The sequence below is a fragment of the Lampetra planeri genome, chromosome 52 (genome assembly GCF_965212315.1).
Source record: "Lampetra planeri chromosome 52, kcLamPlan1.2.h2, whole genome shotgun sequence".
NCBI classification, from domain to species: domain Eukaryota; kingdom Metazoa; phylum Chordata; class Hyperoartia; order Petromyzontiformes; family Petromyzontidae; genus Lampetra; species Lampetra planeri.
The window spans coordinates 4,639,895-4,784,073 of record NC_136158.1 but is presented as its reverse complement, the minus strand read 5'-3'; the positions used below and the strand labels follow the sequence as shown (position 1 = coordinate 4,784,073).

The window sequence follows — 144,179 nt, the reverse complement described above, 5'->3', positions numbered from 1 at the left end:
GTCACAGCACGATAGCTGTATCCACCTGAAGACGGAAGCTTGTGTTGCCTCCGAAACGTCGTGATTTTTAATTTTATTTTACTTTTATAAATTTTAATTTTTTACCTACGTGACTTTACCGAAAAAACCTAAGAATATGAATCCTTGCAGTCACGAAAGCTTCAAATCTAGAAAAAAAAGTTTGATTCCTCTTTAGTTGGAGCACACCTTCTGGTCCACCCTTTCTTAAAAATGGGGACCACAACCCCAGTTTGCCAATCCAGAGGTATTGTACCCGCCTTCCATGCAACATTGAAGAGGCGCGTTTTACCACGACACTCCTACGCTGTCCAGCGCTTTCAACAACTCTGAGCGAATCTCGTCCACCCCAGCAGCGTTGCCGCTACGCCGCAGAAGAGACTTCGGCAGCCGTGATGGATCTGACCTCCCCCCGCCACCCCCCCCCTCCAGCTGTTTCCAGGGCTGCTTCCTGAGATGACGGCATCTCCACCGGGTTGAGGGGCTCCTCAAAGTGTCCCTGCCACCTCTCGACGATCTCCTGAGTTGAGTTCAATGTTTACGCCACCCTCTACTGACAGCAGACTGGGCCACGTCCTGTCGACGCCTCCTAAGGCGTTTGCCGGTCTCAAATATCTTCTTGGTTCTATCGGTAAAGTCACGTAGAAGGGAAATAATAAAATAATAAAAATAAAACATGATAAAATAATTCTCACGACGTTTCGGCCACAACGCAACCAGCCGTCCTCAGGTGAAAACCAGGTCTGTCGAGGCGACAGCGTCTGAAGACGCTGCTTGCGTTGTGGCCGAAACGTCGTGAGAATTATTTTATTATGTTTTTATTTTTATTATTTTATTACTTCCCTTCTACGTGACTTTACCGAAAGAACCAAGACGATTTGGGCATTCGTTTGACCGATGCGGCCAGTTCCCGATAGGATAATGTAGCCGAATATCGACGCGATTTCACACCGACACCATCATTAATATTGCATCACCTCCACGACAGTTGTACGTATGCACCTACGGTATGTTGAACTTCTTTCATACCGTATCTAGCCAAAAGGTGCCCATCCGAGGTGGTTGCACTGGCGACGCACGCCCGGTGGGTTTTCTTCGCAACCGCATTCGCAGATCGGCGGAGGAGTTCTCCATCGTTCCATCCGTGGAAGAATTCTCTCCCCACGCCTTCTGCCCTCCGCGTGCTGTCGCTGGGACGCCGTCGAGAGCGCTTGCCACGGCGGTCGGCGGGTTCGGCGGCAGAGAGAGAAAACCCTCGCTCATTTTCAGCGGCGGAATAATAATGATCGTCGGAGAGAGAATTAATTTTGGAAGGTATTTTTTTTAAACCTCCTTCGCCGATAACCCATTTCCATTTTGCTTCAAAGCGACGTATTTCTTCTTAGCTCTTCACGCACCGCTTTGGTAATCGCGCGCTCGTGCACGGCACGAGGAAGTTGCACGGCATTTATCAAACGTGACATCGCAGGAAACAAACGTGCATTCTCAACGTAGCCCAGCATTTAGGAAAAATAAAACGGATTGCTTCAATTAGTGACCATAAATCATTCTTTTTTTTGGGGGGGGGGGGGGTAACAATGTTAAAAATGCACGCGACCTCACCGCGCCTCCCAACTCCGCGCCCCCCCCCCCCCTCCGGGACTCCCCTCCCCCCCCCCCCACATTTTTTAACGGCGTACCAAGTCGTATCTCACCGGGGGGGATTGACATTAATTTGGTAAATTTCTGCTGCTGGGCAAACTGGACGAATTGGAGGCCATTCCTTTTGGGAAATCACCAAATCTACTGGGACGCCGCATTCTGTGAGCCACGCAAAGCGAACAAGTCACCCCACGTGTTTCATAGCGTGAACGCTGAGCGAAAATTATTCAAAACGTTTTGCCAACGTAGTGAGAGAGATATACATATTTATTTAGGCTCAAAAGTTTGTGTGAGTGGGGGGGCGGTGGGATCAGATCCAATTTTTTTTCATCCTGAACTATTTCTTGTCCCTGCTTGGTGAAATGTCATGCACAAAATCATCATAGGCCGAGTTTCACTGCGATATTGGTAGGGGGGAGGCAGGGGTTCGCTTTGTCCCTCACATGAGGAATCGCGGGTGCATATAATCGATTGATTTATTGTTATCTTTATTGTAAACTACTGAAAATAATTTCGTAAAGTTGTCCACTTTGGGAGGAGCGTTACCCCCCGTGCCCTCCCCCCCTTTGCCCCCCCCCCCCCCGTGTCCCTCCCCCCCCCCCCCTTTGCCCCCCCCCCGTGCCCCCGTAAACTCCAAAACATGCACACAATGCATTTTTTAAAGGTATTGACATTGTTTGCAGTGGTTATTATTAATTAATTAAATTTACATTTTTATTATTCAACTGGCTTGTTTGCCCGTCCTCGGATGGAAGCTGTATTATTCATGAAAAAATTGAGCAGAGTATTACTGTATATCTTGTGTTAATTTAATGGCAGTGAATCTTGCACGAAAGTACGTCATAAAAACTTCACTGCAGTTCAATGTAGCACTGACAACTGACCTTCAAGTCACTTGATACAGCAATCGTGACGGAAGCTTGTGTTGCCTCCGAAACGTCGTGATTTTTATTTTATTTTTTATTTTACTTTTATTAATTTTAATTGTAATTTTTTTTACCTACGTGACTTTACCGACAAAACCTAAGAATATACTGCATTATCCACGCACATTACTCGTGGTGAACATGCAAACAAACATGCTCTCACTCTGTGCTTCTTTCGACGCAACTTTACCGAAAGAACCAAAGTTGTAATTACTGCAGTCACAAAAGCTTCAAATCAAACATGCTCTGATAATATCATACATGCGTTGTCTTTGAAACTGATTGTCCTACACCAGAGGCAGCTTTCTTTATGGCCTTGTCTCACCAGTGTCAGAACAGAGAACGCCATAAAGGTCCCATGATCAAAATAGATGTTCCATAACGTAAGTTAGCCTGTAAAAATAATTATTTTAAATCCTGCCCGCAGCTAACATTATTCGTGAGTGATATTTATCCAATCCTGGGTCCCTCATTCACCAGCCCGCATTGAACCAGCGTGGTGAAGTATGGTCAAACAATCTCTACGGCCTACGCGACATGAGGAGGGCCTTGATCCAGCAGTGGATTGACGAAGAGCTGAAAATAGATCATATATTTTTTCTCCAAATGCAATCATCTTTATTCGTGGTTATAATCCACTCGTACACATGCGAATCATTGAAAGTGATCCAGGCTCATTAATTATCACGCAACACCAATGGCAGGTTCAATTTCAAGAAATTGTATGTCAATGCAGTACAACCACTGCTGTATTGACCCTTCATCCATACAACCTGGAGGTTGTCTAGTAAAGGCCATCACACAAAAGTGTACTCCTGGCCACAGATCTCAAGGTGAGATGTTAAATACCTCGCCTGGTATAGAGGAGGTCGTGGGCTTGATCCTGACCCCGACGCCTGTTGTATTTTTGGCGTTTCTCTCTCTCCGAGGTCGCGTGGGTTTTGCTCCGGCTCCTCCGGTTTTCCCCTCCACGTTTAAAAACAACATCACGCGTTGCAGAACATTTGGCTGCTTTAAATGTCCACGTGATGATATCAACCATTTCGTCGAGCTATCATTTGTGAAAAAGAGCTACATCGCAGCTCAGTGGAGCCTTACCTGGTAAAATAAAAAATAAAATACGATCTTATATTTACTTGCAAATTCCATCTCTAGCGCCGCCCACTTACCCTTGGTTGTACCCACCTCAAACCTTTATAACCTTTGGCTGCAGTAGCTATCACACTACATTTCTCCCTGCCTCAGCAGTCCGCCTGCTGTATTTTTTCACCTGAAGACGATTGCTTGTGTTGCAATCGAAACTTCGTGATCTTTTATTATTTCATTATTTTTCCTATCTACGCGACTTTACCGAAAGACCCAAAGAGTATGAATTCCTGCAGTCACGAAAGCTTTAAGTCAAGATAAAAAAATAAAATGTTTTAATAATTTAGATCCACGTGTTTAAGTATCCGTTAAGCCAAATATGCGCTCTCGGCTCATTGCCTCGAGCGAGTAAACATTTGGCAAAAGCATGCGCGGCGAATGTGTCGCGTTTCAACAAAGTTTATGCGGGGGGGCGGGGGAGGGGTTTGGACGTCTGCTCTTGCACAAAAAATAATTTTCCACCTCTTCATTAAATAAAATTTCGTCTCTCCCCAAGGCCTTGCCATGAAGTACAAACTTTCTGCTTTGCAATCAAAAAACTTGCAAAAAATGAAATATTTGGCCGTGAGTAAATTTGAGTTGTTATTCAATTTGAAGCTAATTAATGCTAGCCATCACTAGTTACATATAATGTTTAACACGCACTGTAGGTGTGCGTGTATGTCGGACTTCTTTCACACCGTACCTTGCCAACCGTGCTAATCGGAGGTGCGGGGGGAAGGACACCAACACGAAACACAACTGCACGTTATTTGACAACACAATTCCGATTGTAATTTTTTGGAAATATGACAAAGCATTTGGATTTGTACTGCCCCTAAAGGGGGCAATGGTGTTGGCAGTCGTTCGAGAAGAGCACTGCGCTCCGAACGCAGCTACGAACCGAGGTTGATTGCTGGCCGTGGCTAACGAGAGCGGTGGTGAAATCTGCAACGATTCGGTACCACCTGCCTCCCCGTCCCCATGCCACCACCCCAATACAGACCGGCACGATGACGTTGTGGCCAAGCAACGGACGCAACGTGTGGAGGAGGGCCTTCACCCAGTGCCGGATTATACTCGTAGCAACAGTAGCTACATATGTAGTAGCTACGGGCCCCGCACTTTCAAGGGCCCCCGCGCTAAATGCTTTCAAGCTATCAATTCCGGTTCAGTGATTCTGCACTTGCTCTATTACTATATAACTATACCGCCTTCAATTTTTACGAACGACTGGACGTTTAAGGCTAGCGAGTTGTCGTATTATCTGTCTGTATAGCAAATGAAAAAATGCAATTACTTTACTATGCAAGTTAAAAATGTATGTGTTTTAATATTTCCGTGTTTTTTTTTATTTAGGCCCCCTTTATAACATATGCTACAGGCCCCGCACCATCTTAATCCGGCACTGCCTTCACCTAGCGGTCGACTGACAGAGGGCTGCAAAGTAAATACAAAAAATAGATACGGGGTCTCTGTACTCCTATAACGCGGTGGTAGTTGCGTTAACGAAGTAACAAATAATACAATACATGCTTTATAATGTGGAATAAATCACGGTCCGCGATAACACGTGAGATGCGCACGCAGGCTAAAGTGTGGGCACTCCCGCTTCTTCCAAGACGTCTGGAAGAGCGTGGAAGTGTGGGCCAAAATGCCCTCTGGAGGGTGCTCCCCACTGGCCGAGGTCCTTCTGCCAGCAGTGCCGTGAGCGAAGCAATTGCAGGGCTGCTCCTTTGCCTTTTACCCGAATCCTTGGCTGGTCAAGCGGCACTATGGGTACAGCGCTCGCATCGCCGCGGGAAGGTGAAAAGTTTGAATTCGAAGTCCGGCGTCAACAGCCCATTATCAGCATCCTTCTGGGGAAAATAAAACGAATACCATTTTGTAGAGACGCGAGGCCCCTCCCCATGGAAATGTGGAATTTCCACCACTCGTTTATGAGGCCTCCAATGCAGACGCCTGGCGCCGTGATGCTCAATTTAGCAGAAACACATTTTCCATTTTTTATTTAAACGCAATAACATAACACATCGTGACATTTGTGAGAAAAAGGATAGTCTGATTTAATATTTTAAGGAAATGTCAAAAAAATTATAAATAGGAATTTACGAAATGTTCCCAACAGGGCCCAGCTGGATTGTGAGGACTTGGGGGAGGGCCTTCATCCAGCAGTGGATTGACCAAGACCGCCAGTGCTGATGAGGGCCCTCCTGATAACATTTTTAAATACTATTCATGGTACAGCCCTTTTGTAAATCCACTGCTGGATGAGGGCCTCCCGAGTTACTGTGGGTCTGTGAAGGAGGGGAGCATTAACATGGGAGCATAGAAGTACAGTATAACAATTGATTTTGCTGTATGGTAGCGCACTCTGCTCCCTACCACAACGTAATGCAGCCTATACGAACCTGTTTGTGCATGGCGATTGCCCATCCAAGTATTATCCAAGCTCACTCCTGCTTAGCTTCCGAGAACTGACCAAGCTAAAAGCCATTTCAAAGGAACAAAATCAATATACGCTCCAAGCTTGGTGGTGTTTCATTCTTCGCCTGAGGACGGCTGCTTGCGTTGTGGCCGAAACGTCGTGAGAATTGTTTTATTATGTTTTATTTTTATTATTTTATTACTTCCCTTCTACGTGACTTTACCGAAAGAACCAAGAAGATGAATCCCTGCAGTCACGAAAGCTTTAAATCGAAATTTAACCGCCTCTACGGGGAGGGTTTCCACATAACTTTGAGATCCTTCAACAAGCTCCGTGATAAGAAGGCTCAGCTAATCGAGTCTCTCACCTTTCTGAAGAGATGCCGCGACTCTAAGGTAATACCAAACGCATTTACACTAACATCTGCTGCTGTAACTTCTTGTAATGCGAAACGAATTCTGTCTAGAACTAGCTAAGCTCTTATCTCAGAGAAAATCAGACTTACGCGCACCGAACTAGATCAGTTAGACAAGACACTCTACAAATCACACTTATCTTTGAGTGCAACAATGTCCACATCGGATTGGGAACATGTGGAGAAAAAATGACTGCCTCTTCAGCTGCCGCTATGTCGACTAAATGTAAGGACAACTTGATTTCCAAATTCAACCGCCTCTCAAACAAGAAACCGGACCCACACATTGAAAAGCTAGATGTTAACAAAGTCGTAATTAATCGCAGTAACAGTCCTATTTCTGAAGGTCTGAAATCCGTTTTAGCTAAAGGACTAAACTTTGCAGTCACACCTAGACACATACCAGTTAATGATATAATTGCTCGAGTAGATGTAGCTCTTAAGGGCTTGAGTCACATCGCTGCAGACGTAGCAAGATCTGAAATCTCTGCAACTCTCAAAAACGCTAAGATGCCAGCTAGCAACATCAGCAAAGATGAGCGTTTTGAATTAGCTCAATTAAAAAAGAGGGATGACATTGTCATCCTCTCAGCCGACAAAGGCAATGCCACTGTCATCATGGACAAAATAGAATACAACAACAAAATTCAAGAACTACTCAACGATGGCAGCTATACAAAAATAAAAAGAGACCCCACCAACAGCCTCGTCTCCAAAACCAACAACATCATTTCTGCTTCAACCGCATTAATTGATCAGACCAAACAGTTCTCGTTGAAACCTTCTGCAGCCAGGCCACCAAGATTGTACGGCTTGCCAAAGATACATAAAGAAGATACACCTCTTCGTCCCATTGTCTCTACTATCAACTCCCCCACTTACAAACTGGCTCGTTTTTTGTCCGAAGTCCTACGGCCTTTCACTGGAAAAACCACCTCTGCAGTACTAAACTCTACTGACCTGGTAGCGACAATCAAGGGGATTGCCCTGTCCCCAGACGACCTGCTTGTCAGTTTTGATGTGGTTTCCTTGTTCACCAAGGTGCCTGTGTCTGACACCATCGCAATCATTGAAGACTTGGTTCATCAAGGACTGAATGATGGGATACCCCCCTGGTGAAACACTGCTTAACCAATACATACTTCACCTGGAATGGAACCTTCTACAAGCAAATTGAGGGCACCCCAATGGGCTCCCCCCTATCTCCGGTTGTAGCCAACATCTTCATGGAGAAATTTGAGACGGACGCCATCCAGACTGCCACTCTACGCCCGACCTTATGGAAGAGGTACGTAGACGACACTTTTGTCATCTGGCCACATGGCCGGCCTGCTCTAGACCAATTTCTCGACCACATCAATTCCATCCACCCAGCCATCAGATTCACCATGGAAGTCGAAAATGATGGCAAGCTACCCTTTTTGGATGTCCTAATCAAAAGGAGACCTGATGGTTCAATGAGCCACTCTGTCTACAGGAAAACCACCCATACGGATGCTTATCTAAAACCGGATTCCCACCACCATCCATCCCAGAAGAATTCCCTCATCAAGACTCTATATCATAGAGCCCAATGCATCTCCGACCATGAACACATTTCCAGTGAACTCAAACACGTACGCCAAGCTCTTAAGGCTAATGGTTACTCCGACTACACAATCCGCAAAGCCATCACTCCAACCATCAAGAAGGATCCTGTTGAGGAGCCTTTCAAGACCATCACCTTACCCTACATTGCTGGGGTCACAAAAAAGATCTCCAAAATCCTGATTAAACACAAGATCCAGGTCCGATTCAACACAGTACATAAAATCCGTGATCTGGTACCGTCTGTAAAAGATGTGGTTCCAGACATACAGTACCCTGGTGTCTACAAACTAAGTTGCCTCTGTGGTAGCAGTTACATTGGGGAAACCAAACGACATGTCTCGGACCGCATCCGTGAACATAAAGCTGACCTGAAACACGGTAGGACAAACACCTCAGCCGTGGCAGATCACTGTTACAACTCAGTGGGCTCACATGACATTGACTTCTCCAAGACAGAGGTTCTCTGCAAGCCATCTGGCTATCATGAGAGATTCGTTCATGAGGCGATCCACATATACAAACACAGAGACAATTTTAACCGAGAAGATGGATTCTGGCTTAGCAATCACTGGAAGGACGTAATAAACCATTTCGATACACATTAGGGTGGGTAGAATAATACATAGTCTTATATTAAAATGTATAAGGTGGTTTATAGCAATACAGTATGTAATTTAATGTTGGGTTTGTCTATGGCAGTATATAGTACGGTATAGACGCGTGTGATGTAAGAGAATAAAGTTTAGATGGAAGCATATTATATAATTTTTTACAACGTAGAATTTTGTATGTATTACTTACTGTTAGTAACTCAGCTTATTGTAGAATATAGTAAGTATACTGATGATGCTATGTAGTTTATACTTTAGTTTGTTATGCAGTTTATACTTTAGTTTTTTACGTGGTTGTTTAGTAACTGCAGCTACATACTATTAACATTCCTTTCCTTTGTTAATGCTACCCTCCCCCCCTTTGATGCTGCTAATCCTGCATAATGCACGGGCATAGTATTGATTTGGAACCCCCCCAGCCCACCTCCTACGCATTTTCCATATGCTGAATTCCTCTTGATATGCAAATTATTTTGTCTAGGCGCTCTTCTTCCCACCTCCCCCCCTTTAACCCAGCTTAAATATACGCTCCAAGCTTGGTGGTGTTTCATTCTTCGCCTGAGGACGGCTGCTTGCGTTGTGGCCGAAACGTCGTGAGAATTGTTTTATTATGTTTTATTTTTATTATTTTATTACTTCCCTTCTACGTGACTTTACCGAAAGAACCAAGAAGAAAAATCAATGCCCTTTGTTAATTCAGGAAAGCCTCAGTGAGTCACAGTACTATTTTGCAGGAGAGAGCCCAGCATTTTGGACGTTGAGTCAAGCCGATTTACGATCGTCTTGAGACTCAGCGAGGCTTTACTGGATTTAATAAAGGCCTTGTGTAAAGTTTTTTTTAAATGCGTCTTTTTTTTATGCGGGGCAATTGCTTGCACAGGCAGTCCTGATTCCAGTGGCAGAAAATAAATTCATAACAGTCACCAGTGTCTCCGTGGGACAGCCACTGTGTGAACCCCCCATATATAAACACACGTATCTTCTCCTGCAAAGCCCTACAGGCTGGTTTGGAAAGTGCTGTCCGCGAGCGCCTATTAAAGCCTGCCCAATTCTCAAGTTGGGGTTATGACCAGTACCGAAGCACAGCCACCTTTGTCTCCCCGCAGTGCTGACGCTTACATACCTAACAAGTGCTCATTTAACACCGAGTCGATCTAGGGTAGACCCAACAGGGCCGGATTAAGGTTTTAGGGGCCGTCCGTAAATGACGTCACGCGATTTTGGACGATTTTTTATCCCCCGCCCCTCGTCACACGGCGTCACAAAAAGTCAGACCCCCCTCAAATATGACGTCACAAAGCTCTGCCCCCCCCCCCAGAAAAAAAAACATGCTTCAAATCGCTTTAAACTATTGTCATTGTAGTGCGTATTTAATGTGGCGCTGCGCTCTGATGCTGTAGGAGAAAACATTTATTAAAAAGTCTATTTAATTAAGTAGAACGTGTTGTCTATATTTATTTAAAGTTGAGTGGTGTTAGGTGTTTGGGTGACTCGGAGGTCAGAGTGCCCTGCTGGGGTTAACATCTGGCTGTTCTTACAACTCATCATTAAATCGGATGCTGAAATTGTGGTCTCAGCCCCGTCACCGATGGATGAACGAACGAAAACAACCATCGCATTCGGTTCGCTTTTGCACTTCATCTTGATAAAAGTCCAGCTGCGTGGAAGGGGTGTCACTCGGAGTTAGCTCTTTTATATCAACTTCCGAGGGGCCGTTCTCCCAACATTAAGAGATCCGTCACGATTCTTCGTGGCTTGTGACGACGCGACGCCGGAAAGGACAATCGGCAGAATAACAACATCAGCATCAGCAGCAAGGATTAGAGAACGCGCTTTCGCGTGAGACACATCTCTCGCGCGCCGTGTAGCTGCCGGGGTAGCAAGCGAGTTTGCGGGTCGTGTTTGCATGTTGAGACCTCTGAGACGCATTTGTCCTTCAAATTGCTTGGGCAAGTGAGCGAGTTCCGGGCGATGAATCCAGCCGCCGAGAGCACGGTGTCTAGGAGATGTTAATACTCTTAGGTTTTTTCGGTAAAGTCACGTAGGTAAAAATAAATAATAAAATAAAAATAATAGAAATACAATTATAAATCACGACGTTTCGGAGGCAACACAAGTCTCCGTCATCAGGTTGGGACCGTCACAGATACATTTACTGTATCAAGTGAGTAAATCTAGCTGTGACGGTCCCACCTGATGACGGAGACTTGTGTTGCCTCCGAAACGTCGTGATTTATCATTTTATTTCTATTATTTATATTAATTTATTATTTACTTTTACCTACGTGACTTTACCGAAACAAACTAAGAGTATGAATCCTTGCAGTCACGAAAGCTTCAAATCTAGAAGGAGATGTTAACTACCTCGCCTGGTATACAGGAGGTCGTGGGTTCGATCCCGACCCTGGCACCTGCTGAATATTTGTAAGGCCCGCTCAGCGACCTGGCCACACACGAAAGCTCGCCGTAGTGGCTTATCACGTGGATATGTATAGCAGCCAAATATTCCGAGCGAATGTTTCTAAATGTGGAACGATGCATCGGAGGGCCCGGAGAAAGATCCACGCGACCACAGGGAGAGAGACACGCAAACTCCAAATACACAGCAGGCGTCCGGGTCGGGATCGAACCCACGACTTCCTGTATGCCAGGCGAGGTAGTTAACATCTCGTCACCGCGGCACCCGCTGGTGTTGATGGCCGTGAGTGAGAAGAAACTCGGGTCGTCAGGTTCGTAGCACAGTGTGCTAAACCACTACGCCACCACTCCCCTCCTCCCCCCCACACAGACAAGATAACCCGCATAGCCTTAACAGACACACACTTGTACACATGTACACACACACATGAAGTGTAGTCACAGTAACCACACAACACTCACGGTCGCGAGCGCAAGTGGAGATGACAACGCACACGTCGGTCGGTACACAGACATGATCCCCTTTGATGGGGGGGTGGTGGTGCTGGTGATGCTGGTGGTGGTGCGAGATGGAAGATACAGCCTTAGGTGGGAGGGGGGGGACACACTGAAGCAAGATCATGTCAACCGCCAGGACAGCTTTAGAGGACCAACTTGTTCCGCTCCATTGAGCAAAACGTCTGTTCGCGCGACGGAGCGTGGCGATGCGCAGAGTGCATTCCTTTGAAGAGGGGGGGGGGGCGTTTAGGGGTTTTCAACAACAGAGAGATGTTCCACGAGCCCAATCGCTCCAGCAGGCCGCGTGGCAATCTGTATCCTCGTTCAGCGAGATGTCAACCAAGGACCGTCCGTGCGTTTAGATTTTTTTTATTTATTATTTTGCCGCTCTAAATTTCCACCTGATAAGCCACTTTTGTTGAGCTATCACTTGTGGACAGGTCGATTCTGAAAAATAAGTTAATAGCTCAGTGGGCTTTAGCTGGTAACATAAATAATTGTTTAGATGCGTTTAGATTATTTCAATTGTTTTGTCGCTCTAAATTTCCACCTGATAAGCCACTTTGTTGAGCTACCACTTGTGGACAGGTCGAATCTGAAAAATAAGTTAATAGCTCAGTGGGCTTTAGCTAATAACATACTTTGGAGCGCTGTCTTTCCGACAGCTCTGTTCTTAACCTGAGGACGGCTGATTGTGTTGTGGCCGAAACGTCGTGAGAATTTGTTATTTTTTTAATTTCATTATTTCCCTTCTACGTGACTTTACCGAAAGAACCAAGAAGATAAACATTTTTTTACTTTATTTGTATACTTTTTTAAAGGTGATTTGTTGACCTTTCCAAAACGTTGCGCTCCTATCGTGCTCATTGCATCATTGGTTGTTGCAAAGTTCTGATCCCGTCCCACCTATTGGACGTACGTGAAAAAGAGCTTTACAGCTCATCGGATTCCTCCCGCAGTGTAAGTCGTTTGCGCGCGTCACGGCTGCGTCTCTCTTCGACTTATGTTCCCACGCACGCGCAAATACTTTCGGTATCTCTCTGCAGGCGCGCTCCCGGCTCTCTCACGCGCGCGTAAGAACGAACGCTTCACGCAACTCGTAAACACTCGCTGCGAAGACTCTCTCACCTGGGTTCAACCGCGCTACAAATGAGTTCACGTCAGCAGTGTGAGCGTCTGAGTGTCTGCTGCTGTGGTTGTGAGACAATTACTTATTTATACATATACTCGCTTAATTATTGAATCGGTATGAAAAAACACATCTCTAACTTATTCCTAATGTTTTTTTAGTTTCCGTAGCATGACAACTCTCGTTCACGGGGAAAAGAGCCCCCCTCCCTAGCACCACACCCGGTTCCTGAACGCGTCCACTATTTCCAAAGAAAACGCAATGCATTGCAAAAGCTTTCAATTTTTAATGCGTGCATTCCACGTTTAGTACCGTAGCAGCCTTTTTGACTTGTAGTTCATGGGTGGCACCAATCAACAACGCTCAGCGTTCGCCAATAACACGACTATGGCTTTCGTGAAAAAAATATTTAACAATAGGCAACGTTTTGGGCAACGGTCCTTCCTCATAGTGCATCAAGAACTAGGTCAAATTCCCGCAAATGTCGCCCTTTTTTTCCTCTCATTTAAAAATCACGGTGTTGTTACTGACGAGCGCGTTGAGGTCCTTGAATTGTTATGAGTACTATTATTACTGGACATCTGTGAAACGACTGGACATTTCAAACTGGACCATTTCAAACTTTTAAAACAGCAGCAGACCATGCTTTCCCACCTGATGACGGACGCTTGTGTTGCGCCCGAAACGTCGTGATTTATTTTATACCTACGTGACTTTACCGAAAGGACCAAAGAGTATGGATTCCTGCAGTCACGAAAGCTTCAAATCAAGATTGACTGGACATCTGTGAAAAATAACTTTCTAGCTCATCGGACTCTTCCAGTATGAAACACATTCCTGCGGAGGGAGCTGGTAGGAACGTTGGGTTGCTCGGTCAATGGCCAGGGTCAAAGGCGGCGTGGTGTATTGCGCAAATATGCCCGACTGTGAGGGCGGGCACAAGCCGACGTGAGTAGGTTAAACGTTGAGTTTTATAAGGGCACCACGGGGTGACCAGCCCCTCTCCACCCAGCCCCACCCCTCCCACCCCCACCCAGCCCCACCCTCCCCACCTAGCCCCTCCCCACCCTCCCCACCCAGCCCCTCTCCACCCTCCCCTCTCTACGCAGCCCCACCCCTCCCATTTTTTACATGCACGACGGACGGACACAATAATCCCCTGTGGCTGGTGGAACCAGGTGGTTCCTACCAGTATAAATATTCCGATTCTGATTCACGTGAGCAATGGTGCTGCTGCGCTCTTCTCTTCTTGTCATTGTTCCTGAGCCGGTGATGGAAATTCCACGTTCGCATGGTGGGGGAAGGTCCATCCACAGCAGATGACTACTTAACACGTAGCCTTTCGCGACCGACATTACTCATACACAGATTACTACTGTTGACTTCCTGCAAATAGATGCTTATTTTATCAGCCCCAGAGAGAAATGATGATGATGATGAGTCGACGCCCGATTGTGATTTGAACTTGCAACCCTGAGACTGTGTTTTTATTAGGGTTTAGCTTTTATTATTTTGGCACACGTAAAATCCATTGGGAAATAAATGTTTATTTTAGATGGGCGGCCTGTTTACAGAAACGTGGTTACAGCAACACAACATTAAAGAAAACATAATAATTAGTGCCATCCAGACACGCAATTACAACTGTACAACAACAACAAATCTCCGCTAAAATCCTTATCGCAGCGGTGAGTAGTAGCGTCGTGGTCCGTGCGCTGTGCGATGAACCCAGCCACCTGAGTTTGATTCCCGGCCATGGATCACATCAACAGGCGGGCGACATCTCGAGCGGTTGTTGGCCCGACACGACAATGGCAGGCCTTCATGCAACAGTCGATTGACAAAGGACCCAGCAATAATTATGAATGATACATTTTTCACTGGATCCAGCGTTCGTATCACAAGAATTACGGACCTCCTTATCATGGAAAACACGTCCACGTCAATGGAATGGAAAACGAGAAACTCAACATTTGTCAATAACACTGTGGACCTTTATCTGTTAAATCAAAAAAAAGATTGGGTTGGGACATTGCCCATAGCACATGGGACTTCTTCATCATAATAACACACGATGTGCTTTGATGAAGATAGATTTTTTTTAATTTTCATAGGTGTTATTGATGAATGTGTTGAGTGTTGTTGTTGTTTACGCTTGTCACTGCCAACGCAGCAGCAGCAGCATCACCGAAACACATTCCTGCGGAGGGAGCTGGTAGGAACGTTGGGTTGCTCGGTCAATGACCAGGGTCAACGGCGGCGTGGTGTATTCCGCAAATATGCCCGACTGAGGGCGGGCACAAGCCGGCGTGAGTAGGTTAAACGTTGAGTTTTATAAGGGCACCACGGGGTGACCAGCCCCTCCACACCCAGCCCCACCCCTCCCACCCCCCACCCAGCCCCACCCTCCCCACCCAGCCCCTCCCCATCCTCTCAACCCAGCCCCTCCCCACCCAGCCCCTCCACACCCTCCCCTCCCCACCCAGCCCCTCCCCACCTCCCCTCCCCACCCAGCCCCTCCCTCCCTCCCCACCCAGCCCCTCCCTGCACGACGGACAGACGGACACAAGAATCCCCTGTGGGCTGGTAAAACCAGTGGGTTCCTACCAGTATAATACGTGTAAGTGAAAACACACAAGTCAATGATGCATTCAACAGGGCATATTTCTCAACGCTTGCCCTGCATTCCAACGCACAGGTGCTTGCGCGTGTCTGGCTAACAATGTTACCATATGCATTCGCCCTCTGCAGGTTACTCGTTTAACTATGGACGCATTGTATCGCGAGCCCGAACAGCGTCTCCCAGTTCATACGCACGTGGATCACATACGGATGTCGTGAAACTCTCTTCCCGCGGGCGTCCATTCCCTGGCTCACGGGACAGCAGGCGGACTAATCTCCATCCGTTTCCATCTGTACGGGGATCGAGTGTTGCGCCCTCATGGGCGTGGAGTTTTCTACGTGAGCTCTGGTTTACGTTCACGTGGACAATATCGTCGCGCATCCGAATCGCGCGGTTGGCTACGTACGGTACAAACACAATTTAACAAACATACATCAATAATTGGCTGAAAACATCTTAAAATAAAAACAACTCAATGCAGCGGGAGGACCCTCCTGAAAGAGAGAGAGATACGACTCAGTGTGGCTGTCCTGGATAAATAAGTGCATAATTAATAAATTATATTATAGAACCAGTGATGAAAACTTCTTATCACGTACAACAAGGGCTTAAGTTTCACTCGATATTTTCCGGAACGCTGCTCGGCTAGCTTGGAGTACGGACTATCGGCGTAAGGCACTACCACTAGAATACAAGGTCCACCTACCCTTAATAATCCTACAGTATTTGTGTCATACACTCCTATTAAGCTTTGAAACCAAAATAATAATTTGCAGAACAGCGTTCCGAACTCTTCCAATTACTTTGGATGAAATCGATCTGAATGTAAGCAAAGTTGAGCCTGCTTGATACAGTCCTCGCATGGAACACTGCTTGGGAATCCTGGCTGTTGTAAACGCTTGGGCTGCAAGATGGCCAGCAGAAGGCAGTAGAGCAATGGATTCTTGAATCCATCTGTGTTCAGCTTTCAATGATATCTTCTCTTACGTTGTGGATTTCATCTGGTTTCTCTAGCTTCCTCCCACGAGCCAAACCCTCCTCGTTCACGGAACTGGCCCAACATTCCAATGCGGTAGGACCCTCTTGAAAACGAGTCTTGAGACTCATTCCGGCTTCTCCTGGGTAAAATGAAGGGCGTTAAGATGCTTTGGTGGTGTGGAACTGAGAGTCCTTGGCTCACAATCATAAAGTTCTGTGTTCAAATCCAGGTTCGGGAGTTGGCTCAGCTCATCGTCTCTCCTACCGTCAATGCGAAAAAATGAACAGCGGTCATCCTGTGAAGCGACTGGCCCCTGCTATGGGAATGTGGAATTTCCACAATGGGGAGGTACACTGGGTGACCATGGCAATGTGGTCACCAAAGTGCACCTCCTGGGAAACGTTTCAGAATTGTATTCTGAAACAGACTACAGCGCTCTCTGCAACTCTGAGACCCTGCTGTAAGCTACTCCCAATAATAAACTTTTATCTATTTTTATTTTCACCTACGTGACTTTACCGAAAGAACCAAAGAGTATGGATCCTTGCAGTCACGAAAACTTCAAATCAAGAATACTCCCAATTATCCACAAGAAACTGCTTCGTCTCCTGATATTTGCTCATGTTTTTTCCCTTTTATTTTAACCTATTGTCCCTTGTGTCTTTTTTGACAAATAACAACAGTAGGTTAGGAATGGCGGCAAATCCGTCTTATTATCTGCGAATAAAGCCACCCAGGGGTGCCGTTTCCCAGAAAAACGAAAGTCAACACTGAATTGCGAAACTGGCCCACAGTCGACTTGTTTTATACCAATGCTTATGATCATGATGTATGTTGAACTTCTTTCGTACCGTACGTAGCCAACGGTGCTAATCGGAGGTGCGTGGTGAAGGACAACAACACTGAACAAAAAGAGCAGTTAGAAACAAATTAGTTTCAAATTTTCTTTCTGTGGATTTCACACCTGATGACGATTGCTTGTGTTGCAGTCGAAACGTCGTGAGAATGTTTATTGTTTTATATTTATATTATTTTATTATTTCCCTTCTACGTGACTTGACCAAATTAGCTTTAATCTAGATTTAAAAGTGCATACAGCTCCAGCGGCTGTTCAGTCGATGGATTTGTAATGGTTCGACAGAGACGCACACACTCGTGTGGAGGAAACTCTATTTATTTAACACAGCTGCAACACACCCTACACATGAGGTGGTGACCACCGTCCGACTCTCACTAACACTCGGGAACTACCATTGGTACCTCATTTGCCAGTAAAAAATATGATAATTGTTTTTTTACCCTTTAATCTGGCAACAAAAACATCTGGTCCAACCCATGTGAGACTAGGCTCTAAGGAAAGCTGTCTCGGGTGTGGACCAATCAACTTCAAGGACAGTGCATACATTATCAGAGTTATGTTTTTTGTTTGCATTATGACTGCAGGTATTGTGATCTATGCAAACATGATTCCTCGTAAAAAAGGTGTCAGTTTTGTTGCCAGATTAAAGGGTAAAAAACTATTATATCTTTTACTGGCAAATGAGGTACCAATGGTGTAAATTCTTACCCCGAGCTCTCATACTCTGATGGTGCATTGTCTTTGAGTTGTGCGCCTTTTGGCGTCATCTGGTCCAACCCATGTGAGACTAGGCTCTAAGGAAAGCTGTCTCGGGTGTGGACCAATCAACTTCAAGGACAGTGCATACATTATCAGAGTTATGTTTTTTGTTTGCATTATGACTGCAGGTATTGTGGTCTATGCAAACATGACTCCTCGTAAAAAAGGTGTCAGTTTTGTTGCCAGATAAAAGGGTAAAAAAACAATAATCACTCGGGTACTACTTGGCGTGGCCAAGCCAGGAGGGCTTCTGCTTGGCCACGATGACTGAAGGCTTCTCTCTTCAGTCTTCATACGACGGCTTCATCCCAGGCGCCACAACGCTGTGGGCTATCATGATATTGTCTCTTCCCAGACCAAGGTGCTCTGCAAACCTTCTGGCTACCATCGAAGGTTTGTGCACGAAACCATCCAGATATACAAACATAGACATAACTTCAACCGTGATAATGGGTACAAATTGAACAATCATTGGAAAGATGTTATTAACCATGTAAAACAGATTTAACTACGCATATTTGTACCATCTTATTTGACAGGTACCAGTCTATTTTACCGAGTTGTTGACATCCCCAGCGTTTAACAGCGCTGCTATTTTTTGGTTTTGGAAGCCAACATCGGCCGTAATTCTTGCGGAGGTGCTTAACCTGAACCTTCCCTTCTAGCCCCGCCCACCTCCCCCTTCTAGCCCCGCCCACCTTCCATTGTAGCCCCGCCCATCTCCCAGTCCCTGACTGCCACATTTAGATAAGCTCCTCCCCCCTCCCCTGAACCAGTACATAAGATCTTGTCTCTTGGATTTCTCTTCACTTGATACAGTAAATTTGGCTGTAACGGTCCCACCTGAAGACGGAGACTTGTGTTGTCTCCAAAAGTCGTGATTTAATTTAGTTATTTTCATTTCTTATTATTTTTATTATTATTATTATTATTTTTTACCTACGTGACTTTACCGAGAAAAAAAAACCTAAGAGTATGACCACGCCCCCCTTCTCGAACCCTCGAGAAGGCTCCACTCCCTGACCACGTGATCCCCAGGGTCCCTCAGGGCCCCCGGCCCCCTCTTGGATCCGGTCACGTGTCCAGCCGGGGTCACTCAGAGTGCCATGGCCTGACACAACCCCCGTGGCACCCATCAACAGCCTCCATACCGAACAGGCAGTGACGTCACGCATGCAGACCCAACATGACAGTGACGTCATGTGTATACAGACCCGACATCGTCGTGACGTAATGTGTATACAGACCCGACATAGTAGTGACGTCATATGTCACTACAGATTAATTGAGCACTTCTGTGTGGCTTATTCTCGGATAATAAGATGAATTTCCCTCCTCTCTCTGGTGACTCCTCCTATGTGCAAAAATATGTAGATAATAGGAAAATGCACGTGTGTGTGTGGTGTGTGTGCAAGCATATACGTTGTACATATAAACATAAACTCTGGGCCGCTTTCGACAGTGTTCCATCACGCTTGCTTAAACCCATGACGGTGAGCTGCCCAATGGTGAAAGACATGGGCTCATCAAGTTCGGTGACAAACTATATCACACGTAACGCACTCCTTGTACACAACTAGTACCCACAGCTAATAAGAGGCAGACACAGCCGCCTCCTTCCCACCATGCAGCATTTGTCTCTCCGCATAAACAAACGAAAACATTCTTCTGACATCCCAACAGCCGCGCAGCCTACTAGGGCACTTCTTGGTTCTTTCGGTAAAGTCACGTAGAAGGGAAATAATAAAATAATAAAAATAAAACATCATAAAATAATTCTCACGACGTTTCGGCCACAACGCAAGCAGCCGTCCTCAGGTGAAGAACAGGTCTGTCGGGGAGACAGCGTCATTCAGACAGCGTCCTTCAGACGATGTCTCCCCGACAGACCTGGTCTTCACCTGACGACGACTTTACCGAAAGAACCAAGAAGATGAACCCCTGCAGTCACGAAAGCTTTAAATCGAAAATGTTTTTATTTTTAGCTTTAAATCGAAAATTATGTTATTGTTTTATTCATATTATTTTATTATTTCCATTCTACGTGACTTTACCGAAAGAACCAAGAAGATGAATCCCTGCAGTCACGAAAGCTTTAAATCGAAATTTACTAGGGCACTTGTTTACGTGAGCGCGGCCTCTGCTGATGAGACACCCGAGTGTCGAAACCGGTCCCGGGGCAGATCAACCTGCCACCGCCACCGCTGCCGCTGGATCCACCAGCTTAGCACACGAAGCCTCCCCGTTATCCATCTGGGCCCTCCATCCCTTACAGACCCTGGCCTCTTCACTCAGCCCAAGCCACGTGGAACAACGGAGACACCCATTGGCAGCGGCGGCACGCTGCACCCACTCGCGCACCGGGCGTGCGCGCAATTGTGCGAGCGTTGCGCGCGAATAACTGGAGGATTTTTCAGTTTATTTTGTACTGGTAGGAAACCTCCTGGTTACACCAGCCCACAGGGGATTATTGTGTCCGTCCGTCCGTCGTGCATCCAAAAATGGGAGGGGTGGGGCTGGGTGGAGGGGAGGGTGGGAAGGGGCTGGTCGGGGAGGGAGGGGCTGGGTGGGGAGGGTGTGACTGGGTGGGGAGGGGCTGGGTGGGGAGGGTGGGGCTGGGTGGGGGGTGGGGAGGGGCTGGGTGGGGAGGGAGGGGCTGGGTGGGGAGGGGAGGGTGGGGAGGGGCAAGGTGGGAAGGGGAGGGTGGGGAGGGGCTGGGTGGGGAGGGGCTTGGTGGGGAGGGTGGAGAGGGGCTGGGTGGGGAGGGGCTGGGTGGGGCTGGGTGGGGGGTGGGAGGGATGGGGCTGGGTGGGGAGGGGTGGGGCTGGGTGGGGAGGGGCTGGTCACCCCGTAGTGCCCTTATAAAACTCAACGTTTAACCTACTCACACCGTCTTGTGCCCGCCCTCACAGTCGGGCATATTTGCGGAATACACCACGCCTCCGTTGACCCTGGCCATTGACCGAGCAACCCAACGTTCCTACCAGCTCCCTCCGCAGGAATGTGTTTTAACCAGGTAACAACTGCAGAGACCGGCAGAATGGCATTGACAAGAGTGACCTGGGGCATTAGTCGGCCAGTAGCGGGCGATGATTTCTGCTGCATGTATGCTGAACTTCTTTCGCACCGTGCGTAGCCAACCGTGCAAATCGGAGTTGCGGGGAAGGACAACAAACCGCGGTGTAATTTTCAAAGTTTTTGTTGTCGTTGCAAAAAAATCGTACGCCAGATGCCGGCACACAATGGCCTCCTCTTGCGAATAACGTCAGGACATCTTGAACATTCACTGTGAAGCAGACTGCGCGCGACTTCGTGATGGCTAATACATAGCCGCAGTATTAATCAGGGCGGCCACTGGATTTGAGCTGTGAACCTCTGTAACAACAAGCGGCGAACGCGTGACGGCGAGGTCATGATCACGGCACCAAAGTTTCGGATTTAAGCATTTTGGCTTTTTTTTTTTTATAAATTGTTGCGTCCATTGAGATAATTAAAATTGTTTTCGTCATATTTGTCTGCCTGCTAACAAAAGTGACGTCACCCGACGCAATGCGACACAACAAATGTTGGCAGGAAAAGAGTGGAGGTGACAATGTTTTAGTGACATAATTTCCCTATTCGGAATAATCCGAAACAGGCGTGTATGTATATTTACAATCGTCTCAAATTTCATATCTCGACCTAAATTTGCAGATTATTCGGATCAATTCAAATGATCGAATGAGTGCCATTCCATATTCTTCAGATCATAAGACGCTCCTAAAATAACACACACACAGAATCTTGCTTTCAAATACGGGGGGGGGGGGGGGGAATGCAATATTATAATCCGAGAATGACATATAAACACACACACACATAGAATTCGTTCACAATTGAGGGATGTTCGGGAATATTTAGATATTGTTGAATGTATTTGCAGTTTGACTCCATACATCTCTTAAGCAATGCGCCGAAATGTCCATGCTATGTCCAGGCAGTGAAACCAGGCTGTGATGTGACCCGTAAGCCACACGCCCACCGCCAAGACCAATGTTTTAATTGCACTGCATGCGGTGAAGTATGGTCAACCAAGCCCCATTTCAGTGTGTGGAGACCTTAATCCAACAGTGGATTGACAAATAGGCTGCAATTGTATTATTGTAATACGAGAAATGCATATTGCACACTGATGTGGGGGAAGTGGTGCAGACGGAGGTACTGCCGAGTTGAGAAGTGGGACGAGAGCTCAGGGTCGGTGGGGTCGTGACATGGCCGAGCGGCAGGATGTTTGCCGCCTACCGCAGAGGATTGTGGTTCACACCACCGGAATCCCTGGTTAATACTGTGGATGGCAACCACACAATGGGCATTGTCTGCTTCAAGGTGGGCGTTAAAAAACCTGTAACGTGATCGCAATGAGCAGGCCATGCATGCAATACCACCTCGTAAACTACTTAAATCGGAATAACCAATGGCAAGCTACGAGCCTAGCAAATGCCCCCACTTGCCACCCGATGTTGCGATCCTCTTGCGCCACAAATACAAGTTGCCGTTACACTGTCGGCCAGTTCTTAGTATTGCCAAGAGCAGAGAGCATGTCGCTCTGAAACCAGGAAGCGATAGCTGCGATTTTCTTATTCTTACAATCTCGTAGCAGGAGAACCAATTCATCTTTTATTGACGAGATAAAATGGCAAGACAATTTATTTTTTGTTTTTATACTCGCAAGGATTTAAAGAAAATTCTGGGCGAAAAAATTACATCCTTCGTCGCGTCTCATGTTTAACCTGCACGGGTCTTTCCCCAATATTCTGCCAAGGCCACCGCTTCTGGTGTTGACATTGCCAAATCTTGAGAAGCGCATTGCGGTGCTGCAGGGCATCTCAGAATGACATTAAAATGAGCGCACGTTGAAAAGTTGGAGCGGGATTTTAAATGACGGTTACGGTGTGAAAGAAGTTCTACATACGAACCGTCAGTCTTCTGTACTCGTTACACTCGCCACTCTGGTGTCGTTATTGTCTCACGAACTTCTTCCACCGAATAAAGTTAGTTCAATGTGTATTTTTTTTAATACACGGATAATCCCGCGTAGCCAGTTACCCAGTTAGTATCAGTGGTACTGGCTCACAGCAGCCACGAACAGAGTTATCGTTGGGGGTGGAGCAGAGGTCGCAAACGGGTTGATTCCTTACCCGTACCTGTACCCGGCCGCACCAGGGTCGCAAATGGGTACACGTACCCTACCCGATACCCGGCTGGGTATCGGGCAGGGTACGGGTACAAGTATCCGATTGCGACCTCTGGGATGAAGCCATGTTGCAGGCGCGGGTGGGTTGATTCTAGGAACTTTAATTGTGAGAAGAGACAAGACTTTGGGAAATGAGTGACAAACGGTTACTCACCAGTGACTCACGGCCTACCTGTACCCGTACCCGGCCGCACCACGGTCGCAAACGGGTACCCGTACCCGGCCGGGTACGGGTAGCCAGGCATCGGGTAGGGTACGGGTATCGGGTACCTGATTGCGACCTCTGGGGTGGAGAGGTCAACCAGCAGCCAGCCAGGAAACTCGGGGGGGGGGGGGGGGCAGATTGCTTTGAATACTGTCGTAATAAATGACAGCCCCAAGCCACTACACTATGCAGTGAAATCACAATTGAAGCATTTTCATTGCATTGCAGTGTATTGATATTTTATTTCAAAAAAAAAGAGAGAGAGCAAGTTTTATGTACGTGGCTTAGAGATGACGAGAGAGCCATCATAATTTTCCCATCTTTACCGAATATTTCATTTCCCCGTCCCCACCCGTGTTGTGCGTATGAGCGGGTTTCCCCTATACACATGCCCATTCCGCAAAAAAAAGCACACTCGCCCTCTCATTGTAAAGACACAGACACAAAACTAGAACAAGATAGAGAATCAATCAAAGAGTGTTACAGCAATCACATAATACAAGCTTACTAGTCAAGTGGGGACTTTACACGGGGAAAACACGCGGGCGCGCACACACACACTCAAATTATAGAACAAAACCTCTGTAGATGACGTTCATACTTCTTAGCTTAAGTATAAAACTGCACGGAGTTTGTGAATTATATAAAAAATTCCGAGCCGTTATTGCAGGCTTAGATTTTGTTTTAACACCTTGTGTACAAGAAATACAATTAAACAAATGAGGTTAACCCATGGGTGCTATATTGACATAAAAATTTGAATTCTCTACAAAAAAGAACAATCCAAAACAAAAATAAACACTTTAAAGTAAGAGAATGTTACAGGCTTTATAATATGAACAAGTTTATCCACCATACACATTAGGCAGGGCGTTTGTCAAAAATACAGGGGGGGGTGACATTTGGAGAATAAGGTACAGCTCATTATTAATAATCATCGTTATGATGATCACCATCCAAGCCGGGTGGCACAGTGGCTCGAGAGCAAAAACTTGTAACGGGAAGGTCATCACTTCAAAAACTGGGCAGTGGGCCTCTGTAACTCACCCCCATCGTCCCTACGGAGATCATCAGTGTCCCCACTTCATGGCAAGTTCAACAGTGTACATAATTTCGATGTGCCCTGCCAAGGTAATGTGGCGTTTGCCCACCAACCCCACTGGACCAGAATCACCGGCATTGCTTATCTTGAGTAGGCAGACACCGACTTTGAATATTTGTTTTTATCACTGTCATTACGATTATCATCTTCTCTTCGACGTTGTTGGCTCACCGTGTGGGGCGCGTGCGTGCGTGCGTGCATGTGGGGGGGGGGGGGCTAAATGAGGCCCCGTCGCTTCTTGTAGTCTTCCAGGTTGAGGGAACGGCGAGGGCCGCCGTCTTTCACGGGAGGTGGCTTGGAAACGCCGCTGTTCGACTTGGACTCTGCACAGTGAGGGGGAGAAGATGGGAGAGGCCGTCAGTGACTGCACGGGGGGAAATGGAGACGGAGCTTCAAGGAGCATGCTGCAGGAAATAAAAACTTGTCAGATTAGGTGGGGGTGGGGAGGGGTTTCATAACTTTTTAACAATTTCATCCTGTCTTCTTCTTGGTTCTTTCGGTAAAGTCACGTAGAAGGGAAGTAATAAAATAATAAAAAAAAACATAAGAAAATAATTCTCACGACGTTTCGGCCACAACGCAAGCAGCCGTCCTCAGGTGAAACCAGGTCTGTCGAGGCGACAGTGTCTGAATGAGAATTATTTTATTATGTTTTATTTTTATTATTTTATTACTTCCCTTCTACGTGACTTTACCAAAAGAACCAAGAAGAAGACAGGATGAAATAATTCTCATTCAGACGCTGTCGCCTCGACAGACCTGGTTTCACCTGAGGACGGCTGCTTGCGTTGTGGCCGAAACGTCGTGAGAATTATTTTATTATGTTTTATTTTTATTATTTTATTACTTCCCTTCTACGTGACTTTACCGAAAGAACCAAGAAGATGAATCCCTGCAGTCACGAAAGCTTTAAATCGAAATTTCATCCTGATTGTGCTTTCAGTGTCTGCATGTATGTCGGACTTCTTTCGCACCGTACGTAGCCAACCGTGCCAATCGGAGGTGCGGTCACGTCATGAGGCGGAGGAATCCGCGTGGAAATCTCGCAAAGCGTTGCGACCCTTCGTGCGGAGGCAGATATCACAGAGCTAACTCTGAGATTTTCTAAGAACGACCTCTGGGCAATTCTTCACCATCCGTACCGCACACGTAAGTAATGTTAGTCGCACGACAGTCAAAATTTGATTTTAGTTATCAGAGCTGAAATTTAGCCCAATTAAATGCAGAACCAAAATTAAATTTTACGGGTTTTTTTTTGTTGGGCGACTGAACTAAGACCATCAACTTACTACACTTCAGAACCCTGTTTACTCACAGGGAGATGCTTGGATTGGAACCCACGATCTATTTTTAACTGACAATTTTTTTGTCAATAGACAGTAGAAAGGTTATGCCAGGAGATGAAAGCCATTTTTTGTTTAGAATTTATACGGGCGAGTGGCGTGGCATCAACTTGCGAGGACACGGCTTCCAAAAAGGTGTTAGAGTAGAAAGGGGTGTGCTTTTTACACGCTTTTTATTAACTCACTGTCTGTTGTTATTGTCATATCCTCAAATCTTGTAACTCAATTTTATCCCACTTCCCAATGTGGTATCGACTGTCATACTGATGACAATACTAGATTCTATCATAAAAAATAGATATTTTAAAACATTCTTTTTTATATGTTATGTTTCGGCTTGGCTCTAATTGCCCACGATAAACTGACGTTGGCTGTAAATGACCACGGTCCCTTACGTCATGGCAAGCTTCGGGGCCACTTCCTGGAGTCGTGGAGTAATTTTATTACTGGTACGGTACATTTCATTAAAGCGTGTTTAAAAAAAGCTTTATGAAATATTACTTATTTCCAGATTCTCTTGCATCTCTACAGCTACACTGGGCTGCTTCATGTGGAAAATGTAGGTGCATCGGTAAAAAGGATAACTGTGCGCATAACAGGGCACCCGAAAAGAGAACTGGCCGGGGATGTCTCTTCAATGCTTTAAGACGGCATTTGTTTGCAAAGAAATGCGAAGCTCAAGTGCGACGAATAAATTAGACCGACTCCAGCCTCCAACAACGGAATCCGTATGCTCGCTGGCAACTTGTTCCCCCGTAGCGTGCCCGATGCCAGGAAACGTGCCGCTTAGAAAAGTAGGTCAAGCAGATGTTGGGGGAGAGAAAAAAAACACTTCTGCAGCTGTGCAGTCGAGACACACACGTGCAAACACCCCCCCCCCCGCACACAACGGCTCGTTCAGTGACATCGCCAAACTAAACTTTGAAAAGGTTGCGATGCTAGGGATTGTTGCCCTCCGTTACATCCCCCCCCCCACCGAAAACTGTGCCATCAGAGTCGAGGGCACGAGGATAAGAGAGGGCATCCGTCTCAAGGAACTTCCCTGAAATACCGCTCAAAGTTGCGTGGGAACTACCGTGAAAGAAATGCCACAAAACTAACGGTGTCTCTTTTTGGGAGTGTCTTTGCTGCCGAGACCACCCCAAAGACCTTCCCCTCTTCTCTCCGCCTATGACCGACTCTACCAATTACTTAGCGAGACGTTGACTACCTCGCCTGGTACACAGGAGGTCGTGGGTTCAATTCCGATCCTGATGCCTGTATATTTGGAGTTTGCGTGTTCTTCCCGTGGTCGTGTGGATTTTTCTCCGGGACCTTCGATTTTTCTCTCCACATTTGGAATCAAAATCACAATTTTAGAGCGTTTGGCTGCGATCAATTTCCACGTGATGAGCCCACTTCATTGGTTGAGCTATCAATTGTGGCCAGGTCGCTTCTGAAAAAGAGTTAAAAAGCTCAGTCAGTGGGGCCTTACCTGGTAAAATAAAAAATAGTTTAATCATCAAGTAATTTCGTATTCATCTTTCTGTATATGTCTTTTCACCGTCAACCAGGCTGGCAAGAAATCCCCAAGACGTCGCTCCAAGCGATAGTGGCCGATGCTCAAGACAAACGATTGGGAGTGGCGCCTCCCACGGCGGACGATCCGCCGTGGAGAGATGGAGGAATGAAATCAGCATGTGCGCAACTGCTAGATGGACCGTCGGATCACGAGACCGCGAGAGATGCCGACGAGTTTTTGGGGAAGGGCTTCATCCAGCAATGAATTGATCGTGGCTGATAATGACAATGGGTGCCTGATATTTGAACCAAACACCCCTAAAACAGTGCTGGCTCAGAGTTCTGACACAGCTGACGAAGTGCCCTTCGAGTCACCTCATGCCAGGGTAGTTCAAACAGTTCCATGCAAGGCGTTCGCAGCTGTGGGTGCCGACAAAAACGCCAGACATGCAGCTCGCATAAACATTATGCAGGGGAGCCGCCATGAATCAACTGCATGCAAATGAATCCGATTTGAGGCTTTCATTTTATGTGCTGCCAAACATTTGAAGAACAATATTTCGTCAAGGCACTGTTCTTTGAAGTGAAGTTTTATTTTTTATTTTACTTTTAACAGGCTAAAGTACCCTCTTCCAAGACGTTTGGCCAGTGTGGAGGCAGCCAAATAACTTCTAGAGGAGGTCTCTGAAGCTCTCTCTGCTGCAGTATTTTTACATGCTAATTGTAATGTTTTTGCATCGCTCAGTCGCCCTGCCAGGTCTCCCTTGCGATAAATTTTAAACTACATCAGGGGTCTCGAATGTTCTTTGTGTAAAGAACGATATGAATGAGTGGTCAATGATCAGTCGCACCCATTGCACACAGAGCGCTTGCCACAAGTAAACCACCGATACCTTGCTGATCTCGCCATGGAGCATAAAACATCACGCAAACTCCGGTCATCCTCGCAGTGACTTTTGTCTAGCCAGCCAACAAAGACGGTCCCCGCATCGCGCGCTTTCAGATGCGCTTCTGCAGCCGTCTGGAACGCTCGTCCTTCCGATATGAGGAAGCCACTGGAGCCATGCACTTTTAAATCACCTGGGTTGAAAACCAATTTCTTTAGGACTGATTATTGTATTTATTCGTGCTTCCTCCGCATCTCCGACTAGCACGGTTGGCTACGTATGGTGCGAAAGAAGTGCAACATACGTACAATAATAAAGCAAGGCCCATCGAAAACGGAATTGTTCCGGTGTTATTTCGAGTCTGTTTGCACGATCAAGTATGGCTGTTGTCTGCATGGTGTTTTGAAGATGCAAGCCGAAGGAAGACAAAACCTGAAGCTTCATTCGCGAGGACCCCAATATAGTTCAGCACAATAGCAGCGGCAGCGCTAGGCACACAAGCAAATCAAGCAAAGGCTGTGGGTAGCTCAAGGGGCCCCTGGTTTATGAATCAATAAATATGAGCTCAAATTCGAGTCCTAATTAACATAACAAGCTAATTATCATAAACAAACCTATCAGTCTCTTTCATCTCTCATCTCTATTGTTCGTCTATATTTCCTTTACCTCACTCCATTTCCTATCTCTCTCTAGTCATCTCAATCGGATGTTGTAAAATGAACGGTGGGATTCATGCCTGCTACCAGAGCGCCCTCTCGTGGTGAATGATGAAGCTTGCCAATTTCAGTGTTCTCCACTAATTTTCAGAGGGCGGGGGGGGGCACTTTCGCCGATAAGACATCACCAATGTGAGCGCCGCACGTCAGGGGCTGCACGAAATGCCACTAGGGGCCGTCAGTGGTCCACAGACCTTGCAATGAAGAACGCTGTGCTCAAGTGCATCAGGACACGGTGGGAGCATGGTGGGAGCGTGGTGGGAGCGTGATGGGAACGTGGTGGAAGCGTGGTGAGAACATGGTGAGAGCGCGGTGGTGGTGGGAGCGTGGTGGGAGCGTGGTAGTGGAAGCGTGGTGGGAGCGTGGTGAGAACATGGTGGGAGCGTGGTGGGAGCGCGGTGGGAGCGTGGTGGGAGCGTGGTGGGAGCGTGGTGGGAGCATAATGGTGGTGGGAGCATAATGGTGGTGGGAGCATGGTGGGAGTATGGTGGGAGCATGGTGGGATAGTGGTGGGAGCATGGTGGGAGCGTAGTAGGAGCATGGTGGGAGCATAGTGGGAGCGTGGTGGTAGCGTGGTGGTAGCGTGGTGGTAGCGTGATGGGAGCGTGGTGGGAGCGTGGTGGGAGCGTGATGGGAGCGTGGTGGGAGCGTGGTAGGAACATGGTGGGAGCATGGTGGGATAGTGGTGGGAGCATGGTGGGAGCGTAGTAGGAGCATGGTGGGAGCATAGTGGGAGCATGGTGGTAGCGTGGTGGTAGCGTGGTGGGCGCGTGATGGGAGCGTGGTGGGAGCGTGGTGGGAGCGTGGTGGGAGCGTGATGGGAGCGTGGTGGGAGCGTGATGGGAGCGTGGTGGGAGCGTGGTAGGAACATGGTGGGAGCGAGGTGGGAGTAGCTGGCACCTCCCGTCAATTCAACGGAGCGCCTTCACTCCCGCTGGTGGCTGACCTGTCATTGGGACTTGGAGGTCAATCTTGATGTCAAAGTCATGGGCCCTGAAGAGGTCGTCAGATTCATCTCCATGAGCCCTGGCACCCGAGGAATCCTTGGCTCCGCCCCCCGACCCAGCCTCCCGTTGTAGGAGTAACTGAAAGAAAAACACGATTAACTTCACGTATCTTAGAGTGTAGTTCTTCCGCCGGGCGATCCACTCTTGATTTTTGGGTGAGATTTAGTAAAGATCTAGCCACGCTTAATGCCGTAACATCCTCCACCACCCAACACAGCCAAACTAAATGAGAATGTGGATCCAATTGCTAAAGTTTGTTGTGAGAATCGTTCTTAAACTTCCCGGCGAGCTGAAACGATAATATTTAGCACCTTAAAACGCTTGTTTCAGGGACAAATTAATTTTGATTGGCTGTGTAGGATGAAGGAAGGTTTTGAAGGACATTAAATTAGGTCAGAACATTCGTTGGTGTAACCAAAAAAAATATTATGAACAATAAATATTTTACAAAACGAGCTCGACCATGAGTTTTTGGTTCGCTACCGGGTGTTGTTCGGCACGATGTCCGACGTTCTGCTCAACGTGCTGGAAGCTTCCTCAAGAATTATTGCTCCCAGCACGTGGAACGACATGTGCGAGGAAACCGGAGTACCCGGAGAAAAGCCACGAGCGCGAGGGGGATAATACTCAATCACCGCACGGATGGAACGGTTGGAAATCGATCCACCTGCTCTCCTGTCATCATACCCTAGCAAGCCAGACTTGGACGCCCACGGCTAAGAGAGCTTCACCAATTTGTGTGAGCCACCGACCCCTGGCCTCCCCACAGTGCTGTATCGCAGGCGAGCAGCACAGCCGCCAGCGACATAATATTTCGTTGCAAATGCCCGGCTGTTATATATATAGGGGAATGGAAGGGACGTTGGAGAGCTAAAAAAGGGGAGAGGAGGAGGGTGCAGGAGGGTGGAGAAGCGTAGAGAAGGGTAGAGAAGGGCGACAGCAAGAGGGGAAAAATCTGAATGTTTATTTACGTCCAGTAGAGGAGGGTCATAAAGTTACGACAAGTTACGACAACAAACAAAACAACGATCGGAGTGCAAAGCATAGGAAAGGAAAGCAAAAGACGAGAGGGAAGATAAATGGGCATCTATCAAAAACCACAGAGTGCAGAAATGGAATCGGGTTACAAGCGATTTAATAAAAGGGGACCATATTTTAGTGTGCACTGCCACCGATCCCTGCGGCAAGAGGCCCCGCGCGCACGTCCTGCTAAAGGAGAGAGAGCACGCATCGACTCACCGCTCGCCCAATCTCAATCGGATTGTCCGACTCCAGCTGTCCGTACTTGGCGTTGAGCTGAGCCCGGATCGCGGCCTGCACGGCTGGATCACGCGCCTGTGGGCAGAGCGTCGTGTCAACAGGGCAGCGCGGTGCACTGCGGTGAGCGTGGTATTATTTTTGACAATACCGTTCGACGCAACGTGTTTATGTGATGAATGTCGCGGTATATCAGTTTTCTGTATTTTGTTTCACACATTTATCGTGTTATTTTTCTGCTTTGATGTACTTCAAGTACTAATGTATTGTTTAAAAGTTAAGCAACTGCACTTCACTCAATATAAGCCTACGAACTCCGGTCATCCTGGCAGTGGCTTTTGGCTCGCCATAGAACAAAGATGGTCACTGCATCACGCGCTTTCAGATGCACTTCTGCGGCCATCTGGAATGGCCTTCCTTCCGATATTATGAAGTCACTGGAGCTATGCAGTTTTAAATAATCTAAATTGAAAACGAATTTCTGTAGAACTGCTTTTGTGCGTCTTCTTGGTTCTTTCGGTAAAGTCACGTAGAAGGGAAGTAATAAAATAATAAAAATAAAACATAATAAAATAATTCTCATGACGTTTCGGCCACAATAAAGACCAGGTCTTCACCTGAGGACGGCTGCTTGCGTTGTGGCCGCAACGTCGTGAGAATTATTTTATTATGTTTTATTTGTATTATTTTATTACTTCCCTTCTACGTGACTTTACCGAAAGAACCAAGAAGATGAATCCCGGCAGTCACGAAAGCTTTAAATCGAAATTTGTTTTTGTGCGATAAGCACTGTTGGCTACGTACGGTTTGGCAAATTGTAATTCTGTCTTTGGCGCTTTAACTTCTGGTTTCCCTCCAGGTTCCATCCTGGGGGGCCCTACTAGTCTGCCTCTACATGGCTCCACTCGGTCCAATTTTTTCTGCCGATTCGGTATCAACTACTGTGCCGATTAGCTTGGTGGTTCATGTACGGTGTGAAAGAAATTCAACATACTATTGGTTTGGCTGCTGCAGCTCCTTGCTATTAAAATGTCTTCCCTTTATTACTGCTAACCCTACTTCCTCCCTTTGTTGTTGCTAATCCTACATAATACACGGGCATAATATGACTTTGAGACCCCTCCCACCTCCTACGCATTCCACAAGTAGTGACTAATCCCATATCTGCATTTTCCATAAATATGTTAAATTCCTCTGTTGATATGCAAATTCATTTGTCAAGGCGCCCTTCCTCCTCTAACCCAGCTTAAATATACGCTGCCAAGCTTGGTGGTGTTAATGTAGACGCTGTCTTTCCGACAGACCTGTTCTTCACCTGAGGACGGCTGCTTACGTTGTAGCCGAAACGTCGTGAGAATTGTATTTTATTATGTTTAATTGTTATTATTTTATTATTTCCCTTCTACGTGACTTTACCGAAAGAACCAAGAAGGTGAATCCCTGCAGTCACGAAAGCTTTAAATAAAAAAATACTACATACTGACACGTCCTCCTTATATATGAAAGTGTTATTGGCCAATTAACGAATGCTTATATGCTGTCATAAAATGATTATGTTATATAATCACCCAGCCGTTAATTACTCTTGAATGTTTTTCAAGCACTAATGTAATGGGTAGTTTCTATGTTGTACACCATCCTACAGGTGTTTGGATCTTCTCGATTGCTTATTCACAAAAATATTTAAGATAACAGAATAATAATCTGAAAAAATCTGGATACAAATGAGAGAATGGAAACAAAAATGGAGAAAAATCCGCTCACTTGACGTGGCCTCTCAGAGATTTTAACATTTCCACAGTGAATGAATAACACGTGGAAAACACGTTTTGTTCGTGACAATGACACAAGAAGCAAGATCGTGTCTCTCAAGTGGGGATTAAAACGCCAGAAGACCGATGGAGCAAGAGTACTGAATTTAAAGGATGACCGAGAGTGCATAACGATAACATAGATTAATTAATGGAATCGCTTTAGTCATTGCCTGTTCATACACCTTCAATCACCTCCTGCCTGTGTTATCGGGGTTTCTCTGCACGGCTCTCCGATGTGTTATTGCGCTGTGCCGTGCGTCATTGGGCACGCCGTCTGACATTCCGCTCCACGTTCTGGGAGCTTCTCCTACGCCCAAGAAGCTCCCGGCGGTGTGGAGCGAAACGTCGGGACATCGTGCCGAAAAACTCACGGCACATCGTCCGAGACGCATCCCGAGAGGGCCGTCGATCGGCCTCTTCTGGTAAAATGAACCACGAAGCGGCGCCGAATGGAAAGCCAGGGAAAAAAAAACTCACGAGGCCGAGTCAATGATGCATGAGCGGAGGGCTGCTACGCACCACCAAAGCCCTGGGTGTTTGTCCCAAGGTCATTGCTCACTGCCTGGCCCTCGCTGTGTGTTTTTCTCAGCTTGGTGCAGTGCTTACATTGGACACCATGGTGGGCTTGCACTGCCTCCGAGTGAACGGGTCCATTTTCTGGTTCTTCATGTTTACAACCTCTGCCTGTTGAATTCGACGCACGCCATCATTATTGCGGGGATGGAAAGAAAAAAACACACAGTTGCTATGTTGTTGTCTCGACGTGGGCTTCCAAAACAGCTCCAAAAGATTTCGCTGCCCGAGTTCATCGGCCCAGATTTTCTTTACGTGTCAAAGGTATCTGCGTACTCGTGCGAGCAATCGCTCTCTCAGAACGAATCTCTATCGATGCCCCCCGCCGAGATGAGACACTTTAATTGCATATCGTACGTTTTGAGACGTGTTTTTTATGACGTATTTATATTTTAACATTGCGAAGTATTTACACGTTACACAATACCATTCATATTTAATCACCGGTGGCTACCCAAATTGGAACCCACGACCTCAACAGCACCGGCTCAGTGCTCTGACCACTGCACCACCCAGCCACCTCGAAGGCACATTGCGGTAGATGTAGAAGCTCCAGTGGTTGCAGGTATCACGTGAACAAATTACACACAATGGCATAGCCAATTATATAAATGATATTCATTAACGCGTCATTACATGCCTACCGCCATACCTGCATGGCTTTTTCCGACTCCACAATGTTCCACTCTCGATTCCTTTGGTTGATATAGCTGCAGACAATCATGCATTGGTTACAATATTTTGTTAAGACAAATTTCACGTGTGTACCGAAAGGTCATAAAATGTGGTACGTGTATAATATGGTGGATAGCCGAGTGAGTGAATGAGTGAGCAAGTGAATGAAAGAATGAGCGAGTGAATGAATGAGTGAGCGAAAAAGAGAGTGAGCGGGTGAGTGAGCGGATGAGTGAGACAGTGAGAGAATGAGCGAGTGAATGAATGAGTGAGCGAGAAAGAGAGTGAGTGAGCGGGTGAGTGAGAGAGTGAGCGGGTGAGTGAGCGAGTGAGTGAGCGGGTGAGTGAGCAGGTGAGCGAGTAGACTGAGTGAGCAAGCGAGTGAGCTAGAGAGCGAGCGAGTGACTGAATGAGTGAGTGACTGAGCAAGTGAGTGAGTGACTGAGCAAGCGAGTGACTGAATGAGCGAGTGACTGAGCAGGTGAGTGAGCGGGTGAGTGGCAGGTGAGTCAGCGAGTGAGTAAGCAGGTGAGTGAGCGGGTGACTGAGACAGTGAGAGAATGAGCGAGTGAATGAATGAGTGAGCGAGAAAGAGAGTGAGTGGGTGAGTGAGCGGGTGAGTGAGTGAGCGGGTGAGTGAGCGGGTGAGTGAGACAGTGAGAGAGTGAGCGAGTGACTGAATGAGTGAGTGAGTGACTGAGCAAGTGAGTGACTGAGCAAGCGAGCAAGCGAGCGAGGGACTGAGCAGGTGAGTGAGCGGGTGAGTGAGTGAAAGCGCGAGCGAATGACCGAGTGAGTGGGTGCTCGAGCGAGCAGCAGTGAGCGAGCGAGCGGACCTGATGGCGGAGATGTTCTTTGTGCGAATGCGATCGAGGGCCTCCGCTCGCTCCTCCAGTTCGTTCATCTTGTCCTGGATCTCGCGAGCGCGGTCTTCGTTTCCACCCTCCTCCGCCATCGCCTAAACCGTCAAAGCGCACCACACGCCAGTCACCAAATCAAGGACCGCCGGCCACTTTACCAAACCATTTACAGACACAACAGTCCCCCAAGATCGTCACACGCCATTTCACCAGACCAGTAACGGTCACACCAAATTATTTGCCCCCTTGCAACATTGACGGTCACCCCATTCAGAAAATTGTGAACCGCCGCAACAATCACAAAAGTGTCAGGCTGTCACACAATTTTCCAAAGCTCGCTGGGCCCCATTCACGAAAACCGTTTAAACTGTAACAACGTTACCAAACTGATTACCAAACCGTTAACTGCTGCAACCTTAACAGCTCTCTGTTGCACGCTGCAATGCATTGTGGAGGAGGTTAATGTGCATTGTGTATAAATCATCGCACGCAACTTTCCAGGCTACGAAACATCGAATAGCAGGCAGCGAGCAAGTAGGTTAGATTACTGGCTTATGTGTAGGGGATTGGCCAGACATCTCAAACGATGACCCCCCCCCCCCCACCCCCTATGAAATAAAGTATCGACACGCGAGGAAGTGTCATTTGGTAAACAATATATATTGTAGACTATATATATTAAATTCAAGAAAAGTATGAACCCTTATCCATTTTACTTTCAGTAATGCTGTTTGCTTTTGGCCACTTGGTAATTTGAGCCTTAGGTCCTGCACTCAACAACTTATGATGATGATGATGAAAAACTTAAATATATAGTGTGCCAGCACCATGGTCAACATTTTCCAAATTTGAAAAAAAATAACTCGGCAATGACTTAATTTATAGACACGAAGCAATCGTCACCCCCCTGATGCGAAAACTTGGCAGGACTCTTCATAAAAACGAGACTTGCCGAGTCTTTCCCGGGTGACCGGCCGTGATGACAATAACAAATGACGTAAATACCTTATCCTTCATCAGCTCAGTTTTCTTCATGGCGTAGTTGGCAGGGTTTTTCCTGAACTTATCCTTTTCTTGGACGATCTGCGATGCGTCAAACACGCGGGAAAACACAACACAACTGGCAAATCACAATGCTCTCACTGCAACAATCTGTATTAAAAGCGTGCAAACTTTTAACTGGCTGCGCAACTGGTTAAATTTACAAGATCAGCAAGGAAATATTTTATTTTTATGACACATGCCTTAAATATGCTCTCAATAGCATCCCTACGATAATGTACACTGAGGAGGCCCTCTCCATGCCATGCCGGTCTTGGTGGTTGTTTGACCATACTTCACCACTCTGGTCAGTGCGGGTTGGTGAAATCCACTGTAATGCTATACAAAGAAAAGCAATGTCCTCCAATTGGATTGGAGCACAGGATAGTCTTCATGTCTATTGGCAGTTCCAACCTAGTGGTTGAAACATCTGCATGACAACCAATGTCTCTGTATCCCAGAAACCAAAACACGCCGCTACAATGCTCCACTGACGGCCAATGCAGCACCCGCTACGTCCCCATGCCCCCTCCCTCACTTCAATAATCTTAGCCACACTAATCAGGTACGAGGGGAAGTTTTCCCCCTGGGAATTGTCAATGCTACGTTTCTACTTCAAGCGTGCCCAGTCGCCTGTTGTCTTTGAGTAGTTCTGAGCGTGCACAGTCAACGCATGAAATCCTAGCGTTATCAAAGTTTAGCGTAAATTGACCCTTTCCCGTACCGAGACGTCTGCAAGTTGCAGGGTGGGTCCCGTTCACCGCCGAATCTCGTAACGAGCAAGCAGTTAGCATTAATTTTATTTAGAGGCACAGCGCCGCTCTTATTAAAGACATTGCACTCACCGCTGAGAACCTTGGCGCCACGACCGCACTCTACGATAGGGGGCGCCAAACTGTTTACTTCCGTACACGTACGTCATAGTACATCGGAAAGGAATCGGAAGAAAGAAAAACTGATGACGTACACGTACGTCATCGGAATGGGTAAGGATTAAAGTGCGGTCTGCCAAACGCATTTGAGACTCCTAATGGGCCACTGTGTAGGGAAACGGTTCCCAGTCGCCGTTGTGCGCACGGAGAGGGGGGGGGGGGATACGTGAACACGAGGGCTATGCACTCACGTGCTCCACGTCCTGGTCGTTGAACTTGTAGTCGTGGGCGACCTTGATGTCCTGACGCTTCTTATTGATTTCGTCCAGGGTCGGCAGCTGAAGCCCTCCCAGCATCATCTGAGTGAAACCGGGCGGAGCAATGCATTTTCAGACGATGCATCGTAGTTCGGGCCGTAAATACGCTCCGTACTAGACAACGCCTTTCGCTTTGAGGGGGATAATGCTGCCATGGTATAATGGTGGGAAGCATACTGGACTTGCGATCCAGAGTTTAGTTTAACACGTAGGCTTTCGCGACCAATATTATCCATAATAAAGGTTTTTTTTGGGTTAGATGGCGTAAATACAAATGTGTTGTTATCCCACCACCACCCAACACAGCCAATTACACAAATGAGTACCTGGTGCGGTGTGTAAACATCACACCAGGTACTCATTTGAGGCTGAGTCGACCAAGGGGAAGCCCAGGACCGGATCAGATAATCGCCACTGGTGTTGGCCGTGAGCGAGAATCGAACTCGGGTCGCCGGGTACATAGCGAACTGCGCTAACCGCTGCACTACCGCTCCCTAAACTCTCTATCATTACACACACACACACACAAGTGTGCGCGTGCACGGGCACCGGCCGGCGAAGGGCCTCACACATCAAGAGTCTCCTATAGCCGAGTGGCACCGGCCGGCGAAGGGCCTCACACATCAAGAGTCTCCTACAGCCGAGTGGCGCACACAGCGCCGCCACCGCCGCCGTCGCCTTACCGCTTCCTTCCACTTCTGGAACTCGTTGTCGGTGATGTCCTGATTGGAGACGAACTCGAGCCGGAATACGCGCTCCTGGTTGCCGTGGCTGGGAGGAGACAACCGGCACAGCGCACACGCAAGGCCTCTGGGTGTTGGTGTGCTCCGATACACGTGTACACACGAACAGCGTCCTTCACTGTGTCCAATCACTGCTGGATGAGGGCCCCTCCCCATGTCGGCCGTACTCCACCAAGCCGGTCAGTGCGGTTTGGTGACGATACGGAGCGTATGGGAGAAGCGCAGTACAGGAATGGATTGTTCTGCATTGCCCTCCGCTGGCAACGCAAGTTTCATACACGATGGTCACCCATTCATGCGCTATCCAGGCTCAACCCGGCTTAGCTTCCGAGATCTGACGAGATCGGGAGGGACATTCAATTCAATGCACCTCATGCCAGGTGGCCTCCATTTTACATGTCCTGCAAAGAATATCCTTCACATGACAATCAAAGCCAAGTTTTTAATTATTTTGAGCTGGAATGTCTCGAATTAAGCGGCTATTTTTTTTTTTAAACACGACGCTTTATTGATGCAGTCGTCGGGGTAACCGGGCTGAGGCCATCAACTCGCTACACCTGAAAACCTGGAGTTTAATTGGGGGGCGAGCCGTTTAATCTAACGCTGTGAGAGACACAAACACGGCAAGCCTCACCGTAACCGGAGGCCCTTGTTGGTGCGTGTCGTCCCCAGCTGGTAAATCTTCCCCGTCTCCATCATGCCCGTCACCTCCGCCACCTGCTCGCAACCGGCACCCACCCAAGGGAAACGAGACCATGTCACTTCGCTGATAATGTGGTAAAATAACAAAATGTAAATGTCGATTTAAAGCTTTCGTGACTGCAGGGATTCATCTTCTTGGTTCTTTCAGTAAAGTCACATAGAAGGGAAATAATAAAATGATAAAAATAAAACATAATAAAATACAATTCTCACGACGTTTCGGCCACAACGCAAGCAGCCGTCCTCAGGTGAAGACCAGGTCTGTCGGGGAGACAGCGTCTGAATGAAACACCACCACGCTTGGAGCGTATATTTAAGCTGGGTTGGAGGTGGAAGAGCGCCTTGACAAAAGAATTTGCCGAGTGTGCCGCTGGACGGGAGGTGATTGGCCAGGCATTGTGACGTAATTGTCACCGTCAGCTGCGTCACGCTGGGCGCGGCTTGGAAGGGGTTGCCAGCTTTTGGGAGGCAGGATTTGGGGTGGCCACCATTTTTAAAGGAGGCCCAAGTAATCGACCCCAAAAAAGGAGTTCATTATAATAAAAATAAAACATAATAAAATAAAAAAGTAATATTTTATTATTGTATTATATTACTTTATTATGTTTAATTTTTATTCAATTTTTATTTTTATTCTTTTATTATTTCCATTCTACGTGACTTTACCGAAAGAACCAAGAAGATGAATCCCTGCAGTCACGAAAGCTTTAAATCGAAATTTGAGTTCATTATAATTTTACAAGCGTGTTTTTTCTGGGTTAGGACGTATGTTTGAACATTTCCTTTCTCAAGCTTTCACCATTCACGACTGCTCGCATCTCCACCTTAACTCCTGAAGGGTTGGAAGATGCCCACTTGAGAAAGGCCCACTTGACGGAAGAAATTCTCAACACTCAGCCTAACCCGCAAGATTATAGTGACTGCAATAACCGGCGTGTTGGATTACAATTCAGAGTCGAATAATCGACCGAGCTGCGTAACCGTACAAGCTCTAGATCAGTGGTTCTCAACGGGGGGCACGCGCGAGATGATTCATGAATGTGTGAAAGTCATTGGTGACTAATAATGTATGAATATGCACAAAAAAAATAACCACAATAAAATTTGAATCCATATGGTAACCTAGAACGATGTAAAATACCTTTTTAAACTCATTGATCATAAACAATTTACGTCATGCATGCAGAGCATCCGTTTATTTTGTATTTGCTTGCAGTTACTAGCTTGTTAGGGATACCTCAGAAAAAGGACAATTATTTAAAATATTGACGTTCGTTTTTTTTATTCACTTGCAGTTACTAGCTAAATTTCGATTTAAAAGCTTTCATGACTGCAGGGATTCATCTTCTTGGTTCTTACAGTAAAGTCACGTAGAAGGGAAATAATAAAATAATAAAAATAAAACATCATAAAATACTATTCTCACGACGTTTCGGCCACAACGCAAGCAGCCGTCCTCAGGTGAAGAACAGGTCTGTCAGAAAGACAGCTTGGCAGCGTATATTTAAGCTGGGTTTGAGGAGGAAGGGCGCCTTGACAAAGGCATTTGCATATCAACAGAGGAATTTAGCATATTTATGGAAAATGCAGATACTAGCTAGTTAGGATACCTCACAAAATGGACAACTGGTTAAAATACTGACGTTCATTATACAAAATTCAACAAGGGGTCAACACAGTAGCCAAAAAAAAAAGGTTGAGAACCACAGCTCTCGATGGATGCGAGCGAGCGGTGGCAAGTGACTGTGCGACGCACCCGGTACACGGGCTTGGCGTTGTTGTTGCCGATGCCAATGCGGACGAAGCAGCCGATGGCCGTGCGCTCGAAGAACGGCATGTGGCACCAGCGCTCCATCTTGTGCCGCGACAGCCGGATCTGGTTGAGCTCGTCCTTGGATGACACCAGCGTCGTCTTGGGCGCCGACTCCTCCTTCCTGCGGCAAGGATTGTCGTTGTCACCGCTGTCGTCATCATCGTCATAATCATCATCAGCAATCTATCCACTGTCGGATGAAGGCATTCCCACGACTAACGACCCTGGCTTGGAGGTGGATGGGTAGCCTGAGGGGCATTTCAAGACCCGTGTCAGAACACCGAGCCAGCACCGATCGGGGTCTTGGATTCGAATGTCACGCTCCCATCATCGCCATCGTCATCAGCTGTGACCAATCCACTGCTGGATGTACGGTATAGATTTCAGCATACATGGCTGGCTCCTTAATAAGGGGGGGGGGGGAAGCTTTTGATTGGTTCTTATTAATAGGCTTTTAGTGATGTTAACGTACTGCCTCAAATATGCGGTAGCAAAATTCCATTCGAGGGCGGAACCAAAGACGTGTGGAGTCGTTAGGAGTTGGCGCTCGTTCAGGGAGGGCACGCGCACGCAGAAGGAACCCAACGACTCACTCTTCCTCCTCATCGGAGGAGGACGACGAGCAGGAGCTCTGGTCGCTCTTCTCGCTCGCCTTGTCATCCTCCTCTTCCTCCTCCTCCTCCTCGTCGTCGTCAGAGTACACGTCGCTCGCGTTCAGACGCTGCTTCCGTGCCAGAAGCTCTGCTGAAATTGGTCAAAATAAAACAATGACGGACGACAGTCCTTCGGTATCAAACAAAGATGAGGAGACAATATGTCACCTTCACATATTTGTCTCTCCACACGCAAGGCCTTCTGGGAGTGGAATATTTCAGCAGCATTGATTCAGTACAAGCAAACACTGGACCTTTTTCGGCACAATGTGTCTCATCAGCAAAGTCAAGCTTGCTTGAATCAATTCTGGTGAACTGCCAGTTGTTATCGAGAAGGATTCCCTCTCTTTAAGATTTAGGTCCTGGTTTGACACTAAATTATAATCAATCGGGTCATTGTGGAGAATATAAATAACAAGTAAAAAAGTTCCTTCTGACGATGAGTTTGCACAAGTGAATGTATGCAGAATCTCCAAACATAAGAGAACAGATAAGACTCCCTCATCCCAAAGGGATACTCATGAGTTAACATGACCCTCGACTGGTACTTGAACTCACGCACTTTCCACTCTGAGTTAAGCACCGGATGGTGCAGATAGATGTAGAGCTGGGGATATCCAATTATTTGAGCAATTTATTATATCAGCTCGGAGTCTGTAATATGAACTGTACTCGGTCATTGTGGAATACCGTAGTTTCATTCATGGAGGTGAGAAGTCACGCATGCAACAACGGAGCAATGGTGAAAGAAAGGGTGGTGAGCGATGCCAATTGAGAGTGTGGGCTCAGACAATGCATTGAAGTGACATCATAAAAAGTGATATAATGCTAGATTTGAAGTTTTCGTGACTGCAGGGATCCATACTCTTTGGTTCTTTCGGTAAAGTCACGTAGGTAGAAAATAAAATAAATCACGACGTTTCTGATGATGATTGCTTGTGTTGCAATCGAAACGTCGAGATTTAATTTATTTTATACCTACGTGACTTTACCGAAAGAACCAAAGAGTATGATATCATGCTACTCTTGAACAACTGCCATGGCTCACGTGCAGCTTAAAGTTACAAGCCATCACGATCACTGTCAGCCAGTCAATCCACTGCTGAAGGCAAACCATTACTGACCCTAAATTTCGATTCATAGCTTGCGTGACTGCAGGTATTCATATTCTTGGTTTTTTCGGTAGAGTCACGTAGAAGGGAAATAATAAAATTATAAAAATAAACCAATTAAATTCTCACGACGTTTCGATTGCAACACATGCAATCATCATCAGGTGTGAAAACCACAGCAAGGAAATAAAAAAACGTCGTGAGAATTGTATTTTTATTATATTATTATTTCCCTTCTACGTGACCCTTTAAAACTGCAAAGGGGCGCAGAGCAACGCACACTCTCGTGCGGCTGTGCATGGCTGCATCTACTAACAACTGGCAGGCTTTGGCCTGGTCGGCATCGAGTCTGGCTCAGGGGTTGCCCTGGCAAGATCCAAAGTGTCCACACGGGCAGTGGGGTTGTGGTGAGATGGGGGCAGAGAGGGGGAGGGGTTGGAGAGGAAGGTGTGTGGTCACCCACCCGTCTTGTTTTTCTTCTTTTCGCGCTCGGCTTTGAGCTCCTCCATGGCCTGAGACTTCTTGTCGAGTTTCTCGTCCCGCTTTGAGCGCCGCTCCTTGCTGTGCGACATCACCTGCCCAAGGCAACGCCGATGCCAAATCCTCAGTCACCGTCAGTCACGGGGGACGCGCTCGCACGTTCGTTCCGTTTCACCACCGGCTCACGTGGCACCGGCGGTAGTCGCGCGTTCACCGCTTGTTGCAGAGGTTCACGGTTCAACTAGAGAGGCCGCCCCGATTATTACTGCGGCTGCAATAACCATACATGGTGAGCGCCGTATACTTCACATCGTGCGTTAAAGCCCCCCTGACTTCATTCGCAAAGAGTAGACCATCGTGTGTGCCGGCATCACGGTCAAAATTTTCTTCGTTCGAAAATTACACTGCAATTTTCAATTGGAATTAGACACAGCAGCAATCATTGCACCAGGTCAATGTTGCAAATGACGCCTATTCTGGTCTCTTGGCAATTCTCACCGACAAAAAATAAACTTGAAAAACAACTACAATAAAAACATTTGTTAAAAATAAAATTCCTGGCACTGTCCGTGCATTTGTGCAGGATCCACAGCAAGGGTGTGGGGTGGGTCGGGAGGTGTGGGATGCAGGTGACGTCATCATGCAGATGTACGCGGTAATGTCACCACCGCGTGCCAGCCAGCCAGCCAGCAAAACTTTTTTGCAATCTCGTAAGATAGATAATTTTCCGCCGTCTCACCTTTACGGGCGTCTCCTGCACCTTGCTCTGCTTCTCCCTGTGCTCCCGGTCATGCTCGTGCTTCTTTCGTTTCTCCTTCTTCTTTCTCGCTTTCAGTTTCTTCTCGATTTCGAATCTGCGGCATTAATCGTTTACGAGTCGTGCATCCGAAATTGATTTTTTAAAACACGGCGCAAAGGCGCCTGTGTTGAACCGAATTTCAGGATCGAAACGGCTCGGACCGGCTAGTGGGCTTCGAGCAACGTGCCCAACAGATGCTGATCAATGACCCCACCACCACATTGCTCGGTTTCACCAACACACAAGCTCATCAGCAACGACACCACCCGCCTGGCCATCTTCAATTTTCCATGGAAACAGTGGCCAAAGCTTGGCTGGATCTGCGCACAAGCCATGGAAGATACCTGATGCACAAGTGAATAATCAAACTCACTCCTGCGCGTGATTGCCGCGATGAACACCAAACCACGGACGCATAAATGCGCACTATGCCCAATAAATATTTGAAGGCGGTGGGTGAATGAATGGGTAGCTATATCTGCAATTCACTAACTCTCATACAAAGCAATTGAAGGGCTAAATCACTTAGAACTGAATCGCTAATAGTTGGCATTTCTTTTCCATACAAAATCACCATCATCAGCCACACATGAAGCAAATTAGAGGAAACAATGTTACAATGTCTCCCTGCTGACATGAGCCTGGGGCGGTGCCAGTGGTGTAAATTTCATATTATCATGATGAGGGCCAGTCTCTCCGTTAAAGAAAGCAATTTTAAATGTAGGCTTTCGCGATCAATATTGTCCATAAGAGGTTTTTGTGTTAGATCGTTTCAATATAAGCGTCGTTAAACCAGCCACCACCTGCCACAGCCAATTAGTAAGGTTTATCTTCTTGGTTCTTTCGGTAAAGTCACGTAGAAGGGAAGTAATAAAATAATAAAAATAAAACATAATAAAACAATTCTCACGACGTTTCGGCCACAACGCAAGCAGCCGTCCTCAGGCGAAGAATGAAACACCACCAAGCTCTTCGCCTGAGGACGGCTGCTTGCGTTGTGGCCGAAACGTCGTGAGAATTGTTTTATTATGTTTTATTTTTATTATTTTATTACTTCCCTTCTACGTGACTTTACCGAAAGAACCAAGAAGATGAATCCCTGCAGTCACGAAAGCTTTAAATCGAAATTTAGTAAGGTTTGTCACGAAACAAAACATGCCAATTCGTTATTAGTACAGCACATCGGTGTGTTGGAGAGTAAATCCACAGCATTCACAATTTGAGCATGACATTTAGCTGGTAACGACATCCAGCATCATTTTCCAGAATTCTCCAACATCAGTGTGCTGTACAAGTAAAGAATTGGCATGTTTTGTTCACGTGACAAACCTTACTAATTGGCTGTTGGGTGGTGGCGGGTTTAACGGCACATTTATATCAACGCGATCTAACCCAAAAAAAAAAAAAATCTATTTTGGAAGAAACCAATGTTGAAGTCCCATGGTGGTAACAATTTTATCGGGCCTGAAAGGATGTTGGTCTGATTCAATCCCTAATAATGCTGCTTTGAAAATCACAGCCTTATAATTGTGAGTCGAGTCATTTAAACAGTGCCAACATGTCAGATACAAACAAAACCCCAAACTAAAGGATTACCAAAACGAGTCGGTAAAATATAGTAAATTAGCGAGTAATCACAAGCCAATCGCTCCATTAAATGTGAGGTCATGCTATTTCAAACAACAATTCTGCATTTTGATAGTTTTTGCATTGCTCTTCTCTGCACCACTTTTGGTTCTTGAGTCATAAGCGGAATGACAAACAACTTTCATTATGAGTACAATGGATGTAGTGGCATAGTTGTCTCGTGTGCAGGCGGTGTAACTGAGGACAAGGCACCGGCTACGTATATACAGAAACTATCGTGTTTTTGTATTGTTTGTTGTTGTAACGTTCTGACCCGCCCCGACTGGATATCTGTGAAAAAGCTTTATAGCTCATCGGCTTCTGACTATGACTTATGTTTAACTTCTTTCGCACCGTACGTAGCCAACTGTTCTAAATGGAGGTGTGGGAGGCGGGGCAAAATTACACATGGGGTTTGGAGGGGGGGGGGGTCACCCATTTCACGACCTTCTTGCAAACAGGCTATGCCACCACTGAATGTGCTTAGGGGGGGGGGGGGGGGAGCTTTTGCATGCCGACCTCGTCTTGAGAACCTCGCGCTTCTCGATGCGGTTGTAAAGCTCCTGCTCGCGCTCCTTCTCCGTCATCTTGGAGAGGCGCGCGCGGTCCTCTGCGTCGCCCATCAGGTCGTCGTCGTAGCCATCGTGGAACTGGTCCTTCCCTTCCGACGATGAGGACGATGAGGACGAGCTCGCCGAACCCGAGCCCGAGTCGCTGCTGCTGTCTGAGTCCGACACCTCCCCTGGGGACAGAGAGGGCGGGCGGGGGGGGGTGGCGTAGTGGCCACGAAGAAGGTTCGGTACGGCAGTTCTTCCAAATGCGCTTCCTGGCGAGCCACGTAACAAAATTAGTGCGCGCAGGTGGGCCACATGACATGGGGTCGCGTGTAAATACGTTGCGACGTGTTTCCGCACCTCCGATTAGCACGGTTGCCTATGTACGGTGCGAAAAAAGGTTCGACATACACACATACATGACGTCTGTGCACCGGGAACAGGATGTAATAACATCTGTACATATGAATAATAGTTGGTACCTGTTGTGTATAGCTTTCTCATCTCTACGTATTGTTTATTTCTCTTTCATCTGAATCGATGTCAAGCATCAAACGTTGGATTGGGATGGAAGCTATCTCAGTCAAGAGAGGCAGCGATGGATGAGGGAAACGGTCAGGACCCAACAGCCCAAGAGGCTTAGCGACTCCAGTGTCTCCTTCCACGGTTAAAGCCTCCTGCCGCTCTGCTCCGTTCGAGCTCTTGCTCCGACCGAAGCGTTGGACTGTACTGCGTTGGGGCCGCACCTTCCTCCGGCTCGGACGCCTCCGCCGCACTCTCCTCCTCGGAAGACCCCGACGCTGTCTTGGCCACGGCCGACGTCTTCTTACTCGACTTCTTTCCGCTCTTCCCCTTGCCCTTCTTCTTAGCGTTGTTGCCTCCGACCGTCCACTGTGGAAAATGCAGGCACACACCTCTCGTAAGACCGTCAAGACGCCTCTCGTATGTATTAGGCAAGTAACGACGCATTGATTTTATGGAAATCGGCCCCAGTTTTCCTGTGTTGAACCGATGCAGCGAATAATATGCACTCCCAAGAAGCAATAGCTTAATACAATTAAACTCTGCACTGGTTTAACACATTCACTGTCTCATCAGCAGTTAGGCTTGCGTGAAGGCAATGCCGAGAAGGCCGTGCAGCTGACATAATGTGTAAAATAACCACTTATATTTTTTTTACGTCAAGCCGCAAATATGGGAATGAGGCTTTATTTATCTTGCCTAAACATTCTTCACACCGACTCTTAATGAGTTTTGAATGTTGTAGATGATTAATGGGATAGAATTGCAAAATACATTTAAGGCACAAATTTTAATTGTGGGAGCAATCGTTGATTATTTTGATTCGTACATGTTGCACGAAAGGTTTTCACGTGGTTCCTGAAATGCTGCACATTCTGCAAATTTTAACGGATAGAATCCAATCTTGCCATCTCAGAGAAAAAAGTGGCAATAGATTTTATAGCGAGGGGGGCGACTTGCAACAACATAGCTAGAATATATCTTTATAATTTTTTGTTCCTATTTATGCAGTGTTATTGACAAATGTGGAGTTTATTGTGTTGTTATTTGCGCTTGACCACCACTGCCAAAGCAGCAGCAGCATCACCAAATAAAAAGTTCAATATACAGAATATGTCGTGTATATAAAATGCATGGTGCTATATATAACCATATTTTCAGTGGGATAGAGCCAAGAGGATTTCCTTTGGCTACATAGTTCCAAAACATTTCCAACCGTGATAATTTAATTTAATCAGAGTTTAAAAGGAGGGGCCACTCGATGATAACTTTCTTTATTTTCTAGTTTAACCAAACTGCCAATGGCCTAGAATTACCACATTTTTAATTCAATGCTTTGGGGTGACTGTATTCACAACGCTATTCCCAAAACATAGTATGCTGGTTAAAGGCCAACCCCAAATTCCATATTAACAGAAGGGCTGTGAATGGATAGATTAAGGGGAGATACCCATTATGAAGAAATAACCAGCACACATCATTCTGGTATTTTCCCATAGTGTCGGTAATAGCGATGTGAGAAAAAAAAAGCTGAGAAAAAGACCGTCAGAACGAAAATCTGACCCCAAATATGAAATCACTCCACAATTAACGATATAGCAGTGCCATCAAGAACCTGGATTTGAATCCAGATACAGCCGCCCATGATTAAACCGAGATTTAAAGTGTAAAGCAATGAGTGTGCTGTACTTGGCCCTTCCCCCCTCTCCAACCATTATATAAACGGAGTGGTAGCTCCTGCAATCTCTCATTTACTTGATACAGCTGTCGTGTCTGTGACGGTTCCACCTGAAGATGGAAGCTTGTGGTGCCTCTGAAACGTCGTGATTTTTATTTTATTTTACTTTTATTAATTTTAATGTTTTTACCTACGTGACTTTACCGAAAAAACCTAAGAATATGAATCCTTGCAGTCACGAAAGCTTCAAATCTAGAAGCAATGAATGAAGCGTCAGAGCGAGTGTGTCGCGATCTCACCTCCAAGTCGCTGTCGGACGTCTCCGAGTCGGAGGAGTCTGACCGTTTTGCCGCAGTCGCCGCCGCTGCCGACGCTGCCGCCGGTTGTGGCGTGGAGGCCGGAGGCACGGGAGAGGGGCTGCTCTGCTGCTCGGGCTCACTGCGCTTGCGCTTGGCCAGCGAGAGCCACTCCTGCACGGGAGGCAAAATGACGGCGGCAACAACAATCGCCATTCGCCACTAAGTGGCGATAACGTCACCACGGCGCTTGTGTCAGGCAATGTGCACCTTAAGGCTCGTGGACGGAGGGGGGGGGCCCTCTGCACATGCACGCGGTGCGACTCAATGACTGAGCAGGCACGCCGCGTTATTCAGAACCGTGCATACCAGTCAAACGAGATCAACTACACCTCTGATGCAAAGGGTATATTCGTTATTTTTTTTTAAGATAAAGCTTACTACGTAGCCTCTCACTTTTGTGCTGTATACCTCTCGGATGTGCTTTCGGGTTGTATCGAGTGTTGTTCGGCACAATGTCCGACGTTTCTCTCCACGTGCTGGGAACTGAATTAAGTTCCAAAAGAAGATCGCAGCAAGTGGAGTTTCGAGTGAATGGTCCCAGGTCGTGAAACGACACTCCACGTACTAGGAACTTCTTCAGGAACTGAATTCTGTACCTCAAGCAGCTCCTAGTATGTGTCGTTCATCATGTTGTGTGACATCATGCTGAACCACATGCAGAACACCCGAAAACACATTGGAGAGCTAAAGCTGGTAGTTATTAAGAACGAGGTGAGTATAAGAGGTGACTGGGTGGCTGAGGTCAGAGCTGCCAATGCCAGGTAGCCGTCCATGATTAAATTGGGGTTGCAAGTGTAGAGAGATGATGATTTTCCACCTGATAGCCAATGGCTGCACGTGAAAAAAATCATTACATTGCACCTTACTATGTCATTTATGTCGCTAAATTCCAGCTCTGAGAATTTTCAATATAAATGTTACTTTCATGTGACAAACATAACTCTCTGTAGCATGGTACGTGGGAAAGTTCTAGCCCCTATTGTGTGGATCAGAGATCACTTAGAGGGATCAGAGGTGGCTCCGTGATCGTAGTACACGATATCGCTTCTACAGGGCTGTTCTCTAACGCAAGGGAGTCGTACTGCTCTGCAAGATATAATAATAGGGTTTTTCCCGTTTTTTCTGGCAACAAAACTGAAACCTTTTTACAAGAATTCATGTCTGCATTAACCACAATACTTGCAGTCAACATGCAAACAAAAAACATACTATGATAATATATGCATTGTCCTTGAAACTGATTGGTCCACACCAAGTTTTTTGTTTGCATTTTGACTGCAAGTATTGTGGTTAATGCTGACATGAATCCTCGTAAAAAGGTTTCAGTTTTGTTGCCAGAAAAAAGGGGAAATAACCCTATTATTATATTTTGGTACTGGCAAAGGAGGTCTAATGATGATGATGCTCTGCAAGAGTTCGGAAGGACTTCTTCGTCTCATGCCATGACTTCGATTGCTCATATGGTGTATATATGGAAAATTGAAGACAAGCGACTGTGCTATTGTGGCCATGAAACACAAACTATAGTAAACCAATGTAGCCTGCGATCCTTCAACGGAGAAATAGCAAAGCTACCAAAAACTCCCTGCTGAAGCACTCTCGTGCCAAGCAGTCCCTCAACATTGCCATTTATCTCTTGAACATATTGCCATAGGCAAGAACAGAATTGGGGGGGGGGGGGGGGGGAAACAGCTAAAAAAACACCAGGTTAGGGACTGTTGGGATGTAACTATTTCAGCTGTTGTCGTTATTGCTGTATGCTTTTCTCCATCCAAACTCTGAAACTGAACAGCGTATCCACTCATGAATAACTAGGCGATTGCCCACGATTACATGTACACATTACGTAGGGGCTTAAAGAGATCGACCTTGAGGAAGAATTCTACTCATAGGTAGATTGTCATTCAATACCAGCAGGCTTCAAACTAAAATAACAATTCAAACGTATATATCGTCGACAACTCAAAATACAAAAAACAGAAAGACGTTTAAATTCGGCCCCAAAGTTTGCACAAGAAGACAGAAGGAATTAACTCAGGAATATGACGTCTGCAGGCGGTGGACGCGGCGACCCACGTTGCGCATATCAAACTAAAAATAACAAAACAAAAACACGAGCGGGGCACATCCGAGCACGAACACCGCTGCAACCCCCCCCCCCTACATCCGACGGCCGAGGAACATAACGCATCTATTACATTGTGCATTTTCCCACCGACTGTCAAAACAATACGAGCCGTCCATTCCACACCCACCCAGCGTGATGGGTTCCGTAGCCTAGCTTGCGCACATCACAAGAGTGAATACATTTGAGATGCATGATGACTACGTTCCCCGGCTAGAGGTTAAAATGTCTCACTTTCAAAGCAAAAGTTTCATGTATTCTACAATGCATTTACATTTTGATTTAAAGCTTTCGTGACTGCAGGGATTCATATTCTTGGTTCTTCATCACACCTGATGACGATTGCTTGTGTTGCAGTCGAAACGTCGTGAGAATTTTTATTGTTTTATATTTATATTCTTTTATTATTTCGCTTCAACGTGACTTTACCGAAAGAACCAAGAATATGAATGCATTTACAGTAATTCCAAAAGCATTTAATTCGTGAAAAAAGCAAAACTTAAATGAAGCAAGTTTATTTTGAAATTATTCAACTGCTTTAATCCACCTACAACACAGAATATGGCAACATACCGAGTAATCATTATCATCACCCATGCTCTATTTGCTGCTGGATGAAGGGCTCACCACCCTGCTACAATCCCTCACGGTCCTGCATTGCAAGTCGCAGCAATCCCCACCGATCAGCTGCTGTACAGGGAGATGCTTTTACGGCTCCATCTTCACTGCGATTGTCTCCTCTAGGACGCGTATCCCTCCTGTCTGGTATGTTTTAAAGCATTCGCTCACTGGTCTCAGTGTCGCTAGGGCAGTGTTTGTTTACAAAGCTTCTGCTGAAGAGACCCAAAATGCCAAAACAAGTCAGTGTTCTCTGTAAAAAAAAAATGCTGACTAGCGCGGTGGGCTACGTAGGGTGCGAAAAAAGTTCAACATACGTGCATCTAGTTTAACACGTAGGCTTTCGCGACCAATATTATTCACGATCAATGTTTTTGGGTTTAGATCGCGTTATTTATAAATGTGTCGTAACCCTCCACCACCCGACACGGCCAATCAGCAAAAAAGTGTCACGTTTACAAAGGACAAATAGTTCACTGCTTTAGCCCACCGGTGTGTTGAAGCGTGAAACCACAACATTTACAACACACCGGTGGGCTAAAGCAGTGAACTATTTGTCTTTTGTCAACGTGACACTTTTTTTGCCGATTGGCCGTGTCGGGTGGTGGAGGGTTACGACACATTTATAAATAACGCGATCTAAACCCAAAAACGTTGATTATGAATACGTGCATCTAGGCCAAAAGAATGACTGCCATAAACATATGCCGTGAAGTTACAGGGGCCAAACAATCACTTCTGACATGCGGGTAAAGATATCGGGCACTATTTATTTGGCGTTTCTCTGTTTGAGGTTCTCAGATGCTCCCTAGGAAGACGTCCACAACTCCGCTGGAAGACAGCGTGCACACACATTTCATTGTACAGTACACTACTGTACTGCATCACTCCTCCCCTTTCTTTGGGTTCTTACCCGGGAACTATCTATACTTAGGATTAATATGCGACCCTTTGAGCCAACGCTGGTACCTTATATGCCGTGTTTAATACTCGTGGGGTTAGCATGAGCCATGGTCATACCACTGCTGGATGATGATGAATGGCTCCCGAAAGCGGTCGCGAGATAAAAACGCACTACACATGTTCATCACGGCCAAACACAGCACGATCAAAGTTGTACCGCAGTTTAGCCAAGCCTTAATGCAGTTTATTGAATTGTGCGAGGTCATACAAACTTGTGCGGGGTGGACAAGACGACATGCGTGTAATTCCAGGCACAGTAATGCAATGTCGAACACATGTCGACGTATAGAGGCTGGACCGGGTTTTAGCTTTAAGCCTCGAGGGTGAGAGACGCGAGTTCAACTCCTGGCTTGCGGCATTGACTCAGCTCATCATCCATCCGCAGTCAATGTTGTTTTGGTACAGCCCCACTTTGGGGTTTAGGGTTATGGGGTTAGGGTTTAGGGGTTAGGGTTCAGGAACGTGGGATTCTAACCGCCGGCTGTGGGTTTGCCAACAGGAGGCGAGCATTGCCTCAACGCTCGTTTGAGACACGAACAACCCACTTAAGGCTGCGTTAAAACACACACACACTACGCTCGGAAGGGAGTGGGGGGTATAGAGAGACAAAGACGGCCGGCGGTGGGCCCAACAATCACTAACCGCGTCCATGCTCTCGTCGCTGCGGCTGTCGTCGCTATCCGAGTCGATCACGACCCTTCCTTTTCTCTTTTTCACCATCTTTACGCCGTTCGTTGTTTTCGTCGACGTCGCCGTCGTCGCCGCCGCCGCTGCTGCTGTTTAACCTCGCTGGCTTCCTATCGGCGTGCGGTTAATTAGCGGCGGCCGCGGGAGGAGGAGGAGGGGATTAATGAAGCGTCAGACAGCGACGAGCGACGCGATCCGATGCCCTCACTCTCTCTCCCCGGCCCCTTCGCGCCCAAGCTTTGCCGTTCTTCCCTGATGACGTCACTGCCGTTTGGAATTCGCAGCCCGCATTGGCGATGCGCGCGCGCCGATTGGCCCCGGGGGTGGGGGGTGGGGTTGGTGGGGGGGGCGCGTGGGCCAATCGCGTGCGCGAATAAGCGGGAGGTGGGGGGGAGGGAGGTTGTTGGGACGGGTTCCTATGCGCGCTAGGAAATTAAATCGAATGCACGCGGCTCGTTGGTCACGTGACCGTTCCTATTCCGTATCAATACTGGACCTGGTCTACGGAAAGCGCGGTGGGGTGGTGGTGGGGGGCAGGGACGGCCCGCGGTCACGTGCGCGTTTGGTAAATCGACCCGCGTAAACACGCGAACTCACATTCCGTTCGTCATTGACATTCGTAGAAGGGCCACGGCGCGAAACGTTGATTACGTCACGGTACAAGAGTGAAAATTCGAGTTAATTGTGTCATCGAAAATGCCTGCATTGTACTTTCATTTTACACAGTTGTTGAATGCAAACCCAAGGGCCAAAAACATCCAAGCGGCCACCAAATACAGTAAGAATAACTTTTTAAATACCGTAGATAGAAGTTTACAGGTTTCTTGAATTTCGCAATGTTATTATAACAGCTTCAGGAAAAAAAGAGATGATGGGAGGGAATTCTTAACCGGATCAGAGCAAGGGAAGAAGCATAAATTAGAATCATTATTGCGACTGGAGGAATCCGATGAGCTATGAAGCTCTTTCACATGTTCACTATGGCGGGGTCAACAATGCAGCATGGGCGGGTCAGCAGAAAGAGATGTGTTGTGTGACCTGCAGTGGACTTAGTGGGCCAGTGACTTGAGTGAGTGACTGAGTGGGTGAGTGACTTAGTGAGTGAGTGACTTAGTGGGTGAGTGAGTGACTGAGTGGGTCACTCAGTGAGTGAGTGAGTGAGTGACTGAGTGGGTGAGTCACTTAGTGGGTAAGTGACTGAGTGGGTGAGTCACTGAGTGAGTGAGTGACTTAGTGGGTGAGTGAGTGATTGAACAGGTGAGTGACTTGAGTGGGTGAGTGACAGTGGGTGACTTAAGTGATTGAGTGGGTGAGTGACTGGGTGGATGAATGATTGAGTGGGTGAGTGACTGAGTGGGTGAGTGAGTGACTGAGTGGGTGAGTGACTTAGTGACTGAGTGGGTGAGTGACTTAGTGGGTGAGTGAGTGACTTAGTGGGTGAGTGAGTGATTGAATGGGTGAGTGACTTGAGTGGGTGACTTGAATGATTGAGTGGGTGACTGGGTGGATGAATGATTGAGTGGGTGAGTGAGTGACTAAGTGGGTGAGTGACTAAGTGGTAGAGTTATTGAGTGGGTGAGTGACTGAGTGGGTAAGTGACTGAGTGAGTGAATCACTGAGTGGGTGAGTTTTGCTGTGACCACTGGATGGAAAAAAAAACCCAATTTAGACCGAGTCCTCGACATGGATTGAGGAATCAACGAGTGAAATTAATGGCAACAATAACTAGGTTAGTAGCGATGTTAAGAATCAATGAGGCGACTGACCCCTGATAAGCTAGTGAATCGGTGAGCTTTGGTTCATCAATCAATGTGGCCAATCTCCGTGGAATTCCACTAAGTGCAGTGATTTGAGTATCCAGCAGGAATCTCATAAGACAAATCGTAACACAACGCTTTTTAAAATGTTCCATCGATTAGTTTGTTGAACAGCGGCAAACGCGCGTGAAAGCCGCAGCAACAAGGCTGCTGTGTGCTTGCGCCGCATAGGGGCCGTCCATAAATGACGTCACGCGATTTTGGACGATTTTTGACCCCCCCCTTCGTCACACGGCGTCACAAAAAGTCAGACCCCCCCCCCTCAAATATGACGTCACAAAGCTCTGCCATCCCCCCCCCCCAAAAAAAAAAAACATGCTTCAAATCGCTTTCAACTATTGTCATTGTAGTGCGTATTTAATGTGGCGCTGCACTCTGATGTTGTAGAAGACATTTATTAAAAAGTCAATTTAATTAAGTAGAACATGTTGTCTATATTTATTTAAAGTTGCTTTTTTATGTGACGTCACAAATGTCTCACCCCGCCCCCCCCTCTAGGTGCGTGACGTCATTTATGGACGGCCCCATAGCGATAGCTGCCACAAGGGGTCCCCTAGGATACACGTGATGTCAGGCAGTTCGAGATGCCGAGAAACCTTTACATGCAAATCCTTACCACACAAACATGATACGGAGATTCATTGGTGATAAGCTCAAAAGTTTAGATTTTTGCCAGGTAAAGCCCACTGAGCTCTGTAAGTATTTTTTCTAAAAGCTACCTGGCCACAATTGATAGCCGAGTGAAGAGGCTTATGTGGAAATGTTTAGCAGCCAAAAATCTGATGACCTGGAGAAAAACCCATGCGACCACCGGGAGAACATGCAAACTCCAAACATATAAACGTTAGGATTGGAGCCGAACCCATACCAGTCGAGGTAGTGAACATCTTGCCACACCCTGGCATTGGCAGCGATGCACAAACACAAATAGAACATGTGTCAATATCACTGCCTTAAAAGAAAAAAAATACCCAAAGTTTCGGCCATTGCCCGAAAAAGGGCCAAAGCACAAGGTGTTTTGAAAGAAGGACCATTGCCCGAAACGTCGCCTGTTTACATGCGTTCCCTATTAAGGCCACACACACAACGTTATCGACACGTGTTGCGTGTTTTGTTATTCACACGTATACAGAAGCACGCTTTTATTTAAATTAAATCTCTACTCATTCAATTGTCAGGGTTTTACCATCCCTTCTAGATTTGAAGCTTTCGTAACTGCAAGGATTCCTATTCTTAGGTTTTTTCGGTAAAGTCACGTAGGTAAAAAATAAAAATTAATAAAAGTAAAATAAAAATCACGACGTTTCGGAGGCAACACAAGCTTCCGTCTTCAGGTGTATCAAGTAACAGCAAGTAACAGCAATCGTGCTGTGACGGTTCCACCTGAAGACGGAAGCTTGTGTTGCCTCCGAAACGTCGTGATTTTTATTTTATTCTTATTTTACTTTTATTAATTTTAGTTAAAAAATGTTACCTACGTGACTTTACCGAAAAAACCTAAGCATATTTTACCATCCCAGTTTACAATCAGCCCAGCGGCCTCCAACCCCTCGACCCCCGTTGGCCACAGCTGAGACAAATGAACAAACGGAATGGGGAAAGGCCCCCCCCGCCCCACCCTCGCCCCGCCCACAACCGGCCAAGCCCCGCCCCCCCGGGCCCCCCCCCCCACAACCGGGCCAACCCCGGCCTCACCCCGGGCCCCCCCCCCCCCGGAAGAGCTGCAACCGAGCGAATCAGCACGCATCGAAACGCGACGGGGTTGTGGGGCGCGCGGGGGGGGGGGCGTGCAAGCTTCGCCCCCCCCCACGCCCCACGAACGAATCAGTCGTCGCGCGAAACGAGAGTTTCCTTCGCCGCTCGCGCAATTTGCGAACGCCACACGCCCCGAAGGCGCCCGTCCAATCGGCGCGTTGCTCGCCCGCAGTGCAACTCGGGGCCCCGGGGGCATTCTGCGATGTTAAAGCTCGCAGCCGTTGCGACTGCACGGGGCGCGTTCCTGTGATTATTAGAGCCGTGCAGCCGTGTGGGAGACGTTGTGCGGGAAGGGGGTTGAGTGGACGAGGTTGAGTGGACGAGGTTTGGTGGACGAGGTTGGAGGCGGTGATTGACGGGGCGAGTAGGAGAGAGGATGAGCGCCGCCACGGCGCCACGGATCGCGCTGAGCAGCGAGGAGTTCACGGACAACGGAGTCGTCAGCCTCACCTCCATCGAGCAGGCGAGCAGAGATGGGAGAGTGAGTGGTGGTGGTGGAGAGACGGGAGAGTGGTGGTGGCGGTGGTGGTGGCGGTGGAGGTGGTGGTGGAGAGACGGGAGAGTGGTGGTGGAGAGTTGGGAGAGTGGTGGTGGTGGAGACGAGGAGAGGAGAGATGGGAGGGTGGTGGTGGTGGTGGAGAGACGGGAGAGTGGTGGTGGTGGAGAGACGGGGAGGGGAGAGATGGGGGAGTGGTGGTGGAGAGATGGGGGAGTGGTGGTGGTGGTGGTGGAGAGACGGGAGAGGAGAGACGGGAGAGTGGTGGTGGAGAGACGGGGAGAGGAGAGATGGGGGAGTGGAGGTGGTGGTGGAGAGACGGGAGAGGAGAGATGGGAGAGTGGTGGTGGTGGTGGTGGAGAGACGGGGAGAGGAGAGATGGGAGAGTGGTGGTGGTGGAGAGTGGGAGAGGAGAGATGGGAGAGTGGTGGTGGTGGAGAGACGGGGAGGGGAGAGACGGGGAGGGGAGAGACGGGGAGGGGAGAGACGGGGAGGGGAGAGACGGGGAGGGGAGAGACGGGAGAGTGGTGGTGGTGGTGGAGAGACGGGAGAGTGGTGGTGGAGAGACGGCGAGGGGAGAGATGGAGTGGTGGTGGAGAGACGGGAGAGGAGAGATGGGAGAGTGGTGGTGGTGGAGAGACGGCGAGGGGAGAGATGGGGGAGTGGTGGTGGTGGAGAGACGGCGAGGGGATTGATGGGAGAGTGGTGGTGGTGGAGAGATGGGAGAGTGGTGATGGTGGTGGTGGAGAGACGGGAGAGTAGTGGTGGTGGTGGAGAGACGGGGGGAGGAGAGATGGGAGAGTGGTGGTGGTGGTGGAGAGACGGGAGAGTGGTGATGGTGGTGGTGGAGAGATGGGAGAGTGGTGGTGGTGGTGGAGAGACGGGAGAGGAGAGATGGGAGAGTGGTGGTGGTGGTGCAGAGATGGGAGAGGAGAGATGGGAGAGTGGTGGTGGTGCAGAGACGGGGAGAGGAGAAATGGGAGAGTGGTGGTTTTGGTGGAGAGGCGGGATAGGAGAGATGGGAGAGTGGTGGTGGTGCAGAGACGGAGAGAGAAGAGATGTCGGGGGAGAGGAGGAGAAGTCTCGACAGGAGAGAAGATAGATGTGTAAACTAGAGAGAGAGACGGGAAGAGATAAGAGCCTCGGGTTGGTCGGGAGATGTGAGAGGAGAGAGATTGGGAAAGAATACGAGGGCGGTATGAAGAACGGTGGGGAGCGAGGCGCAGAGAGATCCTGGTGCGGGGGGTAACGGAGTGAATGCAGTGGCCAAGCGTGCTTGGCCATGGGTCCTTGGTGCGAGGAATGAAATGTGAAGGTTGTATGGCTCCTGTGCAATGTACCACTCGCTTTCGTATCCCAGCTCCTCCGGCCTGTGGTATACCCGGTGCAACTTGGACCACGGACTCAATAGCCGGTTACATGGGAGTGTGGATAGGAGGGCAGGCGAGAGAGTATTGTCAGGCTGATTTGTATGGTTGGTTTCTTTTTGCAATTCACAGAAGCGCATTGAAGACATCATCAAGCAAGCGTGCTCATTGTTCGAGCCGCCCGCTTCTGAGTAAGGAGGAACGCACCCGTCTCCAGATTCCCACACTGCACGTAAAGCATCACAGTACACAGACGTGCAGTCAGCGTTCGTTGCCGACTGTCAATGCGCATCATCATCGGCAGCCACGGTCAATACGCTACTGGATGAAGGTCCAATCCAAGCCCGCCGTCATCTTTCACAATCGTGCGATAAAACAATCCACCCAGCACCTTCACGCGAGCTGATTCCATCGTGCCACCGTCTCCTCGGCAGACGTAGCCTCGGCGGCATTCCGTCCCTTGGCTGCCATTCCGTCATTTCCTTGGCCATTTAGTTGCGTACGCCAACATAAATACGTAAACACTCTGCTCGTGTGGTTATCGTCGTTTGTCAAGGGCATTCTCACCATTTTTGCAGAGTTTTAAGTTTGGCGTTGGGATGTGTGGCCAGTTCCTTTTTAATCAGTGACAGCAGGATGAAACCAGATTGACTTGAGATTAAAACAAAAATGTGCGCTGGGGCAATGCTCAACTCCTATTCACATTGCACCTCCGATTAGCAGGGTTGGCTACGCACGGTGCAAAATAAGTTAAACGTACAGCCCTGAGGCAGTGGCGCGATTTCTACATTCCTATGATGAGGGTCAGAGCTATCCACTGTTGACTTCTCTATAAAGTGGGTGGTATCATTCGTTTAAATCAACCTGGGCGGAATGATGGGCTGAGTCGAGCCCCAAACAAGATTTGAACTCGCAACCTTACGATTGTGAGTCGCTCGCCCTACCACCGAGCCCGCTGAGCCCGAAGTGATAATACTAAAAGTTCCGTACAGATGGGTGTTTCGTACTGCTTCATGGCCACCTCGCAGCAAAAATATTACTTCTAAGTGGTGCACCAACATGTCTTATCGCTGCTTTGGATAACAGCTGTGCAGTGTGTGCAGTTTTCTGTGCTACAACTCGTGCTTTCTTGTCTGCTCTCCCAGACCCAATTTATTTCGAGACAGACATTATCAGTATCTGAAGAAAGGGCTGCATCATTTATCGGACGCATACGAGGTAATAGTGCCCCACTGTTTGGTATGTTTGTGCGTTGTGCGAAAGAGATGGTGATTTTATGCAGTCTGCTACACAGTAATGACTCTTGAGAGACAGGCTGTCAGGCACCCAGCTAAAATGTCTGTGCACCACACATTCAGTCAGTGCTGACTGTTTGTGTGTCTGATGAATGGTGAGCAGCATCTGATGAGTGTGTGGTGCATGGTGGATAGCGAGTGTCTGAAGAGTGTCTGATGAGTGTGTGGTGAGTAGCGAGTGTCTCTGGTGAGGTCGGTGTAAGGCGAGCAGTTAGTGGCGTGAGTGAATGTCTAGTAAATAGTATCATTTGAGCAAAGCTAGACCAAGGCATTGCGGTGACAAGCAAAATTGTGTCTTGAGTTAGTAAGCCGCATTTGATGCCAATAAATGAATGTTACATGGGACCTCGTGGCAAGGCAATGAGTGGCAGATATTACGATTGCACTTGTTATTTAAAATGTGCATTTCATGCTCAACCGAATATGTGGAGACGATCAGTCACTGCACACACCAGCTGATGCAATAACAGAGCCAGACCAGGGCATCTTTAGGATGCTGAGGGTTCCATGTTATTACCAGAGGCTTATAGAGCCAAACTGAGGCACGTTTAAGGTTCTTAAGATGGGATGCGAGGACACCAACGACCACTATTCCTGGTTCAGCCAATCCCGGGTTCTTGGTCGGTCACGTAAGGGTCATCCATTAAATTTCGATTTAAAGCTTTCGTGACTGCAGGGATTCATCTTCTTGGTTCTTTCGGTAAAGTCACGTATAAGGGAAATAATAAAATAATAAAAATAAAACATAAAATAATTCTCACGACGTTTCGGCCACAACGCAAGCAGCCGTCTTCAAATATACGCTCCAAGTGTGGTGGTGTTTCATTCAGACGCTGTCTTCCCGACAGACCTGTTCTTCACCTGAGGACGGCTGCTTGCGTTGTGGCCAAAACGTCGTGAGAATTATTTTATTATGTTTTATTTTTATTATTTTATTATTTCCGAAAGAACCAAGAAGAGGGGTCATCCATTAGTTTTGCCGTGTATGGCGTCAGCGGCAGAGCTCCGGGTTCTTCGGTGGAAACGCGACCTGGCTGTGTCTGTGCCCCCAGTGCCTGGATGCCAGCCGGCCATGGATCTGCTACTGGATCCTGCACGGCCTGGAGCTGCTGGATGAGCCCGTGCCCGACAGCCTCGCTTCGGAGTACGTGACCCAAAACGCGGCTCTTCTTTAGTGGCTGCACTCGGTGGCCGTGTGTCGGAGGCTTTGCAACACAGGCTTGGTAGTTTCCTAAACCCCTTTCCCATTCCGATGACGTACACGTACGTCATCAGTTTTTTTTCCGATTCCGTTTCTGATTACGTACGTTTACGTTCTCGGAACGGGATCGTTTCCGAACGGAATTTGAAGTAAAAAGCCACGTGGGAGGGTGTGTGGCACAGTTTGGCACCAGCTGTCTTAGAGCGCGGTCGTGTCGCTACGGTTCTGTCTGGTGAGTACAGTACAATGTCTTTGAAAACAGCAGTGCTACGCCTTTCTAAATAAAATTAACGCTCACCGCTTGCGCGTTCCGAGATTCAGCGGTGAACGGGACCCACCCTGCTATTTGCAGACGTCTCAGAACGGGAAAGGGGTTAGAAAAAAAAGGACTTTAGAAAGATTTTCACCTTCTTGGTTGTTTCGGTAAAGTCACGTAGAAGGGAAATAATAAAATAATAAAAAATAAAACATAATAAAATATTTACTATGTTTTATTTTTATTGTTTTATTTACAGTACAGCGGTGTGATAACAATGCACGTGACAATCTTTCGATTTAAAGCTTTCGTGACTGCAGGGATTCATCTTCTTGGTTCTTTCGGTAAAGTCACGTAGAAGGGAAATAATAAAAATAAAACATAATAAAATATTTTATTATAAAATATAATTTTTTATTATATAACAAAAAATATTACAAAACATAATAAAATATTTTATTATAAAATATTTTCTTATGTTTTAATTGTATTATTTCCCTTCTACGTGACTTTACCAAAAGAACCAAGAAGATGAATTCCTGCAGTCACGAAAGCTTTAAATCGAAAAATGTTCACGTGCATTGTTGTCACACCGCTGCGCTGTGATTGCTGTCAATTTAAGACATGTTGTGGCAGCCATATGATTGGATCTCCTGAAAGTCACTTAAAAGTATTTCAAGCATTATAAACTTAACGAAGATTCTAATTCACGTCAGACAGCCTTTGGACACAGCCAATTTATGTACGTAATGCATGCACAAGATAAGAGCCACTTATGTTTTATTCACATGGCTTAGCAGGCAATATCCGCTGATTTAAAAAGTTCCTCTGCATGTGGCTCTGGAGCCGCGTGCAGCTCCTTAAGGACTGCAGTGCGGCTCTTGAAATTCGAAAAAGATGGCTCTTGTTGTTATTTGGGTTGCCCACCCCTGACCATGGAAGTCCAGTTCACCATTGGCAGGGGTTGGACCATCTGCGGCTCATTAAGGACTGTTTCGTGACGTTATTTATTAGGGATCCACCGTTTCGTATTGACGTGCTTTGCGGCTCTTGAAATATTGAGTTTTTTTACCGAATGATAAAAAAAAAATTGCACTTGTTATTTTGGTTGCTGACCCCTGCTCTATAGGCACATTGGGATGGTGATTTTCGCTATCAAATGCAGTTTTCCACAAGCACTGCAACCCACTCGAACATGATCATTATCCGTAGTTGGTCACTGCCCCAGGTGCACGTACTCTGATGTGTTTAAAAACGCAAAAAATAAAGTGGGTATGGACAAAGTATAAAGGGGCCATTGCAGTGACCGGAGTGGCTGAGCGACGTAAAATTAGATATGCAGTTGTAGCAAGGTTGTAAATATTCCCCTGTAGTACCCGATTTAGCGCGGCTAAGATGTTGGCAGTGACGGTAAATTATCATTTGCGGGCTGCATCGAAGCTGGAGGTCTTGTGTAACCACGGTCCATGACTTCCACATTCCGGCTATATGCCTAATTATATATATGCCCCATCATTGAATTCGTAGGAGTACAACAAATGCACCGCTGCTACTGATCTATGAATAATTGTATCAATACATCATCATTTCAAGCGTGACATTTCCAAACACTGTATTGGCTCAGCGGTGACGAGTGCTGCCCGAAGCTCGCTTGAGCAGGGAGACGGCCACATTCGACCTGCGATGCTGAGCCGGTGAATCAACTTGCGTTGGTGAGCCGGTGAATCAACTTGCGATGCTGAGCCGCGTGCTGCGTGCTGCCTGCCGCGTGCAGTGTGTGTGCGTTCCTCAAGCTCTGCCAGTGTGCGGACGGCGGGTTCGGGGGTGGCCCGGGACAGCAGGCGCACCTGGCGCCCACGTACGCGGCCGTCAACGCGCTCTGCATCCTGGGCACGGAGGAGTCGTACGCAGTCATAGACCGGTAGGTAACCCCACGCTTTCACTCCGTGCCACACCGTTATCCCACTCCGCACCGCACTGGTAACCCCACGCTTTCACTCCGCGCCGCACCGTTATCCCACTCCGCACCGCACTGGTAACCCCACGCTTTCACTCCGCGCCACACCGTTATCCCACTCCGCACCGCACTGGTAACCCCACGCTTTCACTCTGCACCACACCGTTATCCCACTCCACACCGCACTGGTAACCCCACGCTTTCACTCCGCGCCACACCGTTATCCCACTCCGCACCGCACTGGTAACCCCACGCTTTCACTCTGCGCCACACCGTTATCCCACTCACACCGCACTGGTAACCCCACGCTTTCACTCCGCGCCACACCGTTATCCCACTCCGCACCGCACTGGTAACCCCACGCTTTCACTCTGCGCCACACCGTTATCCCACTCCGCACCGCACTGGTAACCCCACGCTTTCACTCCGCGCCGCACCGTTATCCCACTCCGCACCGCACTGGTAACCCCACGCTTTCACTCTGCGCCACACCGTTATCCCACTCCGCACCGCACTGGTAACCCCACGCTTTCACTCCGCGCCGCACCGTTATCCCACTCCGCACCGCACTGGTAACCCCACGCTTTCACTCTGCGCCACACCGTTATCCCACTCCACACCGCACTGGTAACCCCACGCTTTCACTCTGCGCCGCACCGTTATCCCACTCCGCACCGCACTGGTAACCCCACGCTTTCACTCCGCGCCGCACCGTTATCCCACTCCGCACCGCACTGGTAACCCCACGCTTTCACTCTGCGCCGCACCGTTATCCCACTCCGCACCGCACTGGTAACCCCACGCTTTCACTCTGCGCCACACCGTTATCCCACTCCGCACCGCACTGGTAACCCCACGCTTTCACTCTGCGCCACACTGTTATCCCACTCCGCACCGCACTGGTAACCCCACGCTTTCACTCCGCGCCACACCGTTATCCCACTCTGCACCGGTAGCCCGGACTTTCACTTCGCACCGCACTAGCATTCCATGCTTTCTTTCTGCACTGACCTTGTAGCCTATTCTTTCACTCTGCATCACAACGTGAGCCCTCAATGTCACTCGACACTGTCGCACTGTGGTACGCACTGTGTTGCACCGTGGTATGACACTGTGCTGTGCTGCACTGTGGCATCGCACAGGGAGAAGCTGCAGAGTTTCCTGTACCGCATAAAGCAGCCCAACGGAGATTTCTGCATGCACGAAGGAGGAGAGACGGATGTCAGGTAACGCGGCCACCTGGGTTTAAAACCGGGTTTTTGAATGAAGTGAGTTGATGGTCTTGAGGGCTGCATCGGTTTGACTGCCTATTGTTGAATGTTACTCTGAGTGGTGGGGTGGGTAGGAAAGTGCTGCCCCCTGGCTATGTGGATCAGAGGCATAGCTGTCAACCCCTTATCAGTGCCCTACCTTATTACAGACCAAATCAGACCTACTTGGTCATCCTTTGTTAATCTCAACGTTCATCCTACAAAGTCCCATCACAAAGGAGAAACACATACAAGGAGACCATTTTTTTGTTGACCATATTGAAACAGCTGAACTCAATTTCCCTGTACAAGAATGAGTAAACCGTATGGATTGACAGGTGTGCAGAGGTCACTTGAGGAGATTTTCAGTGGTAGTTCTGTGGTTTCCACTTCCGTTGGCCATTCTCTAATATGAAGCGTTGCACTGCTGTGCGAGGGATCCGAATGGATTATTTGTTTTATGCAGGGCTGAGTGCATTAATAAATGGACCAGTTGCAAGCACGTGTGTTACCTTTGTACTCACTTTGGATGACACGTTGAGAAGGGTCACCGGAGTGTGAATGCGCTATGGAATACGCGAGAGTACATGGCGGATATCCGAATGGATGCTTTGTCTCGTGACAATATAGGGATGGCACAATTGGGAAAAAATGTAGTTAAAAGATACATAGAAAAATATTAAACCACCGTTGACTTCCCATAAAGTGTTCGGGTGGCACGTGGCTTCGAGGGTGATTTTGTTGAGTTTTTTTTTGCTTTATCCACTAGGAGCGCGTACTGTGCAGCCTCTGTGGCTTCCCTCACCTACATCATGGAACCCAAGCTCTTTGAAGGAACAGCCGATTGGGTGGTCAGGTATTGCACCTTAATAATTTCCCAATACTCATCTAACGCACCGATGCGCTGTCATCCTCCGTATCTACACGTGTGCCCGTTTGTGTCTCGCGGTTAATATTGGGGAGCGGCGGTGCAGTGCTAGGAACCCTGGAGACCCGAGTTTGATTCCTACTCACGGCATACCTCTGCACGCGCATGCGTGCGGTTGTGTTTGCCCTCTATCGCTTGTACCGCAGTTGTCAGAACTGGGAGGGTGGCATTGGTGGCGTGCCAGGCATGGAGGCGCACGGTGGATACACGTTCTGTGGTCTCGCCGCCCTCGTGATTCTGCGCAAGGAGCGAATGTTGGATCTGCAGAGACTTCTGGTGTGTACAGTCACCCTTCCTCATTGTTCCTCGCTGAATGAAACTGCAATGATCCGCTTTGTAATGTAACGTAACGGTTGTTGATAATCATGCACTTGCGCAGCCCTTTTCACAGCTTAGCGCTGAGCCGGCTTCATTGAGATCCTGGGTTCATATTCAGGTGGGCCGTTCACTGTGATTACACTGGGTTCTCAAGTGTAGCGAGTAGATGGCCTCAGCCTGGTCACCAGTTACTGCACAAAAAGACACCACATTGAAATTGGTTCTGCACTAAAGTTGACTAAATTATAGGTCTGAAAACTAAGCAAAAATAGCCTTTTTTCAGTCACATGACGAACAATACTTTCAGTGGAAGGGAAAGTGGAAAAGTGCTGTGCCCGACTGCATACGCCAGTGTTAACTTGAATGGAGCTCAGAAATAGCTCTGTCACGTCCGCTTCCACGAGCCATTCTCTAACGTGAAGGGTTGCACCGCTGTACGAGAAATCTGAACGGGCACGTCATCTCACGACATGATGCCGACGGCAAATTTTAGACTATATTAGATAAGAAGACATTGTTTAAGAGAAGCATGGAGATGCTTTGACTCTGGACCAGGGGCTCCAAAGGCGCGCATGGCTCTTTGCGGACTGCTCCATTATGTAATGTACAGTGGTACCTCGGGATACGTCGTTAATTCGTTCCAGAAGGTAGGAGGACTTATACCGAAAATGACGTATACCAAACGAATTTTTCCCATGAGAAATAAAAGGAAAGGAAATAATCCGTTCCAGAGTATCAGAAGTTATATTTTATATGGCATATTATACATTAATGGGGTTGTATAAAACTATTTAGACACTACTTATTACTAAAATGCATACATAAAATAAAATAAATTGAAATAAAATTTAACATCACTTTACCTTGCTGAGAGGAGTTGATAGCCTACGAGGATGGTGGTGAGAAAGGGTGGAGGAGGAGATGTTATTTTTTGGAAGGAGAGTCCCCGCCCATTAAAACTTCAGGAAGCTGAAATTCTGGGGTTTTTTCTCTTTTCTGTCTTTTTTTTCTTGACTTGGACCTGGTTGAGGCTCACCAGGTTTGAGTTTTACTAAAAACCTGTCCATTGAAATTTGTTTTTGCCTTCTTCTAAGAATGTTCCTGAAGTGTGACAGTCTGGTCATTCCACATAATACTGTTATGGCTTGTTAGAGCCGTAACAGTATTTTGTGGAATGAGCCGTAACAGTATTGTGTACGCGGGTACTGTACGCGGTGACTCATCCCGACCCATACAAGTTCTAGCAAGCGCGTCGTATCCCAAGCAAGACGTCGTATCCCAATACATTTTTTCTTGTCAAAACACGACGTATACCAAAGTCGACGTATTCCAAAACAATCGTATACCGAGGTATGATTGTATATATGTATGTATTCACATGCATTGCGGCTCTTGAAATATTGCGTTTCGTACTGAATTCGAAAAAAAAAAATGTCTCTCCTTGTTAATTTCGTTGTCGACCCCTACCCTGGACAATCGGGCCAGCGTGAGGCTGACGATGATTCGTGCTCCTCCTGCTCTCTGCGTATGGTGGCAGCGGTGGGTCGTGAACAGGCAGATGAGGTTCGAAGGCGGCTTCCAGGGCCGTACGAACAAGCTGGTGGACGGCTGCTACTCGTTCTGGCAGGCGGGGCTGCTGCCCCTGCTACATCGATCCCTAATGAATGAGGGTAAGGCTCGCCCCCCCCCCCTCGTTCCCCCCTTACCCCCCCCAATACAATCCCTGCCATTCCTTGCCTTGCCACTCATCTCACACACTGCTGCACTTTAAATGTCATGGGGGAGCTGCCCTGCAGTGTAATGGTCAGCGCTCTGGACGAGCAATCAAGAAGGAGAGGGAGGGGGCAGGGGGAGGTCACCACTTTGATTTCCATCTCTCGGCGCAGCGGTTGAAACGCACTACGGTGTAGTCGATCGACAGGTCGTGTGTGGTGGGGCAAAGTGTGTGTGGGTACGCTAACCTCTTCCAAGAAGTCTGCTCGGCGTGGAAGAGTAGGCCAAAATATCCTCGCGAGCTCCATTCACCAAGAGGGCCTTTCGTCAGCAGTGTCGTGAGCAAGCATTTGCGGGGCCGCCCCTTTGCTGTTACAAAAATAGTCGTGACGCCGTATGGCTCCAGACAGATGTGGGGGATTAAAGGTTTTCTCGAATGGCCCTGTTGCATGAAGAGGCAAATATTTGTGAGATTAAAGAGAGACGAGCAAGAGACCGATAAAATAGCTGTGGGCAAGAGATGACGGCGAGACAAACAAGAGCGAGATGAGAGGGCTCAGAGATGAGAGGCGCGGATCGGCGATACGTCCTCGTGACGTCACGATGCCATGCGGCTTCACGAAGTCGCATACGATGTCACATGGCCCATCGGCGCGCACTTATTTCTATCACGTGACCCAATCGAAAATACAGACAAAGAGCCCTGCGCAAGTGCACATTCAGAGAAGTCATTGCCGCAAACCATCACGGCCAATGCATTTACCATGATCATCCGTGGCGTCTTGGGAGTGCCGATGCCGGCAACGTTGCCCCTCACATTGCCCCATCAGTTTTATCTTTGACTTGATCTCTCAAAAACCCTCCAAGCACCGGGCCTCGATTGCTGTAAAGACAGTGGATTGGGCTCATTGACCCACCCATCTCTGAAAAGGAGCTTCAGAGCTCATTGGATTCTTCCAGGCTAAATAAAGATTCTGATTCTGAATGTGTGCGCGTGTGTGCGTGCGCACATGTTTGTGCTGTTCAGGGAGTAAGCTCTGAGCTTGGTCCCCTGAGCTGCGGGGAGCGGTAGTGTAGTGGTTAGCACTTCGTACTACGCACCCGGTGATTCCCATTCACGGCCAACACCAGTGGCGATTATCTGAACCGGTCCTGGGCCTCCCCTGTATGTATGTACGATGAACATCTTTTGTACCTCACGTAACCAACCGTGCCAATCTCGTGCGATGTGTAACATCACTACTAGGGAGACAAAGGCGGCTGGGAATGGCGCTCACCGCTCGCCCCCCTCGTGTGCTGTGCCCCGCCTTCATAGGTGCTTCTCGCTAACATGCACTTGCTCCAAAAGTCGAAGGCTACACGGGGGATCTTTGTCTTGTCTTTGTTTTACGCTGTTCAGGGGACCAAGCGCTGAGCGAGCAGCGCTGGATGTTCCACCAGGAGGCGCTGCAGGAGTATCTGCTCATGTGCTGCCAGCATGTTGCCGGAGGGCTGTTGGACAAACCCGGAAAGTAGGGCCCTTCCTCCTCGAGTCATCTTCTCACTTTAGTCCTCTGCACAATGGCTCAAATTTCCACCATTCTGTCCAATTTTGAGCTTTCTTCTTCATTTCTCTGGACGGCAGCCCCTTCCTACCTCGCCTGGCATACAGGAGGTCATGGGTTCGATCCCGACCCTAACGCCTGTATATTTGGCGTTTGCATGTCTCTCTCCCCGTGGTCGCGTGGATTTTACTCTGGGTCCTCCGGTTTTTCCCCTCCACATTTAAAATTAACATGTGTTTAGAGTATTTGCTTGCTAAAATTTTCACGTGATGCTAAGCCACTTCGTTTGGGCTATCATTTGTGGCCAGGTCGCTTCTGAAAAAGAGCTATATAGCTCAGTGGGTCTTACCTGGTAAAATAAATGAATGAAAGTTAAAATAAATCTTTTCGTAAGTCCCCTCCTCCTTGAGTCACCTTCTTCTTTACTCCTCTGCCCAATGGCTCAAACTTCCACCATCCTGTCTACTGGACGTCTGCGAAAAAGAGCTTTACAGCTCATGGGATTCCTCCAGTATAAATAAAGATTTTGACTCCAATTGCCTTGGAACCTTCTCTAGAACCTCGACATTTCTCTTTCTTTCCATCCAACTGATTTTCTCCATTCGATGCCAAAACCCACACCTCAAAACGTCGATGTACCAGGGTGACCAAAAACACAAGGCTTGCTTCTCAGGGCACTTACTGGGCCAGGATTGCGGTTTCTGTTTGAAAGGACGAAAGAACAGGCAGTTCCTCTGTGCCTTTATCTGTCTGAATGACAACGGCATATGCTTTATATACTTTTCCTTTTTCTGGCAGAGTTTTTTGTAAAATGTGTTTTTTTTGTTGGAATTCGTACTTGTGTGCCACTGCCAACACAGCATCGCCAAAATAGCTTTCATTTATCGCCAAATAACAAACGTCTTAAAGCGCAGCTTTCATCCCAGGGGACCCTCTGATGGCAGCTGTCCCTGCTGTGGTGCCATTTTACTAGTGCCCACAGCCTCTTGCAAGCAAGCAGCAAGGGCTTGCGGATATCGGCGTGCGGGAGTTTGTGTTGATTGCTTTGCAACTACCGTTGCAGGGCGAGGGACTTCTACCACACGTGCTACTGCCTGAGCGGTCTCTCTGTGGCTCAGCACTTCTGTAAAGACGGCTTGTCCAAGGATACCATCGTTGGGAAGGAGAGCAATGCCCTGGTGGGTGACGTCTGTTTGCGTGTACACAGTGGCTTTGGGCGCTGATAATACGAACCCAGAGAGCAGAGTTTGATTCCCGGCCATGGATCAAAATCAGTGGCGAGTCACCTTCTGAACTGGTCCCTGGTGCGGTGTGCAAACAGCACTGGGGAAACAGATAACCGGGCCTGGTGCTGGGCTACATGGCCCCCTCATATGCTATACTTCACCACGGTGGTTAGTGCGGGTTGGTAAGGCAGAGGGGAATAGGGGTTGGGATTGGTTAAGCTATCATTCGCCACTTGTGTTAGCCATAGCAGGAAATCGAACTCGGGTCACCGGTTTCATATCGCATTGCCGCTAAATCCCGGCACCACCACTCCCACCCTTGATTGTCCTTCACCGCAAAGTTGGTGCAAAATGTGGCTCCCAGCCTATTGACCGGTACGTCTAGGACCAGTCATGTAACTGCCTGTGCTCCGCAGACTGCACAGGATGCCAGTGCAATGGCGCATAGCTTCAAGGTCGGTCTCTTGACCTATAAATAACAATACTTTCCTTTTATATTGTGTAATTCGTGCTAATAGCATTCCATAATGCTGTAAAGCCCTCCACGGTCAGGGACCCTGCTATCTGAAGGATATTCTCCTCCTTACTGCCCTTCCATCTGCCAACAAGGGATTGCTAAACATCCTGAGGGTGCAATTACAAACACGGCTCCCACCCTGTGGATTCCCTACGTCATCGAATAAGGGACTGTCTGACCGTCAAAAGTTTCAAAAAACTAATTAAACCATTACCCGCTTAACCTGGCATTTACAGATGAAGAATAACATAGCATCGCCAAAGTTACGGTTTAAATTAACGTGGTTATTATTTTCATTGCATGTTTTTTAAAATATTTATTGGAACGATAATGTATGTACCCAGGCGCCTTGTCTTAAGAAAGGCACCTTTAAAGAAATGAAGTTTAGATGGATTTCTTGACGTGGGCAATAACGCCCTGCTGCTGCTGCTGCTAACCGTCACCGCTGCGACTCGCCTCTTCCCCTTCGGCAGCAACCGACCCACCCAATCTACAACATCGACCCCGACAAGGTGGCCAGAGCTCTCGTCCACTTCTCCAAGTTGGGGATTCCGATTCGCGTGTGCCCTGCTGACGAACCGGACAAGTTGAACCCCTGACGCAGACACTGACCCCCCCCCCCATCCCACACCGCCCCTTTGCCAAAGTCCAAGCAACACTCCCAACCCCCACTCTGGCTATACGGCCCTCGGGACACTAGGATGCAACATGGGCTGTCAGGACCGCGTCGTGCAGCGTGGCGAGTGAAAAGTGGCGAAAGAGCGAAATATTGCTTCCGCAATGGGTGCCGCTACTCTCGGGCAACGTTCGGGGAAAATCCTCGCTGGCAATTGTCACAGGCGACAACGTTTGCTGTGGAAGAGCAATGGGTAACCTGTTGCAAGCAAGATAGATAAGAGAGATGGAGAGACTCGGAGACGAGGTAGAGATTAATGGTCGCTTACAGGCGGTGTGTCATGATGCCATGTGACGCCACAACGTCCACTGACGTGAAGTCATGTGACTTGCCAGCACACTTTATGTTGCTTTAAAAAATATGAATTCATTGCATTTGCTATGATCATCTGTGGCAACTTGGTACCAAAGTGGCACAGTGTTGGGGTTCTGTCGAGCCAATGAAAACTGTTGAAAAGTGTGGCTGATGAACAGCGATTGGTCTACAGGGCACACACCCTCGAGCAGTCATTTGACCTCTGTAACCTCACGGGAAGTTGTTATTGTAGGTGCCTGCTAGGTGGAGCAACGATCGGATGTGTTCATGTTTGGGTAACGCTTTTTTCTCCCCGATGGAAAGTGGTGCAGCAACTGTTGCAAGTGACAATTAGAAGCAATGATTCTTGCCCAAAAATTTGCCCTAGTGTGTTATGGCCTTCGGCGATGCTTCTATCACAAATGTTGAATTGAAAAACAATGTTCTCAGTGTACTTGCCTTATTAAAAATTGGAAAAGAGCATCGTACTGTGACAGAATTTGAGTTTCTCAACGGTTGCGATTTACGCGGGAAGCGGCGTTGTCGTGGTTCGCATACCGCAGTCACGACATTGGCGACCCAGGTTCGATTCCTGAGCATGGTGTGCAAGCAACCAGCCACGGCTGGAATTTACTCCTGACCTGGGTCTCTATATCTGCACCAAGAAATGAGCACCCAGTGTGGTCATTTAATGACATCCAAAATCAAGAAGGGAAAGGTGACCGAGCATACCTGTGCTGACATTAATAGGCGCTCTCGTGAACAAAGCTTTTCCTGGCGTTGACTTTATGCAACAACATTGTGGCATCCTAGTGTTCGGAGGGTCTCCGAAATTTCCTTGCGTCGTTTTACAAAATAAACGCGCAAACTGAGCTTTGAATTTCTGAAGCGCAAGTCCTTCTGCTTGATCATGCAATCTTTTACAGTGGTTGAAATCTTGAAACAATTGCACCCGAGCCGTGCTGTTGACGTTAAAAGTACTTGTTCAAATATTGTGGAGAGATGAGACCCCCCCCCCCCTGTCCATTATTTAATCAAACAAAGTGTCTCATCGCATAACCCCAGACAGGCTGCAAGAGTCTCAACGCCCACCTGCAAGCGACGGGGCAGGACAGCGGCTCCAATCGGCATCTCTTCAGTCGACTTACTATATCCAGCATGGCCCCACGTGACAATATAAAAAAAAACCCATTGTGAAACTTACGAGATACCGACACATTCTGTCAATAACACTGCCCCTAAAAGGAAATGTTATAATAGATGACATTGGCCACCCTTCTTCTCTGCCACTGCCCGAAAGCAGGCTTGAGGGTTAATTGGAAATAGCAACGCTGACGTAGGGGTTTAGATGGCCAGCCAGGAACCTCATTGGGTGCGGAATGAACTTCTATCATCCCGTCGGGAAGCGAGTTATAAGGGGCGACCGTTCGCGATGCGTTCTGTTGAAGTTCGCCACGGGTACAGTGCAGGTCGTCTTGTAAATCATCGCCCACCCGTGCATCAGATGTCCACTAGAGTGGGAAGTGACACGTTGAAGTTTGTGTTTGTGTTGATCCACAATGTGAAAACGAGGCTCGACTCCCTGTAGGCAGCTCTGAAAATGGACCTCTCTTTGTGCCTTAACATCGTTTAAAATAGCTGGGATGTAATGGATGAGGAAACCTGATGTAAGTGAATAATGTCAATCGCACCGTTGCACTCCATTGCCCTTTTTAATGATGGCCATATTGTGAAAGTCGACCTGATGAGATTTCTATTGTTTCTCAAATTTGGCCTCCATGGCCCATGCTGCCATCAACCCTTGAGTAGAACTGGCATCGTCATCATCTTCATCATACATAAAGGGCCAGGTTCACGTGTTAATGAATTGGCCGTCAGAACTTCACGTAGTCTTGGCGATTTGTCCCATTGTTGGCAATGGAGATGAGTTTTTACCAAATATGTTGGGAGGGAAAAAATACAATTGGCAAGACATGATTCAGGATCGACGTATTTGCTCTAACAAATGTTAAAACTTGCAGCATTCATGTGTCGTCATCGCCTTGGCTGGAATACTGTTTCGGTTGACGTTTGCGTTCAGAAGAGTCCACAGGTTAAATTTTTCAGCAATTCGACAATAAAACTGAAATGTATCGGCTTGTTCTGCGTTACCTGCCTGTGTTGGAAGCTTTTGTATGTTGTGCTCGGGTTATCACGGTAGATGTACACTTTATTCCAAAGTAGTTTCCACTCCAGATTAACTATTACACATAAATACAGGACTTATATTATTACATTTCCATCGGGAAACGCTTTCATCTGTTTGCCAGTCTATTAATGCTTTGTTCTATATCTCTCAATTTCATTGGTAGGGTTGAGTGGATTGTATATTTTCAAAGGTGTTCGAATTCTAGATACTGCTGTTCCAGGACCAGTCATTACCAGTGTCTCGTGCAGTGGTTCTCAACTCTGTCGACATGGTGCCCCCCCCCCCCCCTATCAGGCAAGGCCATTGGGCCCCTCATGCCCCCTCCCAGGTTACTCAAGCCACAACATGTTCCCAGGTGCATTCAATATTTCTCCTGCACGGTGACCATGCCAAAGCCTGTATCCCCTGTCCCCCCTTGGAAGGGCACCCACCTATGGTTTGACAACTACTGGCTATAATGCTGTCCTGTCAACTTCCTGCGAACAAGAATTTTCCGTGGAATTATTTAGTTGTTTTAAGGGAAATTGGTGGCAGAAAGATGAGGACTACTTAAGAGTATTGGCACAAGACGGAGGAAAGTGGAAACAAATGACGAAATGTGCAGTGGCCACCAAAATGCTATTTGGCCATGGATCCTGACGATGATTTAAGGGTGCTGGTAATTTTAATTTTAATCATTGATAAATTAGCTCGATAGTAATTTTTATTTTAATCATTGATAAATTAGCTCGATAGTATTTATTTTATATGACCACATGAAGCTATGTTGATGTTGTGCTTTGAGATTCAATTCAAGAGGAGTAGTTGTTGATGGCGATAATGTGGATTTAATTTGGGATTCAGTACGCCACTGCATTTGAACTCGAACTCGATTTAAGGTATTTATGTGAAGTTCAATCGTGTAGTTTAAGGTCCTTTGCATTTGGTTAACGGTGAGCCTGATGAAATGTGAGAAAAAAAATCCCCACTGTAGCCGCCAGCCATCGGACGCAATCAGCCAGGTAGCCTTGTGGGTCAGTCCCGAAGGAAAACGAAGCCAAAAAAAAGTTATTGCAAATTACACAAATCGTTTTTATTGAAATTTGAATATAGTTTCATCGCGTTGTGTGCAATTTACAATACCGAAATCGCCGCCTTTCGAGTCGAGCATTGCTTTTTAGCAGGTGTGGCCAGGTATGGGGACACTTGCCCATTTTTAGCGATGACAATCGTCGACCGTACGACCCAACGTCAGACACACACTCGACGACGATCGCTACTTGAAATAATTGAAAACATTTTTTTTTCTTCTTCACTCGGCCGAACTCCACCCGGCGGCAAACTTTTCAACCGACTCCTCGGTTGACCCAACTGACGAATGCAAAACTCTGCTCGCGAGGAGGAAATATACATAAATTAACGGAAATAACAATTAAACGGACTTTTAAAGGACAAGCATATGCCGTCTTCAGCACACCCCCGCCACGCCGGTACTTAAAAGGGGCATGTGTCCAAATTCAAATAAAAACAACCATGAAGGTCCTTCACATCGACGTGCTGCGTACATCGATGACGTGGTGGCTAGGCCATGATGGCGAGTGTTGATACGTCCCAGACCTGCGTTTTTAGGGTGAGGGCAGCCACCTCTGATGTGCAAAAAATAAAACGGGGGGAAAAATATCTCGTAATATCTCGCAAGAGTTGAACTACTACGTAGATACATCGTCTTGAGTGGTGTATTATTAAGCAACATCAGGATTTTTTTTACGTCTTACAATAAAAGACTTGGGAGATTTTGCACGACGGCTACTGCAAAGAGAGCACAATCCTGGGAAGCATCAGGTACAGGTGGCAACTGTAGTTCCTGAGCGGAGACATGATCAACTGGAGGAACCACGTGTTCCTTGGCTACTCGGGGTGGGTTCACCCCAGCACAGATTTGTCGATCGACCTTGCACTAAACTGACGAGTGCAACGGACTCGCCGTGTTTTGCCGTCGCGTCTGTGAACACGTCCACTGCGGAGATGGAAGGGTGAAATCGGCTCGGGTGTAAGTGCCAAGTGGATTAATACATTCGCAGTTATAATGCGGGGTGGCGACGGCTTGGGAAGGTCTTCATCCACCTCCGATTAGCGCGGTTGGCTACGTACGGTGCTAAAGAAGTTCAACATACATATATGCAGCAGTGGCTTTGATCATGGCTGACGATTACGATGATGACAGTGAAACTGGTTCTTACAGACGGTTGCGCGTGTGTTTATGCGCGGAACCACGTCACCGCAGAAACCCGCTCGTGTGAATTTCAGTTAAGAAATGCTGGGGTTTTTAGCAACGATGCGCGAGTGTGATCCAGTGACTTGGAGATGGCGGTTGGTGGATCGAGCAAAGATGAAGCGCTGGGCGTCATCATTATTGGAGGCTACCCGTGCAAAACTTTAAAGTATTCTCTGGGCACTTACGTCACAACTCAACGCACTCAAGGATAGCAACGACAACAACAGAATCGGTCCATCTCGCAGACAGGACTCTCCTGTAAGTGTCTTGAAACTCAATTATCAAGTTCAAAGAATGAACACGCAATATCAAAGTCCGTTTATTCACTCTCGCGCTAAACTCGCACAACACCGGGTGCTGGGCTCCTGGCTTCTCAGTGGCGGCCTTGGGACCGGAATAATATGAAATCGCAGCCAATCAGCAAGTCGCAATTATTTGCGGAAAATTGTGGGTAACTCCAACCTCCGCCGAGACATTTGGCCAGCAAATGTCTCGGCATTTGGCCAGGTACCCTCTGGAGGGGCTTCCGAGAGCTCCATCTAGTGGAAGCCCTTTCGACAGCAGTGGCGTAGTCAACCGCGCTAATTGGGGCGTCACGGTGGCTATGAGATGTTAACTACCTCGCCTAGCGTACAGGAGTTTGCGGGTTCGATCCCGACGCTGACGCCTCCTGTATATTTTGAGTCTGCACGTCTCTCTCCCTGTGGTCGCGTGGATTTTTCTCTGGGTCCTCCGGTGTTTCCCTCCACATTTAGAAAACATGCGTTTAGAGTATTCACCTGCTATAAATTTCCACATAAGCCATCGTTGAGCTATCATTTATGGCCAGGTCGCTTCTAAAAAGAGCTGAATAGCTCAGTGGGCCTTACCTGGTGAAATAAAAAATAGTTTTGGAGTTGTTTAGTTTAATTGCATGGGACTGAGCTCACAATTCTATACAGGTGCCGCCGGGCATCGAACTTGGGTCGCCAGGTTCGTAGCACATCGCGCCAACCACTACACTACTGCTCCCCATACACACATAGATATGCACTCTCACATACAAACTTGTTATTCATCAAATTTAGGCTTGATGTTAGATGCATTGAATGTGTCATCAGCCCCTAGCCCTGCCCAGTCCTGAGACAGATTCAGATGGTTCATGAGAGCAAAGTTTGGTTCTGGCTTGGCTTGATAAGCAGCCGGTGGAAAACCACCGTACGGTGATTGGCCCTGTGCTGGATGTGTCGGTGAGGGGTCGTCTACTCCTTCGTAAGGCAGACCTGCGTAAATGTAGGAACGCAAGGAGGGTGAAATCGCAGGTATCTTTCACCCCCCACTTTCGCGGCGTTCTGAATAGCGGGACCACTTTTACAGCGGACGTCGGAGCGTCTGCGTCAACGTCGCACGAATCCCGACGTGCCGTCGTTCACGCGTGCAAAACCGAATCGCTCTGACCGCCAAACCAACCGACCGGACCCGGCCGCGTTGGTCCAGCGCGGGTCGACGGGTCAGAGGGAGCGGTGCCGCCGTTCCGGACGCAAAAAAGCGATCGTGGGGGCCTCGGGACTCGCGGCCCCGGCGGACCCCCGACGTAGAGACACCGCGTCAGGACGACGCTTGCCAGGCGGCAGTGGTCGCGGTGGTCGGTCGGTCGGTCGCGGAGGTCGGGGGTCGCTCGGGGCTCAGGCGGTGGCGGCCTGCGACACCTCCCCCTCGGACTCGGAGCTGGAGCCAGAGCCGCCGTCAAAGGCGGAGACGGTGCCGCCCTTGGAGTTGGTGAAGCGCGCGCCGTCGCCGGTTGCGGAGGAGGCCGCGAACGTGGTGGACTGCGAGGCCTTCACCTTCTCAAGCACGCGCACTGCCGCCGCGCCAATCGGCAAAAGGTGACGCACGGACGGCGTGGCCGAACAAAGCCAACGTCAAAAGCAGTGCTAATTTTACTTTGTGGAATAATAATTATTTATCAAGGAAAGCCAGGCCGAGCCCGAAGACTGTTGTTCATGAGGGTGCTGCATTGGGGACGTATGGCCCCACACCAATGACATTGGGTTTTTTTAGCTATGGAAACTACCAGAGAATCTCATGCAGAACAAGGGGATATACTATACAAACGCCGCACCGGAGGGCACTCCGAGTCAGGAATTGAACCTTATGGCTGGACCCCGGGGTCCCGAATAAACGGAAGTCAAAATCGTAATTTATTTATTTTTGGCGACTCTGTCCCACCGCGCACATAAACGCTACGACCCACCTGGCGCGGATCATTCTGTTGTCATGTCCAAGCGCAGCGAGGACGAACGCGCAGAAGAAACTTTGATTAGAGTATCATATAGAGCTCGTCGAGAGGAATAGATTGCAGTATCATTCACCTTCAGCAGACGTCGCAACGCAGTTTATGCGACAGCTGGGGGCTTATGGGACCCCGGGGTCCCGCCATAAGGTTCAATTGAACGCAGGCCCTCCTCGCTGTCAACGCGCGAGTGTTCCTACCGCGCCACCCTGCCGCCAAAGCGAAACTAACAACGGTGTGTTTTTAATTTTAATCAACGACGGGACTGTGAGTGGAGGTCAACAGTCCAGCACGACGATGACTATGATGGCCCAGCGAAGATCAGAAAAGCGTGACTTCCCACACCTCCGTTTAGCACGGTTGGTTACGTACGATTGCGGCAGAAGATCAACGTACATTATCGTGATGACATGGAAAATAATAGAAAATTAATAGACGAAGGCTGAACTAATTTGAGAGACCGAGCGAGCCGAGTAAGCCCAAACATGCCAATTGGCTATACAGGTAAATAAAGGAAAGACTGAGTTAATAGACTGTCTGACTTGTTAGTATTGGGGATAGAAAAATTGTGCACCCCACACACCAACATTTTTTGAGTAGACCACATGAAGGGAATGATTCAATTGCATCCGAAGATGAAGACTTGACTGATATTCCACATGTTATCGACTGGACTGAGACTTGTCAACATAACATAAAAAATGTTGACTAAATGAACACTGCTCAAGATCGGGCACGCAACGACACATCAATTCATCGTTTGGAATAGATCGCTATGGGTTCAGGATGCACGCATCGAATTGTACGTTCGAGACCAAATTAATATTCACGCAATTGAGAGGTTGGCATTACATTTAGAACAAAATCTGTACAAATAAGGGAAAGAATCGATGTCAACGATGCTATGAAAACGAGAGAGATCACGAACTGTTTCTCAATTAAAATCGTGAGCCAGACTTGTGATTATACATCAAAACGGCTGGGCAGGGTAAGTCAACACGTGCTTATATCACGCCGCCACTTCCAAAAATGAGTCCGTGACGCACGGCAACAATCTGGTGGAACGACCACGCGGGGCCTAGGCACTCACCCTTCTCTCCGATACATGTTTGGGTTGCTCCGTGCATTGTTTGGCACGATGTCCGACGTTTCACTCCACGTGCTGGGAGCTTCTTGGGGAACTGAGAAACTGAAGAAGGTCCCAGCAACGAGGAGTGAAACGTCAAAGACAATCGTGCCAAAAAAATATATACCGCGGTAAAAACCCACAAATTAAAACCAAAACGTCTGAGAGCTAGGCGGGGAAACGACCGTGAGGGACCCCCTAAGTCAGCAGCGTTACTCACCCTGCTGCTCAAGGAGGTTGTTCTGTCGCTTGAGGTCGTCGATGTCCTGCTGGTGGGCGTGGTTTTTCCGTCTCATGTACTGGATGTACTCCGTGGCTTTGTTGAGGATTTGCGCACGGGACGCCTGCCAATTGTGGCACACGGGGGGAGGGGGGGGGTCAGTGCGACAGGTCATGCGTACAGTCTGGCAAAAACCCCAGCGACTCCGGGCCAAGTTTAAAAAAAAAATTCATGGCGAGCGGCTTACGAATCTTTTGGCCCGGCAGTCGGGATACTTTGGCGAAAATACAGAAAGCGTTTTGGTGACATCACCGGGAACTCAAATCCTGCATGGATTATCATCATCATAATCATCATCATCAACCATAATCAATCCACTGCTGGATAACGGCCTCATGGTTGTACGATGGAACAACAATCCACCCTCGCACAAACTTATTTCATGACTCCATTTCGTTCTCCTCTTGGTGCGTTCCATCCTTTGGCTGCGACTGTCTTTATTCTCAACACCGGCTATCATCGCCTTCCAGTGACATGTCCTGCCCAAGCCGCGGTGGCGGTGATGTTAACTACCTGGCCTGGCACACAGGAGGTCGTGAGTTCGATCCCGACCCTGACGCTTGTATGTCTGGAGTTTGCATGTTCTCCCCGTGATCGTGTGGATTTTTCACCGGGTCCTCTGGTTTTTCCCTCCATATTTAGAATCAACATGCGTTTAGAGTATTTGGCTGCTATAAATTCCCATACAATAAGCCACGTCGTTGAGCTTTTATTTGTGGCCAGGTCACTACTGAAAAATAAGCTAATAGCTCAGTGGGCATTACCTGGTAATTTTTTTTTAATTGACTCAATGGTGAAAATGTATTCTTTAACTTGTATATGTTCTATGATCCAAGTGTTTCTCTTTCTGTCGTTCAGTGTAATTGCAAGCATCCAACTCTCCGTGCTTTTTAGCTTTTGTTCCATTCTCTTTGTTAATGTCCACGCTTTTGATCCACGGCTCACCGATTCGACAGCGTGAGAGAATTGCGTACGTGGAATTACATCGAGAGACAGGAAACACACACCTGAGATTAGAACATTAGGCCAAAGAGAACGGACATCATTCGAACTGTAAAGAATAGCAAGTTGGGATGGACAGGACACGTCGCTGGGAAGGATGATGGCAGACGATCACGACCAAGGGATAATGATAGAACGGCAGCTAGGGAACGGAACGCTCCCAAGAGGACGTCCAGTGCTGAGATGAAGCCATGAAAATCAGCTCGGGCACGCCGTGGCACGCGGACGCCGACTCGACTGTCGCATCGCACAACTGCGAGAGATGGCGACGACGGCAGAGGCGGCGCTTTCATCCAGCAGTGGATTGACCGAGGCCGACGACGACGAAGAGGTGATACGTATATAAGCGTGTCCATCTTCTTGGTTCTTTCGGTAAAGTCACGTAGAAGGGAAATAATAAAAATAAAACATAATAAAATAATTCTCACGACGTTTCGGCCACAACGCAAGCAGCCGTCCTCAGGTGAAGACCAGGTCTGTCGGGGAGACTGGTCTTCACCTGAGGACGCCTGCTTGCGTTGTGGCCGATACATCGTGAGAATTATTTTATTATGTTTTATTTTTATTATTTTATTGCTTCCCTTCTACGTGACTTTACCGAAAGAACCAAGATGAATCCCTGCAGTCACAAAAGATTTAAATCGAAATTTATAAGCGTGTCGTAGTGTCACGGCGAGAGTGTGGCTCTGCCTCACCCGTCACCCACCTGACTGCCGACCCCCCCCGACCGGCGGCCCCCAAGCGATCCTGCGTGCGAGCAAACCTTCTCTCCCTGCAGCGAGGGCACCGAGTCCCTGAGGCTGTGGAAGCTGTCCTTGATGTGGTCTCTCCGCTTGCGCTCCAGGGCATTGTGGTGGGCACGCTTGTCCGCCTGTATGGACAGACGACAGCCGCCATTAGCCGCTGAGTGGCGGTGTGACGAAACCGCGGCGCACGTGCATGCGGTTGCAGGCTGTGTGCGCGTGTTCAAGTTCATTTATTAGGTATAGCCCTGTGAGCCATTCGGCTCTTGAATTGGGTGCAACCGCAACAAACAAAAAACATGAACAATGTTACAGATTGTGTGTGAGTGGTGCTGGCTACGTGTGCGTGTGGTACAAAGACAAAGAACCCCCGTATAGCCGAGTCGGTTACGGACCATTGGGGCAAGTGTTAGCAGCACCTATGAATAAAAGACAACGAAGACCGCCCGTAGAGCCTGTTACAAACTGTTGTGGCAAGTTAGTGAGCACCTTATGAAGACCAGCACAGCACACAACGGGGTAGTGTGGCTAGCATCATGCACGGTCACCTTTACACACCGCACGAGATAATCATTTAAGGCCACATCAACCTATGGGAGGGCCCATGACCGGCTCAGATATCCGTCACTGGTATTGGCCGTGAGTATAAATAAAAAAATCTGGATGCCGGAATTCAAAGCGCCCCGCTCGAACTCGCAACCCATATACACGCGCGCACACACGCACGTGTACATGTGTAAATGAGTGGTCCAAATCGGCTTCCAATGCCAAAGGGCAGCGGCATCCCACTCATAGCAGAGCAGTTGTTGAGCAGCGGTCACATCCGCAGCGCGAGCGCGTGTTACTTAACACGGCGCTCGACACGCACACACACACACGCACACGGCCGTGTAATCTGGCCGGGCGGTGAACACTCGGAGAAGAAAGTTAATCGGAAGAAACAAGTAAGACGAACTAAACGACATGGGTCGAGTTAGGGACAGGGCTAGTGTTGGATCTGTTGGCAAGTTTGGGCAGAGTTAGGGATAGGGTCTGCTTGGCACGTGTGGTTATGGATAGGTGTAGGATACAGTTGGCTATTTTGGATAGTTAGGGATAGGGCACGGTTGGCTAGCGCTGTTAAATGTAATGAGTAGAGCAACGGTCTGGTTGGCAAGTGTGGCAAGAGTTAGATACGGGGCCTGGTTGGTTAGTTTGGCTAGGGGTGAGGAGAATGCCGAGTCTGGTCAGACTTCGTGACAGGATATGTTGGCTCAACCGCAACTCCGATTAGCATGGGTGACTACGCACGGTGTGAAAGAAGTTCAATATAAATACATACAGAGATAGGGCGAGAGTTTGCAAGAATAGGTGTGGATAGGGTTAGAGATTTTGGAGTTATAGGGCTGTGGTCTTGTTGGCTCTTGTAAATAGGGGTTATGGGTACAGCCAGTGTGCTCTGTCCACCACTCGTTTTCTATTTTCACAGTAGACACCACAGTACTGTGGCAGAGCACTTGACTCATAATCAGACGCTTGCTCTGAATAAAATCTGACTTTTTAGCTCAGTCATCATCGTCACTATCATCATCATCATCAGCCGTGATCAACCCACAGCTGGATGAAGGCCTCCCCGAGCTAGTCATCTCTCACGGACCCGCGATTCAACAATATTTAACTCAGCAAGGGTTACGAAAACGTTCACGAGTGGACGTTTCTGTCAAAAGATCAATTTAAAACGTTAAAAACTATTTAATATTTCGATTTAAAGCTTTCGTGACTGCAGGGATTCATCTTTTTGGTTCTTTCGGTAAAGTCACATAGAAGGGAAATAATAAAATAATAAAAAAATTTTTATGTAGTATTTATTTGATGTTATTATTTCCCTTCTACGTGACTTTACCGAAAGAACCAAGAAGACTATTTAATATTGTTTTATTTTAGCAGATAAGGCTCACTGAGCTATATAGCTCTCTTTCAGAAGCGACCTGGCCACAAATGATAGCTCAACGAAGTGGCTTATCGCGTGGAAATTTGTAGCAGGCAAATGCTCTTAACGCACGTTGATTTTAAATGTTGGAGGGAAAAACCGGAGGAGCCGGATAAATATTCACGCGACCACGGGGAGAGAGACCACGCAAACTCCAAATATACAGGCGTGAGGATCGGGATCGAACCCACGACCTCCAGTGAACACGCCGCGCCACCATGGTGAGGCGTGTTCACAAGGCCGCACCTTACCGATGATCCTGTGAAGTTGAAACTCGGTCGAGGTCACCTTGGTTAATTAACAAATGTTCACATTTGCTACGTGCGTGTGTCAAACGAACGCCCCCGGACACCGTTGCTAATGAGGCGTTTCTCACCTCAAGGGATTTTTCAGCCGAAATATTATTAACGATAATAAAAAAATTAAAACAATAACACGAATCTGGAAGACATGGCCAAGAGGTGAACGTAATGAATGTCACACGTCATTTCGCTAATTAACAACAAAATGTGCTTGTATTTTTCGATTTAAAGCTTTCGTGACTGCAGGGATTCATCTTCTTGGTTCTTTCGGTAAAGTCACGTAGAAGGGAAGTAATAAAGTAATAAAATTATTTTATTATGTTTTATTTTTATTATTTTATTATTTCCATTCTACGTGACTTTACCGAAAGAACCAAGAAGAAAAATGTGCTTGCTGAGACAGTGACATAAATGTCCACATTATTCTGACACGGAGATCTGTCTCTTCATGAACTTTGAAGGAATGAGAAACTGAACCGGTTAGTAATTCAATAGAAGATTTCATCAACAGTCTGGGAGGTAAGAACCAAGTCTTTTGACACAGTGAGCGGGATTTTTTTTTTACACGGGGGGTTCCCGTCAAACCTGTCGAGGATCACGCAATCAAAGAGCGGTGTGATGTCAGCTGCAGTGGCTGGTCAGCTGTTCCAAAACAACAACTTGCTTAGGGGAAGTATGACTGGACAGTTTCAAAAGTAAACACAACAGACGCACGCCGCAGTATGTTGTGGATGTGACAGGAACATACAGACTACATGTGTGTGAACAATTCCAATGCACCATTAACAACCGTACAAAGACAAAGATCCCCCATATAGCCTGAACAGACTGTTGGGGCAAGTGCTGTTAGCGAGCACTTCACAGCACACGAGGGCGTGGGTGGCCAGCACCACGCCAGGCCGACTTTATCTCCCCAGTGGCAATGTTTACACACCGCACCAGGTACTCATTCAAGGCCGGGTCTTTTACTGCAGTGTTATACTTATGAGGATTATCATGGTAGTTATTGTTTCCTTATATCCGTAACGTGCTCTTATTTTAAAAAAAATGCCTTTTCCTTCCTGCCACCAGTATGACACGTAAAGATGCGTTGCTTATATTCCAGATGTGATAATATCTAGCCCTATACTCTACACGGGGGCGAAACCATTCACTACCCCAGAACGGTCACAATGGACAACAACAACTATTGTACACTGTGGTGACTGTGACAGTCTCTCGTGGCGGGCAATCTAGTGCACGTCCATACATTAACAATGTTAACTAAAGCCCCTTGTCAATCCACTGCTGGATGACAGCCTGACCATACTGCACCACCACGCTGGCCTGTGCGTGATTGGTGAAGTGTGGTGGGGGACACGGTTGCTACGTACGACCAGCTCAGATGTCACTGAACACCGATGTCGGCTGTGATCAGCAATCCAACTCGTGGTGGTTGTGACCAGTAATCGAACTCGTGGTGGCTGTGACCAGTAATCGAACTCGTGGTGGTTGTGATCAGTAATCGAACTCGTGGTGGTTGTGATCAGTAATCGAACTCGTGGTGGTTGTGATCAGTAATCGAACTCGTGGTGGTTGTGATCAGCAATCGAACTCGTGGTGGTTGTGATCAGTAATCGAACTCGTGGTGACTGTGATCAGTAATCGAACTCGTGGTGGTTGTGATCAGCAATCGAACTCGTGGTGGTTGTGACCAGCAATCGAACTCGTGGTGGTTGTGACCAGTAATCGAACTCGTGGTGGTTGTTATCAGCAATCGAACTCGTGATGTTTGTGATCAGCAATCGAACTCGTGGTGGTTGTGATCAGCAATCGAACTCGTGGTGTCTGTGATCAGCAATCGAACTCGTGGTGGTTGTGACCAGCAATCGAACTCGTGGTGTCTGTGACCAGCAATCGAACTCGTGGTGACTGTGATCGGCAATCGAACTCGTGGTGTCTGTGATCAGCAATCGAACTCGTGGTGGTTGTGACCAGCAATCGAACTCGTGGTGTCTGTGACCAGCAATCGAACTCGTGGTGACTGTGATCGGCAATCGAACTCGTGGTGGTTGTGATCAGTAATCGAACTCGTGGTGGTTGTGATCAGTAATCGAACTCGTGGTGGCTGTGACCAGTAATCGAACTCATGGTGGTTGTGATCAGTAATCGAACTCGTGGTGGCTGTGACCAGTAATCGAACTCGTGGTGGTTGTGATCAGCAATCGAACTCGTGGTGGTTGTGATCAGTAATCGAACTCGTGGTGACTGTGATCAGTAATCGAACTCGTGGTGGTTGTGATCAGCAATCGAACTCGTGGTGGTTGTGACCAGCAATCGAACTCGTGGTGGTTGTGACCAGTAATCGAACTCGTGGTGGTTGTGATCAGCAATCGAACTCGTGGTGTTTGTGATCAGCAATCGAACTCGTGGTGGTTGTGATCAGCAATCGAACTCGTGGTGTCTGTGATCAGCAATCGAACTCGTGGTGGTTGTGACCAGCAATCGAACTCGTGGTGTCTGTGACCAGCAATCGAACTCGTGGTGACTGTGATCGGCAATCGAACTCGTGGTGTCTGTGATCAGCAATCGAACTCGTGGTGGTTGTGACCAGCAATCGAACTCGTGGTGTCTGTGACCAGCAATCGAACTCGTGGTGACTGTGATCGGCAATCGAACTCGTGGTGGTTGTGATCAGTAATCGAACTCGTGGTGGCTGTGATCAGTAATCGAACTCGTGGTGGTTGTGATCAGCAATCGAACTCGTGGTGGTTGTGATCAGTAATCGAACTCGTGGTGGTTGTGACCAGCAATCGAACTCGTGGTGGTTGTGACCAGCAATCGAACTCGTGGTGGTTGTGATCAGCAATCGAACTCGTGGTGGTTGTGACCAGCAATCGAACTCGTGGTGGTTGTGATCAGCAATCGAACTCGTGGTGGTTGTGACCAGCAATCGAACTCGTGGTGGTTGTGATCAGCAATCGAACTCGTGGTGGTTGTGATCAGTAATCGAACTCGTGGTGGTTGTGACCAGCAATCGAACTCGTGGTGGCCGAGTTCGTAGTGCAACGAGCTGCTCCACCAGTCCAGCCCACCCACACGCGCACATCAACAGCATGTGATGTGATAATTGTTTTTTTACCCTTCTATCTGGCAACAAAACTGACACCTTTTTTTACAAGGAGTCATGTTTACATAGACCACAATACCTGCAGTCATAATGCAAACAAAAAAAACATAACTCTGATAATGTATGCACTGTCCTTGAAGTTGATTGGTCCACACCCGAGACAGCTTTCCTTAGAGCCTAGTCTCACATGGGTTGGACCAGATGACTTGTAAAAAAGGTGTCAGTTTTGTTGCCAGATAGAAGGGTAAAAAAACAATTATCATATTTTTACTGGCAAATGAGGTTCCAATGGAGCATGTGATGTGTTGTGAACTTTTACGAGTCCCCATTGACACACCACGTGCGGTATAAGGCAGTGCAAGAGACGTTTGCAATACTGCAACGTGTACACGGGCGTCCTTTCCCATGGGGTATATATAGCTGCTGAAAACATTACGTCACCGGCAAGCAGCTCTTTCACGCAATCCGCATAAGTGTGTGGCCTCTCCTCCCCTGTTTGTATTCACGTGCACAGAGACGCGCAGGCCTTTTATCCATCCCTCTGTCCGTGACAATAATGTTGCCACACCACCCCAGTACCCACGCCAGCGGCTGCCCCACCACGCACAATTCCAAACACTGCCAGAATCAGAAGATGCATTTACAACTGGAGAAATCCGATGAGCTATGAAGGTTGACTTAAAGCTTTCGTGACCGCAGGAATTCATATTCTACTAGGACGTTTCGATCACAGCACAAGTAGTTCTGACGACGATCGCTTGTGATGTGATCTAAACTTCGTAGTTTTTTGTTATTTTCTTTGAACCATCTACGTGACTTTACCGAAAGACCCAAATAATAGCTATGAAGCTATTTTGTTCAACGTTACAACAACAAACAGTACAAAAACACGACAGGATTGCAAAGTCCAAGAAAGGTAAACAAATCACCTAAACACGTACAAATACAACACTAAACGATCCCCATCCGACCAGACAAAGCCCACCGAGGTTTTAACTTATTGTTCAAAAGTGACCTGGCCACAAATGATAGCTCAACAAAGTGGCCCATCATTTGGACATTTATAGCAGCCATGTCCAGTCAATTTGTAGTAAATGTTACAAGAAGCCAAGGACAGTTGAGGCCTCCACAGCAAGTGGCATCAGTGGAATAACACATTCCTGCGGAGGGAGCTGGTAAGAACGTTGGGTTGCTCGGTCAATGGCCAAGGTCAACGGCGGCGTGGTGTATTCCGCAAATATGCCCGACTGTGAGGGCGGGTACAAGCCGGCGTGAGTAGGTTAAACGTTGAGTTTTATAAGGGCACCACGGGGTGACCAGCCCCTCCCCACCCAGCCCCTCCCCACCCAGCCCCTCCCCACCCAGCCCCTCCCCACCCAGCCCCTCCCCACCCAGCCCCTCCCCACCCAGCCCCTCTCCACCCAGCCCCTCCCCACCCAGCCCCACCCTTCCCACCCAGCCCCACCCCTCCCACCCCCCACCCAGCCCCACCCCACCCTCCCCACCCAGCAGAACCCTCCCAACCCAGCCCATCCCCACCCTCACCTACCCACCCACCCAGCCCCTCCCTCCCCACCCAGCCCCTCCCTGCACGACGGACGGACACAATACTCCCCTTTGGGCTGGTGTAACCAGGAGGTTCCTACCAGTACAAAGGAGGATGTTACCAGCCCGGATGGTAGGCAACTGCTTCAAATAATGTACATCCGTGTAAATCGGAGAGGTTTAACATCAGCATTCCAAAAAGCATCAGCGCAGTCCAAAACAAAACAAAAAACGATAATGGAGATAATAGAATAATAATAATTCACAGCTGTTTCTCAATCCACTGGTACAAATCAGGCCCATCCGACACTCTCATTGTGGAGTTGCCTACCACGGGATTAAGAGACAACGGGCAAATTTTTCTAAGTAACATCTTCACCGCCTAAAAAGGGCATCAATCGAAAGACACATCTTTACTGGGATGGAGATTGGTTCAATGAAAATACAATATTCCACATTCCCATGACAGGTGCAGTCTTTCCAATTAAATCGCACATCAAGGTTATCGACTTTTATCAACACATCCGATTATTTATCAATAATTACCCATACTTCAGTTTATCTGAAACGACGGCCCAATAATGATTATCAGCGCATCCTATTAAACGTCAAATATTATCCGTCAATAATTATACCCACCCAAATATCTGGAATATACACATCAACACGTGTTCTCAAATAATACACGTCCGATTACCCACACATCAGATTATAATGCCAATGATTACCCACACATCAGATTATAATGCCAATGATTACTCACACATCCGATTATATGGCGATGATTACTCACATTTGATAATTATCTGACCGCAACACATTACACGACAATTATCTGCCAAAAATTATCCACATTTTTGATTATCGACCAATCATCCACACATCTAATTATATCGACACATTCGAATATCCGCCAAATAGCATCAACATCCAATTACCCACAGATCTAATTATCCGCCAATAATTATTCACATCTAATTGTCAACGAATACAAATATCCGTATATGAACATCAACGAGTACTTTTTTCCACACATCCAATTCCCTGCCGGTGATGATCCACACCTTGAGCACGTCCTATAATCCGTTAAATCGCGGATTATCGGAGTTGCTCCGATAGCCCCCCCCCCCCCTTATCTCGCCCACCCTCCTCAAACCCCCCTCCCTCTTCCCCCCGCCCCTCTCCTCCCGCCCCTCTGGCCACCTCCCATCTCCCCCCCGCCCCTCGTCCCCATCTCCCCCCCGCCCCTCGTCCCCCTCTCCCCCGCCCCTCGTCCCCCTCCCCCCCGCCCCTCGTCCCCCTCCCCCCCGCCCCTCGTCCCCCTCCCCCCCGCGCCTCCCCCCCGCCCCTCTCCCCCCGCCCCTCTCCCCCCGCCCCTCTCCCCCCGCCCCTCTTCCCCCGCCCCTCTTCCCCCGCCCCTCTTCCCCCTCCCCCCGCCCATCTTCCCCCTCCCCCCGCCCCTCTACCCCTTCCCCCCGCCCCTCTACCCCCTCCACCCGCCCCTCTACCCCCTCCCCCCGCCCCTCTACCCCCCTCCCCCCGCCCCTCTCCCCCCGCCCCTCTCCCCCCTCCCCTCCCCTCCTATCCCCCCTTCCCTCCGCCCCCTCCCCTGCCCCTCCCCCCCCCTCGTCCCCCCCCGCCCCTCGTCCCCGTCCCCCCCCGCCCCTCGTCCCCGTCCCCCCCCGCCCCTCGTCCCCCTCCCCCCCGCCCCTCGTCCCCCTCCCCCCCGCCCCTCGTCCCCCTCCCCCCCGCCCCTCCTCCCCCCCGCCCCTCGTCCCCTCCCCCCCGCCCCTTCTCCCCCTCCCCCCCGCCCCTCTACCCCCTCCCCCCCGCCCCTCTTCCCCCTCCCCCCCGCCCCTCTCCCCCCTCCCCCCCGCCCCTCTCCCCCCGCCCCTCTCACATCCGACTCCACTTCGATGTCGTCATTGTCGCTCATCGTAGGCGCGGCGCGTGTGGGGCCGTGGCTGCTGGAGCTGCTCGAACGCGAGCGGCAGCAGTCGTAGCGGTAGTACTTGTTGTTGTTTACTCTAAACGTTGTTGTTGTTTACTCTAAACGACGCTGTTGTTGTTGTTGTTGTTTATCGCCGCGATCCGGGACTGAACCTCGACCCTCCCGGCTTCGCGTCTCGTCGACGCGGACCTCGGCGAGCTCCCGGAAGCGCGCGGTGATTGGCCGAGGGGGTCCGGCCACGTGACGTCGCCGACACGTGTGTTCCGCGTGGGCCCCCAGTGTTGTCAACGAGCGGCGCGCGATATATCGCGATAACCAAACACGATATATCGCGGTATTCAAACACGATATATCGCGATAATTAACACGATATATCGCGATAACCAAAAACGATATATCGCGATATTCAAACACGATTTATCGCGATAATCAAACACGATATATCGCGATAATTAACACGATATATCGCGATAATTAAACACGATATATCGTGATAATTAAACACGATTTATCGCGATAATCAAACACGATATATCGCGATAATTAACACGATTCATCGCGATAATCAAACACGATATATCGCGATAATTAACACGATTTATCGCGATAATTGACACGATTTATCGCGATAATTAACACGATATATCGCGATAATTAACACGATTTATCGCGATAATTGACACTATCGCGACAATAACCGGGATATATCGCGATAATTAAGACGACATCGCGCCAATTGCCATGATACAGCTCGAAAATTCCCACGATTTCTAACTATCGCCAAAGATGCACAACTGTACTATCGCCACGAACAGAAACGATTTGTCGCCGCGATATATCGCGATGTCACCACAACATATTCACATACATAACACTAAACCAGTAGAGCGATACTGCCACGATATATCGAGATATCACCACGATATGAATTTTAGTTTACAGTACTGTACTGTTTTTACAACTCCAGTAGCGATATTGCTTTGTAGAACATTGCGGTGAATGTGGAGTAGCATCGCCCTCTAGCGGCTGCAGGCAATGCCTTCCAAATGCATACAAATATTCAAAACACATTCCTGCAGAGGGAGCTGGTAGGAACGTTGGGTTGCTCGGTCAATGGCCAGGGTCAACGGCGGCGTGGTGTATTCCGCAAATATGCCCGACTGTGAGGGCGGGCACAAGCCGGCGTGAGTAGGTTAAACGTTGAGTTTTATAAGGGCACCACGGGGTGACCAGCACCTCCCCACCCAGTCCCACCCCTCCCACCTCCCACCCAGCCCCACCCTCCCCACCCAGCCTCTCCCCGCCCTCCCCACCCAGCCCCTCCCCACCCTCCTCTCCCCACCCAGCTCCACCCTCCCCACCCAGCCCCTCCCCACCCTCCCCTCCCCAACCAGCCCCTCCCTCCCCACCCAGCCCTTCCCTGCACGACGGACACAATAATCCCTTGTGGACTGGTGTAACCAGGAGGTTCCTACCAGTAAAAACATCGTACTTTGTTTACACTGGCGATTTTTTTATTGTTACATCACAGTTGCTGAGCACAGGTCCAAAGGCCCAAAACGTCAAAGCGGCCAGTAAGAAACAGTACGATCGAAGTTGTTGTAATCGATACGAGTTGTCAACACTTTAAATGAAACGATGCGCGGTGCTTTAGCGCCGTCCATAAATGACGTCACGCACCTAAGTGGGGGGGAGTCAGACATTTGTGACGATGTGTGACGAGGGGGGGGGGGGTGAGAAATGTGACGTCACATCAAAATGCGCAACTTTAAATACATGTAGACAACACGTTCTACTTAATTAAATATACTTTTAATAAATGTTTTCTCCTACAACATCAGAGTGCAGCGCCACATTAAATACGCACTACAATGACAATAGTATTAAGCGATTTGAAGCATGTTTTATTGGGGGGGGGGGCAGAGCTTTGTGACGTCATATTTGAGGGGGGGGGGGTCTGACTTTTTGTGACGCCGTGTAACGAGGGGGGGGGGTGGGTAAAAAATCGTCCAAAATCGCGTGACGTCATTTATGGACGGCCCCTTTGTTGTCAGCCAGGTGGCGTAGTGTGACATTGTGGGTCTGCTTGCACGTGCAGATGTAGAGGGATCGAACAATTCATTTATTTTAATGTACTCTCATGCTCCTCATACATGCGTCATGTCGTCTCTGTAAGGGCAGCCGCTGCTGTGCCCATGTTTCTGATCCATCATAGCTGTCACTAACTTTCCTCTTCAAGGTATAATGGCATGCTCCATTTCTCGCCCGCTATGCATATGCGAGCGGTGTTCATCGCATGTATTTACAGGTATGTTGAACTTCTTTCGCACCGCACGTGGCCAACCGCGCATGTGCAATTTAGCCAAATTAAGTGCAAAATCAAATTTATTGTCACTGTTTTTGTGTGTGCGTGAAGTCATTGGTGACCGTGCTGAGACCACCAACTCACTCCGCTTGCGGGGCTGGCTTAACCACAGGTCAAAGGGATGTCCGAACTAAAGTCAACATTACAGGCCTGAGCCAGCTGTGGAAATTCCACATTCCTATGGCGGGGGCAACTCGATTCATAGGACAATTGCTTTCATCAAAAGTTTTAGCGCTCTCGAACCTCTTGAGCCAACTGGTAAAATTGCATTTTGTACTGTTGTTTCTAAATGTCAGTCAAGAAGATTCAACCCCTCGTTGCTATGATATTGGAATAAGTGGCCTGGAATGCATTTCCTCGTGCCTGAAATTGCACTCCCGTGAGACACAAAAGCCTGTCTTGGAGCAGGTTGTGCTTTCAAATTAAATGCTGCAAGCACCTAAAAATAGCTAAGCCATAAAGTAGCAAAAACAATAACAATAAGATTAAGTTGTCTTCTCTGTGCACAGAACGAGAAATTGAGCCATTGGCCTTCGCTGAGTTTTATCTGGACCATGTCACGCTACAATGGCTGGTCAAAGTCAAAGTTCCCCCGTATAGCCTTAACAGACTGTAGGGGCAAGTGCTGTTAGCGAGCACCTATGAAGGCCGGCACGGTACACTAGGGGGGTGGGTGGCCAGCACCACGCCCGACCGCCTTTGTCTCCCCAGTGGCGATGTTTACACACTGCACCATGGTACTCATTTGAGGCTGAGTCGACCTAGGGGAGGGCCCGGGACTGGTTCAGCTAATCGTCACCGGTGTTGGCCGTGAGCGGGAATCGAACTCTGGTGGCCGGGTTCGTAGTGCAGTGTGGCGTTGACCGCTGCACTACCACGTGCACATTACAATGGCTGGTGCCAGTGCATCCACGAACATTTCGAGTGAACTTTTGATTTAAAGCTTTCGTGGCTGCAGGGATTCATATTCTTGGTTCTTTCGGTAAAGTCACGTAGAGGGGAAATAATAAAATTATAAAACAATAAAATTCTCACGACGTTTTGACTGCAACACAAGCAATTAGCATCTCATCATGATGATTGCTTGTGTTGCAGTCGAAACGTCGTGAGAATTGTATTGTTTTATAATTTTATTATTTCCCTTCTACGTGACTTTACCGAAAGAACCAAGAATATATTTCGAGTGAACGTTTAAAAAAAAACAATTGGCCCGAAAGGGAACTTGGCCGGAGTGATAACAGTACTTCACGTGCGTTTTAACATAAAGTTTCAGAATAGCAATGACTTTTCCCACGTCCCTGCTGGCGAGACAGCCTCCGCTCGATCAGGGTATCTTGGCCTGCTCTTCCACGTCGGCCAGATGCGATGGAAGCCGTGAGAAGTCACCGTACCCACCACACTTGACCCCACCACACACGCCAGTGTAACGATGCCCTTTTAACACAGCTGGGCCCATAGCGACAGCGGAGATTGTGTGGTTTGGTGTGGTTCAAGACGCTCGTTTCAACTGCGAGATGGAATAGAACCGGCGAACATTTGCTTGCCAGGTGGATTATTAACAACGGTGAGAGACGGCGAGGCCTTCATCCAGCAGTGGAGTTGACCACGGCCGACGACGAATATCGAATCAAAGTGCTGAACAAATTCCTTTCCTCCTGATGACGATCGCTTGTGTTGTGATCGAAACGTCGTATTTTTTTTTTGTTACTTTATTTGAACCGTATCCGTGACTTTACCGCAAGACCCAAACAATATTTAAATGACATCATTGTTTTTTTTTTAAATATCTGCCAGCTATTAATCCAGCCGAGAGGGGGGGCTGCGGCGGGTGACTACATTTCCCGCGCGGAGGAATACCGCGACTCACAACGGATGGCGGTGAATCACCCCCCCCCCTTCCAACCCCCTCCCCACCCCCTCCCCACCCCTCTCTCCAATCTCCCAGTTCGGATAGTGACGCGACGCATGAGTCGCGCCGCCCGCGATTCGCTGCCGCCCAACCACGTGGTCGCGGCCCCCGCAACCAACCGCGCGCAGCGGTAGCGTCGCGAGGCGCGCTTATCCGCGCTGCGAAATGCAAACGCGCGCCGCGGCCTGTCCACATCCGCGTCGCGGCAGAGTGAGGAGGAGGAGGAGGGGGGGAATTTTTTTTTCGTTGCGTGGGGGTTGTGACGACCTCCGTGTTTACTTTGGTTTTATTAATCTCTTAATTATTTGGAGTACATTTGTTTGTTTTTCTACTTCTGCCGGAGGTTAATGTTCGTGAGGTAGCGGCGTCGTTAGCTTGGATTGTTTTCCCACCGCCTCCGCCTTACACGCGCGCACATGGATAAGTTTGCGATTCGGATGGTTGGGCCTGGCGGTGAGTACGGATTGCTGTTGTTTACGTGCCGTAAGACGTCGATTGTTTAAGTTGTATATCTTTTTAATTGCCGTGTTTTGTTAAATAGCCGCCGCGCAGATCGTCGTGGGGACTTACTGCAGCGGTCGATGACATTGAGTAGCCCAAACGTTTGATGCAGAGTCAGTCGCGGTTTGATCGCTGATGGTGATACTGGCAACCGCTATGGTAATGTGGAATTTCAACCATTGTTGTACTGTAACTTATACACGTAGTGTCAGACGTGTTGTAAGTTACATTATACACCGCGCAGTGTATTTGACCGAGTGACCTAATCAACAAATATACAGGAAAGCTTACTGGTTAGACCTGAACTGGCCAGAGAAATGTTGAATGTCCACAAATGTACTGTGAGACCTAAGGGTGTCTTTTTGTTGTGTCACGCTGTAAAGCAGATGATCACACAGTGGGAAGTTTATAGTGGATCATCTTCTGGTGAGCCAGGGATCCTTCATAGGAGAACGTACAATTTCAACTAGCACATAGCATATTTGGGCTTTAGAGTTTCAGAAAGTGCAGTCATTTACGAAGCTGATAATTGTTTTTTTTACCCTTTTATCTGGCAACAAAACTGACACCTTTTTTTTTACAAGGAGTCATGTTTGCATAGACCACAATACCTGCAGTCGTAATGCAAACAAAAAACATAACTCTGATAATGTATGCACTGTCCTTGAAGTTGATTGGTCCACACCCGAGACAGCTTTCCTTAGAGCCTAGTCTCACATGGTGTTGGACCAGATGACGCCAAAAAGCGCACAACTCAAAGACAATGCACCATCAGAGTAGGAGAGCTCGGGGTAAGCATTTACACCATTGGAACCTCATTTGCCAGTAGAAAAATATGATAATTGGTTTAAGATAATATGATAATTGGTAAGGAAAGCTGTTTCGGGTGTGGACCAATCAACTTCAAGGACAGTGCATACATTATCAGAGTTATGTTTTTTTTTGCATTGACTGCAGGTATTGTGGTCTTTGCAAACATGACTTCTTGTAAAAAAGATGTCAGTTTTGTTGCCAGATAAAAGGGTAAAAAAACTATTATCATATTTTTTACTGGCAAATGAGGTTCCAATGGTGTAAATATTTACGAAGCTACTACGATGTTCCCACTTTGTGGAAATCCAGTTGTGTCCAGGGACACGGGGGGCACTAGGGACGTGGAATTTCCACCACCGCTGTTTGGCTAACCACAAAGCTCGTTTGCGAGATGCAATTATCAGTTGCAGTGTGTGTGTTAGTGTGTGTTAGTTAGTTATACAACTTTTAGTTGTCAATATTTGCCTGTCCCTATTGGCAGGATTGGCTCTGGTCATCAAAATCTGGAATTACCCAACGATGTTGTCATGGCCACCGATAATGTCAATCAGGGAGACGTGTGCCGACTTTCACTTGGTTAAGTTATTTCCTTCATGCATGCTGTTATGAATAGGATATGTGTGCACTAACGTTTCACACGAAACTCGATAGTAATATGGATTGTGTAATGTATTGAACGCGTTATGACCAAAACCGCCCGTAATTATCCATGCATAACAGGCGTTGTAGTTTCGATTTAAAGCTTTCGTGACTGCAGGGATTCATCTTCATGGTTCTTTCGGTAAAGTTACGTAGAAGGGAAATAATAAAATAAAAAAAATAAAACATGTTTTATTTTTATTATTTTATTTTTGCGACTTTACCGAAAGAACCAAGAAGGCGTTGTAGTCTCTGTGTGGTTAACAACAGAAGACAGCCCATCCAAAGCAATTGCTGTCATGCACTTATCTGCTGCCCCACCTTGACCAGCACGGTGAAAGTATGGCAAAATAACCCCGCCACACGGCTTGGGCAGGCCCCTCATTCAGCAGTGGCTTTACAAATGGCTGCAGATGTACAATTGTGGTACATTGAGCCTTGGCCAAACAATGCTTGGCACAAAGACATTCACAGAGACGTTTGGTTCACGCACGACCTCGATGGACTTTTGAATTGTCTTAACACACCAAGGCGGTGTTGCTTCTGTTTGTTGGGCTCGACACACATCGTGGGTGACTCATTTGCGAAGTGTCACCCACCGCGATGCCGCTGGTGCTGCTTAAGTTACATTGCAGTACATGACAGCATCGCCACTAATTACGTTACAGGCTTACAGCACAAGTTCTGTGCCGTGTGTGTGTGTGGCTCGTTCCATTGCACTCGGGAACCTGATCGCCGGCTCTCAATGCACACGCGTCGTGGGATCGCTAAATATAGACCTTATTGTCATCCGAAGCTCTACTCAACACGGTATGCATGTAATATTTCCTTCAGGGTGCACATACGAGATTGGGCTATTTTGGACACATTGCTTGTAATAATCCTGTATTGATGTTACTGCCCCTTGTCGGTTCGCTGTTGGGATGAAGGTCCTCCCATGCCGTGGTTAGTCAGTGTGGATTGGTGAAGGGAGAGAGCGGCCGGTCGTGGTTTAGTTATCGCCGCTAAGGTTAGCTGCAACCGCGAGTCGAACTCAGGTTATCTTGAGTTCATAGTACAGTATAGTGTTATAATTCACCGCGCACCACGCCGAATACAGTGTTATGATGACCTGTTTGTCATTAAGGAGCATAGGCTGTGGACTGAATGTTGCAGTTAAAACTTTGTATTTTTAAATGTGACCCATGATGGTGCATTGTTACAATAATGTGTGTGCGAAATATGATGAGGCTTAAATGCACTGTACAATCTACACTTGTGTTAAATTGTCTCGATAATGAAGCATTTGCGATACATTCATTGCACAGTCATTCAGACCTGCAAGTTTAAAATGGAAATTCGAAACGCTTAACCTCTGTCGTTACAAGTACAATACTGCAAATAGTGTGTTAATAGTTTAAAAGTATGTGTGTGTGTATAAAGTAATATCCAGCAAGGCGCCACCTTGTCCCAAGACTATTCTATTCTTAGGTTTTTTCGGTAAAGTCACGTAGGTAAAACATCAAAATTAATGAAAATAAAATAAAACAAAAATCACGACGTTTCGGAGGCAACACAAGTCTCCGTCATCAGGTGGGACCGTCACAGCCAGATTAGCTGCACCAAGACTGTTTCAGGAGGGCCTACTTTGGGATATTTGCCACATACCTGGGTTCACTAATTTTGAATTAATGGCAATGTACCATAATTGCAATCTCAGCTAACAATACCGTTGTGATGGTAATTATAATTAACCCCAGGTCTGATTTGACCAATTGCATCCATATTCAATTTAACGTAGGCTTTCGCGACCAATATTTTTCATAATATAGGTTTTTTGGCCCAAATTTTTTATTTTAAAATGCTCTTGATTCTCTCTTCAGCACCCCGGTCGGCTAAAGAAGTGAATTATTTTGTCCTTTGAAAAACGTGACACATTTTTTACTGTTTGGCCGTGTCGGGTGGTGGAGGGTTACGACACATTTATAAATCCATTCATATTGACTGCACGTGTAAGGGAATCGCCGGAGCAAACTCCATACACACGAGGAGTTATTCGCTCACGGGTCTTAACATTTTCAAGCCCACGTCACAGCCCTGCAGTACAATCTTGATGATTGCCGATGTGCCTCTATCTAGACTCCATGGTGATGTAGTAAATCTGTGCACGATTATGCTTGCCGATTACCAAGTCACCCAGAATGTGCTAGCTCTAATCGAGATCTCAGAAACTATGCAGGAGTGAGCTTGGAAGGTGCATAGGCAACCGTTGTGCATAATACAGTGATTGTTGTAGGCTGCTTTGGATCTGTTGTCAGCAGAGGATACTGCAGAAACATCAATCAAGGTACAGGTAGTCCTCTACTTACGATGAAGATGCGTTACGACGACCCCATCGTAAGTCAAAATATCGTAAGTCGAAGATGGCCTAGCCTACCCAGGAGTCTTAAAGAATGGTGATAATTTAGCAAAACAGCAATTTACAGTACCTTACTGTATAAACTATATACTGTACGTATTTATTAATTACAATACTGTATTGCACAGTGAAATGTAAAGTAAAAAAAAACAAGGTAAATTCTTAGCCTACCTATATGAACTGCAATTTAATATACATTTTTTCAGGAAACAATTCTATCTGCTCTAAAAAAGTTTTAACATGCATTGAACGTATCGTATCGTGGTAACCCTAACATGAAATCGCTAAAGCTACGTATCATACATGCATTGAACGTATCGTAACGTATCATTGTACTGTACTCGCCAAGATTCGTACGTTGCTGCGTTTGCCTGCCGCGCGAAATTTAAAACCTTTTACAATTTTGTCGTATCGCCATCGTAAGATCGAAATATCGTAAGTCGGACCATCGTAACGCGGGGTATTATACTTTGATCCAACAATTATGCTCTCTGCCTTCACCAAACCGCACTGATGAGCGTGGTTGAAGTATGGTCAAAACACCCTCACCAACTGCACCTTGTGGGGAGGCCCGCATCCACCTGCGGATTGACAAAAGGACTCTACATTTACAACACATGATCGATGTGAGTCCTGTATTTGAATTCGGCAGGTAAATACAGATGCACGCTAACACGTGTTCTGCATTGGTGGCTTTAAGATACAAAGGTTACTTGTAAACTGTTGAATTTGCCAAGGTTAAAGAGCACGAGAGATAAGCCGGCTACAATATAACACATTTGATTCAATGCAAGTTAATGTATTCACTTTAAAAAGTACATTGCACGATTGCACGCGCTTTATATATTTGTAGTAAAATTGTTTTATGTCATGTTTCTTGGTCATTACCTCAACTAATAGCTTTTGTACTAGTTGATTCCAACGTACTTTAATTTTACAAGCTGCCAGGTGGCACTGGTTAGAGTACCATATACAATTTGCTATCAGAAGGCGTGTATTTAAATTCAATGTAATGGTCAACTGGGTCTACCATCCCACATAGGCCATAACAATAATTACCACTTAAAAAAATAATACCTCCCATAACAATAACAGTGTTGTCTTCAAGCTTTACTTTCAGTGGTAACTTACCTCATGTGATGAAAGGGACAGTGTGGAAGACATTTTATATCAGTTCGTGGAGCGGTGGTACAGTGGTTAGCACGTCACACTGTAAACCTGGAGACATGAGTTTGATTCCGTGGCACGACTAGCATCAGTGGCAAGTGATGTCAGAACTGGTCCTGCCCTCCCTTCAACCCATGCCAACCAGCATGGTAAAGTATGGAAAATAAAATACCCCATGAGCAACATGGTTTTGGTAGGCCTTCATCCATTGGTCGATTGAGAATGCCTGGAATAATTATTTTTATGTCAGTATTTGGTGCCATGATTGCGAACAGTATGAATTTCACTTTGAGCCCAGTGCAATGTTACGGGTTTTCACTTAACAATCGCATTCGAACGCGCCGCGTAGTTTGAACTTCATGGAATGCCAATCGCTTAGATTGTGATAAAAATGTAACTGGAGCGATTATTTAATGACCTTTGTAATCTCTAAACGATTCTGTAAACGATTATAAAATACATCAATAGATTTATACATAAAATACAATGAAATTTGGTTTTATGATGGGTCTAAGAAGGGTGGAACGCTTCACTGCAATTTGTAGTCCTCAAGTACAAGCAGATGTTGGTAAACAGTACTGTGTACTGGTGGACAAATTACAGTATCGAACTATGAGATAAACCTCTTAATGAGAAGGCAAGGGCACTGTCTCAGCAAAGAAAGACCTTTCGAATTCCGTTTTTGCCAAATGTTTTTTGACGGGAACAAAATAAGCCCTCATAGTCCTCTCATTAAACACATTTTTCGTCAGCACGTATCGTTTTATCAAAAATCTAAGCGGCCTTGATGGAGTGCTGTTGCTTATTCATGCTAATGCATCACAATACTTACACGTCGCATGTTTTCCATCGGATAAGTAAACACTTTATCGGGTGACTTATTCTGGACAATGAGGCATTGATGACTAGCAAGTGTGTAACCGTTTAAAATATCTTGCTGGCACTTTTGCTTCCTAACCACATGCGAAACACTGCAAAGCACGGCAAAGCAATGCCAAAACATAAGCATTGCAGTGTGCTATTTGATTGTTATTGTTGTGGGTTCTAGCCAAAAGTCTTTGCTTCTCTCAACAAAGTGCAAAACGGACCGTTTGTGATCTGCATTGCCTGCCCAGCGTGATGCGGTGATGAGAGATGATAATGGTAACATCGATCCCAACCCATTTTGACTTGGTTTTTTATTGTATTCCATATTTTGTCAGTTTTACAAGGTTTAAAATTTTGAACAAGGGTTTTCAGCATAATATGCGAATAATAGTGGTCATTCCACAGTACAAGCAGTACAAATTCCATAAAATTACATGTTTAAAACACGTTTTCATCGTTGTATGTAGAAATCGTTTTTAGTTATGCAAATTCTATGCATTTTCTTCCCATATTAGTTTGTGGAACCACAACGGTAATCATTAGCATGATGGACAAATATTGGAATTTTTGCCGACATCACAAAGATCCTGGAAATTATCTGAAAATCCATGCATAATTACACGGATTCTCAAGGGAATGGAGCTGGTGGTCTCAGCCCTGTCACCAATGACTGCATCGACAAACTTTACATTGAGTTTCTTTTCACTTAGTTTATTGGCATGCCACAATGTATTTGCAGGCCTCTTGAAAGCGTGATCCTAGTATGAATAATGAGACATTTAAAGGGAATTTTTAAGTGGTTCTGTGATCTCATATGGCACTTTTTCAGACTAGGTGGTCGATGGTACACTTAAGAGAGTTCCAAATCTTCTTGGTTCTTTCGGTATATAATTATTTTATTATGTTTTATTATTATTATTTTATTATTTCCCTTCTACGTGACTTTACCGAAAGAACCAAGAAGATGAATCCCTGCAGTCACGAAAGCTTTAAATCGAGAGTTCCAAATATAAAATTTTTTACATGACTGATGGCATGATTTTCATGGAATGATAAAAGCAAGAAAAATGCATGATTTTGCATAAAAATTAAGTTGTATATTCAGGTACTGTGTATAGTCAGGGCCTCCCAGGGGAAGGGGGGGGGGCAAAAGGGGAAATTTTCTGTGTGCCTTGCACAGCAAAGAAGACCCCACAACAGGGGCTATTCTTTGTCGTTATTGAATAAGGGTACCTACACTACGTAGAATATATCCCTGGGACTTTAGCCCCTTCCCCCGCCCTCCGTAAACCTATTGGTGTGTGCTGTAATTACACGGTATATTATGTTTTTAAAGTTATCTATAAATGTTTCCAGCAATATGTGCGCATGCAAGCTTTTTTAGTGTATCCATGCACAGCATTTGCGTGCTTGCAAAAAAAACCAGCTCTGCAAGATTCCATCTTTTTGTTGTCAAATATCTTAGCCGGTTTGGCTGTAGATTTAACAGAAGCCTAGCAAATGTCGTGCCTGTATCCTTGCTGGTGTGTGTCGCGTTTAAGTAATCTAGATCAAGTAATGCCATCACACCCTGCTTTTGCCAAATTACTTGACCACCAATTCGTACCAGTATCCTACTATCTTAAGTTGGATTCACCGACCTCTGGGTGCCACTTTTTCTGCTTGTATTGGTAACCCACAGACTCCTCCATCCTGCACACGTGCCCCGTCTGTCACAGCCTCTTCTTCCAGATTACATCTACAGCACTGTGTTTGCCGCATTCTATTCCAAACTTACAAATTTCTTTCCTGTGCTGCAATAACACATATGGCATCCTCTGCATGGACATGGATTCAAAGGCCAGAAGCTGAAGTTCAGCGTGGGTCTCAGTTTTTTTCCAGACAAGACCGCTGTGATAGTGCACATGAGCTGTCTCCATAGAAAGACAGCTTATGTGCACTATCCCACACAGTCGTAGTGATTTTAGCAATTGCAGCCTTCATATTGTTAGTTTGACACGTAGGCTTTGGCGACCAATATTATTCATAATCAAGGTTTTTTTGGTTTAGATTGTGTAAGTATAAATGTGTCGTTAAAGCCGCCACCACCCGACATAGCCAATTAGTAAGGTGTGTCACGTAAACGAAACGTGCCAACTAGTTACTACTTCAGCCCACAGGTGTGTTGGAGAATTCTAGCAAAATCGCCCGATGATGCTGGATGTAGTTACCAGCTAAATGTCGTACTCAAATTGAATGTTGTGGATTTACTCTCCCAACACACCGGTGTGCTGAAGAAGTAACTAATTGCCACGTTTTGTTTACGTGAGGAACCTTACTAATTGTCTGTGCAGGTGGTGGCGGTTTAGCCACGCATTTTATACTTAGGTGATCTAACAATAAAACAAACTTTATTCAGATTGTTAGTTGAGTGCTGTAATCAGTGCCACCTAGTATTCAGCCTTTGGCCATACACCACTGGATGAGGGCCTCCCTGTACCTTGCAGGTTATGATGGTTATCTGTCCATACTTCATCCTAGTCATGACGGGTTGCTGAAGGCTTGGAGCATAGATTTGGGAACATATAAATAGAGTACAACGATGGATTTTGCTTGACTGCTGTCTGATTTTAACGACAGCCCCACGTCCGCTTAACATTTGCTATACATGGTGGGTCACCTATTTAAACAATGCAAGCTCCATCCTGCTTAGCTTCTAAGATCTAATGAGATGTGTTGTATTGTGGATAATTTGTCATCTATACTGTGGTATCTACTGTACATGAATTGTGCTTGGGCTTTATTGCGTGGGTGTTTGCGTATCAGTGTTGTCATCTGCTTGTGGGTGCCTTTTTGTTTTTTGTGCACGAATCAGCCGAGCTGTGAGTTTAGGTGTGTTGATTTTAGCCGTGGTCGTGTATAGCATTTGTGAGTGAGTGTTTGGCTAGTGTTCAGTATGCTCAGCACTTAACCTGTAGGGGTGATACGATTCAGATATCTTAATACGATTCTCAAGCTCACGATACATGCATGGAGTCAAGTGTAAGAAATAATATTTTTCTACTTTATATATATGCTGTATGTAATGGATTCCGATGACCCCTCCAGCCACTGCAGAATGTTATATTCACAACAATGTTATAAATATGATTACCGAGTCGAATCGCTATTCTAAATTGTGACATATACTAATGGAATATTTAGGCTTATGGAGTGAATAAAACTACCAACGAGAGAGAGGAAAAAAACTACAAATGATGATGGTAAAAACAGAGATGAAAATAATCAATTTTTGAAATTCAAGTTGCAGAATTTTCTGAAGTGGCATTGCCATATGACGCAAATTGTTGTAAAGATGGATTTCAAAGTAGTCACTAAAGGTGGCCAGGTGACTCGGACAACAGCCACTGCTGAGTCGTGCCTACGTAACAACATATATTGCATAATAGCGATTACGAGCTCCTTGTTTATTGATGCAATAGCCTACTTTCTAACGTTTTACAGTGACTTACAGCTAAAACCAAAAAATCCTCGTAACTATATAAAGACTTCTACAGGTCTGCTACCTTTGTTAAATAATAATTTGAAGCCCTCACTTAGGTTTAAGATAATTGTTAACTCGCGTGCTGATGTGGCTACAGTATACCGTGCTTCCGGCGTTTTATAGCTTGTGCAAAGTAGATAGATTCAAAGAAAATAACAAAAAACTACGACGTTTCGATCGCAACACAAGGTCCATCACTGCCCACGACTACCATCACCTCTCGCAGCAACCTCCACCGTCACCAGTGTGTGTGTGTAAAGCTAGGTGCAATGATTACCTGACAGCCCTTTTAATTGGTGGAAACCCACCACCAGCACCATCATTGCCCACGACTACCATCACCTCTTACACCGCCCTACATCACCTTCCAGCACCGCCCCACATGCTGGGGCACACCGTTTTTAATTCCTTACATTAACATTAGCTACCCCGCCCATGCTGCTGACACTTGGGCTACGCCCATTTTAAACCTTTATAAACAGTTTGCCTTGAGAGGCTAACCCCCTTTTCCTGATGACGACCGCTTGTGTTGCGATCGAAACGTCGTAGTTTTTATTATTTTCTTTGAACCTATCTATGTAACTTCACCGAAAGACCCAAATAATATGAATTCCTGCAGTCACGAAAGCTTTAAGTCAAGAAGAGATGCAATGTGTTGCCTTGCAAAAGTGTTGTACTTGACAAGCAAGTCAGATAGTAGTGGGGGGGGGTGCATTATGTAACTTGGTATTGACAACAGGCTGTAAAGGGTGAAACAAACATTTAAAAAGTTCTTAGAAACAAATAGAATAACTGATCATAATATGCGCACATTGCATCTAACTGTTCCATTGACCTTGACACAATTCACTTGTTCTTTTTTATATGTCCAAGTATGAAATCGGTTCTCCCATGCATTGCACATTTCGCGACAGTAACTGACTTTTTGTTTGTTTCAGTTTACTTTTTAACATTGGTGCTTTCACACAACCAATATGTTCATAATCAACGTTTTTGGGTTTAGATCACGTTATTTATAAATGTGTCGTAACCCTCCACCACCCGACACGGCCAATCAGGAAAAAAGTGTCACGTTGACAAAAGACAAATAGTTCACTGCTTTAGCCATTCTGGCGAATTGCCCGATGATGCTGGATGCAATTACCAGCGAAACGTCGTACTCAAATTGTTAATGTCGTGGTTTCACACCTCAACACACCAGTGGGCTAAAGCAGTGAACTGTTTGTCTTTTGTCAACGTGACACTTTTTTACTGATTGGCCGTGTCGGGTGGTGGAGGGTTACGACACATTTATAAATAACGCGATCTAAACCCAAAAACGTTGATTATGAATAATATTGGTCGCGAAAGCCTACGTGTTAAAACAACCAATATGATTAATTTGTTTTTTGGATTACATAATGTGGGCGTCGCTCGAATTGACGTAGTATTTATGCTGTAATCCAGTAACGAATTCTGAATCGTTAGTTGGTATTTGCCTATGTTCCGGGTTTACCACGTATTTATAAAAAAATGTTTATCAGATATATTTGGCACATCCCCTAATCTACAGAACCACGAAGTTTCCTGTCAAAATATGTGGCTGGGTGACTTCGGGGATAATTATTGTGTATTTGGCATAGCATTACACCGCACTGTCAAAAATGACTTATCGTTTTGCTTGTTTATCTGGGAAAAGCCTCTGAGTCTCTATACAGCCTTTAATGAGGGTCCTGCCAAGTTCACAGTCAGGGGCACTGTTGCTATGCTTAACTCCAATTGAGTCGTATGCAGGTATTTTTCAGCACTGGGATGTGTGACCCAATGCCAATGACATTCTAAATAATTATTGTTAGCTATGGGTGAAAACCGGAGAACCCAGAACAGGGGGAGAACATACAAACTCCACTCAGAAAGGCACCCCAGTCACGAATCTCACCCGATTCCTTCTGGCTGTGAGGCACAAGTGTTACCACTGTGCTACGCTGTAAAGTACGTGTACATTAACCCTTTCCTGTTCCGAGACGTGTCTGCAAGTTGCAGTGTGAGGGGTCCCGTTCCCCTATGAATCTGAACGCACAAGCGGCTCCTCGTTGATTTTACTTGGAGGCATAGCACTCTATGATATCTGGCGTCAAACTGTGCCACATGCCCTCTCCCGCATTGCCAATAACATTATTTTATTTTAGTTTTTCTTCCGGTTTCGTTTTGATGATGTACATGTACGTCATTGGAATGGATTCGGAAGAAAAACTGCAACGTGAAAGGGTTTTAATCAAAAGTTGAATTTGTCTTCCTCTTTAAATGATCGCTAGGCAGTGCTCATATCTGTTGGCAGATCTGAGCCTAAGAATGAAATTTCCACATTCCTAAGGCAAGGGTACATTATGTAAATGTGTTTTTTTTTATATCTATTTCGACAAAAGCGGTAATGATTGTGAATTGCTGTAGCCTGGATAAATAAAGCTTATTTACTTAAAAATGAAAGTGTTTTCATTGCTAATGTTGTGCAATTTTTGCTCTTGCAGGGCTTTTTCCGAGCATTCATCCTGGTAGGGTTTGTGTTGTTTTACATCACTTTATTTCATCGATTCATAACACCGCACTAGTTTTCTCATTCACTGAGATAAAGTTGTTATCGCAGCACTCCCATGCAGTGATTGGAGGTGAAATTTAACGTCATTCATTTTTCCATCTCATTTAACGTAAAATCGGCACATTTATTAAAGCGTTCCGCTACACTCGCTCGTGCCGTTTGGTTTACCGATGGCATTTAGACACAATATATGGCAGTGCTGAATTGTTCCACGTGTTGTTCTTACCTTGAGTATGTTAAATATTTCCTGTGGGTGGTCACACCTTCGGTAATTAGCTTCATCAATTTACGGAGTGGTAACGAATGAACACCCGAGGGCATTGCATCTCACCATGGAGTAGGCTGAGGTGATAAATACTTGTAGACGTCGCGAGCAGTCTTCTTTTGCCCTCGATCTTTTAAGCTAATTGTATTGAATGTGAAAAAAAAATGTCAAAGTGCAATCGGTTTCCCACTAAACCTAGCTTGGGGCAGTGGTGGAAATTACACATTTCTAAAGTGGGGGGGGGGGGGGGTTATATCCTTATCGCAATGATTGTTGATTGCCCAAAATTTCTTTTCAATCCATGAGCTTCGATGGGTTGAGTCAACTCCCGATTTGAACTGTTGAGCTTTTCCGATTGCAAGCTGTGCTTTAAACCACTTTGCCACCTGACCAGATTAATTTACTTCCATGCAGCATGTACGAGGCTTAGGATTGCTGTAATGAATGTCTGGAATTAATTTACTGGTGCCTGCCTCCCTCCTGTTAAGCTCCTCGCTAACACCAACTCTCCTTCCTCTATGCCTACATTAGTGTCAATGTAGTCGGCTTGTTTTATTTTAGTTATGGTCTTAGATTCGTCACTGAAAACCTGTGGAAATTTTCACTTCATAATCTGGAGAGTTAATTTAATAATTTCCTTAATTTTTTCAACGAAAGCAGCCAAAATGCAGTCCATGATTAGCTATCAAAATTTGCCACACTCACACAAATATTATCAAGTCAACAAATCGGTGAACTCTTTTTACAGTGGCTATATATTTATATATCCATTACCAATTTATTAATTCCTCATTACACTGAAGTTTAATAATTTTACTAAGTTATAACAAGTGCATCTTAATTCAGACAAGTTAATACATTTTTTCGAATTTGGCTAATGTGGACCGAGATATTTGGACCCAAAGTCACTTATCCTCTGGACGTTCCATCTTCTTCAAACACAAGACGACCCTGTCATTCTTCCCCAAACGTGCCTGTTCGACTCTGCTCTCTTTGTCTGGGCTGTGCGCACAGGTGCCCTGGAGAACATGCTGGCTATGAAGCCGCCACAGCTGGAGGTGTACGAGCAGCCCAAGTCGCGCGGCATGCGCTTCCGCTACGAGTGCGAAGGCCGGTGTGCAGGCAGCATCTTGGGAGATCGAAGCACGGACAGCAACAAGACATACCCGGCCGTCAAGGTGAGACACACGACAAACCATCAGATGGTGAGACACCTGACGAACGATTAAGGTGAGAACCATTAAGGTGATACACCTGACGAACCCTCAAACGGTGAGGCACCCAACGAACCATCAGACGTCAACATACATACAACATATTGTCTTGATGATGAACTGTCGGATGATGGCATAACACAGGTATGTGCAGGTATCAGTCATATGTGAGACCTGATTTGCCAGGATCACAATATTATCAGAGCATTTTTGCTGGCATGTTTTGGCACACGTATGCGTGGTTAATGCAGACTTGATGCCTTGCAATAGGTATCAATTTGGTGTTTGAACATATTAATACCTGCTTTATTGCTAGAATTGTTAAAGCCTAGTCTTATTTTCTTTCATCAATCAATTTTTATTTTACGTGCCAATATCGCCCTCGCTAAAATAAGCGTCAGTGCACATTACAACGGAACGGGAAGGGTACGGGGAGCATACAGCAACAGGAATGTAAACAGAAACCCTGTCAGGCCCTCAGCGGCTAACACCGACTGAGCAAAGTAAATTGCAACCGTGCGCAAAATAAAATGCAACCATGACATGAAGATGATGATACCCTCTTAGGTGGCACCCTACCACAAGAACACCCTCCCAAATGAAGCCCTACCGCCGCTATGAACGGGCCAATGTGCCATTTTTACACCGCCAGATAATTCCCCATCACGCCAACACGCGTTCTCGCGACGACGCGCTGTCAAGTGAGCGGAGGGCCTTGCCACAAACAAACAGCACTGTCGTGATTTCATGCCTTGCTCCACGAATGCGCTGTAATGAAGACACGCTACCAGATGACGTCCGACCACGGAAACGTGCTGTGTTGATGACGAACTCCCAGGTAGCGCTACATCACAGCAGTACGCCATCATGATTTTGCACTTCATGGTGAAGTGTTAGCACAGCGCCCGGCATGTAAACTTCCATTATCTTGAAATAATTTATATAGCGCCTTATGCAAGGCACTTTACACAAAACTAACAATCGTACAGATGATTGTAATGGTGGAGATGAGGTGAATGTAATTGATGAGGGGAAGCAATGGGGGAAATCTGTGATGCGTGAATTCGATGAAAGCGAAATTAATGGCAGTAAATGATGACGAATGGATTGAATGAACGAGGAATGAGCGATAGCCCTATAATGAAATTATGAAGAGGGAAAAGTAACGGTGGTGGCGGTTATGAGGGGGGGATTAAGGGGTCATGGGGTGAGTTAGGGAAAATAGGTGAGTTTTGAGTGCGTAGCGGAAACTAGAAAGCGAAGGTGACTTGAATGTGGATTTTGATACGGGGCGGGGGGACGATTCGTTACATTCCTAACGTTGACAGCCTCACGATCTGCCATGTGCGTGTTGAGTTTGAGATTTGTGTTTGTCCACGAGGCTAAGTTATTGAGTATTGAGTTGACCGAACGACTTATCGCCGCAGCTGGTGAACTGCACTGGGCCGGCCAAGGTGCGCGTGTCGCTCGTGAGCAAGAATGACCCGCACCGGCCTCACCCGCACAGCCTGGTAGGGAAGGACTGCTCGGATGGTGTGTGCGAGGTGGACGTCTCCTCGGGGGTCACCATCGTGCAGTCAGTACTGGTGCACTGCACTCAAAACGCGCGGAACATTGCATACCACACACGCTGGACCCGATACACAAAAACGCCGCACTGTACAAACACGCCACACGCCAAACGCGGCACTAGGCACGCGTCACGGACACACATCGTGCCACACACTGTACTGGATACAACACACTACCCTCAATTGATCGCACACTGCACAATGCAGCACACAAAACACAGTGCACAACACAGACGATGCTGCACACAGCATCTTAACTCGCCACACAAAACACTGTACACTTAACAGTGCACCCAGCACACGTCATATGACGTGCTGCACACAATACACCACACACAGCACTTGACACATGAAATGCCACACAATACAATGCGCCACACTCACAGGACACAACACACATGGCACTCAAAAGATCACATTGCATACACGAGGTTACGCACATCACATTACACACCAGACACAAAATGGCACAGCACAATAGGATAAACCACGTAAAAAACAAAAATTGGCATGGTCTTGAGACTCAAGAGGGGCTTTGCCAGGAAAACAATAAATAAATATATCAGCATACTTCCTAGTAAGGAGTTGAATCTGCTTATCATCCCTCCCGAATCAATAACACGAGTACCGCTTCGTGGAAAGTTTACACCGCCCAGAGTTTTGGAGGTGACGCGGCCTAGCCGTAAGCGCGCTCCATTCGCCGCGTGTGTAGAGGTTCACAATTCGATTCCAGCGGCCACCCTTGTTATTGCTTGCGGGTGTATTAACTTTCAAAATACACGCCACATGATTCGCAGTGGACAGAGCAGGCCAGTTTGCGCTGGCATCACGGTCCAAATTTGCCAAGTTTCAATTATGGCCCACAAACTAATCAATTGGAATATAACATGGCAATCAACGTCCCACCGTCCGTGAAAGCTTTGCAGAACCCTCCTGAAAAGAACATCGAATTTATACCACTGCCTCAGTGTGATAGCTCGTTAAAGCAATTAGACACTTTGAATTTCATATAAATGTTTAGGTATGTATTTCTAACTGCTTTCACACCGTACGTAGCCAACCGTGATAATCGGAGGTGTGGGTTACAATTTGTTCTCAAAACAACGCTCTGTGTGCATAGTTTTCATATCAATAATAATGTCCTGTTGCCTAGTTTTCTTAACGGTGTTCCCAAAAACTCTGTTCTAGGTTCCAAAATCTGGGCATTCAGTGCGTGAAGAAGAAAGAGGTTGCAGATGCCCTGAAGCTAAGGATCCAGAAGAACGTGAACCCTTACAAAGGTAACGCATGATCCTGTACACCCGCTTTCCAGCGATCTATTATGCTTTACAACTATACAATTACAACAACAACAAACAAAGCAGATGGGTGCGAGCACGTGTGTGATGGGTCATTGCCTCCGTACCTTGTACATGGCCGTTCAGTGCTCACCGAGCTGCATTGGCTTCTGGTTGCCAAACTATTGCTTAAGGTCGCACTCATTCCACACAAAGTGCTTGCCATAAGGAACCAACATACCTTGCTTATCTCGTCAAGGAGCATAAACCATCACGCGAACTTTGGTTATCCTCACAGCAGCGGCTTTTGGCTTGCCTTCGAACAAAGGCTGGTCACTGCATCGTGTGCTTTCAGATGCGCTTTCGTGGCCGTCTGGAACGCTCTTTCTACCGATATTAGGAATCCGCTTTTGCTGTGCACTTTTCAATCTAGATTAAAAACTCATCTCTTTAAAACTGCTTTTCATGTTTAGTTTGTTGTCCTCACAAGCCGCGCCTCCCGAGTTGGCACGGTTGGCGACGTACGGTGCGAAAGAAGTTCTGCATACATATATACGTACCTTGTCTGCTGGCCGCAGTGCCAGAGGAGCAGGCCCTGGCTACAGAGGAGATCGACATGAACGTGGTGCGGCTCTGCTTCGAGGCATTCATCCACGAGCGTGGTCGCGTCATTGCCCTGCCACCCATCGTCTCCCAGGAGATCAGAGACAAGAGTAAGCCGCCTCTCTTTAGCTCTTTCCGCACCTAAGATTGAAGGCGTCAACACAGCGGTTCGCACTCAGCGCGTGGGTTGCATCCCGCCTATAATAGGTGTGGATACCACCGTGCAGGAGAAATTTTAAAATGTGTTTCCGGGGAACGTCGGCACCACGTTTTTCGGCGACAAAAGGCACTCGTTCACGACGTGAAAAAAATGCCTCTGTATTGTGGCCTGCGTAACATGGGGAGAGGCACTGGGACTGGTGGGTCTTGATTTTGCGGGGCCCCCCATATCAAACCACTGCTTTTAATGCATTAGCTCAGTGTAACGTGAGGACATGAAAATGCCTGCAGAGATCCAATATGGGTAAAACTTTAATTTAACGTTGTGTTATGAAGAATAACTTGCCTGAAAGACAACCGGCCATATTTTATCAATGGTTACCCAAACATTAATACGCCAGTCACCTGCTTTCCTAGTGATAAAAGACGTGCGCTTTTTTTTTACGTGTTACAGACGCCATTAACTCGGCATTATTTTTCCTAACTTCTTTTCCTGCAGAGGCACCGAACGTTTCGGAGTTGAAAATCTGCCGTGTCAACTTGAATGCTGGCAGTGCACGTGGTGGGGATGAGGTTTTCCTTTTGTGCGACAAAGTTCAGAAAGGTCAGTTTGGATGTACTCCCTCCGGCCCCCCCCACCAGCCTCGTTTTTGATGTGGTTCAAAGATCACATCTGTCATATAAATATAATTAATACTGGTAGGAACCTCCTGGTTACACCAGCCCACAGGGGATTATTGTGTCCGTCGTGCAGGGAGGGGCTGGGTGGGGAGGGGCTGGGTGGGGAGGGGCGGGGAGGGGCTGGGTGGCGAGGGTGGGGCTGGGTGGGGGGTGGGGCTGGGTGGGGGGTGGGGCTGGGTTGGAGGGGCTGGTCACCCCGTGGTGCCCTTATAAAACTCAACGTTTAACCTACTCACGCCGGCTTGTGCCCGCCCTCACAGTCGGGCATATTTGCGGAATACACCACGCCGCCGTTGACCCTGGCCATTGACCGAGCAACCCAACGTTCCTACCAGCTCCCTCCGCAGGAATGTGGTGTTGCTATAAGAAAATTGTTGTTCCTACCAATGGTGTTATTAGTAGTGCTTATCATTTGTGTTGCTAGTAGCAAGAAGTTTCAAAATGGGATTTCCATATGCAGTGGAGCTGATTTAGGAATCGTATCATGCAGAACAACACTTTTCACTTGTCTTTGCATCTTGACCGTCGGTGTCGCCATTCACTGGACTTGATCATTCTTAACATTTGGCAAATCACTCTTAATGTTAAGAATCATGAAGTCCAGTGGACAGCAACACCGACCATCAAAAAAGCAGTCTTTACTGAGAACGTAATTGAGCTTTTTGTTTCGATTTAAAGCTTTCGTGACTGCAGGGATTCATCTTCTTGGTTCTTTCAGTAAAGTCACGTAGAAGGGAAGTAATAAAGTAATTAAAATAAAACATAAAATAAATGTTTTATTTTTATTATTTTATTACTTCCCTTCTACGTGACTTTACCGAAAAAACCAAGAAGATGAGCTTTTTGTTGCTTGTGTGTTTCCGCGTGCAATGAGCAGAAGACATTGAGGTGCGCTTCTTTGAGCCGGATGGCAGCTGGGAGTCACGCGGCAGCTTCTCGCAGGCCGATGTCCACCGGCAGGTGGCCATCGTGTTCCGCACACCGGCGTATCGCGATCCGGGCATCACGCGTCCCGCCAACGTGCGCATGCAGCTGCGACGGCCGTCGGATGGAGAAGCCAGCGAGCCGATCGAGTTCCGCTACATCCCAGTCGACCCCGGTGCGTCCTGCCGATCTGACGCATTTTGGGATGGCGCGTTTTTTTTCATGGTCACATGCAAGATCATCGATTATCCGGCTTCTTCCAACATTATCCGGTGGTCCTGGTGAAACCTACAAAACCTCTTCAAAGGCTGTAACCAGACTGGCGATCGGCATGATGTGTGTGACAAAAAAAAGTAGCTATACTTGATTTCGGAGTTAAATATTTGATACAGTCCATTATACACTACATACAACTTAAACAATGACAATACTGCACGTATATTCATCCCATGCAGAGTCTTCAAGATTGGAGTGGTAAGTACGGTGTAGTAAATACGGTAACTGTTTAAAGTAGGATATAAATTTTGTCTTTGTATGTTTATGCCAAATTCACGTAGTAAACAAATTTAAAACACGAAAAACATAACACCTAAAACACGTCGTACAAGAATGTGCAAAAATAAGCTATTTTAAATAATGATTCGTGATTATCCGGTGTTTTTGAAAATCCGCCCCCCCCCCCCCGCCGAAGCCGCCGGTTAATTGATGATCTACTTCATGTTGAATTTCTTAGGCACCATACTTAGACAACGGTACTAATCGGAGGTGCGGGGGATGGACAAACATTGTGGTTGGTGAGCACAGGCCCAGAATCACCAAGCGGCCAGCAAAATACATCGCTATTCAAGGTGTAATAGAGGAGAAATCTAGATCTGAAGTTTTCGTGACTACAATGATCCATACTCTTTAGTTATGTCGGTAAAGTCACGTAGGTATAAAATAAAATAAATATATAAAATTGAAAAAGTAAGAGGAGAGTCGATTTACGTTTCTTGACATGAGCAAAGTTTACGGGGACTTGGGAATAGACGCAACGGGAAGATTTGTGTGTGTGCTTGTGTGTATGTGTACGTGGGGAAGTGGTGTTTCACGCCGTGTGCTTAGGTTTTATTCCCGGTCATGGCTCACATCGGTGGTGATCATCTAAACTTTTCCTTGCATCACCCCGGTCGATTAAGCCTTAAAATTAGTATCTTTTGTGTCGCAACATTTACAATCGTGGCTCTCCAACACACCGGTGTGCTGTACCAGTGACGAATTGGCCACGTTCTGTTTACGTGACAACCCTTACAAGTTGGCTGTGTCGGGTGGTGGCGGGTTTAAACAACACATTTATATATTTACGCGATCTAACCCAAAAAAAACTCCATTATGGATGATATTGGTCGCGAAAGCCTACGTGTTAAACTGACCTTTTTATATGTTCCATTGCAAGGCAATGAATCATATATTTGTAGTCCTCACAAGAGATGTGTGGCAATGTAAGTTAAAACCCAAATTTGAATCCGTAGATTTTTGGTTCCATGCATTTGTGCTCCAACTGAGGCCTTTAACCCCATTCACACATGGCTGAAACATGGATTCAAACTCAAGTATCTCAGCGGTGCCGACTCAGTGCTCGGGCAATGAGTATATGCCACTTTTACTGATCTGGCTGCTTCTGACTTGTGTGTATCACGTCATGTTTTCGTTATCACATTTCTGTCAGATCCCCACAAGCTGCAGGAGAAGCGCAAGCGAAAGGCCGATTCGTTTGACAAATTCCTGGAAAGCACCAACATCACCGGGCTCGGGACTCCGTCTGGGAATATTGCGGAGAGGAAGGTGGCCGTGAGCACGACCAGTTCGCAGAAATCCAAGGATCTTCTCCGCCAGAAGATTCAAGATAAAAGTACGGCTTGACACAAAGTTCTTCCACTACCACCAACACCGCAGTGTGAAGGGAGCGCTAGGCTGTCGGGTTTGTGTGCGCATGTATATGTATCTGTGAAATTACCTGGTAAATGTGTAAACATTGCCACTAGGCAGACAAAGGCGGACAGGCTTGGTGTTGGCCACCCATCCCCCCGTGTGCTGTGCTGGCCTTCATAGTTGCTCGCTAACAGCATTTGCCCCAACAATCTTTTAGGGCTATATGAGGGATCTTTGTCTTTGTGCCATTCCTCGCCTCATCAATAGGAGTTGAAGAATGTTCATGGCTTACACCCCCACAGAAGATGACCATCACTGGAGTGGTAGTGTAGTGGTTCGTGCGCTGCGCGACAAACCCGATCACCCGAATTCGATTCCCGCTCACAGCCAACACCAGTGATGATTATCTGAACCCAGTCCTGGGTTCCCCTAGGTCGTCCCCGCTGGTGTGACGTGTAAATATCAGCACTGGGGAGACAAACGCAGCCTGGCATGGTGCTAACTACTCGCCCCATCGTGTGCCGCGCCGTCCTAAATAGGTGCTCGCTAACAGCACTCTCGCCAACATTCTATTAAAGGCTATACGGGAAAACGTTTTATATCTTAAGTAGTGTGGGGAGGAGTAGTTTGTGCACCGCGCTACGATCACAAGAACGTGAATGATGTCAGCGGCAAAAATCTGAACTAATAAGTACCTGGTGTGTTATGTGTAAATATTAGCACTGGGGAGATGAAGGTGGCAGAGCGCAAAGCTGGCAACACCACCCTCGCACACACCCTCTTGCGTGCCGTGTCGACCTTGAACTTTGCTTGCAAACGTTACTTGTTCCAACAGCCTTGGTATCTCTATGGGCTGTGTGCGTCGCTTGAAACCTGTGGACTGCCGTTTAGCAATCGGTTGAAATTGTCACTGGCTGTAGATGATGTGTAACTTAGATAAGTGCGGCTTCTTGTGGTGCTTGTGTGGTAGCATTCCAAATCTTACTGAGCTGTAAGGAAATTGCTTTTGGATTTTGGAAGCCTTGAAGGTTAAGGGACATTTTTCCCATCTTGATGAAATGCTCATAATGGACCGATTTTTTTTTTTTACCACTAGATTGGTAATGGAAATATTGGCATATTTTTTACTGAAAGTACATGAAAAAAAGTTATTGTAATTAGCTGTTGTTTCAAATTAGGCAACTTTTTCAGCAAACAATTGACCATACAAATTATAGTTATGCAGTTTAATTTTGAAGGTAATTGTCTAGTTTTAGAAAATATGCCTTCTATATGAAATACTTGAATGGTTTAATACATAAATTAAAATGCACCATTACCATCCCAGTGTGGATGAATAAGTCACTAAGTATGTCGGACGCCATCATATTTTATGAGCGCTTATCAAGAATGGCGGATAAATTATTTGAAAATTAATTAATTAAAAATTAGTCTGCTCAAGGATAAAAGCTACTTTGTAATCGTACTAATTAATACCCACGCCCAAAACCGTGGAATTTCCCTTGCATTCAGGCCTAGTTACTCCAGTCGGCTGCCACTGGGTAGAGCGCAGTTAATTTAGGGTTTAAAAAAGACCATTGTCCCGCCTGGGTGAATCATATTTGTTAATAAATTAACATTTCCGCTTTCTGTAAAGTCCGCGGCAGTCATCTTGCAGAGTTTTCACCACCAGCTCAGGGCCTCCGTTGCCACCGAGTGCTGCCCCAGTGCCTATGTGATTGAGGAGACGCTTATCAAAGTGAAAGTGTGATCTTACAAATCGGCGTATCCTGGAACTCTGTTGTCTCAGCCCAAGAAGCCTCCTTCATGCGGGGTGCTGGCTTCGTCTCCTCCCCACGCACACCGCCAGCCTCCGCCGGCTACGACGCACAGCCCTCCCTGAGCGGCGTTACCGTCGCGTCATCCGTCCATCCCACTCTGCCTTCGTCGCTGCTGCTACCCGCGGCAACATCAAAGGCGCCGTCGCCCGGTCACACGGCGCGCCACAGCTCTGTGGCTGTGAGCGCCAGCCCCAGCGTCGGCTCCGTGCTCGTGCTTGGCGCAGGCGGCGGCCACTACTCGCAGAGCGCGCTCGCCAGTGACATGCAGGGCCTCAACGTCACCGAGCTGAACCCTGTTCGGCCATCGGCGGCAGCGTCGGCAGCGGCGCAATTGAGGGCTGCCGAGAACCACACTCCCCTGACGTCATTCGACATGCCTGCCGCGACAGGGGGCGGCATCGACAGCCTGACGGCCATGAGCTTCAGCGAGTTTGAATTCCTCGGCAACGACATGTACCCGTTCGTGCCCAATGAAGACTTGGTGATATTCGCCACACCGGCCTCGCCAACGCTGCCCGCGCAGCACGTGCCGCTCACCAGCGCCGCCACCTCCGCCACGACCACCGCCGCCGCCACAACCGCCACCGGCACACCCGACCCAGACCAGACGACGTCGGTGAGCCAGCTGTCGCAGCAGCAAATCTCCGACGTGCTCAACATCATCCGAGACTCCATGCGTCATCAGCACGATGGCGCCACTGCCCCGGAAACGGCCGCGGCAACCGGTGCCGCCCAGGCGAACTTTGCGACGAATGGGTCCGACGGGCGGGAAATGCCGGCTTGGTCCGGCGGTGCAGTGAACGCGCAGTCACAATTACATTCGCAATCGCCTGCGCCCGATCAGTCCCTGCAGGCGCCGGGAGCCGCGTACCCGGCAGGGCAAACTGTCTCCGGCCTGGGACTCGGCTACTTGTCGTTTCCCGACGATATGCGCATGGAGAGCCTGGAGCGGCTCGACAGCGCCGAGCTCAACCGGCTGCTTGAGACGGTGACCATGGACATGACCAACAACGTGGGCAGCGCTGACGGATTCTTGTAGGGAAATGGCGCCGCCCGTGAATGGTTGATTATCGATGGCGGTAAACGACCTTTATTTATAGGAAAACAGCCTGGGGTGTTGGTGGCTGTGGTCAGATTCGCAAGTTGGAAGAGTCACGAGTTTGAGAAAATATGATTCGGCGTCGACTCGGCTGATTTCTTTTTTTTACCTGTTTGGCTTGCTCATTAGGAATTTGATGGTGGTCATCTTGTCGGATTAAAACGCACACCGGGCATGGGAATCGACTTTGCACCACTGGGCTCAGAAAACTGGCTCGTGACTGAAACGGAGATGAGCACCCACGACATGGCCAGTTTTATTTAGAAGCAAGATACATTGATTTATTTGGGAATTATCAATGAATCTCAGGACTTTTAAAAAGTGTCATGCCTTCATATGTTTGGCCATTTACTTTTTTAGTGCATGCTTAAAGATACAAAAAATGCACACTTTTAAGAAACTACAAACTCGCTTTGTGGTATTGCAATATCCTGATCAGCTGACGGTCGTGTGATGATTTCTACATAGTCCCAACAACTCCACCTCCACGAAGTTCTGGGTTACAGAGGTGTGTGTGTGTGTGTGTCATCCCCGGAGTTTTGCCTCGCTGTTGTACAGTCGCGAATATTCATGGCGTGTTGTTCTGATGTATTTTCGGGCTGCCGTAGTATGCGCTGCGCTACAATGATAGTGGCCGTAGGTTTTATTCATCCACTGGTGCCTCTGAGGACCCGCCGCCACTAACGTTTAGAGTATCCATGCCCGGATCATCATCGTAGGTTCCCTTGTGGTAGGATAAAGTGTGGGAATCTTGCAGTTGAAAGGCATCGTAGGGAAGTTAAGTTGAAGTCTCTTGATAGAGGGAGGCTACTCCTTCCACTGTTCTGGTATAAAGACTGTTATACTTACATGCTGAGCTATACTGAGCATAATTGTCGTTTGCTGCCCTCTGCTGATGTATAGGCAAACACAAAGGTCCTCAAATCCTTTGACTTCTTGTGAGCTATCACACCTGAGGATAATGAATTATCCCTTCAAATCGTACCTATGGGCAAGACTGGATAGAGTTTGAGACTGAAAATCTAAAAGTTTAACTCTCAAAAACCCAGTTGGGGGAAGACTTGAGTGCATTTTTTCACCAGCTCTCTCCGATGTGTATTCACGTTGTGCTGTGTTGTTGCTCGTCACGATGTCCGACGTGTCTCTCCAAGTACGAGGAACTTCTTCAGGAACGGAATTGAATTGAAGCTCCCACAAGCATCTGTGGAGCATATTGAGTGGAGAAATTTAATGAGTGAAGATCACAGGAATTGTAACCATGGTAATAGTGATAATAGACTGATAAGGAGGCCACCTATTGAGAACTTATTGAGTGGGCTGAACTGTACCAGCAAGTTCTGGAATCAATCATCAACCCGGACTGCTTTTCTCTTCAAATCTAACACGTACATTGAGGGTGGAGCTGGGAAATCCAGCCCAGATTTAACAACATTTGTTCGACCTCCGAGGGGTGGGTAATGAGCCTAGTTGACCCCCCCCCACCAGAATTTGTATTTGCAAATTATTTTGTTTAATGGGAACTGTAAACATAGCCATGCAGCACTAACCAGCCAGGTTTTTCAAGCACCGTCCCGTAAGTAAAGAATACTATGTTTAAAATTAATCCCATTTTGTGAAATCCTTTGCTTTACTATGTTTTGACATTAGTTTTTAGGAATTCCGCTGCATGGCTGACCGGTGTTTTTAAGGCACTAAGTTCCGTATACACGATGCGAGTGTAAATACTATCGCCATGTGTCTTAATTGTGGGCTGTGGTGGTTGGCGATGATGGTCAGTGGTGTTCAACACTCTTGCAAAACAATCTAAAGAATTCGGAGCATGCCGATTAAATAAGCCATCAACTTAAAAACACGGCTGTAAGATTCTAAACAACAGGAAAAGCGCTGATAATCGCATGCACGTGGCGTGTGAAAACGCTGAACGTGTACATGTTGGCAAACTAAAACAAAATAAATCGACAGACCACGAGTTGCAACGTACATTTTTATTATCGATGCTGTATAAGCATGGGGGGGAGGGGGGGCATTTTTAGCGCATTGAAAAAAAATTGTTACGGGAATTGAAACCGGTTTCTCCTCTCAGAGACGTGGGCATACATGGCAAGACTCGTGCTAAAACCTGAATCAATCGTACACGGTTGATATTTCGTCACTGTTGCATGTTACTCGAATGTAGTGCTAGACTATATCATCGAAGCATTGCAGGCAGTCGAGCGTAGCAATGGTTGCAAAACTTCTTGCGGCTGTTTAATTTATTTCTTTCGAGGCCAGTTTTCATGCTACATTACTCCGATTTCTACACAAGCACGCAAATGGTCCACCAGGGCAAGACTCTTCTCATTTGGCTGCCCGGTGTCACGTGGTTGAAATTCCACATTCCTCGGTGTTTACTTAAGAAGACTGTCAGCGTCCCACAAACCAGTTCTTATTTTACATACCTGTCAACCCCGTATCAGTGCCTGCCTTATTACAGACCAATTCAGGCCTTATTGGTCACACCGTGCCCGTATGAATTTCACCGTTAATCCTACAAAGTCCCATCATAAGGGAGATACACAAACACATCGAATTTAGTTTGCCCGTATTGAAACGGCTGTACGCCGTAAGGACCTGAACTCCATTTCCCTGTACAAGAATACGGGTAAACCGTGTGGGTTGACAGGTATGATTTTTTTTTATCAACCCTGAAGTGATAATGTGTTGTGAGCTAAACTCTCAACTGTCATTTTTAAACTCATGATAGTGATACTTGGCTGGAGAAAATGCTCGCTAACTCACCAAGTCTGTTGCTGGTGCTATTATTGCATGGCACACAATGGGCCTCTGTTAACTTCTGCGATACAATTAAAGTGGATGTCGCAGGATTTAACGTTGGCATTTGTTTTTGCAAAGCCGATTCACACCTTTACAAAGCGTCCTTGATAAAATACGTCGCCCTATAAATTCGGTGAACGCTATAACGGTGCGCAGTGATATGTGGCTCACAATCAGAACCACTTTGTGGAAAGTTCCTCTTCACAGAATTTCCCCCGCCATAGAAATGCAGAATATCCCGCACGGGCCGTAAGCAGGAGATGAGTGCTGCAAATTTAATGTTTTTGTTACTTTAAATTTAGGTGGAACCTAGTCTCCTAAAAGCAATTTTTAAGATTCTGAGCCTCAAACCTGGACCTTGTGTTTCGCCAGTGTTTTAAACTTCCAAATGTGAGCAGTTGAGTGATTTGTGGGACAGTCATCAATGTTGACACATTTTCACTATTATCTGTGGCCATTTTGTGGGTTTTATTTTTTTAATTAGTGGAAAGTTTTTTTTTTTATTAAAAAGAACTGGAAAAGTTTGGAATTTTAAATACTTTAACGAAATTGCAGTTAACACCATTGGAAACTCCTTTGCCATTAGCAAAATAAGATAATTGGTTTTTTACCCTTTTATCTGGCAACAAAACTGACACCTTTTTTTACAAGGAGTCATGTTTGCATTGACCACAATACCTGCGGTCGTAATGCAAACAAAAAACACAACTCTGATCATGTATGCACTATCCTTGAAATTGATTGGTCCACACCCGAGACAGCTTTCCTTAGAGCCTAGTCTCACATGGTGTTGGACCAGATGATGATGCCTTTTGGCCTTTTGGCGTCATCTGGTCCAACACCATGTGAGACTAGGATCGAAGAAAAGCTGTCTCGGGTGTGGACCAATTCATTTCAAGGACAGTGAATACATTATCAGAGTTGTGTTTTTTGTTTGCATTCCGACCGCAGGTATTGTGGTCAATGCAAACATGACTCCTTGTAAAAAAGGTGTCCGTTTAGTTGCCAGATAAAAGGATAAAAACCCAATTATCAGAAATTGCAGTTCTGCTGTTTGTCTCATCGCAACTTATTGTTTTATCATCGGTGCACTATCGTGCTGTTATAAATAACACGCGTTGCCTTCCTTGTACATAATACTTTTCATTGAATTATATATTTTGGTAGTTCTGCTATAAAAGCATATTGGTTTTAATCCTGCACTGAAGATGTTTTTTTTAGATCCATTATTTTAAAACCTGGTGTATGTGATTTACAACTTAAGTTAAATGTACACATTGCAATTTTTCACACGTTTTAAGCAAGCAAATCTGTGTCCTTATTGGTTTTGTTCCACTACTGCCATTCAACCTGGCCTGATTTTAAAATGCCTCGCACAATTTGGAGTAATGCATGGAAATCGATAACATGAAGGTGAACCTACATGTTAATACAAAACAGTGGAAGTCAGGCCAAAAACATTGGATGAGATTGTAGGTTTAGCTGGTAAACGATTTACGTGCCTTTTATGTTTCGGCCATTACGGAGGCCTTCATGAAGAGACGTTGACTCCAGCGGCTTGTAATGTGATTTGTATCGTATTTTGCGAGACTGATTGGAGTTGGCGGAGCAAAATGAAATACTAAAAGTGTTTTTCTGTAAAGAACTGCTGTTTTAAATCAATCCTAACATGAGTTATAGGACTGCATTCATAACATGCTTTCTAATTTCCCCCATTTGTTTAAAATAAAAGTTGTGCTTGTGTTATTTACGTCTCCCCCCCCCCCCTCCCCCTTTAGGTATCATCCACTTGATGTAAAAAGCATAACTTTAACTTGGTTGCAGTCTTAAGGGAGAGACTGGCCCGTAGTGTGCTTTTTTCGAGATTATTTGTCTGAACAGGTAGTTAAGGTAGCATTTGAACAACCCTTCGCCATGTAAGCTCGCCTGTTAATCGTGACTCCCACCGCTCTAAAGGAAGCGTGCTGTGCTCTGTGACGGCATGCCATGAACGTGCAGAGAAGCCACTCGCAGACGACGTTCGTTCGGTGCTTGCACACGACTGCAAACTTGAATGCGTGTCAATCTAACGCGTTCACGCCTTCACAGCCATGGGTGATCAATCCAGTGGCGGGGTGGCGCAAAAACTTGGGAGAAGAAATTGCTCGACACGCAAGTCCCACTTGGGAAACCCACACTTGAAATCGTATCCGTTGGCAAATCCATAGCGACCATGTGTCCTGTCTATTACGATTCAAGTCGAGTCCTATGCCTTAACATGCAACGCAGGCTGCCTCGCATTAAAAAGGAATAATTGTAAGTGGTTGGCAGACTGTAAAGTCCAAAGGAGATTTGGTTATAGTGGTCTGGAACATGAAACTTTTAATGGGGACATGAAAATGTGTTTTTGCGAGTTTTATGGGCTTTAACATTCGACTGCTCTAAAGCCATCTTGAGAAAATATTGGTATTGGATGTAATTTGTTCCAGCCCATGTCTTTGAAACCTTACGTAGCACGCATGCACAATGAGCCACTTTTGCTTATCGGGAGTGGAGTCTTAGCACTTTCAGTTGTTCCATAGGAAGTCTTGTGGCTGTTGTGTTAAAGGGTGTTCAGAGTTTATGAAATGCTTTGATCTATGCTTTAATACCAACAGAACATGGAAATGTGGACTTATGAATCAGGGACACAATGCAGGAGTAATTAAATCGTTTTCTTGAATTGCAGGCATGTTTGTTTCTCATCACTTTGTCATATCTGGTAAAAATGTTCAATACATTGTGTGCTTTGTATATTGACAAGTAAATCATAGTTAAATAAAATAATAATTGCCTTGGATGCCCGCATTAGCTTTTCTTGCAAAGGTTAACTATAGGCATGTATGAAGTCACATTATCTTTTTGCTCAAACAGACCCAAAGAATAAGACCATGAGTAATGCTCAAATTCAGCGGTCATTGCTATAAGGTACACATTACGACAGTGGGAACCAGTGTATCCATGAACTCGCAAACACCTTCGAATTGAGTCAATCCCTCTCACCTTGTGCCACTTGGCCAAACAGACAAGACGAGCTGTGATTTACAACCGGTGTGCCGCTGTGGCAAAGTCCTCTTGTGTGCCACGGGATTTTTGGGATTGCAGGAAAGGAAAGGACCTCACTGTCCGCAAGCTGGGCAGTCGAACGCCTCCGTGCCGTTCAGTGGCCGATCCAGACTCTCCCCCCCTACCGCTCTCCCATTGGGCGCTCATGCAGCAGGACAGCCCCCACCCACCGCCTCCCCCTCTTTCCCATTGGTCACTCTTGCTCAGTACAAACCCCACAGACCGCCCTCACCTTTCTTCCATTGGTCGCGCATGCGCAGTACAGCCCCAACCTACCACCCAACCTCTCCCATTGATTGCTCACACTCAGTACTGCCCCCACCTACCGCTCACCCTCTTCCATTGGTCGCTCAACCGCAGCACAGCACCCACCAACTGCCCTCCGCTGTCTCCAATTGGTCGCTCACGCGCAGTACGGCAGACGACCGTCAACCCCCACCCCCGGCCCTCTCAACTTCCTCGGCCGTGCATGCGCGTTTGGCCAAATAGCCCAAACCACTCACCCGGAGGCCTTAGGGGGGCCCACGGTGATTTTTTTTAAAATCCTTTATATTAAGTTCGCTTGCTTGCTTACGACCGTGCAAATCTTTCGGTCGTTCTTTAACCCACTTCCCGTGATCCAATCGAGCTGACATTTTTCCACACAGACTCGTTGTACACTGTACAGTACTATACACTACTATACTGGTAGGAACCTCCTGGTTACACCAGCCCACAGGGGATTATTGTGTCAGTCCGTCCGTCGTGCAGGGAGGGGCTGGGTGGGGAGGGGCTGGGTGGGGAGGGGCTGGGTGGGGAGGGTGGGGAGGGGAGGGGGGGCTGGGTGGGGAGGGGCTGGTCACATCGTGCTGCCCTTATAAAACTCAACGTTTAACCTACTCACGCCGGCTTGTGCCTGCCCTCACAGTCGGGAATATTTGCAGAATGCACCACGCCGCCGTTGACCCTGGCCATTGACCGAGCAACCCAACGTTCCTACCAGCTCCCTCCGCAGGAATGTGTTACACAGACTCTAGCTCTTCTTGGGTAATTCCCAGGCGTTCCCAGGCCAGCCGAGCGACATCGTTCTGCCAACGTGTCCTGGGATCTTCGCCAAGAATTGTCAATTAATTGGAGAGTTGATTTTCATTATTTCTTCATACTGCCTCTTTTTTTACCCGGTTGTGCTTCCTTCATTGCCTAACTGTAACAACATCCATAACTGTAACAATATATAGTTTGCATAACAATAGAAAACTTCTCGTATAAATCCAATCTCATGCACACGATGTCATGCCATCTATTGTGACTCGATTTTAATTGTGCACATCGATGCTTTGTTTTATATCCAAACCGCCCATGCAGGACCCTGCAGAGATGAGTCTTGAGACTCAATTTGAGGCCTTTCTGGGCGAATAATAAAGCATTTGAAACGATGGTGCAATAATATAATAATAATAATATTATTATTGTTTTTTTTACCCTTTTATCTGGCAACAAAACTGACACCTTTTTTTTCAAGGAGTCATGTTTGCATTGACCACAATACCTGCAGTCGGAATTAAAACAGAAAACATAACTGATAATGTATGCACTGTCCTTGAAATTGATTGGTCCACACCCGAGACGGCTTTCTTTAGAAAGCTTTCTTTAGAAAGCCGTCTCGGGATGGTGCAAGTTTCTTAAATCCCCACACCTCTGTCCAACCAGAAATATAAATGGATTGACCCTCGGCAAGCCATGTGTAGTTGGGTTAACAAAGTGTGGATTCTCCCACCTGTCCCAAAATGCCAGTCCAGCGTGTAAGAGTAGGCCAACGTGCCTGCTTCGAGGGGGTGCTCTTTAGGGCTGTCTCTGGTGGGAAGGCCCTTCTGCCAACAGTTACAGGAGCGTGCAATCGCAGGGCTGTACCTTGGCAAACCTTTAAAAATGTTGTGCCAAGATGTGATCAATCGGCTTTCACGAACTCGACATATTACGGTCGTTGTACACGTGTTCTTGGTCCCTCCTTTTTCAAAAGCCGCACACAAACGAGAGACAAGATTCAAGAGTGGGCGGTCCGTTTAGAATGATACGCATAGCAGTGTGGCGCGGCAATAACAAACAACATTCTTTGGCCAATCGAAGGGATGGCTTCCAAAGCAGAACCAGGAGTGGATTTAGCGGCCGCATAAAGCCACTAATGCCCTTTTATACAAAACAAATTCGACTCGCGGTGATTTCACCGGGGCATGCTTTATGGCACTGGGACTTCAATTTAAGACCGAGTGTGGGCAGTAACGGTCTTTGTGCGGGTGGAAATTAATATTCCATTTAAATATATACTTTAAAATATATATATAAAAAACTAATTTTGGGTCCTTGGTAGCGTGTCCGTGGATGTGGTTGACCGATGCGTGCCGCTAGTCCGTGAGAGTGATTTGCATGTTGGAACTATTTCGGTACAATACTTGGAGAGATTTTTTTTTATTGTTGTAATTTATTACCGCCTCACAATTAGTCGAGGCTGCTGTGGTGTAACGCTTAGCGCGCTGAGACTTGCAAATCTAGAGGTCGCCGGTTTCATTCGATCTCCCAGCGTGGCACTTGAAAAAAAAATGCAGGTTTCTTAAATCAGCTCACCCACGCGCGGCCTCTATCCTCCCCCATCACCAACCCACATCGGCCAGTGTGATGAAGTATGCTCAAGCAACCCCCACGACTGGGGGATAGAGAAGATTTCATCCAGCAGTAGATTCACCAAGGGCTGCAAATGATTATTTGAAGAAATAAAACCACAGGATCTGTGTGCAGCATCCGCACAATGTGTCGTGGTACCGAGACGGCTTTTCCATTTGTATGCATTTCCATTTGTAATAGCTCTACAATAATAACAGTAACATTATTTTTTCATGTGACTCATTTTCAACTTGTAACGCGCCGCCAAAGAGTATTCGCTCGCTCTCTCGAAGAGAGAGAACGACTCAGAGATGCGCGAGGCGCAACCGCAGATAAGCGGGAAAGGCAGCACCAGCCAAGCACTCAGCAGGCACCAACAATTACCCAAGTTCTGCAGTCCTCTTTGTATTAAGGTCAAAGTTCACATGATCACTGTTTCATTGCTTTATTTTGTGATGGCCTTAATCTAAGTTGTCTTGTGGTTGTTGTTGTTGTTTGACTTGCATCCCACTGGGATTTTTGCACAGCGTTGGTGTACACGGTGTTTTTTCTGCAATATTTTGCTGTCTTTTCTTGGATTTTCTGTTTGCACTCAGTCACATATTCACTTTAAGATGCTTTCTTGTTCATGTTTTTGTTTTTTGTTTGTTGCGGTTGCACCCGATTCAAGAGCCGAATGGCTCACAGGGCTCTACCTAATAAATGAACTTGAACTTGAATCGGCCAATTAATGAGTTGTTTACGTGTGGGAGGAAACTAGAGCACCCAGAGAAAACTCAGAACATAAAATTCGTGATCTGATCCCATCTGTGAAGGATGTGATCCCTGACATGCAATACCCCGGCGTCTATAAACTAAGCTGTGTCTGCGGCAGTAGTTACACTGGGGAAACTAAGCGACATGTCTCGGACCGTGTTCGTGAACACAAGGCAGATCTGAAACACGGTAGGACTAATGCCTCGGCAGTGGCTGATCGTTGTTTTAATGCTGTGGGCTCACACGAAATTGACAAAGATCCGTTCATGAAATCATCCATATATATAGACACAGACAATTGCAACCGAGAAGATGGGTACAAACTGAGCAATCATTGGAAGGACGTTATCAACCAGTTTATGTCATAACCCATCTTACCACCTTCCGATGTTAGTTGTGCTTTACGCCCATTTCACACTTGCGCTTTCACAGTCACTTCGCGCGCCCACCCCTTGGTTGCGGCTCTGCGATCTCCCATTAACGTGCTAATCTCACATTAACGTGCTAATCTCACATTAACGTCCTAATCTCTCTTTAACATGCAAATTTTCACCTGGCAGCCCTTTGATTAGTGGAAAACGAGCCACCGCCGGGTTCGCTACCCACCGCTTACATTATCATTGGCTGCTGACATTTGGGCTACGCCAATTTTAAACCCTTACAAACAGTTTCCCTTGGCAGCTAATCCCCCCTTTTCCTGAAGACGACCACTTGTGTTCCGATCGAAACGTCGTAGTTTTCTGTTGTTTTTGATTATTTTCTTTGCACCTATCTACGTGACTTCACCGAAAGACCCGAGAATATGAATTCCTGCAGTCACGAAAGCTTTAAGTCAACATTTACCCAGAGAAAACCCACGCATGTGAGGGGACAACACACTATCCCTGCAGATAGACGGTCCAGGGGGAGTTTCCATTTTGCTATACAGCCTCTTTTCCTGGCGAGCCAGGGAATGAACGTGTGTACGTTGAACTTCTTTCGCACCGTACGTTCCCAGGTGCGGGGAGGGGGGGAGGGCAGCAGGGTTATGTCACCTCGGAGCCCACGGTAAGGGAAATTCACAACCCAAACTTTATTTGGAGCTTTCGTGACTGCAGGAATTACTCTTTGGTTCTTTCGGCAAAGTCACGTAGAAAGATGTTTTCTTTTTTTCTGCGTTACTTTACCGAAAGAAGCACTTAGAAAGTTTTTTTTTCTCTCTTTCTACGTGACTTTACCGATAGAACCAAAGATAAATTCACAACCCATCTGTGCGGCGAGGCACCAACCCTCACCTCCGCAGTGCAGGATTACAGGCCACGCGCTTAGCCACCACGGCCCAGCGATGTCCACACGTGTGAATAGTCGGACGGATGAGTCAGACTTGCACATATCAAGCGGTCTATTTAACACTGACGAGAAGCGATAATGTCTTAGAAACTGGAGACGCAGTGTCACCTGTTTTCTGCGATGATTGAATTGGGTTTCCCATTTGCATTTTTGCGATGAGTTGCGCAGGCAAACAGGCGTTTGTGCGAAACCCACGGAGACCCCCAAACCTCGGCTCCTGTTTCACCGTTTGTTGCTTCTGCCCGTGAAAGTTGAACAATGGGGAAATACAATTAAAACTAATTTTGTGCTCAGCTTAACTTGCCGCCGGAGATAAGGATCATTTTCATAATGTAATTAAATTATCATAAACTTTGACGTACAATTATTAAAAAAAGATTCATACGTTCGCGTGTAATGGGTGTGAGAGTGTGTTTGCCAACTGCGGTCCTGGTGACCTGGATTTGATTTCTTGGCCATGAACAATGCCAGCGACCGGTGGTATCTCAACACATTTCTCTCAGGCCTCCTTTTGCTCTGCTCGGCCTTAAATGAGTAAATCTGTCGCGATGTGTGCGAAGCAATACACTGGGGTTGGTGCTATTGCATCACCATCCAGTCCTGTGTCTTGTGGGCCTTAATAGGCGCTTGCTAACAACGCATACTCCCACGGTCTATCGATTTTGGGCCGCTTGTGTGAACATCTCTATGAACGTACAATGAACACTCGAACAATGTTGATTCTTCTCGCTGTCGGCATCTTAGCTGTGCTAGGCCGGCACTTGAGACTCACTGTTTTCCACGTGTAAACAGCGTCGATGGGAGTAATATTTATATTTTTTGAAATCAAGCTCAGTCCCCTTAATGTCACTTGCAAGGGACCGCTCCCATTGACAAAAGTGACGGAGTCGAAGGCGCCGCGGTTCTAATTTTATCCACCCTCCCCCCCCTCCACAATGATGATGGGTTGAGTCTACACCTAAACAATCGCGAATTGTACTCGCAGCCATCCGATTGCGAGTCGAGCGCCGCTGATCGCAGTGCCGCGCGCGGCTCCGAGTCACGACCCACGGCGTCTTCGCCGCGTCTCTTTAATTGTTGCGAGAGGTTAGAAGCGGATTTTAAATTATTTGGTGAAACCTCGAGGGGGCGGGCGGAGGAGGGGAGCAGAGTCCGTTTGGACTCGAGGTGGCTTTTTTTTCTTTGCCCGGATCTTGGGAACATTGGTGTGCATCTGACTGTGACCGACAGCGCACACAACACACACGCACACAAGGCAGGGCGCGTTATGCAGAGGCACGCAACACTGAGCCTTAATATCTACAAGAACCCAGACGGCCGCTGCTTTGATCCTGAGTCTAGCTGCCTCGGTATTAAAGGGGTTGAAACGGAGACAAATATTAAGCACACTCCCCACCACCCACCCACCAAGCCGAGACACCACAATCAAAAGAAAAGAATGTTGACTCGAACAAGACGGTGGAGCGCTGCGATGTTGCGCACCGCTTCATTGGGGTCGTTTGCACAGATTCCATTCAGTCGGCTGGAATATTTACAAACTGTTTCTCAGGTCTCGTGGCATAGTCACTGAGCTACATGGAACTCTGCGATGTCATACTCTTAGGTTTTTTCGGTAAAGTCATGTAGGTAAAAATTAAAATTAATAAAAGTAAAATAAAAATCACGACGTTTCGGAGGCAACACAGGCTTCCGTCTTCAGGTGTAACCGTCACAGCACGATTGCTGTATCAAGTAAGAGAAATTCTAAGAGACCCGTCCTTGTATATATACTGGTTGAGGGTGGGAGGAGCCAAGGTAGGCACCTGGATCCTAGTTTTTTATTATGGTAAGGTTGGTGCGGCTGAGGCTGCTGCTAGGAATGAGCCTTCGTTATGTAGACTGGTTGAGCTGGGAGGTGCCAGAGTTGTTAAGGTGCGGCTGCTGCTAATGGGACTGAGCCTTTGTTATGTGCTGTGACGGTTACACCTGAAGACGGAAGCTTGTGTTGCCTCCGAAACGTCGTGATTTTTTATTTTACTTTTATTAATTTTAATTATATTTTTTACCTACGTGACTTTACCGAAACAACCTAAGAGTATGAATCCTTGCAGTCACGAAAGATTCAAATCTGCGATCTCAGTTCGATTGCTTGCCGTGGTTAATATCGGTCAAAGGTGGTGAAAACGCCATCGTGGCCAGAGCTGCTGATAACAATCCCGGGGTTTAATGTGCCCCCAATCGATGTAGTCCGTAAGGGGCCGTCCATAAATGACGTCACGCACCTAGGCGGATGGGGGGGGTCAAACATTTGTGACGATGTGTGACGAGGGGGGGGGGGGTTGAGAAATGTGACGTCACAACAAAATGCGCAACTTTAAATAAATATAGACAACACGTTCTACTTAATTAAATAGACTTTTTAATAAATGTTTTCTCCTACAACATTAGAGTGCAGCAGCACATTATATACACACTACAATGACAATAGTTTAAGGCGATTTGAAGCATTTTTTTTGGGGGGGGGGGGGGGGGTCAGAGCTTTGTGACGTCATATTTGAGGAGGGGGGGGGGGTCTGACTTTTTGTGACGCCGTGTGATGAAAGAGCAGGGGGTCAAAAATCGTCCAAAATCGCGTGACGTCATTTATGGACGACCCCCTAACCGCTGCTCCGTCCCCTTGGTCACTGACCTTGTGGCGAGTCGTCTCGGCAAACCCATCGCTCCTCCATGGCTGCAACACGTGTCCCGCACGCGCCACGAGCTTCACAAGGGTCGTAGATAGGGCAATGGATGCACAGGTAACAGGTACGCACGTACGTTGAACTTCTTCTTGGTTCTTTCGGTAAAGTCACGTAGAAGGGAAGTAATACAATAATAAAAATAAAACATAATAAAATAATTCTCACGACGTTTCGGCCACAACGCAAGCAGCCGTCTTCAGGTGAAAACCAGGTCTGTCGAGGCGACAGCGTCTGAATGAAACAGCACCACGCTTGGAGCGTATATTTAAGCTGGGCAGGAAGGGGGGGAAAGGGCGCCTTGACAAAATAATTTGCATATCAAGAGGAATTTAGCATATTTATGGGAAATGCAGGTATGTGATTAGTACTACTTATGTTGAACTTCTTTCGCACCGTACGCAGCTAACCGTGCTCATCGGAGGTGCGGGGGGAAGACACGCTGACTGCACCGTGGCATTGTTGGGCTAAGTAGTAGGAAGGGTTTCGCGACCAATTTCTATAATAAATGGGGGCGCGGGGCGGGGTTAAATCGCGTGAATATAAATGTGTCGTTAAACCCGCCACCACCCGACACAGCCGATTAGTAAGGGTTGTCACGTAAACAGAACGTGCCAATTAGTTACTAGTTCAGCACCATCGGTGTATGGGAGAGTAAACCAACGAGAGAGAGAGAGAAACACATTCCTGCGGAGGGAGCTGGTAGGAACGTTGGGTTGCTCGGTCAATGGCTAGGGTCAAAGGCGGCGTGGTGTATTCCGCAAATATGCCCAACTGTGAGGGCGGGCACAAGCCGGCGTGCGTAGGTTAAACGTTGAGTTTTATAAGGGCACCACGGGGTAACCAGCCCCTCCCCACCCAGCCCCACCCCTCCCACCCCCCAGCCAGCCCCACCCTCCCCACCCAGCCCCTCCCCACCCTCCCCTCCCTCCCCACCCAGCCCCTCCTCACCCTCCCCACCCAGCCCCTCCCCACCCTCCCCTCTCCACCCAGCCCTTCCCTCCCCACCCAGCCCCTCCCTGCACGACGGACGGACGGACACAATAATCCCCTGTGGGCTTGTTGGGGTTTATGGGATTTCTCCAAGGGCTCGCCAGTAGAGGGTGCCACCGGTGCAATTTAGTGATCCGTTCATAGACACCCCACTGATTACTAACGCCTCCTCCCCCCTTCTCAACTGCCCGTCGGATATTGTAATAGCCGGCTGGCTCCCACGTCTTCGGGAGCAGAGTGTTAAAATGTGTAATAATGCGTGTCTTGAGATTGCTCAGATATGTGCGGAAGCCTTCGAAAAAAATGCAGCTTTCGCTACAATTCCTCCGTATACTTTCAACGCGGTATCTGTAAATTGATCGCAATATACACATTTACACCATTATTCAAATTCCATATCCGTCACGAGGTTTTAAATGACGAACTGCGTAAAGTAGATTTCGCCTCCAATATGTAGGATTCAGTCTTCACTCAAAAGTCAAAGTCAAAAGTCACTTTATTGTCAAGTGTGTTACATGCATGACATACAACACAGATGAAATTACAGTACTCTCTCTTGGTCCCACGGTGCAGCCAAGCAATTAAAAAATGAATCACAATTAACAGACATAAATAAACAATAAACAATCGGCGATCAACACAAGATAAATAATCAAAAATGTAATAGACTTAAAATAAACAACAGTCAAGAATTATAAAATGTAAAATATTATTTGAATAAAATTTTTAAAGAAATAAGATATTTAAACCGGTGCGGTAGTGCGATGTAGTGCAATGTGCAGTCCAGAGATCAGGATGTACGAGTGAATGTGTGTGTGGGGGTTGGGGTCAGGGGGCAAAGGGGGGAGGGTGGGCAGAGGGGGGGAGTGATGAGCATGAACAAGGGACAGTGCCTTGCTATTGCCCACACTACAAGGCATTGTTCAACAGAGACAATGGATTGATATTGCCGATACAACAATGCATTGTTCAACAGGGACAATGCTTTGCTATTGTCCACATCGCAAGGCATTCAACAGGGACAATGCCTGGCTATTGCCCACACTACAAGGCATTGTTCAACAGGGACAATGGTTTGAAATTTCTTATGCAGCAACCATAATGTATTGATTCTAGATTTGAAGCTTTCGTGACTGCAAGGATTCATATTCTTAGGTTTTTTCGGGAAAGTCACGTAAGTAAAACATTAAAATTAATAAAATATTTGATTTTACTTTTATTAATTTTAATGTTTTACCTACGTGACTTTACCGAAAAAACCTAAGAACATAATGTATTGTTCAACAGGGACACCTTTTCTATTGCCCACACCACTCGGCATTATTCAACAAGGACAGTGCCCTGCTATTGCCCACACTACAAGGCATTGTTCAACAGAGACAATGGTTTGAAATTGCTTATGCAGTAACCATAATGTATTGTTCAACAGGGACAACTTATAATATTTCACACACGACAAGGCATTATTCAACAAGAACAATGCCCTGCTATTGCCCAAATCGCAAGGCATTATTCAACAGGGACAATGCCTGGCTATTGTCCACACTACAAGGCATTGTTCAACAGGGACAATGGTTTGATATTGCCCACATACCGATGTCATACCGATTACAATGTTTAAGCAGTCCGTACTGCTAACCATTAAACAAAGACGGCCACTGGCATAATTAAATCTAAAACATAACTAAATAAACCCCTAACATGGCACACTTAGAAGCAGTTTGGAATATAAATGACTGCAACTTTTGCGTACAAGGCGGCACATTGGATACGGCGTGCTTTAGAATTTTTAAATTCTGTAAAAAAAATAAAAAGCACTACGAACCGTGGAACTTTTGACACGCGCAGCCAAAGTGGATGGAGCCCGGAGCTTGAATTCTTGACAGCAGCAGCATTGACGAGAACTCATGCAGCCCCCGGGTCTGCTCGCCCAACGCTCGCTTGATGCGTGAGTGCAGGGTGTGCACGCGGTGGTGATAACACGGCAGGGAATTGACACTTATTCGCAGGGCCGATTTGTTGAAGTGTAAAGTTGTAGAGATGTTAAGTTATACAAGTGCGATCAATATTCCTTGTTAACACTTCTGAGAATTTGCAACAGCACCACGAGAAATGTGCTGCCTTCGGGCTCTGGAGACCATCTGGAGAAGATTCCAGGCACGCATTGACAATAAGTGGAAACTCTTTGACTTTTTGAAGCTATTAACATACATTTCTTATCATGTTACAGTGTATTATCCGTTCTTTTTCCATTTCTGCAGCACCCTGTACATCCATAATAAAGTTTTTTTTTGGGTTAGATCGCGTAAATATATAAATGTGTCGTTAAAACCCGACACCACCCGACACAGCTAACTAGTAAGGCTTGTCAGGTAAACAGAACGTGGCCAATTCGTCACTCGTACAGCACTAGTGTGTAGTGTAGTGTATAGTGTAGTGTATAGTGGTGTGTATAGTGTAGTGGAGTGTATAGTGTAATGTATAGGAGTGTATAGTATAGTGTATAGTAGTGTAGTGTGTATAGTGTATAGTAGTGTAGTGTGTAGTAGTGTAGTGTATAGTGCAGTGTATAATGTAGTGTATTGTGTAGTGTATAGTGTAGTGTATAGTGTAGTACACTCGTACAGCAACACCGGTGTGTTGGAGAGCCAAGCCACGACATTTACAATCTGAGTACGACGTTTCGCTGGTAATTCCAATTAGCCTAATCAGGCAACTGTATATTTGAATGCCTTGGCGCGCGTCAGTTATTGACGACTGGCCCGGGACCATCAATACCACTGGCACGCGCACAACAGAAACCTTGCCTTCACATCTCCAGTGGCCACACGGGGCTCAGAAACCCACTGACGTTGTCAATAACGGAAGGCTTTAGTGGAGCCAGTGCCGGATTATCCTCGTAGCAAAAGTAGATGCACGTGTAGTAGCTACATGTGTAGTAGCTACATGTGTAGTAGCTGCATGTGTAGTAGCTGCATGTGTAGTAGCTACATGTGTAGTAGCTACAACACGTGTAGTAGCTGCACGTGTAGTAGCTGCACGTGTATTAGCTGTAGTAGCTGCTACACGTGTAGTCGCTGCTACACGTGTAGTAGCTACTACACGTGTAGTAGCCACGGGCCCCGCACTTGCAAGGGCCCCGCGCTAAATGCTTTCAAGCTCTCAATTCCGGTTCAGTGATTCTGCACTTGCTCTGTTACTATAGTACTATACTGCCTTCAACTTTTATAAAGTCACGTTCATAGGTTCAAATAAAATAAAATAAATAACTTGAAAAAAACTACGACGTTTCGATCGCAACACAAGCGTTCGTCATCAGCAACGCTTGTGTTGCGATGGAAACGTCGTCGTTTTTTACAATTATTTTTGGTTATTTTCTTTGAACCTATCTACGTGACTTTACCGAAAGACCCAAAGACTAATAAGACGGAGAGTTGTTGTTTTTTTTAGCGGCGACGCAACTGCGCTTGGTGTCAGAGTCAGGGACAACGAGGGGGGTCGTTCATTGGCGGTGCTGAAAAAAAAGCTGATGGGGCTTTGCCCACCGTTTTTTTAAATCTTTTATATTAAGTTCGCTTGCTTGCTTAGGACCGTGCAAATCTTTCGGTAGTTTTTTAACCCACTTCCCGTGATCCAATCGAGCTGACATTTTCCACACAGACTCGTTGTGCGTGACAATTAATGTTCGTGACATTTTTTTCCAAAATTTACACTTTTTAGGACAAAAATATTACATTTAATTACCAATTGCTTAATGGTGCAATGCAATCATCTGATCCATAGGTGGCAGCCATCTCAAGCCAGAGGACGAGATGACTCTAGCCGCCACGCATATAAAGGATTTATAGTGAAAAACTTTCTTTTTACGGGTTATGCTTGTTAAATCTCCGCCCGCGGACGGAACCTCGGTCGCGTTTTTCTCCAGCGCCCGCCTCCGTCCCGTCAATGAAAGCGTGCGGCGGACTGCGCCGAAGTCCAGCGACTCGCCAAAGGGACCTCCAGGGGACCACATCGCATGAACGCGCGGGCGTGACAACTCCGGCGCGTCCGTCCGCGTCAAATGTGGGACAGGCGGCGACGGCTCACACCCCGACGAACCAGCCAGGGCCTTCGAATGCGTTTAAGATTTCGTGTACGCGAGTTGTGGTCGTTGTCGTCGTCGCTCTATCAACTGCTCGATGGAGACCTCCCCAATCCGTCGGCTTCTCTCGTTCCACCGAGCAGCTGTGGACGAGCAAATTTAAACGCTCCATCTCCCTCGGCCTTACGTCCTCTGCAGAGGAGATCAAGCAATGGCGATGGCTTTGGAAAGCTTTCATCCAACAGTGGGTTGATCGTGGCTGCTGATGATGATGACGAATGCTCATTTCAGAAAGGGGGGGGGGGGGGGGTAAACTTTGAATATTTTGAGCGAGACAGTGGAAATGTACCGTTTAATTTTGAAGTTGAAGGAACGTAAATAATTTAGTGATGTGAAATCGATGCGCGGGTGTTATATAAGACGAATAAAAAGTATGAATTCGTGAAGTACCGATTTTCGTGTCACATTTCATGGCGTCAAACCTCGTGTCCGATGTGTTCGTTTTGTCTGTTTTTACAAAGTTGTTTTTTTCTTGATCTTCATCACATCGTCAAACTTCTTAGTTAGAAATATACCACCTCTTTCCGCGTTGAGATTCTGTCTACAACCTTGGCAATAATGCACAAACACGTAATGATCACTGAGCGTCGTCACGCAAAATCGAATTACCTAAATAAATAAGCGGAGATAATACCTCGTTTCACATATTCGTCTCTGAACATAAAATGTAATAAAAAAAAATGTTACGCAACCCATGGAGCACACAGCCTTTTTGGGAGTGTGTCTTCACAGCAGCAGCAGCAACATCGGTTCAAGCAAGCTCAAGATTGGCTTCGACATTGAGCGTCTCATCAGCAAAGTCAGGCTCGCTGCACGCAATTCCTGGCGAACCGCCCAGATGTTTATTGGCAATCAACCCCTTGCTTTACTTAAAACAAATTAATCCGAGTTCAACGCAAAGCTGTGCAATCCGTGACACAAATTTCCCATTGGCCGTTTGGTGTGCACCATGCAAATAAGATAAGAAATACATAGGCAAGACATATGACGCCTCCCTTTCCATGTTTGTTTTTTCCCCGCACATACATTATGGGTACATCTGCTCATGTTTATCCTCCCTAGGCTGACGAGGGACGCTCGAACGTCATCAGAGGACGTGGATCGGTTTCTGGGTGAGGTGAGGACTTGGACGAACCGTGCGGGTGAGAAAAAGAGGCCGAATCTGTGATTAAAAGTGGCCTCTTTCATTGATTTGGCAGTTTGACCCTAACGGGGGGACAACTGCAACGAACCTGCAAAATAATGAGCTCTCCATTATTAAAATGCCACTAATACCAATGCCTCCACAGACGCAGCAAGACAGCTGTGAAATTAGAAGGCAATGTGGGTGGAGTTTATTTTGTATGCAACACGTGAAATGAAATAATGGTCATTTTAGTCGCAAATGACACGTGTAAAATACCGTTCTTTCACGGCACGTGCGAAAAACGTCACCCTCACCTCACGGTGGCTCGGATTTAATGAACGTGGATTGCTGGTGGGGTGGGGGGTTGGGGATGGGGGGATTTAACCGTCTAGCGCAAGGGGAGGTCGGCAAATCTGCGGCTCGGGGTGGCTCTCTAAGGGAGCTGCCGCTTCGTGAAAGTTCGAGAACCACCGCCGTCTCGTATTCGTCACATGGCACAATGTGGCTCCTGAAATATTGAGTTTTTTTGTTTTGCGATTTAAAGCTTTCGTGACTGCAGGGATTCATCTTCTTTGTTCTTTCGGTAAAGTCACGTAGAAGGGAAATAATAAAATAATAAAAATAAAACATAATAAAATAATTCTCACGTTTCGGCCACAACGCAAGCAGCCGTCCTCAGGTGAAGACCAGGTCTGTCGGGGAGACATTATTTTTTTATGTTTTATTTTTATTATTTTATTATTTCCCTTCTACGTGACTTTACTGAAAGAACCAAGAAGGTTTTTTTGTTTGTTTGTTTCTTTACCCCCGCCCCTCCCTCCCCCAAAACAAATCTATATTCTTGTTATTTTGGTTGTAGACCCCCTTAGTCAAATGCATGAATTGTTCAACGCAAAGTCAAACGGCTTGTTGTGATACGATGTGATTTTAGGAGTCAAAAAAAAAATCTCCGGCGCATACGTGGATCATGTTTTTGTCCGTATATATTATAGAGAGTGGGTCTTATACATACATATATATTATATATGTGGGCAATAGCAAGGCATTATCCCTGTTGAACGTAAAGGTAAAACTGTACAGCCCTGCAATGTCTTGTCAACTGCTGACAAAATAAACTCGCCAGGAGGTAGCTGTTTGAGTCCCCCTGACAGGGTATTTTGGTCGACCTGTCCACGCTTGCCGGACGTCTTAGAAGACGAAGGGAGACCCACGCTTCACCCCGCCACAGCGACTTGTTCAGCGACTTGATCACAATTAGAATTTGTATTTTTATTTGGAGGAATCCGATGAGCTGTAAAGCTCTTTTGCACAGATGTCCAGTCAGGGCGGGTCAGGAAGTTACAACGAATTTTGCAAAGCAGGATGGGAGTACTAAGTATAGGAAAGGTAAGGAAATCACAATTTTTTTTATATTTTACTAGGTAAGGCCGACTGAGCTATATAGATCTTTTTCAAAAGCGCCCCTGATTATCACAATTGATAGCTCACCGAAGCGGCTTATCGCATGGACATTTCTAACAGCCAACCAAAATACTCTCAGCGCATGTTTCTAAATGTGGAGGGAAAACCGGAGGACCCGGAGAAAAGTCCTCGCCATCACGGGGAGAGAGGCACGCAAACTCCAAATATACCAGCAGTGGGCGTCAGGGTCGGGATCGAACCCACAGCCTCATGTATACTAGGTGAGGTAGTTAACATCTCTACTCTTTGGTTCTTTTGGTAAAGTCACGCACATGGCTGTCGCAAATGATAGCTCAACGAAGTGGCTTACCGTGAAAGACATTTATTTATTGCAGCCAAATACTATTAAACGCGTGATGTTGAGTCTAAATGTGGAGGGGGGAAAACCGGTGGATCCGGAGAAAAAAAAAATCCACGCGACCACGGAGAGAGCAACACGCACGCACCAAATATACAGGGGTCAGCGTCGGGATTGAACCCACGACCTCTTGTATACCTGGCAAGGTGGCTAACATCTCGTCACTGTGGCGCCCTGAACCATACTGAGTCGTGGCCACATGAGGCCAACTGCTGTGAAACGGCCCGCATGACGATACACATATATCCATCACGGAAGGCAGCCTAGTGTCACCAATCGGGAACTGGAGGGGGAATATGTTTGACCTGGCAACAGCGCTGTGTGTAATGTTACGGGTGCCACGGTGGCTATGAGATGTTAACTGCCTCGCCTCGTATACAGGAGGTTGTGGGTTCGACCTTGACCTTGTCGCATGTATATCTGGAGTTTGCGTGTCTCTCTCCCCGTGGCCGTGTGGATTTTCGTCCGGGTCCTCCGGTTTGTTCCTCCACATTGAGACACAGCGTGCGTTCAGTGTATTTGGCTGCAATAGATTACCACGCGATGATAAGCCACTTCGTTGAGCTGTCGTTTTGTGGCCAGGTCGCTTCTGAAAAAAAAGCCGTATCGCTCAGCGGGCATTCTTACCTGGTGAAATAAAAAAAACTGTTTAGCAGTTAGTGCGCTCCGTCGCATCTGTCCGGCCGGGTACGGTACGGGTAGGCCGTGAGTCACTGGTGAGTCACCGTTTGTCACTCATTTCCCAACGTCTTGTCTCTTCTCACAATTCAAGTTCCTAGAATCAATCCACCCGCGCTTACAACATGGCTTCACCCCAGATGTCAGGTACGGGTAGCCGGGAATCGGGTACGGGTACGGGTACCCGTTTGCGACCCTGGTGCGGCCGGGTACGGATACGGGTAAGGAATCAAAACCCGTTTGCGACCTCTGTCCTAGACCCGGCCACGTGTGGTTCACCAAAAGAACCCGGACATGCTCTTTGGCTCTCATCAAGCATAAGGTTCCCCCCATCCTTGGGTTATGGACGCAGGTTTTCGCCGTCAAGAGCTGCGTCAGGCCATGAAAAAAAAAAGTCCGCTGCGAGTGAAAAATCGAATGGCATACGGTGGGTGTGTATTTATGAATGTATTCATTCATTCATCGGTGAGTGGCCTGTAACCATCAACTCGCTACCCTCTAGGACCCCGGTTTAATTCCAGCTTGGAGCCGTGGAATCCAATCATAGCATTAACACCCCTGGGTTTTCACCGCCAAGATGTGTTTGTTTTATTATTATTATCATAGACAGGGGCACACAAAGCCAGATTTTCAGGAGAGCAATTTAATTTCCTGTGCACACGTGTGCATACATACTGTACAGTATACGTACGTGGAAACATATACTGTAGGATCGTTCGTTGATCCACGTAATAAATGTATCTTCTCAAACGGCCTCTGGACGATATATCTAACATCTAATCAGTGATGAAAGTCACCATTTCTCTTTTATGATTTGTCTCGATATCAAAGTCTGGGGCCGCTGGTATATAGATACATAAGGCAACACTTTGGCAATTAATTTCACGACACCGTTAATTTATCAGTGGATGTATACGAGGCGTGAATTTTAAGCTTCAACAAAAATCTCATTTTGAAATGAAATCTCTCCCATTTCTTTTTGTAAACGAACAGGGATACCAATTGTATTTTTTTTGTACGTTGCGAGCCATTCCACGGGAATCTTGGCACGGTAGCCGATACGCGTGCGGTATTTGGGGGGTATACGCGTGGTTGTATTTGGAGCAGCCACGGGCGACGCACGCCTGATGGATTTCTTCCGCAACTGCATTCGCAGATCGGCGGAGGAGTCCTCCATCAATCCATTTATGGAGGAAATCTCTCCCCGCGCTGAAATAAAAACGTTCGCATTCGACGCGACGACTTGAGCACGTGATGCCACGTTTTTCGGACGTTCATCGTGAATGAATATTCTTCGGTTGGATGAATGAAAAGGAAAAACACGCGACTTAGTTTCAATTGGAAGCACCGTATCGCGTATGCCAAATATGTTAATTAAAATATTCATTTATTTACCGGAAAAAAGCATAAAACATCACTTGCCACAGTTCACTTTGAGGTTTGCATGACACGCATAGGATTTAAACTGTCAAACAAGTCTGAGGAAAACTCTGTTGACTTTGACAGCTTGCAGTTCAAATTGTGATTAAAAAAACCTTTGAATTTAACTCACAGACATTAATGACATTGTATTTAAATAACTCCAACTTAGCTTTTTTTTACGTGATTGTAAGATATAAAATATGGGCTGTCAAGTTAATCCTTTCTGTGCGCGTGTGTAAGTTTCTTTCAAGAAAGCATTGACCAACTTCTTGGCAGTTTAATACCAATTGGACAGCAACCAATTTTTTTTTACATTTCCACACCTGTGAAGATACTTTTACAAATTCAAAATAATCAAAGGTCAAGAGGTCAATATGGTCAATGCCGTTTGATGCCAGCACACTTCTCCTCGCAATCACAACTGTTGCACAGTTAACACCAGACCCACACTCAGTCTCTTCATCATCATCATCATCGCGACCACCATCACCGTCTGGCTTTAGGACTTCCACTCGATTACCGACTTGTGAGTACCGCTCCAATGCCCGTCTCGGTAAGCGGCCCTCCTCAACAAATAGGTGGCGTAACACGTGACAGCTCTCAACGCTTCGAAGACGTCTGTGCCGGCGTGGGAGAGAAGGCCAAATACCTCCCTAGTGGGGGTGGGCTCTTTGTTCAGAACTCCATCCAGTGGAGGCCCTTCTGCCAAACGGTGCCGTGAGCGATGCCATCACACCCCACGACTTGTCTCCCCTTCTTGTTACGACCACCACGAGGCGCGGAGTTCCAACGTTCGCTTCCGTTCCACTGAGTGTCTCCACAGCGCGTGCGCTCGCTCCCCCCTTTTCAGGCACCTGTAACACTAAGGCCAGAGAACCCACTTTCAAGTCGTCTTTTGTTGTTGTTGTTGTTTTCAAATTAAATACAGCCGTGATTAAGAGAGCAGTCAGGAGCTCAGCTGTGAGAGTTAAACAAGCAAGCACAAAACCCCAACAACTAATGATGGTTGAGATTAAGGATGCCTTTGACGTAAACAATTCACGTGATGTGACCGAGGAAGAGCGTGAGGCTCAATTTTTGTTGTACGAGCGCGGAAAATACCGCGTTGTCCAGATTGTAGAACGCTCAGGAAAGTAAGCGAGCACCCCCCCCCGTCCCCCCCCAAAACTTCGGGGTCATTTAAGAAAACCGACACAGTTATGCAAAAAAAGATCACCAACGGAACGTCTGGGGGCGAGACGTAATGTCGTCAAATATAAAGTAAAAAAAATAGTGGACGCCTGGGGCAAAGAAAAAAAACGTGCATCTTATGATCCAGAGAATACGGTAATTATGGTGGAAGTGGCGATAATAAAGGCCACATTGCAGATTCTAAGACGCGTCCCCAACTTTTTTATTTATACGATAGGGGTCTGGCGGGTGGGTGGGTGGGGGGTTAGTGACTCTTGCAATCAGGAGAATACGGTCATTTGAAAATGTCTCAAAATAGGACTCGTGTTTCGACGAGGCAGGGAGGGTATAGGGCTAATGGATTATTTTTAAACACAGCCTCGCGCCATTAACTCGGCAGAAAGTGTCGAGCGTTCGCTGTTTGAAGCTGGTGAGGACAATTGCCGGGCAAACAAAACAAATTGGGAGAGGCGCCCAAGACGAAACCGTTAATTGGGGAGTCGTTTAACCGTCGCGTCTCCACGCAGCGTTAAATTCGAACGCCGAAATGAACGTGGCGTGAGCGATAAAACAACAACACCGACGCATCACGCGGAGAAAAAGAGGGGAGGGAGGGGCATAATGCAGCTACGTCCCCCCCAGCATGTACCCAGTCACGTAAGCCGACTCCGGGGAAACCAAAGCCCACGGCTGCGGCTGTGGCCGGCCGAAATCGTCACGATCCCGGCCCGACATCGCCACTGTAGCCACATGCCGGCGTGTTTTGTCAATGTACCTGGGTCGTGTTTTGACCGCGGCGAAGTGGCGTGGAATGGCGTTGGCTGAATAAATAAATGCTGGGAGATGCGTTCGTACTGGCAGTAGGTAGCAAGGGGTTCAAAAACTGAATTCCCGTCTCGCGTTCAGCGACGCCAGTTTAACAGGGTGAAAAATATAAAATAAAAACTCTGGCAGAATTTGTTATTTCACCGCTGCCATTGCCTGCAATTGTAAAACGGAACTACCT

The 144,179-nt window shown here is 47.0% G+C and overlaps 4 protein-coding genes across 9 annotated transcripts; 2 read left to right on the top strand and 2 right to left on the bottom strand.

Moving 5' to 3' along the window:
- Positions 1-23,674: 23,674 nt before the first annotated feature.
- On the bottom strand, positions 23,675-53,140 carry RTF1 (RTF1 homolog, Paf1/RNA polymerase II complex component). 2 transcript variants are annotated; one of them, XM_078617019.1, is made up of 18 exons: positions 52,811-53,140; positions 48,403-48,573; positions 46,650-46,794; positions 45,869-46,091; positions 43,664-43,778; positions 42,908-43,019; positions 41,273-41,423; positions 40,623-40,800; positions 38,799-38,881; positions 38,105-38,192; positions 37,356-37,463; positions 36,197-36,274; positions 35,168-35,289; positions 34,309-34,366; positions 33,690-33,767; positions 31,252-31,347; positions 29,952-30,090; positions 23,675-24,882 (listed from the first exon to the last, which is right to left on the bottom strand). In XM_078617019.1, the coding sequence occupies exons 1-18, from the start codon at positions 52,886-52,888 to the stop codon at positions 24,776-24,778; spliced, it is 2,130 nt and encodes a 709-aa protein (XP_078473145.1). In that variant the 5' UTR covers positions 52,889-53,140; the 3' UTR covers positions 23,675-24,775. The 2 variants fall into 2 exon arrangements, with proteins under 2 accessions (XP_078473145.1, XP_078473146.1); XM_078617020.1 differs by having other exon boundaries at positions 41,273-41,420.
- A 3,412-nt stretch (positions 53,141-56,552) lies between these two features.
- FNTB (farnesyltransferase, CAAX box, subunit beta) lies at positions 56,553-71,946 on the top strand. The gene is made up of 12 exons (XM_078617067.1): positions 56,553-56,890; positions 58,423-58,481; positions 59,436-59,508; positions 60,638-60,729; positions 62,817-62,963; positions 64,142-64,225; positions 65,019-65,105; positions 65,324-65,453; positions 67,033-67,165; positions 68,608-68,719; positions 69,816-69,930; positions 70,969-71,946. The coding sequence occupies exons 1-12, from the start codon at positions 56,804-56,806 to the stop codon at positions 71,092-71,094; spliced, it is 1,245 nt and encodes a 414-aa protein (XP_078473193.1). The 5' UTR covers positions 56,553-56,803; the 3' UTR covers positions 71,095-71,946.
- Positions 71,947-74,700: 2,754 nt separating this feature from the next.
- Positions 74,701-90,440, bottom strand: MAX (MYC associated transcriptional regulator X). Of its 5 annotated transcripts, none has more exons than XM_078616844.1 (5): positions 90,156-90,440; positions 81,351-81,458; positions 79,526-79,649; positions 79,270-79,368; positions 74,701-77,747 (listed from the first exon to the last, which is right to left on the bottom strand). In XM_078616844.1, exons 1-5 carry the CDS (start codon positions 90,189-90,191, stop codon positions 77,572-77,574), a joined length of 543 nt encoding a protein of 180 aa, XP_078472970.1. In that variant the 5' UTR covers positions 90,192-90,440; the 3' UTR covers positions 74,701-77,571. The 5 variants fall into 5 exon arrangements, with proteins under 5 accessions (XP_078472970.1, XP_078472969.1, XP_078472973.1 ...); XM_078616843.1 differs by having other exon boundaries at positions 81,294-81,458; positions 90,156-90,436; XM_078616847.1 differs by lacking the exon at positions 79,270-79,368 and having other exon boundaries at positions 90,156-90,435.
- Positions 90,441-94,674: 4,234 nt separating this feature from the next.
- Positions 94,675-124,119, top strand: LOC144734717 (uncharacterized). Its single transcript, XM_078617046.1, has 10 exons — positions 94,675-94,933; positions 106,896-106,919; positions 108,243-108,406; positions 109,870-110,018; positions 111,202-111,293; positions 111,869-112,003; positions 112,552-112,656; positions 113,611-113,832; positions 115,366-115,548; positions 117,358-124,119. The coding sequence occupies exons 1-10, from the start codon at positions 94,897-94,899 to the stop codon at positions 118,425-118,427; spliced, it is 2,181 nt and encodes a 726-aa protein (XP_078473172.1). The 5' UTR covers positions 94,675-94,896; the 3' UTR covers positions 118,428-124,119.
- Positions 124,120-144,179: the final 20,060 nt, after the last annotated feature.

Bases quoted from the DNA above. Each gene is read 5' to 3' on its own strand.
- RTF1 (XM_078617019.1), bottom strand. From the start codon at position 52,888: ATGGTGAAAAAGAGAAAAGGAAGGGTCGTGATCGACTCGGATAGCGAC. The intron at 48,574-52,810 runs GTTAGTGATTGT...CCTCCCGTGCAG, and splicing joins GCGACGAGAGCATGGACGCG to GAGTGGCTCTCGCTGGCCAA. The intron at 31,348-33,689 runs GTAAGCACTGCA...CTCTGCCCACAG, and splicing joins AGCCCACCATGGTGTCCAAT to GCGCGTGATCCAGCCGTGCA.
- MAX (XM_078616843.1), bottom strand. From the start codon at position 90,191: ATGAGCGACAATGACGACATCGAAGTGGAGTCGGAT. The intron at 81,459-90,155 runs GTGAGAGGGGCG...CTGTCCATACAG, and splicing joins ACATCGAAGTGGAGTCGGAT to GCGGACAAGCGTGCCCACCA. The intron at 79,369-79,525 runs GTGAGTAACGCT...GACCTTCTTCAG, and splicing joins CAACCTCCTTGAGCAGCAGG to TTTCTCAGTTCCCCAAGAAG.
- LOC144734717 (XM_078617046.1), top strand. From the start codon at position 94,897: ATGGATAAGTTTGCGATTCGGATGGTTGGGCCTGGCG. The intron at 94,934-106,895 runs GTGAGTACGGAT...TTGCTCTTGCAG, and splicing joins TCGGATGGTTGGGCCTGGCG to GGCTTTTTCCGAGCATTCAT. The intron at 111,294-111,868 runs GTAACGCATGAT...TGCTGGCCGCAG, and splicing joins GAACGTGAACCCTTACAAAG to TGCCAGAGGAGCAGGCCCTG.
- FNTB (XM_078617067.1), top strand. From the start codon at position 56,804: ATGAGCGCCGCCACGGCGCCACGGATCGCGCTGAGCAGCGAGGAGTTC. The intron at 60,730-62,816 runs GTACGTGACCCA...TGCCGCGTGCAG, and splicing joins CCCGACAGCCTCGCTTCGGA to TGTGTGTGCGTTCCTCAAGC. The intron at 64,226-65,018 runs GTAACGCGGCCA...TTTATCCACTAG, and splicing joins GGAGGAGAGACGGATGTCAG to GAGCGCGTACTGTGCAGCCT.